Raw genomic sequence first — 144,179 nt, forward strand, 5'->3', positions numbered from 1 at the left:
AACAAACCTCCGTTATTAGTATTATGTCGCCCCAACCACACGTCTGTTTAGGAGCTCGTTCATTTATTGATTTACGTTACTAGTGATTACTGGTTAGTTGCTGTACAAACAATGTTTATGTATGAATAGCAAGAGATGACGTAGCCGCTTCAGGTACAAGAATTGAATATCCCTGCAAACACATTTGAAAACTTGCGACTTGAGAGCCCCGAATTAGATGAGAAAGGAACATCATTATAAAACGACTGAACATCATAAATTTCTGACTTTTAAATGACTTGCCGTCTGTGTTTATTTATTAATGTATGTATTAATATTTGCTACATAGATGTTACAAAGCACTTAAACTTGATATAAGAAACACCCTTTCTTTCTTTGGTTGCTTTTAAATTATTCAACATTTTAACTACGGGTAAAGTAAAAAGAGTTATTTTTATTTATGGCATTTTATTGTTGATTATTTTTATAAATAATATTCGTCAAATTTGTATAATATAACTGCATTAAAACACGTAGATTGACAGTAACACCTAAGGTGCATCTTATTAAGTCGTCACGCTCATATGACAAGATTTAAAATTTATTCCAATGAAAAATTATGAACCTTTTAAAATAAATCAATTTGAGGATAAACATAATTTATTTTCGTTTACAATAAATAGGTTCCTGAGGGACGAGTTCTTTACACAATATAAGGCATTCAATTAAAGGAGTATTCGTTTAAAAATTAATGGCAGTGAAATATTATATTCATAGTTCCCTCGTCCCTCTATACAATTGTTTTAAAGATACAATTCAGTGGTTTATTTGCTAAGGCAATAATTCATTGACATAGTTAAGGCCCCACGTTCATCCCATATGGATATGTCCGAGAAGATAAAAATATATAAAATCCCATCGGACAAATCCAAAGAGCTCGCATTTCGAATTGTATTAGAACATTTAAATACTAAACGAAATGCGATCAATTAATAACTTAGAAATGCGTAAATTTATAAAGAGATTCTCTTTATTTCAAATCAATTCATTGAGGATATCTGGCTTTACAATCTTCTATCCTTCATGCTTCTTCTATGAGGAGATCTAATCTGAGCATAGTTGGGGTTTATAAAGGCTTGTGATAAAATTTGTTGAAAGCTGTTGGGGTCAAAGAAGCTTGGCTGACCCAACTGCTCAAGAGACTTGAAGTAGTTGGCATTGTTTGAGCCACCAGCATTACACTGGCTGCAGGGGTATGGAACTGGGACTGCCGCAGGGAACATGGGTTGGACCGTAGCACCTGTAGCTCCTGTAGCACCCCCTCCTGGACAGTAGGGGAAGAATATCACCGGTATAAACCCGATGATTCCGTACGGAGGAATGTAACTGGGCGGATATTGTTGAACAGGACGAGGAGTTGTTGTCGTTTGCTGAACAGCTGTTGGAATTGTTTGGTTTTGATTTTGTACTAAATAGCATGGGCAAGTTCCGGGATTAGGGCCTACGGCTGGTAGTGGGTATGGAATTACATAAAGAGGAGCCGTCGGATTTTGGTTGCCTTGTATGTAATTTGGGGGCCTATGGTTTGGTGGGTGAACACCTGATGCATCAAGTCCTGGATTTACTTCATAATCGATACCTCCTGGTTGACCTGGATAGCCTCCTACTTGTTGTCCCGGTGGTCCAGGTTGACCTGGTTGTCCTGGTTGACCTGGTTGACCCGGTTGACCTGGTTGACCTGGATACGCTCCTTGGCCTGTCTGGCCTGGTTGAACAGGTAACCCTGAAGGGCCTGGTTGACCTGGATATCCTTCTGGACCTTGTTGTCCCGGTGATCCTGGTTGACCCGGTTGTCCTGGTTGACCTGGATATACTCCTTGGCCTGGCTTTCCTGGTTTACCTGGGTAACCTTCTGGGCCTTGTTGTCCCGGTAATCCTGGTTGACCCGGTTTTCCTGGCTGACCCGGTTTACCTGGTTGACCCGGTTGTCCTGGTTGACCTGGGTACGCTCCTTGACCTGTCTGGCCTGGTTGACCAGGTAACCCTGAAGGGCCAGGTTGACTTGGATATCCTTCTGGACCTTGTTGTCCCGGTGATCCTGGTTGACCCGGTTGTCCTGTTTGACCTGGATATACTCCTTGGCCTGGCTTTCCTGGTTGACCCGGTTGCCCTGTAGCGCCTGGTTTACCTGGGTAGCCTTCTGGGCCTTGTTGTCCCGGTAACCCTGGTTGACCTGGTTTTCCTGGCTGACCCGGTTTTCCTGATTCACCCGGTTTTCCCGGTTGACCCGGATATACTCCTTGGCCTGGCTGTCCTGGTTGACCAGGTTGATCTGGAGCACCTGGTTGACCTGGATAGCCTCCAGGGCCTTGTTGTCCTGGTTGTCCCGGCTGTCCATCAATTCCAGGTTGTCCTCCTTGGCCTGGTTTTCCAGGTTCGCCTGGTTGACCTGGTTGACCTGGCTGTCCATTAATTTCAGATTGACCTCCTGGTTGTTCATCGGGTTTGTATTGATTTTCGATTGCAGGCATTTCTTCCGGACTTTCAATTCCGGGTTCGGGAACCTCGCCTGTAAGAAGAAATTATATTTTAAATAACACTTCTTTTTAGTTAACCATTTTCTGTCGAAACCGTCCACCACTGTTGCCTAGTTCTACGAAAAGAGTTCTATAAAATGAATCTTTGATCATTATTTTACAAGGCAACTTCAGGTACCAAACTAATAAATATTTTACCTTCAGGTCTAATCGGCTGCCCACCAATTCCACCTGGTCCATTGGGTCCATTGGAGCCTCCTGGAGCATTTCCTGCAAACAACCGTGCATTAAATACATGTGTTATACGTTAGATGTTAAAATAAAATGACAACTAAAAAACAGTTTTTCATGAAAATTAAAAACAAACACATATTACAAAAGTGCCTCTAAAGCTAAGGCGATATTTCAATATTAGACGATTTCACTTTTACTTTAGCTCCGAATACACGGTCTGCGTAGTTTCATAAAAATATGAATTAAGGTGATCTTCTTAAATGGATAATTATCGGTCATATATTAAATCAATTATTAAGTATGGAAAAATAATTGAGGATAATGTATTGATTTAATAACTTTATACTATGGGATATAATATTAATTTTTCAATTAAACAACATAAAGTCTATTTCACCATGTCCCAGAGTGGTGGATACTAGTTACCATCACCCTTGTGAAAGACCATTGCTTTGAATCGAAATATTGCTTAACGTGAGATGTTTTTAATTACCACGTCTAAATTAGCTAGCCTCTATAATTTTTTTCTTTCTCGTCTGTTTCTCCTACCTCCAACAATCTAAGCCTCACAAAATACCAGAAATTGGATATATAAACCGGATATATGTAACCGGGATAGCCAGATGTACCTCCAGAGCCAGGTGTTCCAGCTGTTCCTGGAGTTCCAGTGGACCCTGGATATCCTGGACTAAAAGAAGCCTAAATGATAAAATTGCTACAATTTAAAGATGGAAGAAAGACATTTTCAAATTACAATCCTGGTATCTAGTAGTGTAACCATTTGCTTATCCAAGGCTTTTCTACGTTGAGAATATTGGTAAACGAAAATTGAAAACATTTTTGTTAAATAACCAAAAATTGAGATTAAGAAAAAAATACTTAAGACCAACTTTATTTATTATTTAGGGGTGTTCGACAGCCCAGTGGATGGGACGCTTGAGTAAAAGTCGGTCAACATGTATCAGGGCGATTGATAAACTGTGATGCATACAAATGAAAAACATTTTATCTGGGAAGCCAGATGAGCCGGAATTATCAAGACTATTAAATTCTTTTGTTAAAAAAAAATTATATTATTATTATACCATAACTAAAGCACAGTTATCGATAACACCGCCTAAATATTAATTAAATTTAATTTCAGTACAGTCGTTTGAAGTCCTCACCTGTTACTTCTCCAACAACAATAGGTCCACCTAAGCCTTCTGTTTCACCTCCTTCTAGTGACCCAGGGGTTTGAGTTCCACCACTTGGTCTATTTACACTGCCAGATCCTCCGGGTTTTCCTGGCGTTCCTGGTTGGCCTGGTTGGCCTGGCTTTCCTGGGGCCCCTGGCGTTCCAGAATTTTCTGGTCCCTGTGGTCTAATTGGACCACCGGGTTCACCAGACCCTCCTGGATATCCCTGTTGACCAGGTACTCCTGGTGAGCCGGGAGTACTTGGGCTATCTGGTTTTTCTGGGGATTCCGGTCGTCCCGGTTGTTCTTGTCCTCCTGGATAATGTTGTCCGCCCGGTCCCCCGGGGCCGTTTAGTCCTCCTGGTTCACCTGGTCCTCCAGGCCCTCCAGGCCCTCCAGGCCCTCCAGGTCCACCAGGTGACCCAGATGTTCCCGGTCTGCCTGGTTTTCCCGGCAATCCCGGTTTGCCTGGTTGTACTTGTTGACCTGGTTGACCTAGTCCTCCTGGATAATATTGGCCATCCGGCCCTCCGGCGCCGTTTTGTCCTCCTGGTCCTCCAAAGCCAACTCCAGGTCCAACGGGAGCCCCCGGAGAGCCTGGTTGTCCAGGTTGCCCTTGTTGTTCTGTTTGGCCCGGTTGCCCTTGCCCTCCAAGACCGCTTGATACTCCTGAAAAACATATTAATTGTAAAACGCTTTCGGTTATTTGAATAACAAATTTATAATATTAAAAAAAAGAATAAACATAAATGCTATAAAATATATAATCAAAGATAGGTACGGAAGAATCATTTTAATATTTGCGCACACAGTAACGAACGATAATTTTTTTTAACCTGTTTAGAATACCCCCCTTTGTCCTTGCTGTCTTTTTTACCCGCATTTTCCAAAAGATACTGGGTGCGTATCGCCCTATATTAATTCTGCTTAAATTTATATTCAGTTAAACAATTTTCCTTTTGATTTTTTTTCATTCTTCATCCAGTTAACAACTACCCATGCTTGTGGGTCTCTTTAAAATGATTAACCTAAGAATCTTCCATAGTAATTTTCTTATCCCAAAATCTGTTTAATGTTCTACGTCACACTCGTACTTACGCGCAAGTAAATTAGTTACAAAAAAAACGAAGATAAGACTATAAGACTGACGCACCTTAATATTCGAGTGGCAATACAAATAAAAGTACCAACGTGTATATTACTTCTAATCCTGGTAAAAGATGGATTTTGAAAATTACAAACATTAAATAATTTAAACTACACGATTTCTGAGAAAGAGATTACCGTGTGATAACTTATTAAAAACCACGACATTTATTAAATAAACTATAATCGACAGGTTTTTCTTCTCGGTTTCTTATATTCTTTGTCATCTAATTTACTAAAAGAAAATAATTTGTATTTCATGGATTATGTCAAGATTGTTTCTTGGTGTTCTCCAGAGCTCCAATTAAGATTAAGATTGCTTCAATTAATTATTGTTTAAATATATAACAGAAATTATTTTGTATTCCAGGTCACTTGATGATCTAAAATTATTCCTGGAAAGACAAACTTAAGAACACTGCATTTGACTCCAATCGGACATTGATAGCATTGTGGAAAGGAGTAATGGAATCAGATTGAGTTCAATGTTTCATTCTTGAATATTAACGGTATATTATTTCATAAAAAAAAAAATATATATATATATATATATATATAACATGTTTCCACAGTGACGGATCTTGGTATCGTGTTTGATGGTAGGCTTAAATTTGAAGTTCATATCGAAATGACGTGGCTACGCACTACGAGGAATTTTATAGACACCGGGTTCTCATACAATGCATTGGTTAGGAGTAGGCTCGAGAGAGTTGTAGAAGATTCAGAAGATATGTCTAAGATTTCTCTATCCGATAGAATATGGCTACTACCCGTAGTTCTAACATATGGACTATCTCAAGGGTATAATCGGAATGAACTATCTACGGGACAAAAGGGATGTGCACTAGGCATTTCTTCAAACTGATTCGTCGACGGTTTTAAAATTCGGAGAGCATTCATTTATATTTTTTCGATGGTTATTTCCATCACCGACAGAATAGATTGTTTTATCTCCTGACTTGCAGGACTAACTTGCCCATGGTCATGATGGTGAGCAATTTTGCAGATGAACAGCATTATTTTGGATATCGATATTTTGGCATTAGTATGCTTGCATTTAAATGGCCAGACTTGCTGCTGCTAGTACAGTCGGAAACATTTAAAGCTTTTGATCTTTTATACTTATACGTCTGCATTCTTTAATTTATATTTATGTTTCATAACATGTAACTTAAAAATGCACCAAATTTTAAAATTAGAATCAAAAATGAATTGAATTGTCTAGTAATCAAACAATATAAGCTTTATTCTCACCTGGTTTTCCTGGTCCGCCAGGTCCCCCCGGGCCTCCAGGTGCACCGGGTGTACCTGGGCTGCCTGGTTTTCCCGGTGATCCCGGCTGTCCTGGTTGTCCTGTTTCTCCTTGTCCACCTGGATAATATTGGCCGCCTGGTCCGCCGGGGCCGTTCGGTCCCCCTGGCCCGCCAGGACCTCCAGGTCCTCCTGGTGCTCCGGGTGTACCTGGGCTGCCTGGTTTTCCCGGTGATCCTGGCTGTCCTGGTCTTCCTGTTTCTACTTGTCCACCTGGATAGTATTGGCCACCTAGTACTCCGGGGCCATTTGGACCTCCTGGCCCACCAGGACCTCCAGGTCTTCCTGGTGCCCCGGGTGTACCTGGGCTGCCTGGTTTTCCCGATGATTCTGGTTGTCCTGGTCGTACTGTTTCTCCTTGTCCACCTGGATAATATTGGCCGTTCGGTCCCCCTGGCCCGCCAGGACCTCCAGGTCCTCCTGGTGCCCCGGGTGTACCTGGGCTGCCTGGTTTTCCCGGTGACCCCGGCTGTCCTGGTCGTCCTGGTTCACCTTGTCCACCTGGATAATATTGACCTGGTCCACCGGGGCCGTTTGGTCCCCCTGGCCCGCCAGGACCTCCAGGTCCTCCTGGTGCCCCGGGTGTACCTGGGCTGCCTGGTTTTCCCGGTGACCCCGGCTGTCCTGGTCGTCCTGGTTCACCTTGTCCACCTGGATAATATTGACCTGGTCCACCGGGGCCGTTCGGTCCCCCTGGCCCGCCAGGACCTCCAGGTCCTCCTGGTGCCCCGGGTGTACCTGGGCTGCCTGGTTTTCCCGGTGACCCCGGCTGTCCTGGTCGTCCTGGTTCACCTTGTCCACCTGGATAATATTGACCTGGTCCACCGGGGCCGTTTGGTCCCCCTGGCCCGCCAGGACCTCCAGGTCCTCCTGGTGCCCCGGGTGTACCTGGGCTGCCTGGTTTTCCCGGTATTCCCGGCTGTCCAGGTCGTCCTGGTTCACCTTGTCCACCTGGATAATATTGACCTCCTGGTCCACCGGGGCCGTTCGGTCCCCCTGGCCCGCCAGGACCTCCAGGTCCTCCTGGTGCCCCGGGTGTACCTGGGCTGCCTGGTTTTCCCGGTATTCCCGGCTGTCCAGGTCGTCCTGGTTCACCTTGTCCACCTGGATAATATTGACCTCCTGGTCCACCGGGGCCGTTCGGTCCCCCTGGCCCGCCTGGACCTCCAGGTCCTCCTGGTGCTCCAGGTGTACCTGGGCTGCCTGGTTTTCCCGGCGATCCTGGTTGTCCTGGTCTTCCTGTTTCTCCTTGTCCACCTGGATAATATTGGCCGATTGGTCCTCCGGGGCCGTTCGGTCCCCCTGGCCCGCCAGGACCTCCAGGTCCTCCTGGTGCTCCGGGTGTACCTGGGCTGCCTGGTTTTCCCGGTGATCCTGGCTGTCCTGGTCTTCCTGTTTCTCCTTGTCCACCTGGATAATATTGGCCGCCTGGTACTCCGGGGCCGTTTGGACCTCCTGGCCCACCAGGACCTCCAGGTCCTCCTGGTGCCCCGGGTGTACCTGGGCTGCCTGGTTTTCCCGGTGACCCCGGCTGTCCTGGTCGTCCTGGTTCACCTTGTCCACTTGGATAATATTGACCTGGTCCACCGGGGCCGTTTGGTCCCCCTGGCCCACCAGGACCTCCAGGTCCTCCTGGTGCCCCGGGTGTACCTGGGCTGCCTGGTTTTTCCGGTATTCCCGGCTGTCCAGGTCGTCCTGGTTCACCTTGTCCACCTGGATAATATTGACCTCCTGGTCCACCGGGGCCGTTCGGTCCCCCTGGCCCGCCAGGACCTCCAGGTCCTCCTGGTGCCCCGGGTGTACCTGGGCTACCTGGTTTTCCCGGTATTCCCGGCTGTCCTGGTCGTCCTGGTTCACCTTGTCCACCTGGATAATATTGACCTCCTGGTCCACCGGGGCCGTTGGGTCCCCCTGGCCCGCCAGGACCTCCAGGTCCTCCTGGTGCCCCGGGTGTACCTGGGCTGCCTGGTTTTCCCGGTATTCCCGGCTGTCCAGGTCGTCCTGGTTCACCTTGTCCACCTGGATAATATTGACCTCCTGGTCCACCGGGGCCGTTCGGTCCCCCTGGCCCGCCAGGACCTCCAAGTCCTCCTGGTGCCCCGGGTGTACCTGGGCTGCCTGGTTTTCCCGGTATTCCCGGCTGTCCAGGTCGTCCTGGTTCACCTTGTCCACCTGGATAATATTGACCTCCTGGTCCACCGGGGCCGTTCGGTCCCCCTGGCCCGCCAGGACCTCCAGGTCCTCCTGGTGCCCCGGGTGTACCTGGGCTGCCTGGTTTTCCCGGTATTCCCGGCTGTCCAGGTCGTCCTGGTTCACCTTGTCCACCTGGATAATATTGACCTCCTGGTCCACCGGGGCCGTTCGGTCCCCCTGGCCCACCTGGACCTCCAGGTCCTCCTGGTGCTCCAGGTGTACCTGGGCTGCCTGGTTTTCCCGGCGATCCTGGTTGTCCTGGTCTTCCTGTTTCTCCTTGTCCACCTGGATAATATTGGCCGCTTGGTCCACCGGGGCCGTTTGGTCCCCCTGGCCCGCCAGGACCTCCAGGTCCTCCTGGTGCCCCGGGTGTACCTGGGCTGCCTGGTTTTCCCGGTGACCCCGGCTGTCCTGGTTCTCCTTGTTCCCCTGGATAATATTGACCACCTGGTCCTCCGGGGCCATTCGGACCTCCTGGCCCACCAGCACCTCCAGGTCCTCCGGGTGCCCCGGGTGTACCTAGAATACACAATATAAAACATTCTTAGTAACAATAATAAATTAAAAATTTAATAAAAATAACGGATTGTAAAAAAATAATTTTTAGTATTTTATCACTCGTCTGAATTTGATAACGAGTCTTTTATATATTTTCACATACCACCAGTTATAATTTTGAAAACTTAGTTAAAATAATAATTATATGGTTTTTTTATCATACAAAACATGTTTAAAATTTAAAAATTGATAATGAAATTAAACCCTTTATACTTTTATTTATTTTTTAATAAAAGCTATTCAGTTTTTAAAAAAAACACAGCGTCCCGGAAGGTTTTTGGGATATGATTTCTGCGACAGAGAGGATTGGAAGATTTTTTTTGTAGCTTCATTTTTAATACTAATGTGGTTTTTGGTAAAGATAAGTGGGATAACATATCATAGTAGTTTACCTGGTCCTCCCGATCCTCCCTGGTAGTCTGGTTTAACGGGATAGTACTGACCGTCTTCCGTTCCAGGGCCACCGCTAGGTCCACCGTTAGGCCCACCGGGTCCTCCTGAAAGCGTTTTAATAACTAATTGGACTCAAAATGGAATATTGCTTCGTACAGTTAATTGGTATTAGTTCAAAACACTAGGTACTAATGAATTTTTACAGATTTTAGTACAAAAAAAAAATGATAAAGCACCTGGTCCTCCTGGTCCACCAGGTCCACCGGGTCCACCTGGAGCTCCTGGCGCACCAGGTTTTCCTCCAACTCCGCCTCCTACAAAATGAAAAATTCCTGGATTTATATTTTCGCGTGTAGTGAAAAATAAAAATCTAATTTATTTGCGCTTACGTGTTTCTCAAATTAAAACATTTAAATCAAACGTAAACACACCTGCTCCACCAGATCCTCCTGGTCCTCCTGGTGTTCCTGGAGCTCCAGGTTTCCCTGGTTTACCACCACTACCTCCGCTTCCACCACCGTGTGGGCCTCCTAAACATTAAAAATTCATGCATTCAAATATTCGTCTGAAGCAAAACATATTTTTTTTTTTTTTTTTAAAAAGAAAGACAAACATTCCCGGGTTACGAATAACCCAACAATGTTTGAAAATCTCCTACTACCATCACAGAAAGCCGAAAATGTTGCTTGTGTTGTGATGGAGGACTTAGCCAGCCGAGGAATCGAACACGCGACGCTCGGGTGAGACCCAAGCGCTATGCCCACTCAACCACTGACCGGTCAAAGATGTTGGTGCTAAATTTAAGATGTTGGTGCTAACTACTCTTTGATGTAAAACTAAACATTTGAATTGACCTAGTTAAAGTAAACATAAACGCACCTGGTCCTCCCGATCCATTCGATCCACCAGGTCCACCAGGTCCACCAGGCCCTCCTGGTCCTCCTGGGGTTCCCGGCGCACCAGGTTTGCCATCATTTCCACCTCCGCCGCTGGTTGGGCCACCTGAAAAATAAAAAAAATTCATGTGTCAAAATATGTCTGCGGCAAAACATAATATCTGACGAAATGATATTGACAATATATTTTGTATTTTTCATCCTTAACACCAGGATAAGATTGAAATGTAACATAAATGCACCTGTTCCCCCTGGTCCGCTTGGTCCACCATGTCCACCAGGTCCACCAGGTCCACCAGGTCCTCCTGGTCTGCCTGGTTTTCCTGGAGCACCAGGCTTACCACCACCCCCGCCTCCGCCACCGCCCGAGCCTCCTAGGAAAAAAACAATTTGAAGTATTGATAAAAACAAGATTTTAGTTAAACTAACTAAAATTAAAAGTTTTTTCAAATCTTAAACAACAAAATTGTATTAATCATAAAATATTGCACACCTGCCCCACCGGGTCCTCCATGTTCAGCTGGCTTGCCTGGCTGGTAAGGTCCACCACCTCCACTTGGACCACCTAGAAAATTATGGCATTATAGTTTACAATTATTGCACAAAACAGCAATAAATAATATTCCAACAACTTCTCACAAATTACCTGGCCCACCGGGACCTTCAGGTCCTCCCGGTCCACCGGGCGCACCTGGTGCTCCTGGTTTACCTGGTTGATATTGACCACCACCATACTGGCCTCCTAGAACATTATACCATTCGAGATTTAAAGGATAATCCTAAATAACCTGTTGTGTTAAATGTTTTCGCAGAGGAAGCTGAACACCAACTGCAATTTTAATTGTTAAATTATTTATTAACGCACCTGGACCACCAGGTCCTCCCGGTCCTGGTTTTCCCGGTTGGTATTGTCCACCGCCACCTCCACTTGGGCCTTTTAAAAAATATAATTTTGTTAAAAATCTAATGCCGTCAAAAACACGGTAATATAAAACATTATTTGTTTTGGTTTTAATTTTTTCTTTTAATTGTGAGATGAGAATTTAAAGTTTTATCAATTTACCCATCAACATTCAAAATTTCTAAATAATATTAATAACCATTAAGTACTGTATGAACAATGATAGCTTAATTTTTATTTATCTATTATTTTTGTTATAAATCATTAATATCACAAAATTTTGAATGAACAGTAATGTTGCCACATGGCAGCTAGTCTGCAGGTTGTACCATTTTTCTTAATTTAATAAACACACCACGTAATAATGTTGTTGATTAATTTAGATGAATTAATATGTTTGTTCCTATATGACAATTGTTTTATGTGATTGTTTGTTTGAATAATAAAAAAAAATCAGATTTACACGATATAAGTTTTTTTTTAAATAAATATGTATATCGCATTCACAAAATCAAAATTAATGGAAATTCACCTGATCCTCCTTGGGAGTCTGGTTTGCCAGGGTAATACTGTCCATTATCCGTTCCAGAACCCCCACTAGGTCCTCCTGAAAGAGTTTCAACATTAATTTGGATGAAGCCTCAAAAATGTGTTCAATTAGTTAATTTCTGCGTGCGGTTAGGAAATTTTAGACTTCTAACGGGTTTAACATACGAGTAAAAATATATATGGTTGAAGCAAATCTTTCTTTCAATCTCACATATCTTACATTGATTCACGCGCCAGCAAAAATTTTTTAAAACATTATTTTGTATTGCTCCGCCGGAATATGGCTCCATTATTTAAGCTCTTCTGAACAAAACCATATCCTAAAAAATAGAAAAGTATTAATTAGGTTTATGCGTTACCCGTATATACGAGAATATACGTACTATCCGGTGACTGGATAAATCATCACAATGATAATCACATCTTTAAAAAGTCATATGAAGTCATGGAAAGTGATGAAACAAAAACTTTATTAACTGGGTTAGGTTAGGTTTAAATTTTTTTTCATCCTTTCTAATGACTTTATATCATTTTTTAAAGGTGTGTTGAATTGTCGATGTGTTGATTTATCATGGAATCGTACTATCCATACCTGTATCGATCCTTGTTCTTAAAAGGATTGCTCGATTTCAAAAGCTTATAAGCCCACCGAAAATGTTTTTGATAAACATTTGTTTTAGTTAAACTCTGAAACTATACTTAACTATATATGAAATCGGTAAATTTACATACTTGTCTAACAAGAATACTCATGTGAGATCCCATACACTTTTTGATTTTCTGCTTAACGATTCTACATTGACCATCGACATTTTACAAACAGTTCAGCAAATGTCTCGCATGTCACGAATAATTAAACTGCCCCCATGACCATTTAATACGTACACGTATCTCAAATATGTAATCTTTCCCATAATGTATTGATGAATAACCGATTTATTTATATAGAACATTACTAAATAAATAAAGTTTTAGATTTAAGCACCTGGTCCGCCTGGCCCCCCGGGTCCACCTGGTCCACCTGGTTGACCTGGCGCTCCTGGTTTGCCTGGTTGGTACTGGCCCCCGTCACCCCCTTCACCTCCATTTGGGCTTCCTTTAAAATGACAAAAATTCAGATTAACATTTTTCATTTCAGAATAAAAGCAAAAGTAAAACACACTTGTTTAGTACACTGAAAGTTGAACACATGCATAGTAATTTCAATCAAAATTAATTCTAAACGCACCCGGTCCATTCGGTCCTCCGGGTCCTCCAGGTCCTCCTGGCCCTCCTGGTCCACCTGGTGCCCCTGGTGCAGCTGGTGCTCCTGGTTTGCCTGGTTGATATTGTCCTCCACCACCACTTGGGCCTCCTAGAACAGCACACGATTGGAAGTTCTAAATATTTGAAAAAGCCAAAAAAAGCCGGCATACTGCTGTGTGAACATCTGTTTTGTTATTTATAATTATTTCTTAATGCACCTGGTCCGTTTGGTCCACTGGGTCCACCAAGTCCACCGGGTCCTCCCAGTCCTCCTGGTCCACCAGGCGCCCCTGGTTGGCCCGGTTGGTATTGGCCACCACCTCCACTTGGGCCTCCTATAAATAATTTTGATAATAAATTAACATCGACGCCTCACAAAATAGACAATGCAAGAACCATAAAGTAAAAACACCTCTGTTTCCTCCCATTTTCCGCGAAAGTATCTTTCCGTCGATTTAATTAAAATTTTGCAAGGTAATGGTAAAAATTCAATGCCATAAATTTGTATGTTATTACATAGGAAAAATGGGAAATTGCCGTCTATTCATGTTTGGTCACCAGACACAACTCTGACCATTTCAAGCAACGAATTGATTCTGAATTGTTTTATTTCACTATAGTCTCTAACGCTTTGATGTACGCTCCGAAGCACATTTTTTAACACTAAATCATTTAATAACTCTACCCACAAATTGTTATCTCGATTGTAAAAGAGGACAAATCGAAATCAGATAGTGAGATGAGATTTTAGAGAGAAGAAGGAGAAGAAAAAAACCATAAAACATTGGTTTACCTGGTCCTCCTGGCCCTGGTTTGCCTGGTTGGTACTGTCCACCGCCTCCTCCACCACCTCCGCTCGGGCCACCTGGTCCTCCTGGACCCCCTGGTCCACCTGGTCCACCTGGTGTACCTGGTGCTCCTGGTTTTCCAGGTTGATATTGTCCACCGCCTCCTCCACCACCTCCGCTTGGGCCACCTGGTCCTCCTGGGCCTCCTGGTCCACCTGGTCCACCCGGTGTACCTGGCGCTCCTGGTTTTTCAGGTTGATATTGTCCGCCGCCTCCTCCACCACCTCCGCTTGGGCAACCTGGTCCTCCTGGGCCTCCTGGTCCACCTGGTCCACCCGGTGTACCTGGCGCTCCTGGTTTTCCAGGTTGATATTGTCCGCCGCCTCCTCCACCACCTCCGCTTGGGCCACCTGGTCCTCCTGGGCCTCCTGGTCCACCTGGTCCACCCGGTGTACCTGGCGCTCCTGGTTTTCCAGGTTGATATTGTCCGCCGCCTCCTCCACCACCTCCGCTTGGGCCACCTGGACCTCCTGGACCACCTGGTCCACCTGGTCCACCCGGTGTACCTGGCGCTCCTGGTTTTCCAGGTTGATATTGTCCGCCGCCTCCTCCACCACCTCCGCTTGGGCCACCTGGTCCTCCTGGGCCTCCTGGTCCACCTGGTCCACCCGGTGTACCTGGCGCTCCTGGTTTTCCAGGTTGATATTGTCCGCCGCCTCCTCCACCACCTCCGCTTGGGCCACCTGGTCCTCCTGGGCCTCCTGGTCCACCTGGTCTACCCGGTGTACCTGGCGCTCCTGGTTTTCCAGGTTGATATTGTCCGCCGCCTCCTCCACCACCTCCGCTTGGGCCACCTGGTCCTCCTGGGCCTCCTGGTCCACCTGGTCCACCCGGTGTACCTGGCGCTCCTGGTTTTCCAGGTTGATATTGTCCGCCGCCTCCTCCACCACCTCCGCTTGGGCCACCTGGTCCTCCTGGGCCTCCTGGTCCACCTGGTCCACCCGGTGTACCTGGCGCTCCTGGTTTTCCAGGTTGATATTGTCCGCCGCCTCCTCCACCACCTCCGCTTGGGCCACCTGGACCTCCTGGACCACCTGGTCCACCTGGTCCACCCGGTGTACCTGGCGCTCCTGGTTTTCCAGGTTGATATTGTCCGCCGCCTCCTCCACCACCTCCGCTTGGGCCACCTGGTCCTCCTGGGCCTCCTGGTCCACCTGGTCCACCCGGTGTACCTGGCGCTCCTGGTTTTCCAGGTTGATATTGTCCGCCGCCTCCTCCACCACCTCCGCTTGGGCCACCTGGTCCTCCTGGGCCTCCTGGTCCACCTGGTCTACCCGGTGTACCTGGCGCTCCTGGTTTTCCAGGTTGATATTGTCCGCCGCCTCCTCCACCACCTCCGCTTGGGCCACCTGGTCCTCCTGGGCCTCCTGGTCCACCTGGTCCACCCGGTGTACCTGGCGCTCCTGGTTTTCCAGGTTGATATTGTCCGCCGCCTCCTCCACCACCTCCGCTTGGGCCACCTGGTCCTCCTGGGCCTCCTGGTCCACCTGGTCCACCCGGTGTACCTGGCGCTCCTGGTTTTCCAGGTTGATATTGTCCGCCGCCTCCTCCACCACCTCCGCTTGGGCCACCTGGTCCTCCTGGGCCTCCTGGTCCACCTGGTCCACCCGGTGTACCTGGCGCTCCTGGTTTTCCAGGTTGATATTGTCCGCCGCCTCCTCCACCACCTCCGCTTGGGCCACCTGGTCCTCCTGGGCCTCCTGGTCCACCTGGTCCACCCGGTGTACCTGGCGCTCCTGGTTTTCCAGGTTGATATTGTCCGCCGCCTCCTCCACCACCTCCGCTTGGGCCACCTGGTCCTCCTGGGCCTCCTGGTCCACCTGGTCCACCCGGTGTACCTGGCGCTCCTGGTTTTCCAGGTTGATATTGTCCGCCGCCTCCTCCACCACCTCCGCTTGGGCCACCTGGTCCTCCTGGGCCTCCTGGTCCACCTGGTCCACCCGGTGTACCTGGCGCTCCTGGTTTTCCAGGTTGATATTGTCCGCCGCCTCCTCCACCACCTCCGCTTGGGCCACCTGGTCCTCCTGGGCCTCCTGGTCCACCTGGTCCACCCGGTGTACCTGGCGCTCCTGGTTTTCCAGGTTGATATTGTCCGCCGCCTCCTCCACCACCTCCGCTTGGGCCACCTGGTCCTCCTGGGCCTCCTGGTCCACCTGGTCCACCCGGTGTACCTGGCGGTCCTGGTTTGCCAGGTTGGTATTGTCCACCGCCACCTCCGCCGATTCCGTTTCCACTTCCTAAAGAAATCATACACAGATTACAAACTAGTTTTTAAGAATTGGGCTATTCCGCAAAATGTAAGTGCAGGAAACAAATATTGAAATTGAATTGTAATTGAAAATTGTGTTTAAAAGCCTTACATTGTTTGTTGAATGAAGTTTGTAAAATTATTTCAACTGAGAAAATTTTTAGTTTTTAACACATTATTAGAATGTGTACATTTATCGACTAGTTTCGATTACTTCAACCTTCTGCAGGATGGTATAGGTATTATCATTCAAAAATTAGCAAAAAGGATAACGAACAGGTAGAATCAGCTTGCTTGAGAGAAAAGAAAAACGCATTATTCATGAAACATGCTACTGGGTAGACATAATGATCATGAAACGAAGAATTCTTCTGGTAACAGTGTGTTTAAGAGAAACGGCTGCGTTGTCTTCTTTACAAAAAAACTAAAATTGGATTTGAGACCAAAGAACTTGATCAAAACTGAATAATGTTACTCCAAAGGAATAGTATTTACTATCTAGTGAGGATTTGTGCTGCCTTATTTATTTGTGTATTAAATTAGAAAATATAGGCCATTAAAATATTCTATAGACGTTTGTGAGTTATGATAATTATTAAAAAAAAATCTCTCCCAACCTACTATGAAAATACAATGAAATGCAAATTAAAAACAAAAAACGTGGTAAAAAATACGTTTTTTGTGTCGGAATTTAAAATTTATGTACGACAAAGTAGAAATACAGCGTAGGGAGTGTGAGTGTGAGCTACTTTGCTCAGGCTGAATGACCTGGGGAACAGTGTCACGAACGGTGCCTCCGAGAAACAGGATCGCATCTCGGAGTATTTAGACCTTGCACTCTTTAGCACTTGGGGCTCTGCTGGAGTGTCCCTTCTATTTCTTCTGTTAAATTAATGAAGAGATAGTATAATGGACATGTAGCCTAAGTGCTCACGTGAACTATATATGTTAACCATCTCCGCTCTATAAATAAATTAATTAAATTAAAATTAAATTAAGAAATACGACAAATTTGTGATCCAACGAAAATTGTTCTTTTGGAAATAAGATTTAAACACATCAAAATATTTTTTTTATTGGTTCGTATTGTTTATATTAAATTTCATTATATTATTTTTTAGGAATTACCACTAAATAACAAATAATTTCCAAAATGAAAAATCGATTTCCTTAATTGCACATATTTTATAATTTGAAACACAAATATACTAAGAAGCTTATATACGTACTTCTTGTGATTTTCCTAAGTCCTCCAGAAGTCGATGAAAGCAAGGTCTTGCCTTAATCCAAAATATTTTTGGCGTAGGAAAATAATAATAATACTAAGGGCGTGAGCACACAGAGAGCGGTCAGAGTTCTGCGTTCTAGTGACCGTTGACCGCTCAAGAGTTCCAACGCACACAAGCGGCGTTCAAATTCTCGCGTTCTAGTTTCGTTTGGGTCTTTGCATATGCAACATGTCACTAGAAAGTTCATCATCCGTGAAAATATATTGCTCTTGTGGAGCTTAACATCTTCTAAAAAGAAAAGAAAGTATTGGGTGCACCCAATCAACACAACGCGAGAAGAACAAGGCGAATGTACTAATTATAAAATTTACTTAAAATTTAAATTTACTAGTAACAATTTCAAACCAAGCATCGACTTTTTTTCGCGTTTTTTATAATTTACATCACTTAAATCGTATAACAAACTCCTTTCCCTAACCAATTCAATTAACTTTTCTGTGTTTGTAACCTCAAACATCGCGGCGTTCTGGCGTTCTCTGCCTCGGCGGCAAAAGAACTCTTAGAACGCGGCGTTCCGTTTTGACCGCCGCGGTCTGACTGCCCGCTGTGTGCGTTGTTGTTATAGTATCAGTACATTCTAATGAACGCCGAACGCGGAACTCGGAACTCGGAACTCCTGACCGCTCTCTGTGTGCTCACGCTCTAAGTAAAATCATTGCATTAAGGCTCTGTTGTAAGCGTTCAAAAATAAGAAGTTTTTTTTTTTGAAAGGGAGATATATAAATACGAATGTTAGAGAGGGAGCGCAGTTATATTAAAAAAAAAATATTTTTTTATAGTGAATACCTCACAAGAGTCCCAACTGCTCCCGTCTGGAGCCAGTGAGACTATGGCATCCCCAATTGGGGGATGTTGTGAGGCTGAAGGTAAGTGGGGAAGGGAAAGAGGAAGGTAGGGAAGTACCTGGCTATTCAGATCTAGTCACTAAACACGGCTAAAGCCATTTGGAGCAACGTTTCAATTCTGAATGGTGGTCTTACACCAGGGCGATACTGGTAGTATCTTCCACTCTGGAACGTGCCGCAAATATATTATATATTATTTTAATTAATTAATTGTGAAATAACACAAATTAATCAAATAAAATTTATTTGCGCACGCCGGGTTCGAACCAGCGACCTTCGTAATGGCAGTCCAATGCGTTACCACTGGACTATGCCGGCCGTCAATAACAATAAGATTTATAAACAATAAGTTATATTCAATAAGATTTTACAAAATAAGTCAACCAATTATTTATTCATATGAACTTAATAACTCAACCCTTACCTTTGTTGAAGAAATTAATGACCTGGGCATCATTTTCGAATCTAAATTAAACTTTACATCTCACATAAACTCAATTAACAATAAGGCAATGAAAATGCTTGGATTCATTTTCCGAAACTCCAGAGGCTTCAGAAAAATTTCAACCTTGAAAATTTTGTATACATCTTTAGTTTGAAGTCAAGTCGAATATAACTCCTTGATCTGGTCCCCACATTATAAAATACATTCAGATTCAATAGAAAAAATACAACACAAATTCCTAAGACACATTAACTTTAAACTCGGTATTCCCATTGAAAGTATAAACTATAAACGTTATCATCAAAGGAATACATAAAGACTACAACATTCAAGATTTTGACGAAGATTTTATAGAACAAAATGAAGACATTTATCAACTTACCAAAGAAGACAGCAAACACATGCCCAAAATAATGGCAAAAATAAAAAACAAAAGAAGCGATCAACTATCCAACTACATCCTAGAAACAACCGGTCAAATGAGAAAACTATTAATCGAAAAAGGAAGAATAAACCTGGGATTTATGCGGGTTCACGTAGAGGACTCCAACTCATTGTCCCAATGCTACCACTGCCTGTGGTTCGAACATACTGCCAACAAGTGCCGAAAGAAAACAGAAAAACCCAAATGTCTCCACTGCGCAAAAGAACACATTCTAGCGAACTGCCCAAATAAAAATCAAACACCAAAGTGCTACAATTGTCTAGCCTTTAATAAAATAGAAATGGGAAAATAAATTCTAACCATCGAGCGAATGACAGCAAGTGCCACTACGTCAAGAAAATGACAGAATCTGCTTACCAGAAAATTGACTATAATTAAAATGCTATATTCATTAAAAAAAACAAGTAAGAAATTAATATCTCAACTATACTTTGTTTACAGCATATCAATGTCGACACCCTGTTTAATAGCGCCTGTTCAAATTTGCAGTATCTACTTAAGTACTAACAACTCACAGTCGAGTTACATTATTATTTATAAGTATATGATTATTATTGTTCCGCCCAATTATGACGTTATTAATAGAAACGAGTTCTTAATTACTAACAAAATATACTTCCGAACATATTTATTTGCACACTCATTCATCTGTAACACAATATTTCATGATGATTTCAGATGATTTCATAAATAATGAATTAGAAAAAAATATTAAAATTCAAGAATATGAATGCATATCCACTGATTCATGTAACAAAATTATTTCTAAAAACAACAGTGATATAATTATTATGCACCTAAATATTCGTAGTGTTCAAAAAAATTTTGAAGAGCTAACTCTAAAAATAAATAATTTAATAAAAAAACCGGACTTCATAGTATTATCCGAAACATTTACAAATGCTGAGTCACCTTCTTATTGCTTACCCGAATACAATTATATTTCTACCAAAATAGATATCAATAAAAATAGTGGAATAGTAATATTTGCAAGTAATAAATTTAGTATTATTAAAATAATTGAACACCCAATACATTTAGTTAACTGCATCGAAATACATTTTAAACTCGGCAAATCAATGTACCATCTAATAGCTATCTATAGAACGCACGGCTCGAATATAATTACGTTTATTAATGACCTTAAATGCATATTATCGAAATTTAAAAATAAGCTTTGTTTCATTGTAGGTGATTTTAACTTAAACATTAATGACAAAATTGAAAATGGTTGCAAAAATGAATACATTAACTGTATGACTGAACAAAACTTCATATCTTGCATAAATAAAAACACAAGAGAAATAAAAGAACATACTCCATCCTGCTGAGATCATATCTGGACAAACGTAAATATTAAAAATCTTCACAAATTAAAATCAATTGTTTGGAAAACTAACATAACTGACCATCATTCATGCTTACTTCTATATAATAACAATATTAAACAAAAAAAACATAATATAATAACTAAAAAATCCACCATTAATATGACCATTCTCACTGAAAAGCTAAAAAAAGAGGATTGGAACAATGTTTTAAACAGTAATGACACTGAAACATGTTCGACTAACTTTGAAAATACCCTGTCGCAACACATTAAAAATTCAACAAATGAAACAACAACACACATAAAATCTAAATTAAGATGTTTAAAGCCTTGGATTACACAAGGACTTATAATATCTATTAGAAACAAAGAAAAACTTTACAAGACAACTTTAAAAAATCCCCAAAATGAAAATGCATATATTTTATATAAAAAATATAAAAATAAATTAACAGCCTATATTAAAAAAAGTAAAGAAGATTTTTTTAAAAATAAAATATTATCCTCAGAAAATAACCAAAAACAAATGTGGAAAACAGTTAATTTGGCTATTGACAATACAAAAAAAACACAAAACGTAAAATATATTGAGCATGATAACAAAATTATAGATGCCAATATGCAACCTAAACAATGTGCAAACATATTTAACTCTTTTTTTGCTAATGTCGGAAAAAATCTTGCGAAAAATATCCAAAAATCTTTTATCCCGGAAAATCATAATAATGAAAACTTACAGGAACGTAATATACTCTCAACGTTTGAAACGACAACAGAATGTGAAATCATAAAAATAATAGATAATATGAAAGTAGGTTCGTCTCCCGGTTTTGATTCTATTACGGCACATATGTTAAAATCTATGAAACCTTATTTAATAAAACCAATCACTCATTTAATAAACCTAAGTTTAACAAAAGGAATATTTCCAACGAACTACAAAAATACAATAATCTCACCTATTTACAAATCTGGAGATCCACATCAAGTAACAAATTATCGACCAATCTGTTTAATTTCAAATATAGGAAAAATCTTTGAAAAAATAGTAAAAAAACAATTAGTCAATTTCCTAGATAATAATAAAATACTACACAAAAACCAGTTTGGATTTATAAAATCTCTCAGCACACAAGATGCTATTGCTAACGTAACTTCATACATTTACGAATCTTTAGATAAAAGTAAAAAATGTGCAGGTATATTTATTGATCTAAGGAAAGCCTTTGATAGCATATCGCATAAGATTCTACTAAAAAAAATGAATAATATAGGCATAAAAGACAATGCGATTAAATGGATTTCAAACTACCTAAAAAATCGACCACAAGTCGTAAAAATAAATAATGTCAATAGCGATAAAGAACATTCTGACTTTGGAATCCCGCAAGGTACAGTGCTTGGACCAATTCTTTTCACCATATATGTTAACGACATTTTCTTTCAACCACTACATGGCCAAATTACTTCGTATGCCGACGACACAGTTCTAATAATAAGCGAAAAAACTTGGGAAAACGTAATACTTAAAGCCACTGAAGACATAAATACTCTTAAGAATTTCTTCGACATTAATTTGCTATCACTAAATAGCGATAAAACATATGTAATTCCATTTGCAATACACACAAAAGACATCCCTAAAAATTTTAACATTATCATTCATGACAATTCCAAAATACATAATAAAAATTACTGTCTCCAAAACTGCACAATACTAAAAAACACAAACACAATCAAATATCTAGGAGTAATTATCGATAAAAATTTGAATTGGAAGGAACAAATATGTCAAATTGTAAAAAAAATCAGAAAACTGATATATGTATTTTTAAGAATCAGAAATTTTTTGTCTTTAAAAAACCTATATTTAATATATTATGCCTTGGTCCAATCAACGCTACAATATGGTATCATTAGTTGGGGATCCACATACAAAACTAACCTTACTCCAATAGAAGTGGTACAAAGGTTAATAATTAAAATAATATTACGAAAACCTTCCGATTACCCAACGGATCGATTATTCGAAGAATTTCAAGTGCCTTCATTTAAAGATCTTTATATTAAAAATGCACTAATTCAAATCATAAAAGAAAAAGACAAGTATCAATTTCTAACTGAAAACCGTACTAGACTTAAATATATTTTTCCATGCCCAAAATTAAACACTTCCTTTGCACAAAATTATTACACTTACCGGGCAAGAATTTTTTTCAATCGACTACCTGAAGAAATTAGAAACATTAATGATAACATCAAAATAATAAACACTGTAAAAAAATATTTTAAAGACAAACTCACAAAAAATAAAAATGTTTCCAATTGAATTAATCTTTAGAATAACTCACTTCATGAAAAATAACTCACTTCATTTAAATAAGTTTAAAATCATTTAATTTTTAATTACTTACTTATTGCAATAAAACAATGTACACTCCTCTTCCAGCCACAAGCTAATGCTTCTATGGAAGAGGGGTCCTGAAATATTTTATCTTATATTGTAACAAACAAACAAAAAAAAAAATAATTACTTAATGAAAAAATTAAATTTATTAAAACTCTCAGATCGAAGAATTATATCCGACTTAATATTTATGTTCAAAATTGTAAATGGTAGTGTAGACAGCCTTGATTTAATTAACCTCATTGAATTTCATGTACCCATAAGAGCTACTCGCTCTAAAACCCTCTTTAATTGTAACAATTCTAAGACTGAACATTTCAAACACTCGCTTGTACCTAGATTACATGAAATTAGTAATAGGTACGCAGATGTAGCAGATCTGTTTAACTGCACAGAAGCTATGTACAAAAAATCTTTAATATCATATCTTTTAAATCATGGCCAATAAAATGTAAGTCTACTCATACTTACGTAAAAAGTCAAATAAATATGTATATAAAATGAACTGCCTGGGGCAACTGAGGAAACTTAGGTCAATAAAAATAGTCAATAAGGTGAACCAACAGCTTGATTGGCACTTAACTACTTTCAACCAAAACCTGAATATAAATGCATACATTTTAGCTTTTGTAATATATTATATCAAATATCTATACTATCATACATTTCAATCAATACTAATCTAACCTAGTCTACCTATAAGTTTTGCAGGTACTTTTATCTCTAACTTTTTATATCCATCTAGAGTTTCTGTTAATTGTATATTTTCTGATGTCACTGTTTATAATTTACTGTATATGGTATATTTTATACCGTTGATATTAAAATAAAAATGATAATAACTAAGCGAAAATTGGGAAAATATTTAATTTAACACGACTAGTTTAAAATGGAGCAAAAATCTCTCGAAAAATGCCTTTTGTTTTTTTTTTGGAAAAGTAACATTTAAAGATATACTGTGAATTTTTCATACCGAAAACATTTTAAATAACAGAACAACATGTATTTTTAATAATTTTCGGAGCATACTTGACGCTTTTTTTGTAATATGGGAATTTCATATAATTAGCGTTTCGGCTCCACAGATGAATAGGTATTATCTTCAAAAACATATCAGTTTAATCGGTAGAAATTTAGAATGCGGGGGCTTAAGTGTTATCATACCTGGTCCACCTGGTCCTCCTAGTCCTCCTGGTCCTCCTGGTCTACCAGGTGTTCCCGGTCCTCCTGGTCCACCTGGTGTTCCCGGGGTTCCTGGTAATCCTGGATTGCCTGGAGTGCCAGGAGTTCCTGGTGTTCCTGGTCTGCCAGGGGATCCAAGTCCTCCATTTCCTCCGGGTGATCCTTGTCCTCCGTTTCCTCCAGGTGATCCCGGTCCTCCCTGTCCTCCGGGAAACCCTCCGTTTCCTCCTGGTGCATATGAAGGTCCTAAGACAGAAAATTAAGGCCATAGACTTCATGTCACAATATATAAAAATAAAAAATTCTTTAAGCTAGTGTAAGATTAAACCAACAAGTCTTGCTAGGTGAATAGAGTGTTATGCTAATACAAAGGAAAAAGAAGAGATGCAGGATTGGCTGCGAAGATTTTTTACCAAACTGTTGTGTTAAGTGGTGAAGCAATGCTGCTTTACCGGTTGTTCTTTAAATTCTTTAACCCTCTTTCATATTACCACATTTCGCTTGGTAATCGGCATCCTGGTTCTGTAACCGGCTAATTCTATTTCCTTTTCATTTTAATATATTTCTTTACGAACCAATAAACATTTTCCATTATTCTGTCACGATTAAAAGTCCTAAAAATTTTAATTAAACTTCCTCACTATAAAGCACAAAAGCAGTCTCTCGGTTAAAACTCCTGATCGGTGAATTTGCAAAAGTTTTTTTGTCATGAACTAGAAAACATGCAGGAGAAATGTGTTTGTTTGGACATCTCAAATACTATTTTGACATAAAAAAATTAGAAGCCAAATCGATTTTTTCGACTGTTTGATAAAAAAATTAGATTTCGATAAAGTCTGCAAAAATGGGCAGATAAAATAAAAAAAACTTCAGTTCACATTTAAATACCTGATGGTTTGGCTGGTTTGGATGGTCTGGAAGGTTTGGGTGGTTTGATGACTCCTGTGGGGATGCTAGCTTGGCCGGACCCGTCAGGTCCCTGGGGGAGGTTGGGTTGTTGGCCAATGTGGGCCCCTCCGGGGAACATACCGCAGCTCTTGGGGAAGTACAGCTCCTTCCATGGCGTGATGTGGCCCTTCTTTCTGGGTGCTTCTTCTTCAGGTGTAAATTGCCTGGATTGGTTGAAGAGACGTTTTTTAAAAAAAATGGTTAACATATATTTCCCTTATCTTTCCCATGTAATGTTCACATTTTTTAATTAATTAAATAACTTACTTTGTTTTCACCAATATTTAATCAAAATTTACGTGCTTCAAAATGTGTTATTGAAATTGAATGTGTTAAGCGATTAAAATCTACGCATAGTTACAAAGCACTGCTTAGAACACGTTTCATGCCAATTTTCAATGGGTTTAACACTTTATTAATTATAGCACATTGTTTACAATTTCATTTGTTACACTAATGTTCACTATTATGGGTAGATAAAGGTACATAAATAAAAATTCATGGTGATGAAATAACTCGAATACCATATACTCGTATAATAAGTAAAAACTATTTGTTGTTAATCAGTGCAACAAATCAGGGAGCTGAAAGCATCCAGACTTTGGACAAATTGTAGTATTATTATTAAAGCATCCACAATAACACAATACGACATGCGACGGTGTCTATCCTCTTCTTTCTCATAAGCACACAGTCAACAAAAGAGAGGTCAAATTGGAGCTTTCAGTGGCAGGACCACATAGACTTAACACGTCTGTAGGTATCTACTTTAAAAAAATCTCGTTTTTCGTGGTGTTGACGTTTACACGTACACTATACACATCCGTCGTTTCTGGGTCTCTTTCTGCATACCTCTATTGGCTGGTTGGTTTCCACTTGGTAGCCACGCGAGTCGGCGATGTAGTGCGTGGCGCGTAGCAAGCCGGTGGGGTCCGCGCACCTCTAACAGTCGTAGGTGACGCCGTCCAGGTCACGGTTCTATTTGGATTGACAAAATATTACAATAACATACCCGTTATTTTCAGGTTCCTTGCTGAACACTTCCACGGGCTGGTTGGGCTCCACGACCCTGTAGCCCCACGAGTCGGCGATGTAGTGCGTGGCGCGCAGTAGGCCGGTGGGGTCTATGTACCCGTAGCAGCCGTAGGTGACACCGTCCGGGCCGCGGTTCTCGTGGTGGAACTGGCCGTTGGGGCCCAGCTCGTAGCCAAATTCGTATGCACCTGGATATGTCAATAAACCAAAATTAGTGGCATTCTCTCAATGTCACCCTGTTGGGAGAAAGCCATTCATAATCGAAATGTGTTTAGTTTTCTTTTTTGACCAGATTTGAATATACAGGAGTTCTCAACCTTTCTTTCTCCGTCTCTTTCTCATTCCCGTGTTTCTCAGCTGCACAACGCCAACCACAATTTGACATATATAAAGGTTAATTTCATCTGAGAAGCGTGTTGGTTCATTTTGTCAGATATTACAACAATTGTTTACGAAAGTGTACATCCGTTTATAGTAAGAGAATAGTTCAAGAAGAATTTAGCGAATTTTATTTGTATTCTCCACCATAATGTTGTGATGGACTCGCCCTGGGATAAATTTTTTTTATTGTTGATTTATTATGGTGGGAAAGAAATTTTCAGTTGGTCTCACGACATAGGAGATTACCAGATGTTGGACAACTGATTTTAAAACAAGTGTTTAGATTTATTAGGGTAGAGAAAAAAAAAATAGGAACATGCACTGTATCGGCAGAGACCTCCGTGATGGTGGTTGATAATAGTAAGCCGAGCTAAAATGCTGGTGGGCCAACACGCCACTGGACTGGGGGTAGTCAAGTTTCATCCTTTGAACAAAGAATTAGACATTTTACTGGAGAAGTAACAATTTATTGGTTTTGAAACGATTTAAAATTAATGTGACAGGTTCTAGGGCCATAATTGATGTGTTCCTTTAGTGCATTTCTGTCTTTTGAAAACAAAAAGCATTCAGAATTCAAAAGAACATAAATTAGAAATCGCATATGGTGATTTGGGGGGTTGGTTTGGGAAGGGGAGTCTGGATTTGAAAGCGCGGGGAGACGGTCGAGACAGTTAGCGTTGAAGAACGGAAGAAGAAAGTCGATAGTCGAGGGTGAAAAAAGCGGTTCAAGAGAGTCAGGTTTTGAAAACGTTGGGAGGCGGGAAATAAAGTCAAGGGGGTCAGAGTTTCAAGGTCTGGGAGACGGTCAGGAATAATCAGGATCGGTCAGCGTTTTAAGATAGTCGAGTTAGTAAAAACTAGGAAGCGCGTCAACAAGAATTAATCGTCGGGACGCGAACACGGCTAAAATCATTTAGTGTAGAAGGTGCGGTTTTCTAACAGCATGAGTTTTCTGCATGTGACTGTGTTTGTTTTTTTATAATTATTTGGATTGTTGACACTAAGATGTATCGGTAAGTCTATTATAATCTAATTATTAACACTTATTTCCTTAATGTAAACCAAATAATCCAATTGTATTTTGAAGTAAGGGTATTTAACTTGAGCACTATAGGTACCCGTTAGCGAAGGAGGCCATAAATTACGAGACCTGGCCATTAAAAAAGGGACGAAGAACGGTTACCCTGAAACCGCTTTAGATCATCCAACAATAGACATTGTTTATGAGTTTAAAATGATTTAATAATTCTCTAGTAGTTATATTTAGCGCCAAAATTTATAGAACACAAACCATTGTATTTATGCAGTGTTTTATAGTAACGGATAGAACGGTAAATTAAATCTTCAATGCCTGTTATTTGAAAATGAGTTGTCGTATCCTCCTTGGGAATTCAACTTATTCTATACGGAATTCATAAAATATATTTAATTAAATATAATTTATTCAAACATCACTCTTTTAATTCATTTTTGAATCGGAATAACGCAGCGGATCGAGGCTAGTCGCCGAGAGAGTGCATCTGTCTGGCATTCCTATTCTATCAAGCGAGATTTTAATTATTCATAGGTTTGACGGGGACGAAGTATACGAATTTTCCGTAGGCTGTCCTATCTTACCAAAGCGACAAAAGCGAAGGGAACGAAATTTGTAATTTGGCTTGCCTAATAGGGACTTTTGTGTTAGCAAAGTCGATAACCCTGGATACCGAGATAACGTCTATTTTAGTATAGCAGCGCCGGCTTTTTCCCCTGCTATTGGTGTGGTTGAGTTATTCCCGTAAAAAGCACCGGTTTCTGTCGAAGGTGTTGGCGGACCAGCTTTAGATAGTCACCCTGAATAGACCCCTGTTTCGAGTATTTTCAGCTGGTGAGAGGACGCTTTCACTGAGTTCAGATCGAAGGGAACGAAAATTGCTAATGGGCTTTCCTACTTGAGTTAGCTGGTAGACGAAGGAACAAAGCGGATAAGGGCTATGCTATTCTTGTCTGGCGTGTGAGGAGGATTTTCTCGCTGACAGAACGAAGGGATCGTGACGAATATGAAGTTGTTTCGGCGCTTTCTGACGTCCTTCCTGTTAAATTCAATAAGTACTTACCCCACTATAGGAGGAGAAGTCATCCAGAATTAGGTTGGAAATTGGCTCCGACTGAAACCGTTTGAGCTGACGGAGATCGGATGATTTCAGATTCACGACCTGATGATTCCAGTATCCCTGATCCTTAGCGCCGGAAGTCGAGGATATCAATTTCTACCATTCTTTGATATTTGAAGCGAACGGAGGGTAACAAACGATAGAGCGAATGACCATGACTTTGAAGTGGGGTAAAATCTCCCGTCTAGGAAACATTCGTTATGTCGGATGGACGCCCTCATCCAAATTAAATATTGACATGACTATTTTGAGTGTGGACGAAAGACTTGAAGTATGTTCTGTATTGTACATATGATAAATATGTGTCACTACCTCTACTGGAACGAGAAGCTGTATAGACTGGAGCCGGAAGCTATTTGGAGTAGCGTGACTGCAGAGGCGAAGTCGAACAAACTGAAGCTGAATTCATCATTATTCTTACGAGCGTAAACCAGAGGGGTGTTCACGGGACTCCCGAACTCCTGACGTTGCTGATGCAAACCACTTCAGTATACGTTTATGTTTGAGGTTAGTAGAGTGGACTCCTAATTTTCGGCATACTGGCGAAGCTCAACTCATCATCGATTTGGGGGAGGTTGACGCGACCTAAACCTCGCGCTACCCACGTGGCCCAAATGGTTCCTGACACCAGGCTATCATGCCACCGGACCAGAGCAGCTCCTTGTACCTAACGGTATAAGATGAATCTTCATCATTCATCATCAACATCAACATCAACAGCTACCACCAAGGACCCACATTCCACCTTCATCACCCTCCGGCAGGAGGCAAAACATGTCATTATCTCATCTGTCGCTGAGCGATATTCAATTCATTTCTGGAGGTGTTGGGATTGGACCATCAACTTGGCTGCTCTCGAGCTGGTCACGTTGATGGATGGGATTTGGACGGAGACCAATCGAAAGCAACACATGTTTTGTCTCTAGCTATTCCCGAAAATACCTACTCATAGAAATAACTCACAAAACTAACAATCCATAGTCAAATCATTAACTTAGAATCTTGTGCATCTTGAATTGAATTGTCTATAGTGAATTTCATGTACTTAATTTGTAATTAATTGTCTCATTATATTAGCACATTATCAACTGCAGCAACCGGAAACGTTTGGGCGAGCAAACAAGGTAGGAAAAGGTAGTTAAAATCAGGGTAGTCGGTCATTGTCTTATTTTCAAACCATACAGAATGTAACACGCCTCATCTAAAAAGAACCAAAGTTACCACAACCAATTAAAAGGATCCTTCAATGAATTAATCCCTGTCGAAACAAAAAATTGACACAACGTGACATATTAATTCGTTAAGAAGATCTATCTGGCTTCTTTCCTTTGGTTTTGACCAAAGGAACTTTAAAAACATTACAATGTGCTCTCCACATTAAATTATTAACGTTGAGAGGCACCACTGACCATAAAGCTTTGTAACTTCTACAACTTCTTCTAGTTCATAATGTATTGAAAAGTAAATTAATAAATATAACTCTTTTGATTATTTGCACCGCACAAGAGTATCGAATATAAATAACTCTTTTGATTATTTGCACTGTACAGGAACATCGTATAAATATAAATATATTGATTATTTGCTCCGCACAGAAGTATCGAATATATTTGATCAAGGTACTTGAAGGAAACCCAGTAACCTAAAATCGGACGTCAAAAATTAAAAAAAATCGTGTTGTTCTCAATTATTTTTCAAATGTACCTATTACTTTTTCGAATTCTCTTAAAATAGATCAATTATTAGAAGTAATAATTAATTTATTTTTATTTATCTCATACATTGACATTCATTATATATCTATGATTCAAAATTATTTCACAATATTAGGTTGAATTTACCTTAAAATAACAATAAAACAACAGACTCAGGGCTCATTTTGCAATAAAATATTTATTCAATGTGCTTTAGCTCATTATGGAAAAATGATTTCGACATTATTGATTTTGAAACAAAAATATCACAAATATTCGGGTCGTCGGTTGATTGTGTCGAAAGTCGTCGTCAGACATATTTCTAGAATCAATTCGACGCCCAACTAAAATAATATGTGTTTTTAATATTATTTTCATGATATAAAATATATATTCAATGTGCTTTAGCCATTATGGAAAAATGATTTCGACGTTATTAATTTTGAAACAAAAATATCACAAATATTCGTCTATTGATTGTGTCGAATGTCGTCATCAGACATATTTGTAAAATCAATTCGACGCCCAACTAAAAAAATATGTGTTTTTAATATTATATTCATAATGTATATATCATGAAAACTATTTTCACCCATACACATGTGTATATTTATTTACGGTACAAGTATCTTTAAATACAGAATTAAACATTTTTTACAAAAAATAATTTCTTAATGGATTTGAAAAAAAAAATGTTACATGATATTGAAGTTCGTTTGTTAACGTTTGTTATGACCTTAAAAACGATGAAATTTTCATAGAACGACTCATGTTTTGCAACATTTTTTGGTTTCCAAAGCTTTACTATTTTTTTCTCCTTTCAAGAATTTTGATAAACAAAATACACATGTAATGTGTTCATCAAAAATAAAATAATATTTAACAGTTTTGTAAAAGCTGTAAAAAGTTCAATCAGATGTTATTGAAGAATTTTGGGTCTAACAATTCTTTCCAAAGTTTTTTTTATACTGGTAATCTTCAGATCACATCTAATTTTTATTTGACTTTTCTAAGTATAAAATAAAATTTTAATGCGCAAATTGTATAATATACAATTCAATTTTGAATAGCAGTATGTACAATTTCTTGATTATTTTAAACTTTTAAATGCTAATACATTTGTATATCTCCAAATAAGTGACACAGCACTATCCAAAATTATATAAACATTCTTCCTTCCCTGTAAGCCCTTTAAAAAATAACCTGCCTCCCTAGCTTGCAAGCTGGCGACGCCCCTGTTTTTGAATTTTTTTGATATGATTATTATGAAACGGTTACTGTTACTCCAAAAAAAACGGAAAATCTTTTTTTATTTTAGAACATAGCTTTTTGCGAATAAAATTTTGTCAAAAATTAAATAACAAACAACCGGTTTAAGAAATTTGAAAAATAAGTAGGTAATGTTATTTATTTAATTTAAGAAATTGACAATTGGCGAATAAAGAAATTTCTTGGTAACACTTATTTTTGCTAAATGCTTTTTAAATTTTCGCCTTCAGCATTTTACTTATTTGAATTAAATGGAAATGATTTCATGAATTGTTACTGTTCTTTTTATTAAAGTAATTCAATATGAATTGTAATTCTTCTATGTTTTTTTTTGTTTATTTGTTTATTATTTGTGTTTTTCACAACAAATATACAATGTTTACAAGTCATAATGTTTTAATTTATACTACACTTCCATTAAAAGCATTTGCTTGTGGATGGAAGAGGAGTGTACATTTGCGAAAAAATAATATAACCAGGTTACAAAGTAAAAAAATTCAAAATTAAAATCCATATAAATTATTGTATTCAAGTAAAGTAATTCAAATTGAATTGTTATTATGGTATTTATTCAATCAAAGTAATTCAAAATGAATTATTATTCTTCCATTTATTCAAGTAAACTAATCCAATATGAAAGGCGTTTCATAATGGTTAAAATAACATTGGCTCAAAATTTTAAATTAATTTAAATTGAAAAAAAAACTTTTCATCGTATTTTTTTAACACATCAAAACACTTTTTGCTAAATTGCCTTAGATAGTAATTATTTAACATTGCTTAGCGTTCGTATATTAATAAAGTTAATTTGCTGAAAAGGTGTTGAAAAATAATCAATGAATATTTTTTATTAACATTAGTTTTTAATTTTATCCTTTAGTTATCAATAAATTCACAAAATATTTTATATTACACGTAAACTAATAATTATTAATAGATAAAAAATATTTAAGTATATATACCCAAAACTATGAATCTATGAACTTATTTTGTACTAATAAAAAAAAAAACAGGTTGTTAACGGACGGTTTTTTGTATTTGTTAAATTATTTTATTTTATTATTCAAAAACATTAGCCATTATCCTTTAGTTATCAATAAATTCACAAAATATTTTATATTACACGTAAACTAATAATTATTAATAGATAAAAAATATATAAGTATATATACCCAAAACTATGAATCTATAAACTTATTTTGTACTAATTAAAAAAAAAACAGGTTGTTAACGGACGGTTTTTTGTATTTGTTAAATTATTTTATTTTATTATTCAAAAACATTAGCCAGGTCTGTAAAGAGAAGATATCAAAGATATTACAATACACTTATATTTATATTTAAGCTAAAAAAATAAGATGCTACCGAAATACACGTTTAAAAATTTAAATTTTAATTTCACAATACATGGCCAACCCACGAGAAACTGTGGAGATTTTAGACTTCCAAAAACAAATTTGTCGGAAACCCAAAATAATCTCTATTTTGAAAGATTTAAGATTTTTAATGGACTACCGACAGATGTTAAAGAAGCTAAAAGCCTTGCTGCTTTTCGAGGGTTAAGCCTAAATACTATATTTAGTTATATAAAAATGTAATTTTTTATAACTAAAACTAAACATAAAAAATACAAATTTTTAATTTTATTCCCTTTGAACTTCTGACATTTGAAATTAGATTTAGCGAATCTGCGAATATCGCATCACAATAACAAGATTCAACATGGCGACGATTCTAACGAAGTTTTTACCAAATATGAATTTAAGTGCATGTTTACATATTCCCCCCGTCGTAAGTAGTTATTTCTTAAAGTTAAAGTTTAAACAAGGTGTTAATTCAATAATTTAAGAGTATTAATATTGAAGCAGAATACTAGAATTTTACCATCAAATTTAGTAACGTTTTCAGTTAACTTACTCGTTTCAAAGTTTGCCTCCAAATATTGTGTTTTGTCCTTATCTTCAATTGCCACAATGACTTCGTTTCCATTCCCCGGAGGATCGCGTTCCTTCCTGGCTTTGACTTCCTGGACATGGATTCCTGACAGCAAAACTGCCAGGACCTATACAAAACAGAAACAAAACTTTTGTTGAAACAATGCCTGAATAATTTGAGAAGATATTATATGCCAGATGTCATCTAAACTAATTGAAACAGCTTTTAATTATTTGTGAATATGACTGTCGATGATTTATGATATCGTTATGCCTACCAAACATGAAAGATACATTAAATTAAGGAATCCATAATATTATTTTAAACTTTAAACCTAACATAATATTATTTTAAACTTAACGTCGAATTCCGCTGCATACCTTTGCTCTTTAAAAAACAGGACTTCATTTGAAGTTCTGTATCTAATGTTTAGAAGTATTTTAGTAGGGGGTTGAAGTAAACACGCACACAATAGGTTTTCGGGCATGGTTTTGGTTATTTTAAAACCTTATGCGTATATCTAAACCTGAGACTTTACTTTGAGAAAATATTGATTTTTTTTGCATCTTTCACAACATAAATAGTTATTTATTTTAGTAATTAAGTTGAAAACAAGTGTTAGCTATGTATTTTTTACATATTAAGCGAGCAGCGGAATTTGACAAGTTTAATATATTTTTATATTACTTACATTTTGCAACCTTTCAAACAACAACAAATGACTTGGCATTGACATGTTAAATAAAATAAAATGACATTTGCCAGATAGGTAGTGTGTTTGTGTATTTTTTTTGTTCGAATGCTTAGATTTTTTTTTAAACTGCTGAAGGTGGGAACTAAAAATATTATTTATAAATCAAACCCCAATATCAAAAGGTACTTAACCACCATTTTTTAAAAATTTTATGTAACTATGTCCGCTGTGAAGGATCTTAATGGTAAAGTAAAATATTACAATGAAAAGTTAAACCAAAAACAGTTTTTAATTTTATTTTCTTTCATTTTAAAATTACCGATCAAAGTAGCAACGTAGGTAACTATTTTGCTAACAGTTCTAGATGAGTTTTACAAATGAATACGCCCGAAGTAGCCACTACCATGAAAACTAGTTAAACTAACTTTTTCTTCCTTCTGAAAAATAAAACAGAGCCTTCGGTATTTTAGTAGAGAGAATTTAACCTCTAGTTGCTATTAAAACAAAAACCGTTTTGTATAAAACTCAAGTCCTTTTTACGTCATTATTGGTCTCTCTGGGATTAGTTAGAGAAGATGTTTGAGGCAAATATAAGAAAAAAATAAAAGTGCCTTTTATCAAATCTCAATTCTTTCGAAACATATAATATAAATATAAAATATAATAACTATAATTAGCGTAAAAAGTTCCTCGTTTCAATAAACATACAAAGTGACCTTCCTATAAAAAAATCAATCAAGGTTGTGTTGACTAATATACTTTACACATATTTACATAAAAAGTAAAAATATAGATGTGAAAACTAAAAAAAAGTTGCAAAATTTGACAAGTAATGCAATAATGTAAGTATAATTAATAAAATTAGGTCGTGCTTATAAATAATAAGTTTTGAAATAATTACATCTTGAGTTAGTATTACAAATAATCTATTCAAATCTATTTCGGGATAAAATATAACTGAAAATAAAAGTTTAATCATTAATGTTGTTTTGTGACTCGTGAGAGCGCTAAGAGTGAACTCGGGGGAGTTCTGTACAGCTGTTCTGTTCTAAGCTTTTCGAATTAAGAAAAATGTAAAACAGCGTCAATATTTTGATTGCACACTTCAAGTAAAACTCTTCAGTTAACGATGTTTTCCTTTTATATTAAAACTTGCGAGAACACGGGGACTCTAAACTCTAATGAAAAATTGTGCTTGTAAAGATAGCATGAACTAACAATAAACTTCCACAATCAGAGTAAAAATATCGTTTATTAACTTTTTACTTGGAATAGTAATTTTAGGTAAAAAAAAAGGTTTTCTTTTATTTGTTTATTTATTTACTAACGTACCATATCCAACTAAAACATATTTCACATCACACGAAGTTAATATAAGGAGAAATGATACAACACAGGATAATTAAAAAAAATAACTGCTATCACACATAAACAATAAAGTTAATGTCTCTTCACGGGAACAAGGTTTTGATGGAGTTCACGACTTATGCCACATCAATATAAAATATTACTTGCGTAATGACTGAAAAATATCATTGAGGCTTACACCAAAAAATTCAAGGTCCTGACTTGAGTTGAAAAATCTGGCCACTGTGCCAATGGTATTCATAATTTATGGAGTGTTTATTGAGGAAAAGCAAATTATTATTTTTGAGTCTACGATGCATTCAATTTATTTTTATTCGATGTACAAAAAAACAGGCATTATCAAAAAGTTTGATAATGCCTATAGAAGGCGAAACAACTGTCACGCGTTATAATAACTACACAGCAAAACTTGTTCATAAATGAGCCATTTTTTTGGTAATTGGAAAATTATATATTTGAATCACGTCGGGGTCACCAATTTGGCTAGCGTGTGTGTGTGTTATACTTACCTGTATAACGGCCAATAAATGTGTATAGTGTAGGTTGTGATAAAGTGAAACAGATGTAATTGATAATTTAAGTTTATTGCAAACACGTTACACTATTACACGATTTGAATATCAGAAGGATTTAGTAGGAATCAAGAAATGTCGACCGCCAAGGTAGATCAGAGAAACAGGAATGTCGGTCGGTAACGGAACTAGCAGCGAGCTCCGTTTTCGGGTTGCTATCCGCAAAACGGTGTTTCCGTATTAGAATATTATTTTAGGCTGGCTGACGGTTCTTGATCCCACAATATAAATAAAAAAGTTAAAGTTTTATAAATTAAACTTGATAATAATAAATAATTCAGGCTATCGGGTTCACAGCCATATTTCGTTTTCAATTTCAAATTTGGCAACCTTCCTACTACCATTAAATTTAGATGCGAATTTAATCTGATAATATACTGAATTTATCTCTTGATGCAAACATTTTAGATACTTATTTATGTTGATTGTTTTGCGTGACTCCAGTATAATGATTATTTTCCTTTAAAAATCGTGTTTTGTGATTCCCATTCTTTTGCTTTATAGGTGCAGAGAGTTAGAATACCTCATAAAGCGTTATGAGACGGAATTTGTAAGTGAAAATAAAACAAACCTATCCGTGGGTCATAACGTACTAACTAACGTAGATAGGTCCCCGAGGCGAAAACAACGGAATATAACACCCCCTGATAACTGAAACCGCGTGCCAGGTGGAAATTGATAGTTAACATAACCAGGTGAACCTTTGTTAAGAGCGTAGTTCCACCATGTTTATGATATGGGATAATTTTATCAGTGGGATAACCGATACAGATACCCTGAGGGATCTATGCGTCTTCGGGAAATGTATTTGAATTGCCAATAAAATACAATGGTTGGATCACGTATTATATCGAAAAAGAAATAACACAACCAACAGGGGAAATTATGACGCCATATTCAAGAAAGTATGACCGGCTCTTCTTGAACCAGCGTAACTACAAAAAACCGATGATTCTTTTTTACCGAAGATCAAATGTTAAATAAAAAATGAAAACAACAAAATAAACGACGAGTGAACAATACTTTATTGAAGTTTATCAAACTCTTCAGAGCAGGTGATACAAAATGAAGTTTAATAAAATTTAATTTTAAATTAAATTCTCTAAGAAAAACCATATTTTATTTCAAACGGTCGCTCTTGTAGATTATGTTCTGATTTCACTTGTCATTATTAGGAATTAATAGCGCAGACCCGCGAAGAATCACGGGATAGCCATAGAGGCGCTATTGTGTACTAATATCTCGAAGAAACGTGTTCCACTATTATCACGCACTGGAACCGTATTCGGTAGTTTCCGATCGTTCGGCGTTAAAAATTTGGAGATAAAAAAAAAACAATGAAAAAAACTTCATTTATGATAAATTAATCTATAGTTACATACTTTCATGGCAAATCATCTTATTCTAGGCCATTGTAAATGATTTTATCGTAAATGCAAAAAAAAAAAGTGGGTGTGTCAAGCCTACGCAAGACAGAAGTGAAACTTCTTTTGTTAAACCGTATGAACCACAATCAATTACGTATTTCACTCGTATTACACTCACGACGCAGTATACTAACCAAGCAGCTGATGCTTGGCGTGGCGCAGTTCGCTGGTGTCTGAGAGAGAGGAAAGAAGAGAAGAGAGAGAACGTTCGTGAGCGGCTCCCCCACCTCAACAAGCGCATATGGTGAGAGAGGGACAGTGAACGGTGAGCGGTGGTGGGGGTACCCGCATTTTCGTGTCGATCCTGACTCGGTTTTACTCCGTCCCCGAATTACGCGCCTAAAGAAGTTTCACTTCAATATAATATATTTTTAAAAATAATGTACAATGTACAGAAATAGAATCCCACACAAGATCGCGTAGTGCGCTCTAGCGAACGGATATTTTATCAGAGGGAGATAGTTTTAATTTTTTTTTCTGTAAATTATTACATATTATCAAAATAAATAAATAAATTAAATAAATGTAATACAATTATCATAATATACGGATTAGATAATAATTTTAATCCAACACAATAACGCAAAGCGCGCTCTAGCGGAGTAATGTTTTATCACAGTGAGATAAGTGTTTTTATTATTTTGCAATATTATTTTCTTTTAAAAAATGTTCTGACCTACTAAAAAATAAGATATTGAATGAAAAAGGCGTTAAAAACAAAAAAATAATGTGCGATGGCCGAGAATCGAACTCGGATCAACTGCTTGGAAGGCAACTATGCTGACCATTACACCACCAACGCCAGTTGTCGGGATGAGCTAAGAAGCATTTATATGTTACTTCAAAACTTTGAAAATTATTACATATTATCAAAATAAATAAATTAATTAAATAAATGTAATACAATTATCATAATATACGGATTAGATAATAATTTTAATCCAACACAATAACGCAAAGCGCGCTCTAGCGGAGTAATGTTTTATCACAGTGAGATAAGTGTTTTTATTATTTTGCAATATTATTTTCTTTTAAAAAATGTTCTGACCTACTAAAAAATAAGATATTGAATGAAAAAGGCGTTAAAAACAAAAAAATAATGTGCGATGGCCGAGAATCGAACTCGGATCAACTGCTTGGAAGGCAACTATGCTGACCATTACACCACCAACGCCAGTTGTCGGGATGAGCTAAGAAGCATTTATATGTTACTTCAAAACTTTGACTAGATCAAATGAACTTTAATCGGTGGTGGGGGTACCCGCATTTTCGTTTCGATCGTGACTCGGTTTTACTCCGTCCCCGAAAATTCATTACGCGCCTAAAGAAGTTTCACTTCAAAACGTTAGAATTACTACTAAATCTCCAAGGCACGTCTTAATTCTAAGTTAATTGAATATAAATTGGAATGAAGAGAGCAAAAAATACTTACTAATCTCTTAATAATGCATGTATGTATTAAGAAAAAATCCATCTAGAATTCATTTTAAACACTTGTGACGTTTAATTCTATCTAAATGCCATTTTAACCATTTCAATTAATAAGTGCAAAAGTAGAGTCTTAATGCCTAGGAATTTTATACTTACATAATTGCGGATTAGGGAAGCCTGTTTTAGAATTATTCTTTTGAACGGAATCCATTTCCATAACGATATTAAGTTAATGGTCCAATCAACGGAACAAAGGAATAACTGGTTAGAATTTGCAAGATGGAATTTAAATATTTGTAACTTAAATAAATCACTAATCCCGCTTCTTATTTAATGGGAATATTATTCAAGGTTGCAATTTTGGAAACGAAACGTTTCATCAAATTAATTTGAGTTCAATAATATAAATGAAAATAATTTATTTCATATAAGAATTAAATTGTTTAAATTTATAAACCATTATCACACAGACAATATAATTTTTAACTTATGTTTGTGCAATTCACTTTTATACTAACATTATTATTCTTGTGACACCGGCTTTGTCTCACAACTCTTTAAATAAATCTCCGTTGTCAAAAAAATACTTTATAATCTATTGCGATAGATGATAACTAGCTCTGATGGCTTAATTAGCAGGCAATAGGAATTGTTAAGGTTGCAATAATATTAATTATAGTCTCAATCCCTGCACTATCGAAAGCTATGTGCCATTCATGGGTGACCTCTTAAACTTACTATTTAGGGCCATATATGAGCAACCTCTTAAACTACTCTCTAGAATAATACAATTATTATAACTTTATCCTTATTATTATTAATCAATATATTTTTTTTAAATGTTATCTATATATTTTCGTGTAATCTCAGTAGCGTGAGATTCAGATAATCAAATTCCATCAGATCCTAAAAACTATTTATAAAAAACTACAAGATAATTCTGTGAAGGTAAAAAAAAAATGTAGTTACCCTTTCCGAAATTCATACATTTCATGTACACACGAATGTAAATATTTTAAATGTTGTAATGTTTGATAAACTAAACAAAAAAATAAATAAAATACAGTTCCTCCAAACTTTGAGCCTAATAATAAATAACGTTTTGATTAGCCTTATTAATTCGGTATTAATCGAGAAAGTATCCAAATTTATCCTTATATAGTTAATTTGTTTAGTTTGTAAAATGTTTACATTCGTGTTTGAAATCAACCATGAACAAACAAGGAAGGTTAATTTAATAAAGTTAATCTAAATAAGCTTTATTAAATTACAGTTTGTAAATTAACGATATAACATGATATGACCAAAAAAACAATTTAGCACTTTTGAAGAAAAACTAGAAGCTGATTTTTTGTTTATTTAAAACTTTGTGCTACTTTGAAGTACCGTGATCTGCGTAAATAGTGGAATTTATAAATAAAACACATATTTACTACATTCAATTACTGATAATTGAAAGAAATTCTTACATTTTTATTTGAAATGAGTTGTTCATTGGATAACAAAGCATTTTATTTGTGAAATGATCCTTAATGGAAAACATCGTAACTTTGGCGCTTTTCGGTAAGGAAATGAATCATAAAAACATAAAATTTCTATAGAATGACATGATACATATTGTAGTAAAAGCCGCGTTTCTTTAAGACCTGAATAATCATTTTGTCAAGAACTCCACGTAAGATATGTTTTAAGACATGATTATTGTAGAAATTCTTTACTTTTTCAATGTATTAATTACGCCTGAAGTATCTTGTTTATTTATTTGACTTCGAAATATAATAATGTTAGAACATTTCTTAAAAGAGCAATTTGAATATAATTAATGTTGCGTTATTCCTCATATTAGAAATCAAAAAAAGATAGGTACCGTTTCGATGCCCCTTCTTGGTGGGCATAATCGAAATTATCAAATTGATTTGTATTTTTTAATATTCGAAATAAATCTTTCATTTTTTTACAATTTTTTATACGCCCTTTTACGTCGGATACATATGAATACAATTTTTATACAAATTTTAGTTATAAAAATCAACTTGATACTTTGCTTGAATAAAATAATATTATTAAAATGTTTCGTAAATGGAAAAATCGATTATAAATGTTTCGTTTTAGCCATCACTAGTTCACACCTTTTATTGCACACAGTTGAATAGAATTGTTGCATCGCCAGTAAAATCAACATTTTCAGATGCATTGTGGAGAAGATTATTTCCATGTAATACCTGTTTAAGAGTAACGCGAAGTGTGTTTAAAAATAACAAACTTCGCGTTACTCTTAAACAGTTAGAAATAACGTTAATAATTTGGAAGATATTTGCTCTCTAAATCTGTATAGTTACGAAATGCTTACTTTGAATTGCTTGAATTCTAGTACAAAATATAAGTAGGTGTAGTAATTAGAACATTTTTTGTGGTTTTCCAGAATGTTGGATACTTTCAGTATCGTCCTGGTGAAAGACCACTATTTACGAGTAGAATCGGAACGTTGCATTAAATGACTTTAGCCATGTTTGATTAACATATCTAAATAATTTCCCATCTTCCTCTTCATCATCTCCTTCTCAGGAGGTTGACAGAATTTGGGACTCAATGAGAGGTACTCAATTCTTATATGTTACTGAACATAACAATATCAACCAAGCTAATTGAATGATTGATATCGTCGTTCGAAATAGAATTAAATTTTTTACCGATAAACAATTTACGAAGTAGTATAAATTAAGTTTCGGAACGACCTTTAAATTTTTTAGAGCTTTTACTTCAGTCACAACCAGACGAGTCTTGCCTGAAAAATCTATTATCCGGGTCAGTAAACACAGGACTTTATTTTTTAAAGTTTTCTGCGAAGTGCTTCTTAGAAAATGTTTAGTAAATAACGAAATTATTCAGAGTATTTCGGACACAAAGTAATTTTTACGAGCAAAAGATCGGTTGGATCGATGTCATTTGGTCTAAAAACGGGTCTTGGGTTAAAAACCCTACAAGGTTCGAATATTTTTTTTAAAGGTGTTAAACATTTAAATGTCATTATACACTTCGTAATCATTACAATCGCGCCCATTTTAAAATTGTAGTTCAATTCAATAGGAATAAACAGTTTTTCTGATAATTATGTTCACAGCAACACCGAGAAACGTTTATTGTCAAGTGCTCTTTTAATTGCATTTAATGTATATAGAAAACACGTATAATGGTTCACACAATATGTCCCTGGCTTTTTTATTACACTGTTTACTATTACACTGTAAAATGTGCAGTAAAAATATAAAAAATACTATTTTTAAATACGTAAGATTTTACAAATTTACTATGTGAACTTATCGTTTACTTCCAAAATATAATTATACTTATATGACTCTCTCTAGATTGAAATTGTTTTGTTTTCTTTGCTTTCCTAATATATTTTTTCTACACAATAAGTACACATAGTTTTAGAATAAAAAAATTACATACGTCGAAAATGTTATAAAAGGTATGCTAATGAAACGCACAAAGACACTTGCCTGTGCGTGGGTAATATATATAAAAATAAATAAGGATGACTGAATGAATGAAGAATGAAATTATACCAAATAAAATACTAATATAGGTACAAAATCAAGCAAGTTGTAATGGAAATTTTAAAGTTCCGGTACAGTAATGTTATATTGTTGTGAATAAATGTAACACAAAGTTAAGTTTCATGATTTAAATATTTTGTTTTCATTTATTAATTTACATATTTTTTAATAATATAAAAAAATACGTAAGTATATAAATAATATTGATGTTGAAATTATTGCAATGCTGTGGTGAAAAATTTTTTTTTTCTTAATTAAATGATTAATCAATTTACAGGATAATTATTTATGTCAACTAAAATAATTAATAAAATTAGTTTTCCCTGCTTTTTTATGTTTATTTTCTATCTTCTTCTTCTAAATGAAACATGAAGGTTTGCAAATAATTTACCTGAACAGTGTTTCACTATCTAAATCACTTAGACATAACTTTAATTCTTTTACATGGTAGATTATTTTTACTAACCGCCGACCGATAAAACATGTGTTAGCATTAATTTGGTATTGATTTGGGGGGTTCGAAATACATTATTTGTCGATTTGCTTATTCTATTTTTATTTTTTCGAAGTATTTTGAATTTTAAATATATAAAAGCTGTACCCCACCATGCGTTCCTGTGGCTTAGTCTGTCTATGCAGATAGAGAAACAATAGCGCGTGTTGCTTTTACGTCTAACAGATAGCACTGTTTAAAAAAAACATATTTTACCTGTCTCAGGCGACATCTATATAATACAGGTATATAAAAACACACCCATATTTGAACACGAAATTTTGACACGCTGTGTCAAAATTTCAAAGCAATCGGTGAAAAAATTTCGGTGAGTTAAATTGTTGAAAAACTAACATTTTAATTTTTATTTATATAGATTACATGGCTTGCAGAAGAAATAATTTACGAATATAAAATTATTTTTATGATAAGTCTGTCGAGAATGTTCTATTTCTATATTATATAAGTTTAATAGTGTGCTTTTGAGTTATTTGTAGAGGCTAAATAGATTACTTTGAAATCGTTTTTGTTGAAAAAAGGATCAGTAAAAGTGTAACATAAAATCAGTATATTCTGCATTGAATAAACACAGAAGGTAGAAGCGCCCCTGAGGTGATATCTCACCAAAGTGGCGCTATACAAATTGTCCAATATTATTATTATTATTAATCACACCTTGCTTTCAACCCCTCCAGCAAAAAACCTTGTTTTCATCGCTGTGCAGCATCATTAATGTAATTAATTTATTGTGAACCGTTTCAGTAAACCGCGAGTTTACTCCCCTTTTTCCCCGCTTAAAGTATGTCAGCGCAATTACTCAAAACCACGTATTCAGAATATTTGTTTAGTAAGTACCAAAGCCGCGTTTAAATGTTCAAACTATCACGAAAATATTGTTGGAAGTTTTCGGCTCAAAAATTTAAAAACCAAATTTTTCATTCAAAAACATTGTGACATTATCTTTGGCACTTTGGTTGGCAGGTTTTAAAAAATGTCTTTTATTAACCATTAAATAATGTAGGTTCAAATACCTAAATTTTTTGTTTAAATTTTGTTTCCAGGCGGAACCTGTTTCGAGTAGGCAGAAATTGAATCTCATTTTAATATCTTAAGGGAAATAAGGAGAAAAAATAAAATAAGAAATTTAAAAAGATAAATAGAAAATAAAGATATATAAGCACAAGAAAATTAATGAATAGAAAATAAAGGAATTGAGAGAAATAGAAAAGAAATTAAAAAAAGGAATGAGAAGAAAAGAGAAAAATATAGTCGTTTGCTATGGCGGTAAGTAGTTAATGACTTGTAAAATTGTAAATGTAAAAAATTAAAAATTGTAATTGTAATACTGTTATAAATAATATTTTTGGAAACAAGCGTAACTTAGAATTAGCAGTTACGTTTATTTCTGCTGCTAGCAATTCGAACGCTATTATAAAAAAAGGACTAGTTATTCGTAAGCAGTTTCGATTTTCGAGATCTTAAAAGTGATTCTTTTACTGACCATTCGTTGAAAAGGTCTACGTCACCTCTCCGCTCCTCGCCACTATGGTCCGCTAATACCTTTGTTGACAATCCATGTGCAAATTGTGTGTTTGTTTTTTTTAGGTGTTTTTCAGTTAAAAAAATAAATGATGCCAGATTATGGTATTTTATATTATACCAGATTATTGTCTGTAGCTGGTATTTATCTACATAAATAGACACATAATTAGTTCATTCAATTAATTCAGCAAACAACTAATAGCAATTATTTTTCAGAACTTTTTGGTTGTATTTTCACTTTTCTTGTTTTAATGTGATACACATCTTTATTATTGGTGTAAGATCTCTTAAAATAGCGAGTATCGAACGTATTTTTAACAGATATACCTACGAGCCCTTTATTCTATGCTACGCTACTCTCTCTATCGCACTGTGCACATAACCAGATACTTTTTCATGTCACCCCCATATCCTTTATTTCATATCTTTTGTGGTAGGTATATAGAAAAAAGTGAAGTGATTTTAAGTAATAAAATCATTCGATATAAAGCTTCTGATAACGTTCAAATATCAAATCACTTGGCTTGCGTTCGTTAACAAGGAGACAAATTGGATTCTGAAATTATTGTATGGTAAAGTAAAGATACTGAAAATCAATCTATGTATATTCGAGATTTACTTAAAGGCATGTGGCTCGAATTGCGCCCTTATTACGAACGAATTTGAGACGGTTAAACTGGGGGAGTGAAAAGAATAATATGACACCGTTCTCCCTCATTACTTATTGGCGGAAGAGAAAGAAGATATATTTAAGGTCTAGAACGTGGGGTGAAGGCAATAGCCAACGACGGTCAAAGCCTTTCCTAAAGTAATATTGAGAAAAGACAAAATAATAACAATTTTTAAACGTATTAAAATACCTCTCAAAACATTCTGGCATAGGTATATGGCTGGACGAGTTTCACCTTATAACGTGCATTTTCATACAAGACCGGATATTTTCAGATTTAAACAATACTTAGATAAGTTCTATAAAATTGGAAGTTCACCGTTTATCAAAGTCCAAAATCCATATTAAACAATTTTGTTATTATATTCCAATTAGATTTCTTTCAATGCCAGACTAAAATTAAAGATTAATTTAGTTAAATTTTTGAATAGGGTAACCAGATATCATTATGAAAATGAACGGTAATCGATTATGAAGTTGATTATAATTAAGGATTTAAAACATTCAAAATTTCAACAAGAAATACACTGTTTAAATGATACAGGGTTTTCCAATAAGAGGTGTTATTTTGAATAGCCCGCTATTTCGGTAGATGTTACTTTTAAAGCTGTAATTTTTTAACATTTGACAAGTATAAACTACGCCATTAATAAAAATGGAACAATACACGCTTCAACAACGCATTGAAATTATTAAAATTCACTTGAGTGAATCAAATTCAAATAATCTTGAGTGATGAGGCCCATTTCCACCTCGGTGGCTTCGTCAACAAGCAAAATTGTCGCATCTGGGGCTCAGAAAACCCAAGAATTATTGTTGAAAAGTTTCTTTATCTTCAACGTGTGACTGTTTGGTGTGGTTTATGGTCCGGCGGAGTCATTGGACCTTACTTTTTCGAAAATGAGACTGGAGCAACAGTTACGGTGAATGGATTGCGCTATCGAGAGATGATTAAGGATTTTTTATGGCCGGAATTGGATAGTGTTGATCTGGACAACGTTTATTTTCAACAAAACGGCACTACGTGCCACACAAGCAACAAAACCATTGATCTTTTACGATTAAATATCAAAATAACACCTCTTATTGGAAAACCCTGTATTATGACAGAATCCTGATATTATGGATTTAACTCACTTTCCGGAATTGCTGCGTTCTATTCAAAGTAAGACAGATTTATATTCTCAGAAAAATAATCATTGTTATCATCTAGCAGGCTTCAAATGGGTTCTAGGAACCTTTCATTAAACATATATTCATTTATCCGCAATGCACGTAATGTTTTTAAATATAACGGAAGTTATTTTTTTAATGACAAAATAATGTTTATAAGACAAGGTTTTTTATGCATAGCACAAATAATAAGAAATATAATGAGCAGAAATTGTTGATTGAAGTACAGGTACATATTGAGAGTGTTCCATTTTCAAAAATGGAACACTCTCCATTATACATGCAACTTTGATCTTTGGAGTATATTTCTCTCAAATTATCTCAAATTAAATTATTATCTCAGATTAAAGAGTACTGAATAGCATGTTTGTATATAACTAAAGAAGGGGAATATTTTCAGGCAAAAGGAGAAAATTTATTCACGTTCTTAAGGGAGGACATTTCGTCATTTTGGGGTAGGTACCACGTGAAAACTCTATTCACTACGAAACCATATTTTCCTTACCGCCATTCAATTCCCCTACAACTGGTTGCTCGCTCTGCAAATGGTTTTCAAAGGTCTCATTCTACAAATTCTTAGAGAAAAAAAACATATTTTTTTCATAAAACAACTATTAATGTGAGTTTTTTTTCCATCAAATGTTTGAGAATAATCCATTTATACCCCATTACATTATACTTACTCAAGAATAAGATTCCTGTATTTTTATATAGAACATAAATAAGGCCCCTATTATAAATTCCCTTATGTATATTTTAAGCAACACAATATCAACTGCTTACGGCAATGGCATGCGGAGAGCGATTTTAACATAAAAATCATTTATTTCTTTTTGAATTTCATGCACAGCTGAGCTTTTCATATTTGTTATTTTTTTAACACAAATCATCTAAATGAGCACAACATAACAAAAAACAAAATTTTAATAACATAACATAACAAGAGCACAACACCATGTAAGACGGAAAAATTAGTAGATTGGGGATACGCAATAAACTAAATACGAGTTTATTAAATAAGTCAAGGCGGAGTTAGGCTTTTATCTGATTTGATTTTTTTTCTTCTAATTTCTAATATAAGTGCTACCTACCTATTTATATTTAGTGATTGATGTGTTAAATATGATAACAATATCATAATATTCATTACCCAAATTCTGAATACGAACTGGAGTATACGATACTGTGATTCCGTGTTGGAGTTGTCACAATAAAACGGTCGATATTTAAAATTTCACAAACATATTCAGTTAAAATTTTTCCAAAATATTTTTAAATATACCATGTGCAAGTTATTTCTACATGCTTTCGATGTTCAGCTCTCGTTCACTTGTTTTCCCCGAAAAGAAAAATAACATCTGCATTAAAAATGGGAACAATGAACAAATATGTTACTACCCTGCCTCAACCGAGATTTTGATTTAAAAATAAGAAACATGCAAAATGGCGACTAGTTTTATTTTTAGGTACATCTATTTGAGTTTAGCTTTTGTTTTCGGAAATGAATGAATGCAAATCTTTGAAGCGAAAATAAACCCACTTCCCTTGACATCCGAGATTGTCTACTCGTTGTCGATGATAATAAACTCATAATATATAATAAAAAAATAAGCTTTTGGTGGAAATCACACCCACACACGCGGAGATGTACGCATTTCACTGAAATCGGATAACCTAACAGCAGTTAATTGATGATATTTTAAAATACTTCTACTTAAATTTCATTTTTGAAATTTCACTCAATGAATCCGACATTCGATCGAACTGAAACTCGGCAGAGAAACTCGCTGTCGATGACAATGCATTGGGTGGCATACACGCGCAAACACACGCATTTCTATAAAATTTGATGATATTATAAAATTTTGCAGCAGTTAATGTACGAAATAAATCTCAGTAGCACCAATTAAGACTAGGCGTGGTTAATTCATTTTAGTATTATTTTTTTAAGTTTTAAAAGAAATTGTAAAATATTGGGCAGCATTTAAGAACCAGTCCCTGTGGGAGACGGTTCTATCCTCGGTCAAAAAATCCATACATATCAAATTATAATATAGTGAATTAATAAAAACAGATGTGTTTGAAAAAAAAACTTTGTTTTAAAATGGTTAATTTTTTTAAATTTCAAATCCATCGGTGTACAAAGTAACGTTCTAAATTTGCCTGGATGTTGATATATACAAGTAAAAATTTTATTTTCTTAATTTTTGCTCTAGTTTTTTGTATACCTCATTGGGTTTTGAGAATAATTCTTTTTATGATATTAAATGATTTCTTCGTCCGCCACTGGTCAGAATCTTAACGAAAGCGGGTTCCATAATATGAGGCTCCTTACTTTATTATTTGCTGTTAAAACTGCAATAAATTTCCTCAGAGTTGTTTTGGGCGGGTATCACGACCGCATCGCCCACGGCACGCTGCTCTGTTCCTCATCTTGCCTTTTTACTTCTGCAAAGCCTTAAATCTCGACGTCGCATGCCGTGGGCCTTAACAGCGTTTCGGTTAATTGAACCATGCAACTTTGGCGTATTCATAAATCTTCCGATCCTTCGCATAAAAAAAATGTTCCGTGTGTCACCAGAAAATCGTCCCAAAAGGCGTCTTACCGTGTTATTTAAAAATTCCTACTGCCCGGAGCAAGTGGAACTGTGATATCTTAATTTTGGGAAATGTTGTGTGATTAAAGGATTGCTGGGAATGGGAACACTTGACTAATCATATTTGATCACCTGACATAGTTCAAGTTATTTCAAACATGATTTCAATTATGAAAGACGGTCTCTCCCAAGGCCTAAACTGAGAGTACCTGGCACTTTGGAACGAGGTGCAAATAATTTTTTTTTTTATTATATTATCAGTACATTCTAATTCCACAATAATTTGAATAATGATTGAATATTTTTTATGGCACAATTTTTGTGAAAAAATATATAAAGATGTTATATGAATGTAAATTTACACACCAGAATTTTGCCACTGTCACAGATGTCGTCAAAAATACAATCCCTAACGCATTAAGATTTGATTAATCAACTTAAATTAATTTTTTAATGATTTAAAACGATTATTGTTGAAAATATATTAATCTAGGGAATAGGTAATCCCTGGGATCTTAGCGGGTTGTGCTGAAATGATTTATTTTTATGGCACCATTATGAATTAACTTTCGCATGGTTGAATTTTCCCAATATTCCGCATCACAAAACCGACTTAATTTCACAAAATTCAATTTTCTATTTCTTTTCGATTCATTCAGCAATGAAAATGATTCCTAAAATAAACATTCACCTAATATCATCGATGAAATATGTGCATATCTTAAGAACAATAATTGAACAAAAAATATTAGCATTTATTTGAGCCAGAACAGCAATATATTTTAAATGGAATGTTTTCCAGATAAACAAATATATTTACATAATTGAAAATAAAGTAGGTACATACCAACCCTTAATTTTTTTTTCAATTTTTGCAATATCTTTTACAAATATGGTGAAACTGCCTTTAAAAAGGGTTGTAAATTTATTTCTCGAATTTTATTTATTTTTTGCCAATTGCTGTTTTTGTATTTAAAACAATGTTTGATGTTGAAATGTTAAGTAAACAGTAAGACATTATGCTTTCAGAGATCTTATTGAATAAAATATTTTTGAAGCAGACAAAATATCCTTATTTGTATACAGACATGTCTTATAGAAGTTATGTTATGTGTTAAAATATACCTATAGATATAATAGCTTACTATGTAATTATACCAAAAATAAAAAAGAGAGATCATTAGTAAATGAAAGACCAAGTACGTACAATCGAAAGAGATTCTTTTCCAATACGAGATTAGGTCAAAAATTAAAATCAGGGGAAACAGGAGTAAATAATAATAAGTTAATGAGGGACTTGGAATACTAGTTCGTTCCATGTACGTGTCGTTTTACAAGTGAGAGATTAAGAGAAACAAAGTGTTGTCGTCTCTGGTGATGGTGAAATTCTCAGAGAATTGTTATCTGGTGTTTCTTACCAAGAGTTATGAGTTAAGGTTAGTTACTTTAAAACATTCAGGTAAAAAAATAAGTAATGACAATTACTATTGGTGCCATATTTTTCAAATGATCGATGATTAAACTTACGAGATCCAATCCAATCTCCGTGAACCCGTGGAGTATCTATACCTTGTCTTATAAAACTGTACAAATACCACGTGCCGCAGAGATTTATCGGATATATGTTGTTTAGTCTAGAAATAGAAATTGCTTACATCATAAATGTCTCCAGATGTATTAAGATAATGCCTTCCATAATGCCCTACTGAAGCTAACGACTGACCTCAGTCCCTCGGTAGCCCTAATTCGCTAAGCCGTAATTAACATGAATTTATTACTATTTTCGCTTGTAATAATAATAAACCATTATCTGACGTTCAACTCTAACAAATAAGTTTATTTGAAAAGCTCACAATCTGTTTCTAATAGTCCGTTAAGATTTATCAGCTAGTGGCTTATCATGGTCGGCAATAATTTCATTAATATATCTTTTATTATTATTGAAAACTTGTCTGAGACCTGAGATACGCCAGTTTATTTAATTTATTGTAAATTTTCTACCAGACTACAATCTCCACCAAGGTCGAGATGTTAAGGAGATTTCCATATGTGGTCAATGTATTACATGTTTATTGCATTTGTTTTCAATAGTTTCGTATAATTGGCTCAGATTTATATAACATCATAAAACTTCCTAGAACTTTTGGAGTTATTTTGAAAAAATACCTAATTTACATATTAGTACAATAAAGAGCTTTTTATAGTTTTTCGCGATTTTTTTACAAAAGGGGTGACATTTTGTACGGAATATTATCAAAAAAAATTGATGCAAGTAGTAACCTACTGGAAAAAAATTGATAAATTTTATTGATTTCATACTAGAGTTTGGATAAAGTTTGGATTAAACGTATGAAGAGCATGATTTATTAGCGAATTGGATGCTGCATTTTTGTTGTAATTAAGCTTGTTGAATAGCGCTGTATTTCAAAGGTATATTAATATTAACTAGGCACAGAAGTTCGGTACAGTCGATATTATTGTTTAAAATTATCTCTGTAATTTTTAAATCGGCTACTGTTCGTTTTTGTTGCACAGATTGAAATGTACGTTCAAAATTATTGTTGAATCAACAGGTAAGATATTTTACAAATTAGTTTTGTATACATATTCTATGCTTTGATGTACAGTTTAAATTGTGGACTCAAAATTGGCGAAGCATATTCCAGTAAGCCTGACTAATGCGAAATATAATTTAACCACTGTAAGCGGGTTACTGAAAACTTGCTTATAAGTTTACCTACCACAGTGTCACCTACTCAAACCTACCAAAACCAAACATTTTATCCGTCCTACGAAATATTGAGTCCATGTGATTATTGAATATATCTTTACTAATTAGGTAAACTCCATTAAACTTTTATGTTCACATAATATCACAAATAAGTATTTACATATGAGCTACGCAGATGATATGGTTCTGATGGCACCGTCAATAAGAGGATTACGAATTCTCCTGAAAATCTGTGAAGAATTTGCACACGAAACCAACATGATTTATAATGCGAAAAAATCAGCACTGTTGGTCATAAGACATGGGGAAGGCCCAAAAAACATTCCCCCCGCCATTTTGAATGGTGAGCTTCTAAAAACAGTAGAAATCACAAAATATCTAGGACATATCATCAACAATAAGCTGACGTATGATGAAGATATTGACAGGCAGAGGCGTGTATTGAATATAAAATGTAACATGCTCAGTAGAAGATTTCGGCTCTCTAGTCCACGAGTGAAAAGGACGCTCTTCACAGCCTTTTGCACCACCCTGTACACATGCGAGCTCTGGGCAAACTTTAAAAAAAGAACAATTGAAAGGCTTTGGGTGCAATACAATAACGCATATCGACTGATGTTCGGACTTCCTAGGCACTGCAGTGCATCCTCAATGCTTACAGAAGGGCGAGTTCCAGGATTTACAGCTCTATTAAGAACCAGAATTGCAGGACTGAGGGGATGGATAAACCAGTCAGGAAATACTCTCATCATAAAATCCCGTCTGACTTCAGGATCGAGCATTGAAGACCATTGGAGAAAGATACTTGCTCCAACAATCTTAGATCCGATGGATTCCCGTTCTTCTTTGCTTTAATGTAAATATTATCTGTACTTATACCCTCTATGGGATGTATGGGATCGCACTTACCTCCCCACATCCTGGGATAAAGAATTTATTTATTATTGATTCAGCGTTTTCCATTATTTGGAAATAGTATCTTTTTGTAAAACTGTTGCTTTTTTTTTTGAAATAATTTTATCTTTATCCCTTTCCATTTCCCTCAAAAGAAAACATTATGGAAGACAGTTACTTTCGATGAATAAGTCAATCCGTTTTGATGTGTGACTGCCGATAGTCAAATCACCGCAGTGACGACATTTTAATGTACCGAGCCTTTCTTCCTTACGGGAGTATTGACGAAATAAATATTTGATCGCGCAGAAAGCACACGTTTGAAAGTATAATGTACGGAAACATCATCTGCTACGAAGAATAATATTTGTTACATATTTACGATGAACCGTGAGCTTTACATTCGCTTACCGGAATCTTTTCCGTTTTCATGACATTCTTATTCAAACATAACAGAAGTTGATGTGACAAAAAAGTTTGAAAGTATCTTTTCTTAAATGTTTGTTCAAAGAAAATATGATGAAATAAGTAAAGTTAAAGTGAAAACAAGCATTCTCAAAATAGACATTTTTAGTAAAGGTTAAGGGTTTTTCAATAACCACTCCCCTCTATTCCTCAGAAATATATATTTTTAAATATACTTAAAGTGGCATATTTGTCAAGCTTTATCTGTTTTGATGTCAGTAGAATAATTTATTTAATTTTTTCAACTTGGCTTACGTAAAAATCCCTGAAAGGGAATTCATCGTAGGTACTCACATCTTCAAATTTCCTTCAGGCTGAGAAATTCATGATTAAATTAAATATTTTTATGAAGCATTGCTTGTATTTCTATCGAAGATTTTATTTCTGTGCACAACTCATTTGTTGTGTTTGTAGATTTTCAATGCAACGGCTGTAACTTTTATATTAAAGCCTTGAAAGAATATGACTCATTTGTCATTATTCAATACTGGAATACTGATGGTATCCAATCTCCGCAGTCAGATCAGATTCAATGGCAGACATAAAAATACAGTTCTTATATTCATAACCAAATCGTCCAGATCCAATACAGCATTCGGTTGCTTGACGGCAGGATTACGTGCTTCAGGCGATGCGATATTTGAATGACTTGCGCGACCGCGATTCTCATGCGCTCTGGCGGAATAAAAAGGTACTATCAAACACGGCTACTTGATTCTATTTTGACAGGATTTACTGGACGCGGAACACACCAACAAATTTATCGGCAAATTGAATTAATTAAGTGGTCGAGTAAAACAGAACTCCGGAACGCTTAGTCAATTAGTTTACCAGGCTTTAAAGAATTTAATTGTATTACGTACACAAAACCATTACTGACCTAAAGTTGACCTAGCGGGAACTACTGCTATTGTGGATGTAACACCAGATTCAACAAGCATACTATTTCCTGTCAAAGAAATGAATACTATTACCGCTGCATTTATAATCGTTCGCTCGTTTCAGTAACGAGAACAATTATTTTAACGACTGATTGACATAACATGTGCCCGAGGCTATAATATAAAGCATATGCCAATTTTCGGAGCAATAGAAAGTTGAGAAAGCTGCCAATGAGGACCGATAAATCACACTAGTGGAACTCATTTATGCAAATTGGCAAACACAACAATGCCATTTCATCATTTTGGTAATGAGGCTGATTATAATATATATTTAAGCTATTCATATTTCGGTTTGCCAGTTAGTTAAATGACATCCAGCTTTAATACCATCGACATAATAAGCAGCTTGAATACGGGGCCGGATCAACTACACTTTAATAATAATAATTTTGATGATTTGTATAGTGCCGTTTTGTGCAAAATCACCTCAAGGGAGCTGTAAGGCGCGACTTTGTGTCATATTGATCAATGTAATTGCCAACAAGCTCTTCAACAAATATCTGCACCCGTTTGATGTTTTTAATAATATTTTATTTTAATATACAGGGTTGTCCAAAAGAATATTCCCACTCAATTACATATACCTACGAGTACAGTAATCTATAATATAAATTTATTTAATTAATTGCGATGCATTATCGTGTTAAAAAAATATTTTTTCTAATCTTGAATTCATTAAGGATTGAAACATGCCTATCTAAGAAGGAAGTTTGTTTAAAAGCGTGGTCATTTTCCCCAGAGGCATGAGCATTGGCAGGTTGGTCCTCCCTCTTGGAAATAAAACCTGTGCTGCCTAGCTCTGGTGAAGTTATCGGTGACATAAAACGTAATACGATCCAGAACATCAGGATTACAATTGCAATTACCGTCGCCACTGCAATTTTTCTCCTAACTTCTAGACGATCTCGTCCTATTATTCCAGCGATGAAGTCAGAGGGATGTAACAAGTATGTAGTACCCAAACTTACGCATGTACAGGTATCGCGTATACTTGCTTGCACCCAAAAGATTTTGCGTTGCAGATTACAAAACCTAGCATTAGAATGGAAGTGTTGCACACCGAATCGATATGAGAACGAAAAGTCAGGCGAGCGTCAAAAGTGATTCCTAAATCTTTCATTAAAGAAATATATATAAACGATGTGCCAGACATTTTATTGTTAAATTACATCGTTTGCCTTACCCTTACCCTTATGGTACTGCATAATTAAAAAAATTCAAATATTATTATATTACTATTATTATCATAATTATGGTACTACAATATTATTTAAATAATTACTACAATTATTATTTTTTGCATTTGTGTGCTGTTATGTTATTAAAATAAAAGTCAATACCATGTAAGTATCATAATTTTGGATAACCCGATTGTAGTAACAATAATGAATGTAAGTGAAACAGAATTTTTTCGTCTGCAATCAATTGTAAAAATAATAAGGCATTCCTAACGCCCTTTTTAACTTTGCGCCTTGGTTACTGGTTTCATTTTTGTACCCATCCGGCACTGTTAAACTAGCTTATAATATAAGCTATATTATTATTATGAAATATGCCTCATTATTTCTTCTCTTTGACTAATGAATTTGAGAGTGGGTCATTGTTTTTTTTTTCATTTAATAATTCCTAAAATTAGTTAGCTTTTAAAAATGAAAATACTTCCTACAGAAATGAGGATTAATAAAACCAGCTCACGTCTGCTATGGTGGATTGAGTTTCTTCCGTAGAATTTTCCTTGTGAACAATTGGTTATATGATACGAATAAGTGTGTTTGATCACATAACTTTTCTAAGAAAGGAAAAACGTATCGCAAAACCAATAATTCTTTCAGAAGGCTAATAACTAATGACATTTTGCTGAAATGTGATAATATCTCGAAATAATGAAGTTTTATTTAAGAAACTACAAAAGGTCAACGATTTGTAAACAATCGATAAGTAATAACGATGACTTCTTTATGACAGAAATAAATAAGAGTATTTTCATTATTTCAGAAAATCATCATCAAAGTACATCATTATTATACTTTTACCATTTCGATAAAGTTTTTATTTTATTAGGACACCAAATTTAATCTTCCAAACATGTCTTGTGTAGGAAGTAACTAAGCCGATCATTAGTTAACCCGCAATCGGTTCAAAGACCTCTATAAGATATTCGCGTAAGAATAATATGCTGACATTTATACGATTTATGCATGTGAAAAGTTAAAGTTTTTTTTTTATTCTCGAGTGTATCCGATCTGATTCTATGGCCTTTTAAAAAGCGTACAGTAAGACGGTGGTTGGCAATATAATTTATGCAAGATTGATTGCAAAACTTGCCAGAAAAGGAGTAGGCCAGAGTGACAAAGCGGCTGGAGGTGTGGGCGTGAGATCCAAAGATAAACAAGCCTCACCAAAATCGATGCTTAAAAGCGTTGTGATTTCAGTGTCTGCGGGATATATTTTTAATTAAAAATGTAATATATTTATTGACTGCTAGATGCCGTTTTACTTTGCTTGTTTATATGGTTACATAAAATGATATTTATTCTCAAAGATACGGAAAATACATAATACTGTAAAATTTATTGCTTTTCAAATATATGACTAACAACATAACTTACTACCTTCAAAATACTACTCAAACAACGTTTCATTAAATCAAACTAATTTTTTTCCATATATTTCTTTGAGTTTATTATCAACGTAAACTTTGTAATATTCAACTAATAAAAAAGTAAAACAAACATAATTATGTGTAATATTTATAATTATTTACAAAAAAATGTCACGGACAGTCGTTTTGCGAAAGGTTCACTTTATCTGTGAGCTAAATTCGCAACCACGTAATACAAAAATGGTTTGCATTATTTGTACCGGTCAGTGGCTGAGTTGGCATCGCGTTTGGGTCCCACTAAGGCGTAGTGTGTTCAATTCCTCGGCTAGCTAAGTCCTCCATCACGGCACGAGCAATATTTTCCGTTTACTGTGATGGTAGTAGGATATTTTCAAATATTGCAAGGTTATTCGTTACCCGGGAATGTTTGTCTTTCTTTTTAAATTTGAGTATAATATGAACAAATATGGATGATATTTTAAACAAAATGATGGTTATTTTTATAGTAAATATGTCTAGAAACATAATTTTGCATAGTAAATTTAAGCGGCTTGGTTGCCTATTTATTTTCTTCGAATTTATAGAAGTTTTCAAATATTTATTTTCGCTGCTATTAAAAAACAAAATAAATATAAAACAACAACACAAAGCTCATAATAAAAATTGATGACGTAGTGTAGTAAAAATCAATAAACCGTGTAGGTGAAAAACGACTATTATATTTTTAACAATAATGTAAACCTAATTATGAAGATATATCTGATATGTATACTTCCAATAAGGATATCAATGTTTGACCTCCCACACAGAATAAATCTTATTATAAAAAAGATGTTGGTTTCCGTATATAAGTACGGTAGGCAGTGGCGGCCGGTGGTCAAAATATGTGGGGGTTCACCGGATTACAACATTAAGTCAGAAAATAAATTAAATAAAAGTACATACGTATTAATAAAGAAGTTCTTTTCTCCGCTCATTTTGTTTAGCGAAGACCTCTATGATTCTCGTGTTGAAATCAGGCATAGACTGAATAAACCTTTTTTCAATGCTTAACACTGATATTACGTTCAGTCTGTCCGGGCTCAACGTGTTTAAATGATGTTATTCTTTTTAACGTTGAGAAACATCTTTAGCTTTCAACTGAGGTCATCCCAAAGGTCATGAATGGTGAACACACGTTTTAGTAATTTCACAGTCTCGGAAAAGTCTTCTAATAAACAAGTACTATAAAAAAGTTGTAAAATTGATAAAGCGCCGTTAGCTTTTGAAAAATCGTCGCGGGCGTAAATTGCACAGAGTTCACCTTTTAACTGAACTTTATTTAGGAAGTCATATGTTTTAAGCTTCACATTGTAATCATGTTGTGGGAAATTTGACCTGTATCGATTTTTATTAACTAGCTCATTATGGTGTTTAACTTAGGCACGGTAGACTGAATCCAATTGCATTCTTATGTCAACTTTTCCTAAAACCTTTAAGCCCAAAATTTTTTGTAAATGTAAATGACAAGAATTATGTTTTTTGATTTTATCAGAAAGGTGAGTTACATCAGAAACACCGCTGATTGTCCAAACTGAATCAACATCGTAAATTAAATACGGAAAACAAAATAAACTATTCAATTGATCACATCCACAGAGCCACGAAGCTTTGTTATACATTGTTTTGTTAAATGATCGAGTAAACTTCTTCGATCCAGATTTGCACTCTTGTTTTATTATCAGTTCAGGTTTAGGTGAACCGGCATTTTTTATTATCACTTTTTTTTCAAATCTCGACCTATTGTTCTTAATGTATTCCACATTCAAACTCATTCCTAATTTATACGTTGAACAAACACAAAGTAATCATAAATTAGTATAACCTGCAATTGATATGCCTTATTAATAATTGATATACAAGATCGATATAACCTGCAAATTAAACTTCAAAACTTTCGCAGAGTAAGAAAAGTTTCAATTGCAACAGACAATGCCCGGCAACGGCGAGTACTGACTGAACTGATAATAAGTAATCTGACTATCACTCATCTCTTAATGACAAGTTTTATCCTGTATGCTTGTATCGAAGAAGCGGAACATTCGCTGAAAAATAGCAGATGGTAAATTGAAACCACGATTTCGACAATAATATCAAACATACGCGTTTTAATTTAATTTTCTTCTGAATAAACCGTTCCTTCTGATGTGGTGGTAAAACCCCGAACGCCGTCCTTTATATGGTATTATTTGCAAAGAATAGTATGCATTGGTATGTACCCACGCTTTCGACTGTTCAACAGAATATGCGACAAAGCAGTTAAATTTTGGATCGCAATCGAAAACGAACTGCTACGAACATAGGCACAAGTCGGTCTGCAAGTTAAGCGCGCTTAATAAGTAGGTACCTTTTGAATGAGATACTATAACCGAACAGAGTTTCGTATTGTGATTAGCCATGTCGGAAATCTCGTTGGTTGTTCGGCGCTCGGGAGCACATATTAGCTGGCCGCCACTGACGGTAGGTGTATATTTCTAGCATCAATAATAGAGTTATATAATAAATTATACGCATCGAAATGTGTATTTATTTTATTGAGTGCATTATTCACACAAAATGTCAAAGGTCAAGAACATTACAAATGTGAAAACAGTTGTTGAAATTCTGTCGCCTGTGTAGATTATAATCAAAAGAAGATTGCACCAAAAAATACCGATTCAAATTTGAATCGCGTAAATAAAGATGTCCGTAATCGTCACAATTAAATGAGAAAAAGCTTTTAAAGAAACGGACTAAGCGATGCGGAGAGTGGTTTTTTTGTTTGAATCCGTTGGATATATTATACTTCCTTCGTTATTTATGAAATTACTTTTACTTTCCATTCATCTAAGTCCCTTACGAAACCTTTTAATCCATTTTTGTAAAGACAAACAGACACCACATTTGACTAGTACCTAATATACCTGTCATAGTACGAGAACAACTACTCATTTTTATCATAGGATTGATAGATGAATGGCATTTGCTCACAGACATAGGAATTAATAGACGAGAAGATAATGGCGAGGGGTAAAATCAACTGTTGAAGAACGAAGGGCGTAAGGCTGACTGTGATTCGTCAATAAATCAATCTGACAGTAAAAAGGCATCTCGCATTATAATATCACCATTTACTTCTTAAAAGTAAAATCTGATTTTGAATGAATAGACATTTTTACATGGGAGCGCAAATTACTCGCCACGTTATGAAAAAATTTGCGAAGTCCAAATTCGGCAAAAAAATTCGGTTCTATTTTCAGAGTCGAATATTTCGTTTAAGTATTTAGTTAAGACACTTTTATAAATGTTCATAATTTACTTCCCAGCAACCAACCAGCTTTGTGTTTCGCGTCCAGACGTTTCTCGATGTGATAGTAACAACTGATTCATATTATACGATGTGAATATGCTTAAAATAAAGTAAAATAATGCTTATATATGGAATGTAATACGACAATTGGGTTTATTCTCTTTTTCACATCTATTTTTACAAGTTTTCATAGTACAAGTCAACATTTTGCCGTGTTATTTCGTAAAATGAACCGATGATGCCTCGACCATAGTTCGCACAAGAATGATGACGTCACGTTTTCAAATTTGACTTGAGGCCATACGCGAGCACAATGGAACCGGTATGGGGAGTGGGGATAATACGCTTTTAATCACTTAGGGCAGGTCTACTAATATTCATATGTCTATGCATTTGCCTGTGTTTCAACAATCAGTTTTTCAAAAACCTTGTCATCTTATATTTTTTTACTGTTAAATGGATAACTAGAACCTTTTACCCATGAGAAAATAATACCTCGAGCTGAAAATTCTTGCGATGACCTTGAAAAAGAATTGTGTAAATTATATGACGCGAGTTTAAACAAGAGTTTTAGTTTTATAAAAGACAGTATAATGCAGTGACGTATCTTCCAAATCTCTCTCAACTTTGGAAAACAAAAGCTTAGTGTTCAGTTGTTATTTTTTAAGTCATAATTACCAAAATTACCTTTATTGCAATAAAAGTTGTCTTATCAATTACTTCGTCCAACGAGTAAAATCAAAATACAATAGTAGGTACGTTTTTTTGTGATTACCGAACAAAAGTCCGAACTGCTCTCGACCATCTGTAGCCAGTGAGATTATGGCATCCACAATTGGTGTATGTTGTGAGACTGAAGGTAGTAGGGGACCTCACCCCTTCACCGCGGAGTATTGATGAATATAGTACATGAAAATATCGATAAAATGTTTTTTATTTGCCGAAAATCAGTAGAAAAGTAACGGCACCCAGACCCACACAGTTATTACACGCATCAGCAAAACGAAAGTGAATTTGTAGGTGGGATCATCAATAGCTCTATAAATAGTATTCACGCAGATACAATACATACATGCATTCGTACATGCCGAGTAGGTTCTTTATGTGAAGGTCGTCAAGTCTACTCGGATCGCTCACGAGAGGCATCTGCCGCAACCGCAGCTTCTCAATTAGTCGGGCTTCGGCTTGGCCACAGGGAAAGGTGAATCTCGGAGTCAAAAGGTAAAAGTCTAGTGAAACCGGATGTGTTTTGTAAGTCGTTTTCATTGACAACTCAAACATCGCGTACACCTTCAAATATTTTTACTGTTTTGTGAAACATAATATTTATGGCGAAGGTGTGTTTTTTTTAATGTGGAACATTTGTATTCTGTGTTGTAGGTATGTGTGATTATTACATCATGATACAACACACATTTATTGTTTTATTTTTGGAATAAATTAATGAGTAAAACCTCAAATAGTAATAATTTATTGAAGATAATATTAGCGATTCCGAAACGGAAATTTGAAACAGAAAAGATACAGTCACATCTTGGACTTGAACCCAATATCCTCGCCCTTCCGGGGCACCGCTCTTCCAACTGAGCTAATGGGATCCTATCTCCTTCTGTTATATTTAACGGTATCATACATACAAATTTAACGGAATCATACATAAAGATAGAGGCCAATAAAAATGTGCCGTGAGAAAATGTTGGTAGCTCATATTCGAAGTATTCTTATATTTTAAGTTTCATTAAAATATTGATTTGCAAAATAAATATTATAATAATTAGTTATAAATATTGATGACTTGTGAAAAATAATTTTAAAACCTACCATTAATCTACCTCTAAGAAATTAAATTTTGTTTTCACCTGCACGTTATCAACTGCTGTTGATAATTCCGAAAACTTTATTTTCAAATCATTTAATCGATGAGATCATAAAAATATATAACACAATAAGATATTATACATTCACGAATATGTGTGAAAGTATAATGATTTTTACTCTTTATTTATTTTGCAAATAAAAAATATGCGTACAAATACTAAAAAAAGTTTAACTATTCTATATTTAAAAGCATTGATAGCCACGTCTTAATCCGCGCGTAAGATAAACCAAGTGATAGATAAACCGCTTTTGGGGAGACCGCAAACGAGCTGGTAAGTAAAAAAGAGATAAGTACCAAAGTAGGTCATCAGGTTGTATTACCTCAACGATGCCTAAGTGCCAATATACTAACCACTCTAGTGAGACTCATCATGCTCATTATGCCACGAATATCAAAGAAAGTGACTTGGCTCCTCTGACACTGGGCTAGGTCGCGAGTAGGTATACCAACTGAAAGTAACTTCGATGTTGGAGTAAGTTAGCAAATGTGTTATATTAGTGTAAGCTGTTTGCTTGTCGGCAGTATTGGTTTTAGCAATAGCAATGTTATAAGTAAAGAAAGAGAATTAAGACGTTAAAATTACTTCTTTACTAACATTCTAACCTACTGATTTATGTGGTCTGAAGTTCTAAAGCAGTACCAATTGTGGTACCTATTTGATTTCAAAATCCAGTAAATACATGATTAATTTGTAATCATTACCGCCAATCATTTAACATTATACAATTGCAAGTATTGTTTAACGTGGCTTGAAATTACTTTAGTCGTGTTTGGTGACTAGATCTGAATTTTCCGGTACCTTCCTCTTGCTCATCGTTTTTTGCTCCCACTAACTTCAGCTTCACAAATGAACTTCAAAACTAAAGTCCTGGGTACCTAGACGTGACCGAATCTTTTTCTGATTTTTCTGTTATCATTTTTATTACAGCGTCGTTTATATTGTCTTTTTAAATATTTCTTTCGAGTTTACAATCTCACCGTTAATTTATCCGCACAATCTTAAAGTTAGTTAAAAGCATATTAATCACACGAAGTCGCTGCTTAATTGTATCTTTGAATTTAATTACACCCTTGTTTCGGATGACTTAAGATCAATTGATTGGAGAAACCCAATATTAGGTGGTGTGCAAGTTAAAGGCGTGTTAAATGTGTGTTTATCGGGTAAAATAATCACCTCTCACATTATGAAGCGACCTTTTCGCCACCATGTTCAAATTGCTCAAGATGAGAAGATAAATCACTCAAATGTTTTACTCCCGGACATAGTGTTACTATCAAAACGTAACCTTTATAAAAGGCTGATCTGATGTTTGCCTGCATATTTTTTATATCAATACATGAATATCCAATACCCAATAACATATCCCCTGAGCTATAAATTATTACGATTACATATTCGAAAATAAACCTAATTATTTTGAAGGCCGCTAACCAATTCCCATGGAAACATGAGTTTTTTCAAGATGCAAAAAGGTTTGATGATGTGGTTGTTTGGTGAATTTCGGTTCTTGTATGTTAAATGAATAAATTACCAAAACTCGATCACAATTTTATGATAAATGTACACATGAACTCTGGCGAGTATCTAATACAAAAGCAAATATACATAAAGTCCCAAAATAGATACAATTTCGATGAGACAATAACGCGATACTAACAAACATAGCAGGATATCGTTTATTTACTTAAAGCTAATGTGTAATGAACATAATGAATACTAATGAATTTGGAGTGCAGCGTAGGAATGTCAATGTCAAATACACCTTGATTGACCATCGACCACATCTGCAAATAAAGCAAGTGCAAGTTTGTTCGCTCTGCCGTACGATCAATTAACATTACGCCATCATTTATTGATTGCGTGAATATTAATTTGGAATCAATGTATGGTATATGCTTCACGTGCGGCGAAGATGGTTCGATACACCTTTAATTATAATAAAAAACAGTGATCATTATTTATTATACATAACCTACATAACAGAAACACGAATATTGCCTAGTACCTAGTATAGAAGTGTAATAATTCACCTCCTACCAACCTATGTGTAGGAAACTAAAAAAATATTCCATTTAAATCAAGGTATATTGATGAAAGTGTTGGTGGTAATTGGCAAATAATGGTAAAACTAGTTTTAAATTGACTAAATATTGCAACAATGTATATAGCCCGAATATAACAATATCGAAACTTACAAAGTACAGGCTGCGTAATTCAGACATACTTTATAAAACACAAATCGCTTTGATTTATGGCAAAAAATCCCCACAACCACAATCCTTGAAATACAACTCTCATGTAGACTCTCGCGTGTACACTACATACTGTAACGGTGTACAAATGTAGAATTCAAAGCGTGTTGATATGAGAATTTTCGTTTGAACAAACAGGGAGACGTGACAACGTCTAAAGAGCATCCATCTCACATAAACGCCGCTGGGCAAGAGTAAATTATTTGAACCTTTGCCGGAGTCTCTCAGAATAATAAAACAACATAAAAGGTTAAACGTCCATAGACCTAAAAATTAAACATGTAAGATTGCAATTTATATGAGATTGGATTTTCGACGAATTATCCTGTTTAAATCTTAATTTTACGAAATAGTTCTGTTTGTCTGAAGCCGAAGAAACTCTCGAATGCTGAGTTGTAGCTTTATAAAATTGTCTGAAATTTCTGGGTTATACGTTAGTCGAGATACTGCAACTACTGTAGCAATCTCGAAGATTCTTCATACAGGTGTGCTACCGATTTCCATCAATTTATCTGTTTATTGAACAGCTGTAGTATTGATCTTTTTCAATGAATAGAAGGATTGGAATTTCCTGCGCTTTGTTATCGTATTGAGTTCCCGTTATTTCTTTATTTGCTGCAGGATTCCTTCTCAGGCATTGATGTAAGGTGACTTGTTATATTTTTGATTGATATTTTCTCCGTTGAATTCTCGTACCCAAAATGTGTAATTTTGATTTAATTTAATTACGAGTATTATGATACGTATTAGACATGGGCTGATTTATTATCAGTAGAGAATCGATTCAGCTTGATTCATCTGGCCTTGTGCATTGATTCATTTTATTCGCTCCTTTAATTCACCGCAAAAGCTGTTATTATTTATTGTCAATAGCATCTGCGATGGATGGATTGAAAGAGATGGATTTCTCGGAACTATTTGGGGACTTATGATCGCGGGTTTTACGTATAACTGGGCGGGAAACTTTCGCAGTGCGGTGAATTATAATTAAATACCTTCGAAACATCACCATTCTCATCCACATCATTCTTATCACCTAATATAACATAATTCATGGGAACAATTTACTCGTAAAAGAAATGTAAATGAAAATTTTGTGGTGCCGTTAAAAATCTTATGATGCAAGGCCAAAGGTTAATAATGGAGAATCTATTAATTTTGAAATTAAGAATTCTGATTCTTTCTGAAAATTTTATTCATTCATTCAATTATGCCCACGTCTAATACGCATACCTGTGTGGAAAAAATTAAACGCACATGCGTTACCTCATTAATATCAAAATACACAAGCGCTCTCAGCTGTGCTGAAATGCGCGTTGTCATCACCGCAGACCGCTACCGGCGAGACACTGGCTATTGTAGAACGCTATTTTGTCACATGTATGTAAAAAACTTAGTAGGGAAAAGTAAGGACGGGTTAGAACCCTTTAGTAGATAAATATATTCGCTTTGATAAGATGAAAATTTTATGATATTAATTGTGTTAATTATGAGAATTTGTTTGTTTACGAAATTTTCTGCTAATAAAGGTACAAAACAAGTCCTACACAAATGGACTAAAATCCTACTGAGCAATAAAAGTTCGCAAAAAACAAAACATGCCCTTTAAAAAATACTTCCTTGTTACAGGATTCAATTGGAAAACTTTTTTAATTTCTGTTCGTTGATTGTAAAATATTTATTTTCGTGGAAAACAAACCTTGTTTGTTGTTTCAATTTCAATATTTTTAATTCAGAAATCATCTTAATTTAGTTAATTTTTTTTTATTTACAAAGCCAGCAGTAGGTATATCACTATAATTGTATTTTATTACGATTTTGCCTAAGGCCAACAAATAAAACCTAGAGATTAGATAAAAAAAATATTTTTAAGCAGAATACATTTCGCGAAAAATACTTTTTTATCATATTGACCAGTATTTTGAATGTAATAGATAGTTTTAATGGTCAAACTAATTATGTAAATATTAATTTTTCGGGTCTCCAAAAATCTCACAAAATCTATGGACGTTTCGTGTGACGTCACCGGTCTCAAAAAGTCTACTTTTTTTCAACCGGCGCTGTATTTTGTATGGAAGTCGAGACGTTTTTTATTCTTAAGATGGAACATTGAACAACACTAGATAAAATGTTATTGTTTGTACCAAAGTGTAAAAATTCATCCATAACCGCACATGAAAACAAAAACAAAATCATTTTCAAAAGTTTAGACCAAAGATATACTACTCACGTAGCCTGGTTGTGATATCAGAAATGTCAGAATCAGCAAATTTAGTCGTACCAACCAAACGGCGTGTTTTAATGATATGGTATTTTATTCGTTTTTAAATGAAGTTTTATAATTGTACTCTTATGTAATCACACTATATATTCAAAATCAGCTTTTAATGTTTTATATAAATATATTTGTTGAATTGAATTTTTCACAATAAAACTTTTTCCAATGTTATTGTTAGAAAAATAATAAAAACATCATTTGCTAGAATTCATTTTTCAATTCATTTTTTTTATTAAATATACAAACACATCACAACAAATTGCATGAAATGCAATTTTTTAAAATGAAGATATTTCAAGGCAATTCAATTGAGAAATTTTTCTCTTGTTCGAATTGGGGAATGCAGTCATTATAGGGTGTAATATTTCATTAATTGAGGAATATAATAATTGATAAATAGTTATAAACCTAGATTATAAATTTAAATAACATAATTAATAATTAAGAAAATAGTTACAAACTAAAAAAAAATATATAATAGTTATTAAACATAATAAATAGAAATAAAAATAAATGTACTCATTAGGTTGGTAATAATTGAGCTGGTTGAAAATTGTAAATGTCCAAAGATAGAGCTGGCAATATTGTAAGAAATGGGTACTTAATTAAATGCAACAACAATAGACGTATACTAAAAAACAGGTAAATAGAGTGAACTTCTCTATATGTACTTTTTATCCTGGGATGTTCCATATTTCATCTGCAATTGCGCATCATACACTCTCCTGGAAATTATTTCTCCTTTAACCATCCGCTCTAATTCTTCATTCCATCCAAGCGGCCCTTTCGTAATCGGGTTCATTACGCTTGCACTAGGCTTTTCCTAATTGTAATGCGGTCGAAAATGGTTATTTCTAAGCACAGGCAACCAAATTCACATTGCATCTTGCAAAAAAATCTCTCATAAAACCGGTTTTAATAGATTTTTCGAGATATTCAGAATTTACTTGAAATCGTGACTAATAAGTACTGACTCGACATGAGATGTTCCTTTTACAAATAAATTATTTTGCATACATGTCAAGAGTCAACACACTTGCTGGCTTCCGTTTACGTTCTACGGTATGTTTGTATTGAGTCGAAATGCGAAAAGGCCAGCTGTATGCTTAACGTACACTAAATCGCGCAATAAATTCATAAAAAAAGTAATTTTCGACATAAATTACACCAGGCGCAAATGACAAAAAATATTTCCACCCTACCAACGCCAACGTGGTGATTCTACCCAAAAGGTATATTTAAAAATAATTATATTTTCTTTTATGCTTATCCAATTTAAAAAAATACATCTACCTACTTATCTCATCTAAAAAATAAAGGGGATAAAATAAAATAAAATGATTGAGTTACTTTTAATACGCTAATATGATAACATTTTTTAGGTTTAAACCAAGGTTTCTAGTATCTGGTATATATTTGCTAAGAACCTATAGTTGGATTAGTAAAAAAAAGTATATTTATATAATTGTATTTATGGCAAAAAAATATTCAAGTCAAGTTCCATATCCAAATATTCAGGTACCTACCTACCTAAACAAAATAAAAATATAATAATAATTTATCTCAATATCGTTGCTTGTTTTTGCATGTCGCAGCTCATTTTATTTTACAATTATTTATCTTGTTCATTTAATTTCCAAATGAGTGCTCTCACAAAGACAAGTGCCATGTGTTCTTTTGCCAAAAATCATGTACCATTTCTGGTGGACCACTTGCAATTTTTTTTTTCGGCTCTGCCATTGTAACAAATGTCAGATTTGAAACTGCAATTCCATTTGGGCAGCAGTGATCAAATAAAATTTAAACACAGTGTTAAAGAATTATTTTAATCGTGCGCCAAATTCAAAGGTGGGCCGGGCAAAATCGTGCTGCGGTTCGTGTTTTGGGCAGCCCTGTCGTAGAATACAAATAAGAATTTACGGTTAAAACATGCAGAAGTCTGTTTGATGTAAGAAACATTTTTTTAAGAACGGAAAGTACTTTGAGTACTGCGCGAAATGTAACCCTTCGTTCACTCAAAATTCCATTACCATAATTTTATCGTTTTTAAAAAAAAAACATCCCACTGAATTCTTGAAAATAAATGACATAATAGGTCACGTTATCGAGAAAATAGAAGCTTGAATATTTTTGACGAGATGACATTATTATTATTTTGTAAGAAAAGTTATTGATAGAAGTACGATTTTTGCGTTCTAATTTTTCGAAGTGAGTGAGGCTCATCGATTTAAAAGAACTGGGGAATGTTGGAAATATTTGCTTATATATTCAGATCATGTACCTACCTAAAGATAAATACTGGCCTTTTAAGCAATGTTATTATTCGGAATGTGAGCAAAATATGCATACTGATTGTGTTTTTCACCATGGTACGAGTTGAAAAAATAAAAAAAATATACATATATTTCTTTTGAGATAAAAAAAACATACATATATTGTAAGTGCAATTTAAAAAAAAATGTTTTAATTTGCCCTCGCCAGGATTAAATCCCCTGACCTCCGAGCTTAAGAGTCAAGGATCAAATCAAATCAAATCAAATCAAAAATTATTTATTGTAAAATTAAAATTACAAAAGGTATAGCTTATGGGTAGACCCCATTTCTTCCAGCTAACCACATTAATTTAATTACAATGTTTATACAGATAAAATAACAATATACCAATGTAAAAATAAAAAAATACAAATATATATACTGCTGTACCATGTATGTCGCGATATGGATACCTTTGTATGTTTTTTATAAAACGCGAATGCCCTCGGGTATCAATCTATTTACTCGGTTTATGTCGAGAATAATTGTATTTTCACTCTGAGTGGAAACCGTTTTAATTTTCTTTTGTGTTTACTATTAATATTGTATCATCTGCTTGGGAAATTCAGGAATTTTATCCACAAGGTTTTCACGCATTTAGACGAAGTTTTACCGACACGGAATAAAACATCTCAGGTGGCACATTAACATAAATACAAAAAACTGAAACGTGAAAAGTTCTACCTGACGTAAGTTTCTATGTTTTGCTTGATGCTTGATTGCTGTTACAGAATTTTATATGCACGATAAACATAAAATTTTGGAATAACAAACAATGATTTCTTTTTTTCATTTCTAGGTCAATGCACCAGATTTTAACTTAAGGAACTTGAGTGAACAATATTATGTCTTAAAAAACATTAATGCATATAAATAACCAATCGCTGATTATGAATGCGTAATTTTTATAATATACGTCAAATTAATAAACAGTCATTTAGAAAGATTAATACTGTGAGACAATCAAACGTCCCGTCATTGGTGGGCAGGTTCTTATAGCACGGACAGCACTTAAACTGCATTAAGAATGGGGACAATTTTGTGCCGAGTTGAAGGAGAATCTTCCAGCACATCCGCGAACAAGCACACACACTTTCAGATGAACTTTGGCGTGCAACGAACGAATACGGGCTGATTAAAAAATTGAATGGTGCAAAAGAGGACATTCCGAAAGGGTAGTATTAATTCTTTTCTGCCTATTCATCAGTCGGTAATTGTATGCATTTCTTTACGCAGATGCCTGGGAAAAATAAAAGAGGCTTTGACTAATCAAAACCATACGGTGATGCACAAACCAAGAAAATTCTTATATTCCAGTAAAAAACTTTTGGAACATTCACTTTGACAACGTCGCGCTAAATTTTCGGTGGCTAGACCTTAAAACAGATTTTTCTTGACCTTTCAACCGTCTACATGGCCTAACACGTCTATTGGACTAGGTGTGTAACCCATCACGTCAACCGACATCAAATCTGGCAAAGTGAGATGTTAGAGTTCTCTTTATGTTACGTACACCTTTTTGAACAAAGCATGACGATAAAAAGGGAAAAAAAACTTTTAATAAAATACAACATCCCACTTAAATTATGAATTTCGTTTTTATGGTGAAAGAACTTGTAAAACTTTACGGACTCTCACATTGATAGTTCTTTACTAAGAAGAACGTACATATTTTCGTTATTGTGTATAAAAGTATAAAATTTTACCTCATGTGGCTGCTGTCATCCTGTTCCATGATCCTGTTATTTCGCGTATAATATTGTGACATTGTAATTCCTTCCTGTAATAATTCAGTATTTATCGCATTCATAAGCTGTGGAAGGCATGTCACTTGTGAGAATTTATACAATGGAGGTTTCTCGTTATAATAAACGTTAACAGATGGCTGTTTGGTGTTAAACTTTTAATTCTTTCGCGAGCTTTAGCGACGCAGTGTGAAAGTCAAGTTGCCACTGTGTATAAAAGATCTTAACTACTCTTAGATGTTGGTCCTTGGCGGCAGGTACCAACATATGTGACATTGTTACGAGTGGGTATTTCTTTACACCTGTTAAATAATGTGGAGGTAGGAGTACATGATAATGAGGAGAGCTTAATACTACACAATAGGTTTTATTAAGCAATGATAATATGTGTATGAACCTATTATAATTTAATTTACAATTTTCTGGTGTTACTGCGATTGCGTTCTCAAGACTTCTCCAGAATGATGAAGGTGGGACGACTGCCTAATGACGATTGTTTTATTATCGACAAAAACGTTGTTATTGTACCTTAATTTAAAATCTAGATGGAGGTTGAATTGGCTTGTAAGAATTAGCTTGCTTTCATTCGAAGTAAAATATCGTAAAATTTTCTAAAATATAATTTGTTATAAAAAGGGTCTTAGTTGGTACCTACCTTCTGTGAGATTCCACACAGCCTTCATGGCCTGCATCTCAAGCTCTCGTGTTTAAAAACAGAATTTTATTAAAACTACGTTTATTTTAAATTTTTATTAATTCATACAAAATAAATGTTAAATATTGTGGTTTATAAGCGGCGCATTCCGGAATGGTACAATCTTTCAATAACACCCTGGTAAAAGTTCACGATTCAGAATCGAAACGCGGCTTTAAGTGGCTTTAGCCTATTTAGTGACCAGATGTGAATCGCCACTTACTTCACAACCTTTCTTTTATCAATCTCCTTCCATAAAAATTCTAAGACTGAACATTTCAAGCACTCGCTTGTACCTAGATTACATGAAATTAGTAATAGGTACGCAGATGTAGCGGATCTGCTTAACTGCACAGAAGCTAGGTACAAAAAGGCTTTAATATCATATCTTTTAAATCATGACCAATAAAATGTAAGTCTACTCATACTAAATATGTTTATAAAATGAATTGCCTGGGGCAACTGAGGAAACTTGGGTCAATAAAAATAGTTAATAAGGTGAACCAACAGCTTGATTGGCACTTAACTACTTTCAACCAACACCTTAAAATAAATGCGTACATTTTAGCTATTGTGATATATTATATCATGTATCTTTACTATCATATATTTCAATCAATGCTAATCTAACTTAGTCAACCTATAAGTTTTGCATGTACTTGTATCTCTAACTTTTTATATCCATCTAGAGTTTCTGTTAATTGTATATTTTCTGATGTCACTGTTTATAATTTACTGTAAATGGTATATATTTTATACCATTGATATGAATATAAAATAAACAAATAAATAAATAACCACTCTCTTTAGCTTCACGACATATCCCAATTGGGCGTGCTACAGACTACAGCATTTGCAATATAACTGGCACTCATTACATTTGGGGCTCTTCTGCAATATTTGCAATCAATCTCCCTAACTTTTAGTCGAGCATCACATTCATTGTTTTTTGCGTTTTATTTTTGTATGTAGTCATGTTACAAACTGTCATAGACAAAATCTGTGAATAACCAATAATTTCAAACGAGCTAAATCTGAATTAGGCATATTGCATCAGCACAGAATGTAGATATGTACCAATGTATAATAAACCACTTGATATTAAAATTTAGTACGTTTTTTCCACTTCGAATCTTGCAATTGATAATTCTTGCAATTTAATGTCTATAATTTAAACTAATTCACTAAACGTTTTGATGTATAGCGAAAAAAAAGACACAGAAAACGGTTTATACTCGTATATGTACGAGTGCATTGGTCAACTATTTATAATATATTTTATGGACGCACTCAAATTAGCACATTCACCTTAGGATTTCGTCATGAAATGTACGGATCACGAGAATCATGAGATGAACATATTACATTATTATGTGTGTAATACATCGCGGGGTATTAGAACTGGCCCATCTATCATTACATCATCAAAGCGACTACTTTTAAGAAACGTCTGAAATTTCATGAATCGGCGTGATGGATCATTCTAAGAATCCATTTACAAATTAAATAAGGGGGTTCAGAATTTTCTCTCCGGATATGTGCACAAGATCTTTATTCAAAGGAGACCGTCATCAAAAATTTGTCTCAAATTTAAGACGGCGTCGTCTTAACGTGGTACAAAAAATTAAACAAGAAGTAACGAATTTTATTTTATTTTTAAAGAAAGAGAAACATATCCGGGTTACGAATAACTCGACAACGAATGAAAGGACGTTACTTGCATATTTAACGTAAAAATACATTAAACAGGTCTTTGTAGAATTTATATTGGCCAGCAGAACAGCAGTTTCGACTTATTCCACCTATTTATTGAACTGTCTATTCCTAATCTATTATTTTCATCTTGCATCTTGATGTTATGCTCTTTTAGATGTTCTTTGAGTTATAAATAAAATTCTTCGGCCTCCGTGGTCGAGGGTAAGGCTCTCGACTAACAATTTGGAGGTCGCAGGTTCAAATTCAGGCGTGAGCGAATAATTTTATTTGATTAATTTGTATTATTTCACAGCTAATTATTTTGGCCGTGTTTGATGAGCAGATCTGAAAACCCAGGAACATACCCACCTTTCTCTTCCCCATATCATTCCCCTCCCCTTACCTTCAGCCTCAATTGTGGGGTGCAATAGTATCACTGGCTCCAGATGGTTGGGAGCAGTTGGGACTCTTGTGCGGTTTGACACATCTAGTTTTATTCATTTCACGTATCAAGTCTACATGATTGATCTTTGTAGACCGGATACGGTGGTACAAGAGAGGTTAATTTCGCTATTATTATAGTGAAAAAATACCCTGATTGAATTGAGATTCATTGACAATCGTGTTACAAAAGATAAATCGTTATGAAGAAGTTTAAAAAGGGGAGAGAAAACGAAAGGTATGACACGCAAGTGGATGAAAATAGCAGTAGGGTGCCTCCCAAGAAGAGACGGCAGAATCGAAGAAATAAAACGCTTTATCGAGGATAAAGCAAGAGACTTGATAACATAGTATGCATATATACTCGTTTATTAACTAACCATCACGCCGTTTCCCCGCAGGGGTAGGCAGAGAGGATGGACCGCCAAACAACTCGGTCTTGGCACACACTTCTTGCCTCATTCACATTCATACATCGTCTCATACAGACTCTTCTATTATTCTGACTCTTGACATGGCCCGACTCGAGTATCGTTTATTCTATTATGATTGATGTACATAATTGAACTAGAATTCCCTCACCAAACACAAGAGCATTGTCTCTTTATGGTGAGGAAAGGCTACTTTAATTTCTATTGTTTTATATCTTTTTTTATCCTGTATACTTATCTTTGTAAAAATATATGTTTTCAAATATTAAATAAAAAAAAATAAAAAATAAAAAAAATTCATCCATGATTTTATTAGAAAACGCTAAGAATAGTTAAGTTTGTTATAATATCCCACACAAAGAGTAAAAATCTTTGAGAGGGGGTAGTTATTTGTAGAATTTGTGCAAAACCCCGAAAGTAGTTTTAATCGAATAAATATATATATCAATTTGTTTATTGAATAAAATGGTGATGTCAATTATTTTTAGTATTTACTTTTTTACGTTACTGTGGCTCAGTCTGTATGTGCAAAAAGAAAAAAAATGGCGCGTTTTGCTTTTACGTCCAACAGATGGCGCTGTTTAAAAAAACATGTTTTTGATCTCACAGATGACAAAAAGCATGTTTTTACCTCTCACAGGTGACATCTATATAATATAGACGTATAAAAACAAAAGCGTATTCGAATGCAACATTGTGTCAACATTTTTCAACGTTGAAAGAACTTTTTGAGATTTAAGATTTTGAACAAGTGAACATTTACATTTTTATTTAGAAGATAGATTGACTTACCAGGTATTTATAACAAATTAAAATTTAATTGAAAAAAAAATTAAATTAATGATTTTATTACAAAACGCTAAAGGGAGTGAAGTATGTTATAATTTCCCACACAAATAGAAGAAATCATAGAAAGGGACGAGTTATTAAAATAATTCGAGCAAAAACCTCCAATGATGTTTTTATCGAAATCTTGTTAATTGAACCAACGTAAAGCTGGAATTATCTTTTCATATGTTGAAAAAACGTAAAATGAGGCTTAATTTGGAGAAGAAAAATGGCGGCGAAAATACAGCTTTTGGTGGAATATTTTGAATTTGGCGGGAATATGAAAGCAGAAGAAAAACCGCATTTAATTTTGCATAAAACGATGCAGGTTAGCTTTTAAAAATACACTAGATAATGTAAGCAAAAGAGTCTACCTAACTTACAAGATTTAAACTAAAATGCTAATAGATAAGTAATTTAATAAATAGCCAATTGGCTAAATTGGCTATTCCAAAAATGGGCTATTTATTAAATTACTTATCTATTAGCATTTTAGTTTAAATCTTGTAAGTAAGGAAGACTCTTTTGCTTACATTATCTAGTGTATTTTTAAACGCTAACCTGCAGGTACTTTCATTTCAATTATATTTAATATTTCAGGAAAGTCAGTAAAGCTGTTTATAATTGATTTTATATAGCAACCTCGGATTTGAAAGTTGTCTACGTACGCTCTATGAATAAATTTCGAAAAATACAGTTGCATTGCGATTATTTTTGAATCGATTTTTCAGATTCGAAAAAAAGTATTTTTTCTAAATGATTTCAATTTTTTTTGTATGTAATTTAATTTAATTTTATATTCGTAAGAGCAACGTAACTTTAGGAGTTCGCCGGAATTTATAGTATGTAGTTAGTAAATTAGGATACATAGGTGAAAGGTTTTCTCTTATCCGAAGTTGGCAAACCTCTTTAATCTTCAAATATTGTCGCATCTGCGACTTTTTTCTTTTTTCGTAATCAAGGACATCATTGTGATAATGTTTGAATTACAATGTTATTCCGACAGCCGTACAACATGAACAGAAAAGTCCTATGCGAGTCTATGTTCTAATTTCAAAACTGCTACCGAATTACCGTAAATTACCGGTGCTATGTATTTAAAGAATTCTAGTGCTTGGAGGTGTTAAGTATATTCTTATTTTTCAATGTGCCCTTTTCTTTGCGATTAAATTACTTCTTCGCAAAATTTCACAAAATTTCAAAGTATTATATTAGATATTGCTTTGAGTTTTTTTTTATGTTTGCAGATCCTAGTGTGTGGATTTTGGTAGCACAAACCCTCAGGTTTTTAAGATTCACCATTAATTGAATGTTTCTAGACAGTTGCTGAAGTTTAATAGGTATCTACTTCAGATCTTTGTAGTTGTCACTTATATCACGAGTTGTGGCGATATTAATTCGACATATGTCAGTGGTTGAGTGGTTGAGTGGGCATAGCGCTTGGGTCTCACCCGAGCGTCGCGTGTTCGATTCCTCGGCTGGCTAAGTCCTCCATCACAACACAAGCAACATTTTCGGCTTTATGTGGTGGTAGTAGGAGATTTTCAAACATTGTTGGGTTATTCGTAACCTGGGAATGTTTGTCTTTCTTTTTAAAAAAAAATTAAATTATATGACTGCGTTATTTCAAATTTTTATCAAACATGATATGAAAACCATTATTTTGTAATTTGAGAGTAGATAACTGTATGCATTGTACTGAATGGCTGATTTATCGTTTGTATTTTAGCGAAAATATATATCCTTCTCCTAAATCTCCCTCTCTTCAGAAACCTTTTATTCTGTCATGTAGCTTTATAGAGACACATTTTTTCTAAAATCTGCATGAGCTTTCCAGAGACTTGTTTCGATAGCCCATTGTTCAATGAAAACAAAGGTTTCTCGTAGGCTACAAAGGCAAGACAGAGTGAAAGGTTGTACATTCTCATACTCATGACTAGGAGATGTAAGTATATGGTCACAATATGTAAAGCACTTCTGCCAGAAAATAGGATTTTAAGGTACTAATGAAACTTTTAACATTTAAGTTGCATTTCGATAAGTAAACATTATAATTTGAGGTCCTGGGTGCGCATGGTTCCTACTAGATGCGACCAAATCTTTTCTGTTTCAAGTTTGAGTGTCGCTAATATTGTTCCCAGTGATTAAATATTACACTCTGAGGCTTTACCCATTAAGTTACTCAAATGTATGTATATTTAAAATGAGTTAATTAAATTTATATAACTCTTATTTATTAAGAAAAAAATGTGGTGTAAAATTATCTAAATAGTTGAAATTGCAATACATTGTCGCCAGAGGTAGTTTGTACGTAGTTCGGGTATGAGTTATGCACTGATAATTTGAAACTGGCCATTATATTTTTAACTTAGTTAAATAACTGATAATTGTTACCAACTGAATAAATGAGCGTAGAAGTTTGTTACCTCATTCATGGAAAAAATCCGTTTTTATCATGAATTTTTCGCACAGTTTAAATATTTCTTTTATCTTTTAATTTAGTCTTAAGTTTCGTTTTTCCGACGATGGGCACAGGTTTTCAGCCTTTGTGAACTGCACATACAGAGAAATGCATTGCTATTTATAGGTTAAAAAACTACATTGGTTGAATTAGTAATAAATTAATATATATTTAATGCAATCGATTTCTTACACGTTAATTTAGAAAAATGAGAATAGATTATACACAATATCGAAATAATAATTATTTAATATCTGAAATATTGTAACAAGACAAAACTAGACATACTCGTAAAAGCCTCCTACGATAGCGTCGCTCTTTCGTTCCCATTTTTCTCTTTCATAAAAGCTTCCCATATTTGAACTGATGAAGTTGGCGTAAATCAGTTCAAGAAATACTTCTTCAAATAAAAGATCGAGTTCCTAAATCAAACACACTTAATGTTTATTTTTTATGTCGTTGAGAGTATTTTATGGCAATGAAAAACTCATTTTCTCCAATAGTTCTCCCCAGACAGACAAGTTTCTCCTTTTCGGTGTACATTGGAACTAGATGTACGAGTATGTTTGAACCATTATTTTTGTATTATTCTCTCCTTATTTCTTATTCAAACGCACATCAGTGGCGTGAACAGTTTCCGCCTGCATTCTCCAAGCTTCCATTCTTCGTTTCGAATTTCTATATTCATGGTATATTTTAAAACTGAATTCGCTTCAAAATTCAAAAGAAATTCTCCTGTTCAAATACAACATCCGCTAGTTATTCAGTATTATATCTACAATTGCAAAAATGTTAAAAATTTCATTTAGTGATAAATGTTTTAATTCATGGTATGTTTTAACACTGGGTTCGCTTCAAAATTCAAAAGAAATTCTCCTGTTCAAACACAACATCCGCTAGTTATTCAGTATTATATCTACAATTGCAAAAATGTTAAAAATTTCATTTAGTGATAAATGTTTTATACATGAGTTTTGCCTACTCACGAAGGGAAGCACAAAGAAGTGCGTGATGTCATTATGCAAGCCGTAAAATGTGATAGATTGTTATCTCCTGTACTGTTACCATGCTACTGTCTGTAAGTGGATCCTAAATTTGTTTGTATGTGTAATTGCGCATTCCGTGACACTCCTACTAATAGAAGCGGTTTATCCATCTCAGATAAATTTGACATTGATCGCACAATATATAAAACCTAAAAAAATTTAAATTCTTCTTGCAACTTTTTCTAAAAACTACTCTGGCCATACATATTACTAAGCACACATATATATGCCAGAGTTGTTACCTCTTAATGTGTATGATAACTATACCGGGTTTTCAGTTAATTATTTTGTGATTATGTTTGACGAATGAATGCAAAATTGCAACGGATTGTTTTGCCTTCAAGTTAGCTTAAATTGAGTCATTCATTATTACAACGGCAAACAGTCTAACTTCCATATGCCTCACTAGGTTTATGACTTAACCTTTTACCTTCCTACTATAGAAAATATCGCTTATGAAAAAATACGCTCACATCCGTCTAGGAGTAACAGCATTCAACCAGCTATTTAGAAACAATACGTGATTAGCAATAATGTGCTAAGTCTTGAAGAAAATAACTAACATACCTTTGTTAGTGCGTAAGACTAACGCGTCACTGATATTTATGTGAATGCAAATCCTGTGCATATTAATTTTTCAATTCTTACGATATAACACTTTGTTGATGCTCAAAAAACATCGTTTATGATAATGTGGTATGATATTATTTAAATGAGAGAATCTTTCGAAATTGTCATCCGTTTATAAACAGAATTTTTAATTGATCGGTTGAATGGATTATGGTTTTCATTACCATACTAAATATGTCAGTTTACTGCAATTTTCGATTAGTAAATCAAATACATAGATTGCGTGTTGATTTGCATGAGATCGCAATGTTGAGAGTATCCTGTTTGGTAAGATGCTCAGTCAGATCAGACTTGTAAACCGATCTGAGTAAATTCGGCAGCGGAAGGTTGCGTAAGTAAATGTGTATGTAAGTTCCCGGCTGTGCAGCCTTATGCCTTATGCCCCAGCACAGATGCAGCCTGTGGCTAAAGGCCTTAGACATGAAATGATATAGATGCTGTTTGCTTACTCAACGTTTCAAGATTAAACCTCACAACCAAACTAGTATGAATGGCGATTCCTTTAAATTTCAGCTTATTTGAACAATACTAGCAACAGTAAATTGCCATTTGCATGCATATCCAGTTTGATAGTTTGACTCATCTAATTAAATTGATTAGCACTATGCTCACTGTGAGAGTACGTAATCCTTTTCATGTGATGCTGATTCTTTGAACTTTGGATCTCTGAGATAAACCGCTAATTACAATGATGAAATCATTATATATAAAGTAAATTGTTATTCGTTCTTGCTTGTCTTTAAATCCTTCAAACAGGTTTCGTGTATTTAATGGAGATATTTCGCATTTAACAGCCTTTAGTACTTAATTAGAAAGCAGATTATTTGAAGGTTGAAGATACATAAAATTTACAAAAATAAAATTAATAAACTATATAATAAAATAAAAACTAAATATGAAATGTTTTCATTATTATTAAGAGAATATCTTAAATATGCCTTACTGACCAGAGCCAGTGGATCTACATAGTGTCACCCCGTAAACTTGTGAGGCGTATGAAATTGTGCAAGAGGATGAGAATGAATGTATAGGAAGTGACTGAAGTTTTCAGATATAGTTACTAAACGTTGTTAAATTACATTACACCACATTCCAAAAATGCATAAAACACAAGATTTCAAGTATTTATTACAGTCTAATATTTTTCATTGGATAAACAGGTTTTTGGAAATTAATAATTGAGGATCACTAGTAATTAAAACTCATTTACAAGGTGTTAGTTATGAGCGTTACACAATTATGAGTCTACTTATCTTGTAAAACGCCGGTAAGATAAAATTTCAAGTAAACATCGCTAAAAATACATCGATTCAATATTAATTTTTATTTTATACCGATTACTGACTATAAAGATGGTATTGCTGATATCAAAAGCAGATTTATAAAATAAAATAAATATTACTCAACAGCTGGTTAACACCAAATAATAACGTTCGTTCGAAAAAGCATATACTTAATAATAATTATCATTTCAAGTTCAGCGGGTCTACTTTAGTGAGTGATTTACGATGTTCACCTTGGATTAAACACAGCACTACTATTTGGTTTCTTTAGGCTTGGATCTGGGTCATCGTCCAAGCCCGTGCTTTACTGCTTACTTGGGTTTTTCCTCAGCCAAACTTTTGGATTGGGATTACAGATTATACAATACAATCACAATCAGAGTCTGAGGGACCTCTTCTGAATAATGTAATATTGATTTTATTACAGTACATTGTATGGTTCGCACGCCAAAATTTTCGAGTCCTATTTGCTATTCAAAGGACGTGTGACCAATGTGGAATCCAGCACGCTAGTTCGGACGCCACCTATCAAAATTGCGTCAGGTTTTTTTCGCGTTTGATGCCCTATTTCACTTTGCGAAAGCCTCCAAACAACGAAATAACCACCGTGATCGGCGAAATAATAAAAACTCGTTGCTGTAATAAATTAGAATGGAGTGATTTATTCGTGTGACAGAAATGGTTTCAACGTTTTGTTTTGTCGTTGATATTGTTATTTTTTTTACTTTACCCCATTATTTTTGCGAGCGCGAGTAAGTAAATGTTATTACTTATATAAAAAATGGTAAATCAGAAAGTTGTATAAGCGCTCAATAGAAATGTGATATCGTTAGTACCTTCGCAACAATCCGGCTAGATTCTGGCTTTAAAACTTTTTAATATATCTAAAATTATGATTTTATCGTCATTATAATATTATAGAATACATAATATATTATATTGAAGCAAAATATAATTTATTGATTTTTTAATTTAATATTACATAAATCATTGAAATGATATAAAATATTAATTATTTTTAATTGCATATCGATAAGGATAAAGCATGAGACAGATTAAAAATATATATGAATATTTTACTTTATAATATATTGATGATGTACTATACGAGTTCATAATATAGGGTGGGGCAAAAGTAAACACCCTATTGGAAAACGCAATAACTTTTGCAAATGGCGCCAAATGTCAATTCGGTTTTGACATTTGTGAAGTAAACAAACGAAGAATATAAATCAACAAGACATTAATCGGTTTACAAACAATTGAAGAAATTTCTGAAGCAGTACCAAAGTTTATAATAAAAAAATTATTATTATAAAAAATATTACAGCAAAAGAACATCGGGTGATTACTTTTGCCCCAACTTGTATATTGTATATCACGATTGCGTTTCTCGCTTTACGATCCCAATTACCTTATTTTATAACGCTTTTCGATTCTTCTTCTGTCTATTCTGATTATTATACGCAAATTAACTTTATCTTTTTTATGATTCACCAATATAAAATTCATACGTTCTAGAAGGTAACCGCAAGATGCTTTGATTACATTTTAAGATATTTTGGGAACAAAAAAAACTATTACCCGTGGAGTAAATTTGTTTGCTTTTAAGCTCACCTGGTTTCATAGAAATCGTTGTGTCTCCCTTACCGTCATACTAAAAATATGATCTAAACGGTATTAGAAAAAATAAATACCAAACTTTTTATAGTATATAAGCACAGATTTATTAAAATGTACACCTCTGGGAAACCAAATTATCCGAACGTAATTTTTGAAAAAAATATGAAACTTGAAAATGTGATTTTTTTATGAATTTATTTTTTAGGAAAAAAAGTGTGGTCACAGTAATGTTGATAATATTTTTGTTAAAAAAATGTGTATTTTTTGGTTATCAGTAATTTTAGTTGTGTTTAGACGAAAAAACTTGTGTCATGTTTGTCTTCAAATTTTGTATTAAAAAAAATAGGTTTATTTTTAATAGTAAAATTTTAAAGCGCATTTTATCACCTTTTAAAAACAGTTTTTAATTGACGGTTGAATTCCGAAATATTCAATTTAGTGGATTTTTTTTGCAACGTGAAAATGCATACAATTGACGGCCGGCATAGTCCAGTGGTAACGCATTGGACTGCCATTCCGAAGGTCGCGGGTTCGAACCCGGCGTGCGCAAATAAATTTTATTTGATTAATTTGTGTTATTTCACAATTAATTAATTAAAATAATATATAGTATATTTGCGGCACGTTCCAGAGTGGAAGATACTACCAGTATCGCCCTGGTGTAAGACCACCATTCAGAATTGAAACGTTGCTCCAAATGGCTTTAGCCGTGTTTAGTGACTAGATCTGAATAGCCAGGTACTTCCCCACCTTCCTCTTTCCCTTCCCCACTTACCTTCAGCCTCACAACATCCCCCAATTGGGGATGCCATAGTCTCACTGGCTCCAGACGGGAGCATTTGGGACTCTTGTGAGTTGTGAGGTATTCACTGTAAAAAAAAAAAAAAAAATTCTCTGACTTTCTGACAGCGTCTTCTATAAATGTAACGGTCAATATTCCAAATCCTTATTTATTTATTGGATAATTTGTATAGCGCCGTTTTGTGAGATATTGCCTCAGGGGCGCTTTACAGTATATCCAGATATAACAAAAAAATATAAATATTGTAAAAATAAAGTGAAGTTAAGCTAAGTGAAATAAAGTACAGGAACAGGTGACAGGGTTAGGGGTTAAACAGTTAGTTCCATGTCTACTGATCTTGCTGACTAATTAAAATGATGTTATTAATTAATATATAAATGGCACAGGTGCGAAGGTGTGCCAATAAAAATATTCCTTCAAGATTGCAATCTGAAATAATTTAAAAAAATCTTTCTTTGTATGTAGTTATCATCTGAATTTTTTGAAAAACTATTAAATTACTTATTAATTATAACTCTACAAACTAGATTTAAACCGACAAAGCATGGTTTCGAGCACTTTGTCTATACTCCTTGAAACTATAACGTCATACAATGTGGTTAACATTGACAACCGGAAATTAAATTACAAGTTTGAATGAAATATGTTGAGAGGCATGATGCGGTAAATATGATTCAGCATGGTAAAGTTTAATTAATATTTATGCTCCAAATTATAATTTCATATTGAGTACAATGTAGATTTTGAGGCTTACAAATTCCGCGGGTTTTGAAGTGATAATCAAAAAACATTATATGCTGACAAAATCTACCCACGCGCATTATTATTTTGTATACTCCTTGCGAACTGTTGGTCATAATAGGATTACCCTTTCACATTATTTGAAATGATACATCATAAAATAATAACAAGTCTGAAGTAGCCAAACTAAAAGTAATGAGAAACAAGAAGTCATAAAACATTTCAAACATGGCATAATTTGACTGCCCATTCCAAACCATTTTGATCCACCAGATCGCTGGCTTTCGATCATGGACCCCAAAAATAACATTTGCAAAAACGGTAATACTGTACAGTTATTTATAACATTAATGTTATTACCAAAATTGTTCACCATAGGACTTAACATTTAACGGCCATAGTAGATAGATCCCTATCCAAGATTGCCAATTCAATACTGGATTAAGTAAATCAGTACGTATATTTTATAGTCTCTAATAATAATAATAATATAAAAAAAGATTAAAAGAATTTGGCATTCTCAGACTATAAAAATATTATCATTTGTTATTTCGGCTACTGACATTATACCTAGCTCTCTAATTCAAAAATTTAGGCGTATTAGATCTGTCAAAGAATTTATGTATATATGTCATTTTAAATACATGTAGGATTACGAAAGATGATTTGAATAGCGCCGTTTTTTGTGAAAAATCACCTCAAGGGCGCCATACTTATGTATTAGCTAGCACTTTCATATTTAATAACCCGATTTTATGTTGTGACTTTTTTACATGCGTATTAGAATGATCTATTCATTACGGTTCATGTGGTGATGATATGGTGGCTAGGATAAAACAAATTAGAGCACAGTTCAGGATAAAATGTCAAAATGTAACAACGTTTTATCCACTTATTTCACCTTGTGACCATTACCGGTTTCAGTTTATTATAGTCATCTATCTTTACACTGTTACAGTATAATTATTCCTTAAACAATGGTTTACATGCACAACAATTGGGAAGGGGGGTTAACGGGGTTGCTATACAATTTACAATTTATTATTATTTTATAGTTATATACACTGGTAACAGCCTTCCCAAATTCCTATGTATATAAACCATATTTTAAGGAATAATTATTGTACCAGGGTAAAATAGCTATAATAAGCTGAAACCCTCTCCAAAATGTTCTGTAAACCATAAAACCGTAAACCATAGTTTAAGGAATAATAATTGTACCAGATTAAAATGGCCATGATAAGCTGAAACCCTCTCCCAAATGTTTTGGAGGTAAACCATAGTTTAAGGAATAATAATTGTACCAGACTAAAATGGCTATGATAAGCTTAAACTCTCTAACGGTAAAAAAATAAAAAAAATAGGCTGAAAAAAGCTTAAAATTATCAATATATAAAAATATTGGAATTACACCACGAATTTTCAGTATCAAAAATAGAAATTTTAAATTATCATAAACTCAATTCATAAAACGGTTGACTTTTTGCGTTTAAGTTCGATCCGCATAAACGGAGGAAGAAGCGTAGGTTATATTTTATATACAAGTTTATCAGATAATATTTTGGAGGTCATAAAGTAAGAAACGCAATAGTGATAAGCGATCTAGGTTATGAACTCATACGGTACATCATCAATATAATGTAATGAGATATTCCCATCTGTATTTTTAATCTGTCTCATGCTGCGTGTCCTCCTTATCGATTTTTAATTAAAAATAAAAGTTTTTTTCATAAACTGTAACCAAAATATAATGAAATAAAGATACGTCTTTTAATATTACGCAATTTCATATCGTTTTATTTTATTTTGAATACCAAGCTATCGCATTCCAATTTTATGTAAATATGCAACTGACATTTATGGTAGCCAGTATTATTGTTTCTATTTTGAAATGGTATTCTGTAAGTGACAAAGGCATTTTTATTAAATTAATTAACATTTGTGAGAATATCTACGACACCAGAAATACGGCTCATCAGACAGTACGCTTTATTTTGCAACCTGCAAATTTTCCAAGAAGTCTGTGCAGGCAAAAATAGACCAACCTGATGTGTGGTTTTTATAAGCCTACGCTATTTTCCAATATAGTTGATTAAAACAAGTTTGCTAAATCAACTAGAATTTTTTTTTAAGAATAAGTTTTTAAGTTTGAAGAAAAACTATTTTTAAAGTTTCTTTTTGTTTGTATGTACAATAATTAAACCACAAATTAGAACTTTTTCAAGATTTCTTGCGTCAATAAACATACTTGTTAGTTCGCGTTGATGTTGAAATGGGACACTTCCCAAACAATTAAAATATATTTGAGTATTTAAATTTCTAAGGGATAAGCCTGGTGATTTATGAAAAAAAGTGTCATTATTTTAGACCAAACATGTCTTACTAGCTTACTAACTTAACAGCTTACTAAGTTTGAATCCAAAAGCTGACAATAATGGCTTGAATACATTAAGCTCCGTATTGAGAGCGTTGTTAATTAGCTTAAAATGAATGCAGCTTGGAAAAGCCTGCTCTACCTTAAATTACTTGATATAATGTAAAGAACCTCCTGAAAAACCGACTGACGTCGATGTGCGGCGGTTCTTATACCCCACTTAACCCTAATCTCCCAAGAGAAAAGGATTATATGTCATATAATTTCACCAGGTAGGATTAAATGTATGAAAGCTTTAGATAATACATCAGCTTCAATACTTCACCATTCGATGAACATCGACCTTTCTGAACTTTTTGATTACATTCAATACATCTTAGAAGTTAGTTGTCAGGCACCTAATAAGTTGTGTAATGAACAAAACTAATTGCTCATACTTTATCTGGTTAAAATTGAAAACGTGCAGCATTTTTTTAATATTAGTCGTAGGGAAACAGGCACACATTGATTCATTAACTATATTATAAGAAAGAATGACAGCACTTTTTTTTTAATTTATTTATTTAAGTACATAAAACAGGCATGGTGCCCAAGAATTTACATACATGGATGTTTAAATACATAATAACAACTTTAAATTTACATACATGGATGTTTAAATACATAATAACAACAAAAATAGTAACAAAATGAATAAGCTAAATATGCAGAAGTAAATAACAAATAAGAATGGGTAAAAGGTAAATACAAATATGTTCATAAACGATTTTTTATTGTCACACCTGTACTGGTGAGACAATGATTAGGTAGGTACAATGTTGCTTCTCATTAAATAAAGGGTTTCATCACAATATCAGCTTAATATGATTAAAGGTAATACATTTTTTTTGAAGTGTTTAAATTGGTCATTAAAAATGTCTATTACATTATTAGAGCCATGTATAATGTTATAATTTCTTAATGTTCGCGGTACAGGGGAAAAATATCCTGTATTTGTGTGGTAGGCTTTAATATAGAAAATGTCGTTCATCCTCCTTGTTGATTTTCTTGATGGAATATTGATGTTAATTTGGGATAAAATGTTTGGTGTATCAACTGATGCATGTATAATTTTGTGTAGGAGCAGTACGTCAGAAAGTTTACGTCTGACCGTCAGTGAGTGTAGTTTGTAGTGCAACTTCAAGCAATGGCCAACAAATTGCGACATTCTCGGTTTAAATATCTAACGTCACGCCATAATGATGATATTATGTGCCAATGTTTGATGGGCAATCTGAAATCTTTTCCAAAAATAATTCATCTTTAATAAAATAAAACCACATTTTTAATAAGAAAAGAAAAGTTCATCTTTGCATCTCAAACGTTATTTACATGTAAATTCGATGAAGAAAACGGATATATTTGAGTAAAGTATCAATTTCGTTCGTAATGCAATATACATTTTAAAATATAACCTGTGGATTCTGACGACATGCCAAAAATAAATAAAAAAAGTCTCAATAAAATGTTGTTGACTACAAAAAAAACGACTGAACATAAGTTACACAGAGACAAGACGACTATATTACTGACTACAGTATATGACTTCTTACATACAGGGTTGCACCGTCCATATCAGCAGTCGTTCATAAGTCACATGCTGTGCGATGGCGCCAAGGACCTTTCTAAGCAAAGATTGCGTTTAGTTAAAAAATTAAAAAATAATTATTTAAAACATTTTCTATGCCTTTAAGATCACCATAAGGTTCCGCAAACAGTGTTATTGAAGTATATTTAAAAATATGCACTTTATTTCACACTTTATTTGCATAAACACGTCACAATCAAACAGAAGCGGGATTAATACCGAGCATTTCTATTCTTGCGGAATTCTGCATATCAATTACGTTATCTGTTCTCCTTTTGAGATTATGATTTGAGATTAATGGCCCAAATCTGCGAAAAGTTTTGAAATGTCATCTAGGCGATTTATATTAGATATACGAGTATATTAATTTAGTTTGTGATATACCCGAAAGAGTTGCCGCACCCTCTGAACCTACGTAGTGGACCACATAGAAGTAGATGGTTGACTCTTTTGAACATGAGGTTAAGTATTTTCACGTCACTCAAATTTACTCCCGCTCTGTATATTCAAATAACACTACACAGTTTTTGAGGTACATAGGTGAACGAAATATTGCACCGGCGCATTGCTCGATTGCAAATGATGGAAAAAAGTTGATTTTTGCTTTATCGGTTATACATCTGATGTTGGTGAAATACAAAAATATGTGGTGTAGGCACTCGACTTTTTAAAATTTCATTAAGTTAAAGTAATTATTACATTCTTATTATTGTGTTTACAGTAAGTAGTCCTACAAAACTGTCACATCACAGCTTGCAGGCTAATAATAACAATAATTGTACTTGACAAACCAACGAGCTTACTACCTCAATCTAATCGTATTGACTTACCATTTTATTAAACAGATGTAAAAAAAGCTAGTTTAATAAAAAAAATAATAACAATCACCCATTTACATTTAATTCCCGTCGATGACGACAATTTATGTGGACACATAACCTATGAATATACATTATGAGACGGATTCAAAGTATGTTCATAAAGTAAAATGATTAAATCATGAAATTTATGGAGCCAGTACTTACGTCAAAATGCATTTATATGGAAATATCCCACTTTAATCCTTTCTTCGCAAAACATGCGAATAATATAAGTAAATTAACATATTTTTATTTTGAATTTTTCATGAGTTGGTTGACTAAACATATAATAGATTGACAAACCTATTTTATTATTTTAATGCATTCAGAAAATTCGAATAAAAGGCGCTTTTTAATTTTTATCATGCAATCATTAATTAACATTCGCATTATCTTATTTTAAAAACTTGCGTTGAGGGTATACTTAAACGAATTCACATTTTGCTATTTTATAGATGGCGCCCTTATTTAATTATTTTTTAATGTAAAAACACCTTTTGCAAGATATGCTCAAAAACATTAAGTTTAATTGTTTGTTTGCGTATATACGAAATATGAACATCCATAAAAAGTTTTGTCCGTATAACAACGTAATTCTTTCAATAAAGGAATATAGATACATCGCTGGATAGAATCACCGATACAAAATTATATTTGTACGCCTTCCTTGAAAAAATTTCGTTCTTATACGTACAAAAATATTTATTCATATTACTATTCCGTATGTACATTGTACATGCACAAACAATATAATTACATATTTTGAAGCATTACTTAAAAAAAGTGATTTTAATGAAAATAATGAAATTAGCGCCATCTATGAAGGAGAAGTTTATTAATCATTGTAATTTTACTCTTAATTCTTGTATAATTTTTTTAACAATAATGGAGGAAACAATGGTCTTTCATGTAAGCAAATATAAAAATAACATGTTTCTCAAGTTTTATTGTTATCACTCTCTTTTCTTTTCTCTTTTATTGTTATCTCCAGTGAATGAAGTAACATCAGATATTATACAAAATTATAATTTGATTTCATTTTGTTGCGAATTATTATTTCTTTGGAATTTCCACTTTCGCAAAATGAAGGTAAATACAATGTACTTATTCTAAGTACTAAGCGTCTCACGTTCAAAATTTTCTTAATTAGTACAGTTTTGCTTCAGGTAATGTGATAAACACCCCGACGACCTTTAGAGTTAAGCAATAAATCGGTCATAAGGTTAACTAAAGATTTCTGAAATCTAGGATTCTCTAAGAGAATTTATAAAATAAGAAATCCCTTTGAAATATACAAATTATTTTGTGAAATAGAGTTGGTGCTGTACTTTCGACTGTGCTGTATTATGGTGTACATTACTACATAATATATATTATGTTTGTTGGAGTAAATTCTATACGTGGAACACCTTGACATAAAAATACATGTTTGTTTTATAAATCATCAAAATTTATCTCACAATCATTCAATTATAGTAGTTTATTCTTTCAATGTATTCTTTAATTGGCAACATAAAAAACATTGATTTAACGAAATTTACTATAAAACTTTGATTGAAGAAGATTACAGGCAATGAAATAGCATCATTTCACGAAACGGAAACTTTTGATATCTGTAACCTTTTAATTTGGATTTGAAATATATATTTTTAATGATTTACAAGTAGCCTTCGACATCTTGATCAACGACCATTAACTCAAACAGTTTGAAAATTTACATTTATATTTCAGTGTAACATAGCTCATAATGGAATTGTCGTTGCTATCTGGATATATTTAACCAAATATCTACTACCTGAAACATTTTCACCAGTCAAAACAATATATGTAAGCACATAAAAAAGTGCAAATTTCTTGTCACCAGAGCTCATTGCATACTTTACGTGAGAATTAAAGAGAATTTGAGTTAAAGCTTGTTTTTAACAAATAAATACCTATAAAATGAATAAATAATATGCCCTCGGATAACAATAATATTATTATTAAAAATATTGGACTGAATTTAACTTCATTCAAATTATTCAATATCTACTTTGTAAACTTTTAATACTTATTCTACTTTTCTCTAATTGCGGTAAATTGTAAGTTAATCCACTTTTAATGACTGGATCAATTTAAATTATTTTGTGTGTTGAATAATGTGACAATTCTAATAATGCAACGCCACGTTTAAAGGCGCCTAATAGGCTTTCTCTCAATCGATATTCCGTCTAGTAATGTAAATGGTCTCGGCCAAATACGCCCATTTATGTTTGAAATGTGGGCTCTATTGTATGCCATAGTATGAAGTCACTTCTACGGTTGTTAGGTGCCAGCGCATTTCATTTCATTTCAGCTGACATTCAGAAACCTACTGACAAATTACAATAGCGTGATAATTAATTTAAATATCTAGGCTAAACAAAGAGGCAATCAGGACGGATGAAAAATACGACGTTATCGAAGTTGTTGTAATTGAAAACATTTTTTTTTGTTTGAAGATTTTTCAGTTTGGGGAGGCCCAAAATCCTTAATTTTTTTTTTTCAGCCACAACAACATTAATAATGATGTACTTTTCAATATTACTACTCTAGCTCACTGATAATCACGGAAAACAACCTTCTGGTTCTTAATATTTTTTTTGGTCAACGTATTTCAACATGAACTCGTATCTAATTTTAGCTTTTGATAAAAAAATAATGTTTTTTTTGTAACGCAATATTTTCGTTCAGCTAACCTGATTTCATAGTTTTTAAAATAAACCGATCAGAGTCGAAACGGTTCTAACCGTGTTTAGTGACAAGATCTAAATATAAAGGTTATTTGCAACCTTTCTCTTTCCCATCTCTTTCATCTTTATTTTCCATTCAGCCTCCCAACGTACCCCAAATGGGATGTTTTATTCTCATTGGTTCCGGAACAGTTTCTTCGCAGGTCTAGGCACTTTGGGCAGAGAGCTTGGAAAGTAACACAACTCAAATATTATGTTACGCTGATTTCTGAACTTGGTCAAGTATTTTATTAATTTGATCGTGCAACGACTTCTCAGGAAATATCAGACTGCTTAATACACCCACTAGCTCCTTATTAGCCTTAATAGACTCCAGTTGCGCCTTATTATGCCTAGCGATGGACATTTTTAATAAATATATTCCAGTAAAGTTTACCTTTTAACTTAGTCACTAAGCTAGTTATATAAAGAGGCAACAACGCAGAATAGATAAACATGCAAACGAATACCTAATAAATATCTAAAGGCCCTTGCCTGGCATTGTCCGATATTGCAAACTCTTTACAAAAAAGCCTTTGTTTGGTGTAATTCACAAAGAGTTACAATGGTAGCAACATTTTGTACAGATATGTGAAGAATGTGTGAATAGGGGAGGGTGGGGTCTGCGGGGTAGGGTTCACTTTATTTTCCACCGGGTCTCGGAGTGCAACTGAGCAAAATCTGGAACTGATAGCAATCAATATATCACACATATATGTGGAAGGGAGCTTATGTTATATTAATTTGTTTTTGCTGTTTAAACTATCTAGAAGCAATATTAATATAGCTCAAAAGCGAAAAAAGCAAACAAAAAAAATTTAAAAAAGAATTATGTGAGGACCAAAACACAATGGTTTGCTTACCACGAATTTTTTCTTTTTTTTTTAACCATTTCTAAAGCTCAACTCACGAAACTTACGATATTGTATTTCCAAACAGATTAAAAAAAGTGTAGTTAAATACGTAGGTACATCCTTTTATTATTGCGCTACACATAATGAAGGGTTTCGCCGAAAAAAAATTACCTAATATTTAATAAATTTAATTTAAAAACAGCGAATAATTAAAAAAATAATTATGCAGCGATAAAACATAGACAAGTCGTTGTGAATCTGCACTTAAGATGCTGAACAGTGAAAATAAAAATAGTTTCGTTAAACAGTAAATATTTGTAGATACTCTGTATCCTAATTAAGTTAAATGACCTTACCGATTGTATTGAATTTAGGAATTCGGCGAGTTGTCGAAGGGTAAAGTAGTTAGTGTTGGGTAACTTCATAAATATCACAAAGGTGATGCCACTTTTGGCGATGAGAAATCCGCAACACAGTCATCAAATTTATTCTATTTATATTCAAAGTACCTCTCAATCCCGATCGTTACGGAAAGGTGAAGGCCAATTACGATACTTTTACTAGTTTTTATTTAAAGTTGATTGGATGTTAATGGTTCAAAAACCATTTAATACCATATAAGTTCTAACAATTCCAAATAGTAAAAAAAAACAATAAATATATTTTTGAAACACAAGAAAAAATATGCGCCTGCTGAGCGCGCTAAAAACAGATGAGTCATTTATCAGGACATTAGTTCTACTGGAATTCACAACGAATGTTTTTAATTTTTTTATTCAATTTTATAACTTAACTTTTTAACTTTCAATTTTTGCAAATTATCTGCAAGCTAACACCATCTTAAACAGGTCTGGTATGATAATTATTAATATCTTAAAATTTACTAGTTCCAAACGGGCTCTTCATTGGTTTTTTAAATATGTAATTCAAGCCCACTTTGTGTTCACTTATATTATAAATTCCACTTCAATAATAATTATGACAACTTTTAATTTGTTTTTAAAGCAATATTATTGATTATTTTATGATTTCATTATCATATTTCAACGCCAAACGGGTGTAACTATCTATTTTTTTATTACTCATAACAGTTGTAGAGCTTGCATATTTGTGTATCGTCATCACGTGTAGCACAAAAGGGTTTCGTGAAACCTCTATAAATTGGATCACAACACTGACCAATCAGATCATGGGTAGTTTAGAGAAACATTTTGGTTCTCTTGGAATGTAAAGCATTTTCATTTTCAAATCTTCACATTTTTTGTGTTCAGTTTAAGGAAAGCTTTATATTATTGTAACTTATCACAGTTTACGATTGGTTATATTTTTTGTGAGCTTTTACAAAATAATACAACCAGTATGTAAAATATTTATTGATACATTATAAGTATTTTTTATAAAATATTATTTGGAAATGTGAGCCTCACTAGGTGCTTTAAGCGTGTATTAGTAGGAAGTAAAAAGAATAGACAAGGATCAAGGAAAACCTAGTAAAATGTTGATTCACACATTTAAAAAGCTTTTATAATTTTTTTATGGTACTGGGTTTTAAATACATATATTATGGAAAATATGGTGAAGTATAATAATACGATAAATTAAATATAACCACTTCTGTTTCTGAAAATGCTCTCTAAAAACCATTCTTTGAATTCTCCAAAATGAATTCTTTGCTTTCATGACAAAATGATGTCAGAGTGTTTAGTTTACCAGAAAAAGAGGTGAATTCATTAAATCATTATTAAATTTTTTAGAGCTTTATTCCTACAAAATTTGTTCAACTGATTCTGTTAGGTAAAGCGAAAAGTCAAAAAAATAATAATTTCTTTTAAATTGGATTTTGCGGACACAGCTCGGTTTGAAGCAAAATTATATGTACCTTTTTAAGGGTTCATCGTTTTTGCAATTTTTATAGTTTCTGCATGCTAAATCTCCGGGCTAAAGTATGTTTTATAGAGGGAAAACGGTCCGAGTCAGCTCTTAAGAAGATCATACCTTTTTCTAAGTTCTTCAAAAAAAAAACGTCTTGAGTATTTTTCAGTGTGCTCTGGAGAAAGCAGGTGCGATAAAAAACTTTCATGAAAGAAGTGCGACCTTTACTGATTATCCACTCGATCAGAAAAAGTACTGGACCGTTTTCTTGAAGAAGAAAGCAACACAGAGTAATAGGATCCATTAATTATTATGTGGAAAATTTTTTAAATAGTATAAAATAAAGTCGCTAGCGTCTGTCTGTTTGTGCGCTTAGTTCTTCTAAACAACACAACAGATTTTGATAAAATTTTGACTATCAATTAGAGCATTTCTTCCGAGGTTAACATATATGATAAATGCATATTAAATTTATAGAAAGTAGAGAAAAGTCGATGTTTTATAATCAAGTCGTAAAAATATGTTTTTGGGCACTACAAACCTCATGAGATACATCAAAATAATGCACTACGGAATTGTATATCTTAAAAAGCCCTACAGCAAAGTTTGGGAAGGTGTATTTCTATCTCCAAAGGATAACCCCCAGCAACGTTTATTTATTTCTATACATACATTACAGTGTCTACCAAATATTTACATTTGTATATAATACATAAATTTAGAACTGTTGTTAATATGGTGTTTTTTTATTTTTTTTATGCTGGGTGTGAGGTAGGTTTGAGTAGGTGACACTATGGTGGGCAGTGTTATATGTTTCGTGAACACCTCACTGGGAGAACCTGTGCTGAGGTGTTTACGTAGTTATGATTAAATGGTACATGTATTTATGTGTATTGGTTAAATTTTCTTATATAAGTGTAAGTTGGGATTTTAATTTATTTTTAATTGTTATTGTATATTGTTATTTAAAGAAAAAGGAAAAAAAAATATTTATTTATATGCACATATATACATACACCCATGTATACACATACATACATAAATACAACATATATGCCTGCATACACACATATAAATAAACACATGTATACATACATACATACACATTCATCCATGATTATGTTTGCTTTGGTGTTATAATGTTTTGTATAAAGTGGATATCTTGTTTTTTGATCCAGGCTGTGATCAGTTTTTTGTGAATGTTTGTGTATGTATTTCCTATTAGTAGTAGTTTCAGAGTGGTAGGCATACAATTAAAAAGTTTTGTAGCGTAATACTGGAAGTGTCTTTGTCCGTGTGTGGTGTATGTTATCGGTGTGTTCAGGGTATTGTTTGTTGACGACCTTGTTTTTATTTTTGTTTGAGGTGGTTGTTTGATATAGTAAATACCATTTCGTGTATGTAATTCAATATTGCAACAAAATATTTTTGGCGTGTTATCGTGGCCAGATGGTGACTGTCATTAAGCGCTCATTAACTTTTTGGGTTATTTATCAATGTTCCTAAATCATTATGAGGTTTGAACCTAGCCAGCAGCTTACTGCGTGGTCCACTACTCTACGGATTTTGCCCCTTGGTTGTACTCTTCCCCCTCCCTCATTACAAAAATCATAAAACTATTGTAATAAAACGTCTCATTATTTTCATGATCCATTTTGTATCCGCTCTCACAGATCGGAGGAATATTCGGTTAAATTTCGGTGACTTCCATTAATTCAATTCAGAAAATTCGTAAAATAAACGTGTTGACCTGATTTTTTGTCACTCCGGTTTAATTTACTGTAGCCGCCATTTTGTTCGATCTTCGTTCTGACTTTTTCACACATCACTTTATCAAAGGTCAGAGCATTTTATATTATATCCTCCGGGCTGTTGCGTTGGTTCAATCAGAGTTATATAATAGTAATTGACCTGATAAGTAATAGATTTGGGATAATTTAATTTGGATTTCGAATTGGATTTTGGTTTTAGGATTTTGGATATTGGATTTTGGATTTCGGATAGCTGTCATAGACATTGGAAGTCTAACGATTAATGATTAAAGTAATTTTGTGATTTTATAAAAACAAATATCGGAAATTCTTCCCATCAGAATTTTTTTTAAAAGGCTTAAGTTAGGTGACAGGGTTCACTAGGTACACAGCATTAGACCTTTTTAAACTTTAAAAAACATACACATAAATTTTCGTTTAAATTTAAATTTGAATGATGTCGCGTCGGTAGGAAACAACGAACTAATTTGAACAAAGCATTTGAGATTTTTTTAAACCTCCCCATAAATCCAATGAAATATATTTTATTAACCTCCAAAAGTTTCTACAGGACGTCATTTAAAAAGATTTTCTAACATCACCTGGTGTGCTCGACGAAGGTCTCCCCTCTCGGTAATGTACGGAGATCATTTATAAGTAAGATATGTGATATAGATAGACGGTTGTCATAACTTTAAGTCAACCGTTTTGCTTAATTCAAAACATACAGGAAACCCTAAGGTAAATGTGATTATTGTGCAATTTTCTTTGCACATAATATTACGTAGGGTACATACACAATACAAGTCCAATATGTGTTTATTAACCCATTAGGCTAATTTCTTCGCTTTTGGGAACAACTCATGAGGTCTCACATAAATCATTCTAACTCTCTTACTGTTATGGTGAAAAATATTATCTAAGATCTAAGCGGTGTTATAAAGAGAAAACACTATGCTTTATATTCATATATAGAAGTTAACCTGAGAATAATTAAAATCTCTACCTTTATGAAACCAAACGCACCGACTGTAGTTTGAAAAAAACTAACGAGAATAAGTTATTTCTTTATCAAATATTTTTATATGAAACAACAAAAAAATGAGTTGACTACAAAGTTTGTAATCCATTAATCAGTAATTTTAGTAACAAAAAAACGTAAAATGAGCCATTTTATTATATTTTTTATGTTTGCAGTTACAATTTTAATATATTTTTTTTAAATATGTTTTTTTATAATAATAAAATATGAAAGGATATTTCATCACCTTTCTAAGACTGTTTTTAGTTATATATATACATATATAGATGCGTTCAGAAAAAATCCATTTATTTGGTTTTAATTGTAAAGCGAAAAAACTTCGACCGTCTGACAGAATATGGCTGAGGCTTGAAGAGTTAATGTTGTCAAGAGAAAAATTGAAAAACTTTTGTTTGCTCACAAAATAAAATAGCTCGTCATCATTATTTATGAAAATTTGTCAGTATAATCAGTCCATATCGATTTTGACCTTTTAAAAAATTACCGACTTTCTCAACAACGGAATTTTTTTTGTTTGCTAACAAAATCAAATCGCTTATCATCAGTGGTATGATGATTCATCCATATTAGTCTACATGGAGCAGTTTTGACTTCCAGTCAAAAACATCGGCTTTTACTTTTTGGTATAAAATAATAGCTTTCAGAGTATCAACGTTTAAAGTAATTGAATGGTTTTGAAAAAAATATTCCATTATATCTCGAGTATCAGTTTTTATAGGACTCTTTTAAAAAAAATGCTGAATCGATTTCTCTAATAAATTACAGATTTTTTTTATCAAAATTGTTTTAGATCTTTTATTAACTTCTTTTGTAAAAACTTTATTCTTCAAATTGTTATTATACTATATTTAAATCGGAATGATACCATCTGAGATTTTAAAATCAAAAGATCGGTAAAACTGCTTTTGCTTTTCTGACGTTATCGCTTTACTCATTGAACTTTGTTCGATTCCAAAAAAAATCGCATTTGAATTTACCTAACCAAATTGGATTCAAATAAATTATACTATAAAATAGTAATATTGCATAATTGCGGGTGGGTAGATATTGTATATATGCAATTCTATTTTACTCTATTTGAAATCAGCAGGGATTAAAAAAAATGTTATGAAAAGTTGTCAGTTATTTGGAAAAACTGTAAAAATAAGTGTAATCTACCTCCAAAGTTGCTGTGAAAAAATATGAAAATTGAGAGACACGTCACTGGAAAGAGCTACCGTAATTGTGAATGTTACCATTATTTGAACGGGAAATTTGCACAATTAGCCGGTCTTTGTCAGCGAAATATCAAGAAGCCAGAGATGTGGTTACTGAATTTTGGCGAAATAACTTCGTCTTGACATAGGTATATATATATACATATTGTACATGTATTTTTCGCCAGACTACCATCTACTCATTACGATAATATTTCTTGTGAAGATTTGTATTAGCGAATTTAGTTTATCGTAGCAAATAATTATTTTCTGAAGGAGTAAAAATTATTTAACAGAGAGCTATGACATTTGAAAAATTAAAACTCGAGTGAAACCGGGTAGTTACTGTTATTTTTACATGTTTGGAGTAGGTATCTGCAGAAGCTATGTACCTCTACTAATTGGTAACATCATGTGCAATAATAATTAGAGCCGTGAATTGGAATAGGGATGTATTCAAAATAAGATCAACTTATTTTAAAGTGTTAGTTTTCAAAACTATTAACGTTATAATTGTCTCACCTACTTTATTGCAACTCATTCCTTTCAATATCCCTTCCCGTAGATTCATTAATAATGATTTGCATTTCATCAATTATAGGTACCATTAACCAATGTCCAGAATAGCAAAACTTGTCAACTCAAGTCAGGACCTTAATTATTTTGGTTTAAGCCTTAATGATTTCTGTCATTTCGCAATTTATATTTTGTATTGATGTGGTAGAAATCGTGAACTCCATCAAAACCTTGTTCCTGTCTTGGCTTGAAATTATCCTCATTGTTTTTGTGCCCTATTTTTGTAATAGCTCTATTTTTTTAATTATCCTGTATTGTAACATTTATCCTTGTATTAACTTTGTAAAAATGTTTGTTTAAAATGACACCTTCAATATTCTCTATTTGGCATATTTAAGTGTCCTTTTATAGGAACTCAGAGGTAAACATTTAATAAAATAAGAGAGTTGAGTGTTTCAAATCTTATTTGACCGCGTGGTGATGACAGACCTTTCAATTGAACCAAATTAAAGCATATTTTTTTTAATAACAGATCCATCGTTTGCTAGATGACGGATGTATTGTGTATAAATAAAGTATTTATTTAAGCTTCTAAAAACATGTTTATTTATCACATCTGACAGACGGATAAACGAAATATAAATTAATAACCCAGCCTCTGGGTTAGAAAAAATAAATGAAAACATTTCACTTAATAAGGAGCTTGAAAATCTTCCGGAGTGTTTCCTACGCACGTTGTGAATGTTTTTGACTCATATTTTGATGTGTTTATTTTAATAGCGTTTTATTCCTAGTTTGTATAATGCGAGTCACTAGGAAGCATTGAATAACGGCTTTCACCCGTTCATTTTCTCCACAACACAACTCAATTTGCATAACAACAAGGATATTCCAAAAACCACGATTCATGTACGGCTTTTTGCAAAATGTCTGCGTCTTTGAGCAGAACACGCGAGACTTAGAAATTAAATTTTGAATCCGTACAGAAAACATTCACATAATGTGGATTTTATAATCAGATTCACTTTCTGCGTTCGTTACCAAATAATCACTCACAGCTGAACTGATCCGAACAAATGATGTTCGAACAACCAAAGAGTAGATAAACGAATACCTGCATTGTTTGTAGTGATAATGAAAGTGAATAGCGCAATACTACCTTTGTCTTTATTACTCAATAGGTAAACGAGAGAATTACTAGTAGTACCTACAACTGTATTGGGATTGTCTCATCCGGGAATCCATACTATGCTTTTACAAATTCCCCCAAACTAGAACTACTCACGTTATTATATACAATAATATTATTATTACATTATTAATTGACGATGCTCTAAAATGTAATTATAAATTGTCTTTGAGACGCTTATCTCATAAATAATATTAATACATACTATCACATCAATACGAGGTTGTGTGTGTTGGTATTATTGATAATACTTAAAGATTAGTTTTATCATTGCCTATTTAAAGATTTTATGAGCAAGCTTCGAAGAAGGATGCAAATCGTAAAATTAGTAGTTAACATTTTTGTATTTCAAATAAGGTACTTCTATCTGGTTTTCAAAGTCAATTCCCACCACTGGACCGCACTTTATTCAAATTGATGTTTTATTATTGTGTTAAGTAGCTCGGACATACGTTTTATATTAATTTGAAAATCTTGTGATTAAGGTGAGAAAAGTGTAAAGATACGGATACTTACGAAATTATTTTGATGACTTTGAGTAATACTTGAATAGTAGATACGATGACTAAAAATATGTAACTTTCAAATTACAATGACAATATTTATTCGCATTTGAAGAAATATATTTAGGACATTCTATATTTATAAGTGTCATTTATTTCATTGTACTAACTTTGTCGTAGATAAAAAAATCTTTAAATTAAAACAAAATGTTCAATTAGATCTTCATTTCATATTTAGTTCTAAGTACACGTATAACTAGAATATTATTTTATGTACTTTTAACGTAATATTTTTTTTTCTTTCTCTGGAACAGGCAACTTCTTTGAACAATTTCCAATACATGTTAAATAAACAAAAGAATAAAAAACATCGTTTTAACTTCGATGAAGCCAGATAGTAATTGCTAGTTGATTTTAAAAGCGTGCTAAAATGTATTAAGCTTGATAAAATAGTGATTAAACATGATTGCGTCTATTTCATAGCTCTTTCGGGAACTCAACACAAAATTATTAAGTACCTACCTACAAAATATTTTATTTCAAATCGACAGTGTGTGATCGTTATTTAAGTTTGAAAAATTAAAACTACTCTTTAATTTTTAATACGGCAGCGGTATTTTATAAATTCTGGAATTTTTAACGTTTTATTTGTATATTTCATATAATACTAAAAAAACCGAGAAATAATATATTGGATACCACTGCAAAAAGCCAATAAATCTAAATGTCACCGAATATAAGATCGTAGATTTATATTTCGTTCTGTGATATCCCGGAATGGTTTTAGGAAGCCACGTTAGTCATCATTAAGAAGTATCCACGCCAGTACAAAAAAACCGATTTAGTATTCTAAGGATTCCTCAGCGCTTGCAGAATTCGCACGGCAGCCAGTAAATCAGGCCTAGATGTTCGGCATGCTAAGCTACTTTTGACATTCCATATTATAGATGTCATGTTTTTACGGGCGTTCTTTATCCGTCTTACTTGAAGTATATGGACTCCATAGAGTGTGGGGAGTACACCATACAGTCGCGAAAAATATCATCCGCACACACATTATCAGCATGTACCTCCATCAATACACCCAATGCGCTCGTTAACCATAATCGGAAGGTAATTCGCATGCTCAGTGCGTTGTGTGATAGCTCGTTAAAATTACTCTTGGTTTATTTACGCTTTTACTGACATCACTTGACAAAGTAGCTTTAACCTAGACATTAATTTCTGCTTTCGCTGATATAACTGAGCGACCGCAAAGTTAAAATTCGTCTCAATCGCAAATTCTCCTAGATTTTTTTATATGTTTGTGATGTGCGGAGTTTAAATATCCGAAACCTGTCTCAAAAATATAATATTGCGCATATGTTGTAACACGCTAGGTTTTTAAGATCATAAAATATTTTTTTCGTATAGTAATACTAGAAGTCAGGATTTATTTCAGTGCAAAAAATCTGGGAGTAACTACCATATGTATTCCTCTTTGCCCAGAATACTAATGGAGGGAAACAATTATACCAAGTCAGTAGACATCTTCAATTTATCTAAACAAATATAAAATGTTGTTAATGAAGCAATTCAGCTATGTACAATAAATTATGTATATTTTTTAATATTCATATGTAAAGCCCCGAAAAAGGGCATTTATTAATAAATTTATAAATTTGTCCAGTTTTCTTTTACATTGTAAAACGTAACTTATGTGCATTTTTTACGTTTTTTTTCAAATCATTTATCTACAAAAGTTCTGTCGATTTAGTTAACAGATATTCTTCTAATTAATATTAGAACCTTCGCTAAGAATCGATTAAGCTTCTTTTAAAAAAAAATAAACGCTTTTTCTATTTTCTTTGTATTCATAACAATCAAACTGATTGGAAGCAGTCAGTCACACATAGTACTGTAATAATTGATAATAATATAGGGCTGTGAGTAGTGCTGTAATTAGTTAGGCACTATTCCACCGGCAATGGGAAGTACAATAATATATATGAGATCATAGGTATATTATTAACCGTGTCATTAACCCGATTAATTCATTCATATTTGATTACGCCTTATAATAAATTCACGCCATGTGCGCCATGCCAATTGTTAAATTTTATCGCTTTTCACCTACCATACAATTATAGGTACAATTATCTACTTTTTGCTGCACTTGCTTTTTTTGTATTTATCATTTGATTTTTTTTTCGCTCAGTTTATCATTCTGAAATGAAAACAAAAATTGTAATAGCTTTAAAAACTTCTCAATTTAACTGTCACGCTAAGTGAGTATAACATAATTCTTAATCGGCATTTTGTACTTTTAACAGTTGTTCCTATTTTTTCTACAAATTTTTCTCTAGTTTTGACCTCTTGAAAACGTTCAGTTTATTTTTCTTGTACACTTTTCTTCAGAAATACATATTTTTTCTTATTGAACAATTGGAATTTAACGGGCAAGTAATTATTATTGGTGCCCTACCTGTTTTAAAAATAATTTATTAACTCATTTACTCTCTTTAGCTAAATACAAAAATATCGTAATTAGCTGAAATTAATTTATTTTGCTTGGAAAATCACAGCAGTTGTATAATGCAAGTCTTTGCCGATCAAAAATTTTGATTGTTTCAAAAAAAAAAATCTGCTTTAATGACAGGTAGAATTGCCTTGAAATTTCACTCACCTTTCAAAAATAATACCTAATAGACCAAAAGTTTAATTTATTTCTATTGTGCTTATCCTTGGTTTTTCAATTTATTCTTCCCAGTGGCTAATAAAAGCCTTTAGCCAAGTAGTTTTAATAAAATCGTACCCGAAGTGCATCGATAAACTCAAGGCTAGCTTAAAAAAAACAAATCCTTATTCAAAATAACTAAACAAACTGTTAAAGATAATCTTTGAATTACAATGACTTCATAGCATCTATTGCTTTGTTTTTTTACCAATGCTTAATAATATTGTGATACAGGTTTTTGATAGTAAAGGTCAAGTAGACAGACACACTTAATAAAGTCCATTAAATGGCACAAGTTTGTTAATGCACATTCATTTTATTGTTGTTGTCATCGAATCTGTCAAAATATTTCGTCATAAACCTTGAATATATTGCTTCAGAAATGGAAATTACGAACCGTTCAATTAAGTTCCTTAAGTAATATTTTAAGAGCAATTATAATACATTCTCTTATAACTTCTCCTTGAAAACCTTCGCAAACATGCATGTTCATGCAAATGTACATCACGTACAAGTAATGTCACTAGTTTTTAGTCACCTCTTTCTAAAGGGTTCCGATAATAATTATTGATACTATTATAACGATAAATTAATATTTCAATATTTGAAATAACAACTGCAATAAATTAAAACACAACACCGATTTTCGAATGAAATTGGCAATATGTAACACATACGAAGACATCATAGATAATGGAGTTTTTTTTAAATTTAGAATATCTTACTATTTTATCTTAATATTTCACTTACCATATGCCATAAAAGCTCCGTCCTGCCCATCTTGAAGATGGGGTATGTAAATCAACCCTTAGCTCCTGTCTTATTTTTTTTTAATCACTTTGAAAAAAATACTGAAAACTTTAAAAAAACTTTATAAATTTTAGAATGTCTTAAACCAATATCACGGTTTTTGCGGAGACCCCATGCGAGCGGGTGATTTTATAAGTTCTCCGGGAAAATGTTATCAGGTAGTATCGTAAACAGCGCAAGGTGAAAATTTCATAATCGAATAGTTCAGTACGAGAGGATACGCGGCCCTCAACGGGCGATGATTCGGCCTCACTGACTATCGGCCATTCGAAGATGCGCTTATATTACCTCTTCCATATTACAAAAATACCAAATCACACATCCGAGTTGAAGAGGTAAGTCAGATGGATTTCGCGACAGATGTCGTTAACCTTTTTAGTAACGTGTGTAATTCATTTGCGGTCGAGGTAAAGATTTGAAATTTATTAAATTTGTTGACGAAACTAAATTATCAATCTCTACTCTTTTATTTGCTGACTCGGAATGTGGACAGACTACAGCAGAAAACATAACATATATATTTTTGAGTTTTATTTGTAATTGAAATAATATGTAAACACATAGTTTATTAAAAATGTGTGTTTAACAAAATTTGCCTAAATATTGTCGACAGCTTCACCAGTAGATTTTCGATGAATTTTTTTTTTTGAAATCAAAATATGTTGATCGAATAACATTATGAGATATTATTGAAACCAACTTTTGCCTTCTTTTATTTGTTTCTCTGGTTTTCGATGTTAATGAATTGCTTAAAGTATTGGCCTCTGAAAAGCTGTTGATGAAATATGTAAAGATATTTTTCACTATAATTGAAAACTTTTCCGAAACTAGCAAAGGTGTAGCATGCATAAACACTATTTTTTCTCACCTCATCTTGTTAAAAGTTTTACCTATGAAAGCATAAATCTTCAAAGACAATCACATTTACCTCCACATGCTACTCAGCTCTACATTTTCAAAATATATCATTTATTTAGGATGGGTAAGTAGGAATAAACAGTCTTGTATTACGAAAACACAAAAATATACCTTCGTGATAAATAAACATTAAAGTTTTTCAATAATTAATGAATGTAGGTAAATGTACCTCATTTCGGGCTTCTCGAGAAACAGTTCAAGTTAGTTGGCATTATTTACAAGTTGTGCCGAGACACATTAATCCTGTGGATACAGTCGTAAATATCGAACATTCCAAACACACGTTCTTGGCTATTTGAAGACATTCTAACTTAGGTTATTTATGTCTCAAAATAGCGGCGTCTCTGACGGCCTCCATGGTTGAGGGTAAGACTCACGACTAGCAATATGAAGGTTGCGGGATCAAATCCTGGCGTCTGCAAGAAAATTTTATGTGATGAATTTAGCGTTATTTTACAATTGAATAATTGAACAGAGAACAACCCTTGGTGTAAGACCACCATTCAGAATTGAAACGTTGCTTTAAATTGCTTTAGCTATCTTTGGTAACTAGATCTGAATAGCCAGGCACTACCTCCCCTTCCTCTTCCCCATCTCCTTCCCCTCCTCACTACCTTTAGCCTTACAACATACCCCAATTATTGGGGATGCCACAGTCGCACTGGCTCCAGATGGTTGGGAGCAATTAACACTCTTATGCGGTATTCACATACCAAAGGTCGTAATCATTAGTACGCAAATGGCAAATGAGAATTTGAGTTTAAAAAATTATATTATACAGAGTTAAGGAAAAAAATAAAAATGAAAACTTTCTTTAAAAATAAAAATAAAACTACATAAACACAGATATATGAACACACGTGAAAATAATAATTTAACATTTTAGAACAATAATTAATACATCATATCTTTACAGTTATTCTACATTAGAGGAATTTATAATTTTGTTCACTTTAAATTAAACAGTTAATTTTAAAATTTTATTTCTTTGATTCTTCATTTTCAGGGTATCGGGAATGATATTGAGAAAGGAGTGAATAGCTCTTCAATACCCGTATTGTAGAGGGGAGAAAATTCTGGTAAGGAAAAAGGTATGTGGGTAGGATTCTGGGAGTCAGTGTGTCCAAGAGTGACAACGTATGGATCCATCTTTCCAAAGCATCCGCTGATAAGACCTGGAAAAACCTCAGCCCATAAACCCGGGTACCTCTGCTAAGTCACCAAACGTAACGAACCACTTGGAATGACCTATGGCAGAGGTGTTGGTATTCGATAAATGGTTCCCGGGGCAGCGGTACCCATACGCGCCTCACAAATTGCATATGGTTATTGATTTACTACTGATTTTTGGCATTTTTAGATAGTGCCATGTTAGTTTTGACATACAAAGTTAAAAATATAATTCCAAAAATCAATTGATATTTTATTTCTACTTACAAGAAAAAAACAGTTGATAATATTTTCGGATGATTTCAGAATAAATCCAGTTGCGCCTAGTTTTTTGTTAATAATAACATTGTTAACATATTATGTCGAAAATATTGATTTTTGGTACTAAAACAATCCCGCGTATCATTAGTTACGGACTCCTGAAGCAGGTGATATTAAAATTCAAACGAGTACTGGCGAATCGGTCCATCTCTCTCTCACGCTCGACCTCTAGGAAAACATAAGTAGATTAAGTCACCTGCAATCTGGTGTCCCCCTCGCACGCGCTTTATTACGGCACTCACGCAATAATTACGTAGATATGGAACCGCGAACAACTCTACCTACTTAAAGAAAGTTTTCTTCAATCTTTGTTTTCTTAATGTTAATTTATCATTCAATATTTCACACACATTTTCCAATAAATCGCAATGGAATATTTCACTCGCCCTTTTCAATGATTTGTCATAAAAGATTTAATTAAATATTGTTATTTTAAGAATTTATCAATTTCCTCAATTCGATTCAAATGCCAATTAATGCGAAATACGTAGGCAGAAAACTTTAAAAGAAAAAGATTGCAACGCGTTAATCTATAAATTACGAAACCCAGTCGTTCAGAATATAATTTATACCACTTAGACATTTTTCACATCATAAAAGTTTAAATTAAACTATTTTTAGTTTTTTTTCTATTACCATTTATTTTTCTTGACATCCTCACATCAATAAAATAATCCGTAAAAAGTACACTTACGTACAAGGTACGATTATATAAACAATGATTTAGTATAACAAATAATTTTTAAATACTAATAAATGGCCACCAAATATTTATTTTTATTTTTTGGAATAACTTAGTGAGTAAAACCTATAATTGTAATATTTAATTATTGAAGATAAAATTAGCGATTCCTAAACAAAAATCTGAAAAAGAAAAAAAAGAAAAAGATACGGTCACATCTAGAACTCGAACCCAGGATCCTTGCCTTGCCGGGGCAAGGCATTTTCGTTTAGGAATCGCTAATATTGTCTTCAATAATTAAATATTACAAATTGAGGTTTTACTCACGAAGTTATCCCAAAAAATAAATATTCATCCAAGACTTGCAGAATAGTCAATAGATGTCGCACATTTAAAATAAAAATAACATAGGTAAATCTAAAGACGCTGTCTAGATTGCATTTTGTTCGGGTTTAATCTTGCGATCATACATAAAGATAAATGCGAATAAAAAAAGTATGTGCGGTGAGAAAAATGAAGACAATGTTGGTAGTTCTTATTCGAAGTATGATACAGTTAAATACGAACGCAGGAGATAGGATCCCATTAGCTCAGTTGGTAGTGCGGTGCACCGGCAAGGGAAGGGTTTTGGTTCGAGTCCTAGATCTGACCGTATCTTTTTCTAATTTTTATGTTTGAGATTATTAAGTAAATTGCTCACCACAATAATATTTAGAGACAAATGAATTTAAATGGCCACCAAGAGACGAGTGTCATAAATAGGAAGTAGAATCATATTTTTTTAAATATTATCATTGGAATATGTAGCTACTTTATTTCCTTTAAAAAAATTGAAAACGAAAATTAACACGACGCGTCATATAAGAAGGATTCAATAAAGCTTGTTCCTTGGTTGAAAAACCTCCATTGAAATACCGGTAAAACAAGGACATCATTCCACCTGACGTCTGTGCTATAAAGATTGCAATCCTTTTGTTAAGAACTGAGTATCTACCAAATAAACCAATAAAGGAGTCAGGGGATTTTATCAAATAATTTGGGGCTCTGGATCAAAGGAAGTTACCAAATTCACCAGTGGGGTGTGTTATGTACAGTAATTAGAATTAGTGAGGCAGTCATTTATAATTACAGCAAGCGTACCAATGGAAGGAATGTTGGGAATATTGATTCCGTTGAAGGAGACTTAATTGTCATTTCGATCCCCTTTAGACGTAATCAGGCATGTCTTTAAAATATTAAATTCAAGATTATTCTTACCCCAAGAAGAAACAATTTTGAGGTAACAGTCTATTCCTCGCTGTGTGCTTGCCTCTCCGTGCTGTTGAAGTTTGTATGATTTTGCATGCGTTACATAATTGGTGTTATTTTAATTTTTTTTCTCCGTTTTACAGACCAGAGGCATAACTTATGAGGGTTTGATATAGATAAAAAGGGGCTAACAATGTAATAATTTTTATTTTTCTACCTTTCGATGCCTCCCTTCAATATACCTAGAACCCTTTTCGTATTTTCTTAGAACTAAATAAGGTACTAAATTAGACTTGAAATGGAATAAAAAGGGTTCTAATGTTTAATTTAATTTAGTTTAACGATGTCAATAAGTACTCGTATAAATAACATTATAATTTGTAACGTATCCACTTAGGTATATCAAAGATCAAAACTATTGTATATTGTGTTATCATTAAACCCCTTTTTATCTTTCCTTTTCGAAACAGTTCATGTGGCCTTATAGAAATCGTTGGTGTCACAGTGAGAAATGTAATCTAGGCTGTGTAAAAAAGAAAGGAAAAAACACAATTTGAATTTAATCCTAGAAGTTATTGCTAGAATAATTTAAATTTACGCCTCTATGTACCCAAAGCTTCTTTGAAAAAAATATGAAACATTGCAAAATTTTGGTTAATTATTTTTAATTGAAACGTCAAAAAGGGAGATAACATTAACTTTTATAAAATATGTGTCTAATAAAATATGTATTTTTGTCCGTTACGTTTGTTTGGATTTGATTTCAAAGCGTCAATACACCCAAATTATGATAGAATATGAGGTTAAAATTATGGTCTAACATTAATAAAACGGAAACCCTGGGGATATGTAGTAGTACATCACAGAATTTTCACGAAATTATTACGAATAATGCATTTAACTTGATTGGTATATTTTTTATCGAAAAATCGCTACTATAATTTTAATTAATTCGTTTTTTTATTCATTTTACTTAAGTTTTTAGGTACATACAACTTTGGTTTGACAAATTAGTTTTTTTTTATTTTATACTTAAGACTATATTTCTTATACTCTTCCATTAGAAGCATGAAATATTTAAAATATTCTTAAACTTGGTTGGAGAAAAACTGGCGAAATAAAAATAACGGTTTCTCCCGTTTTGTTAGTGATTTGGCAATAGATGCATAATGCATATGAAGTTTAAAAAATACCCAAGAATTTGTAATGACGAAAATATTTAAAATGAGTTTGAATATTGAATACAATCGTAAAGAAAGGTCTCCAAGATGTAACACACGAATTCAAAGATTCGTATAAATAATTTAATACAATAAGGAAATATTAAATTACTTATAGGTCACACGGAACCAAAGATTGCGCTGAACCGTAAATAATTTATTTCGAAATTCAATTTCTTCATATGTCAACAATAAAATAGCTTCTTGTAAGAAGTTGGATTGTATTAGGACTGTTAGCGCTATTGTTAAATAAAAACAAAGCCGCCTTAAGTTGGGAAGTTAAGATCCCATTCACATTTGATTGACATTCAAGTCATCGATTACCACCTTATTGAATTTTTGACAATAACGGTCCGCGTTAACCACCAATTCTCGGACAGATTACATTTTTTTTAACATCGTAATCAGCCGTCAAGTTAAGTATAGCAGCGAGTGCTATACTTTACTGCTGACAAATCTGATCTATTGCTAAAACGAAACGTCGATCGGTAAATGCAACCCAGATGTTTTCAACGGAATTCTCGGAAACTCTGAAGGCCCTAGAAAGTCTTTTGCTAAGCCCAGGGTAATTTATTATCCCGACGGTGGCTTTTTATTGTGGACAGAATGCACCACTTCAACAATCACCAGGAACAGGATTACATGGAGCTAGGTGAAGTGTCATATTGTGTTATTGTGTCAACGCTTTATTAGCAGCAGACACATACCTGGACGGATGACGAACCTTGTGCTGGCACTGTTGGTGGACGCGGTGGATTCTCTCGCTGCAGCAGCTGGTCCAGTTTCTTCACCACCTAGGATTCTTGCTGCAGAGTCTCCGTCTACTATTTTCGTGTCACCTGTTCTTGTACTTCATTTTACTTAACTAAAATCACTTTATTTTGTAATATTTATATTTTTTGTAATACCTGCATCAACTGTAAAGCGCCCCTGAGGTGATATCTCACAAAACGGCGCTATACAAATGTCCAATAAATAAACGGGTCAAGAAATGGCTGTAAACGGCTCTTTTACATGTTAAAGAATCATCAGTCAAATGTATATTTTATTTAATACATTATACATCGTGGCTCCCTTATCTTATCACGCACAAGAGTTCTTATTTTCTTATAAAGTATACATGATTAAATATAACCTTATAATATTTTGTAAAATATATAATATGTATGAATACAATATAACTACGTAATATTACAATAAAAAATAAATATTACGGAAGTCAACCTCAGTCAAGCACGATATTCTTAGTAGACAATTTTTCGTGTTTTATTTATAATTTCGTGTTTTATTTTATTTATAAAGCTGCACTAACAACACATTTTAAAGCCACTTATTCTAATGAGGTCAATACATAACAGGTTATTGTCATTGCTTCTTTCCTTACTGTTATTTTATTTGTTATGTTTTAACTAAATTTAATTCTTCCATTTTTCTCATCAAAATTTAATACTGCACTATGTATATGTAAAAAAATTAATAAAAAACTTTGTATGTAAATGGCACTTGTGCCGTAAATTCTAAATAAATAAATAATAGAATATAGGTGCTAGAATCATTAGGAATAATAATATTATTATATCAAATGCAAATTAATTTATGCTCGGTAACAGGTTGGTTACACATTTAAGTGTTTTTTTTCATACACAAGTCGGAAAAAACGAAATGTACAGTTACGCCTATCTGCTATAAGAATTGCTTGGTCAATATATACAATTTAAATGGTTTCTCCGAAATCACGACCGCAGGTTTTGCCAGATGTGGTTGGGAATTTCACCAAACATTTTATCTTAATTATAATTGCCTGGCACCACGTCATCATCTCATTCTTCACCCAGTTAACAGTCATAACCAAAAGGTTCTAAGTCAGTGGTGACATTTGTGGACTCTCAAATCTGTTTTATCAATAACAAATTTATATTTTCTGTTCAGTGGGTATAACACATGTACACCTTGTTCAAGGGTGGTAGATACTCTCATTATCGCCCTAGTAAAAGATCGATATGCTATTTGAAGTGGTTTTAGCCATAATTAGTGACCAGTCTTCTACTTTCGAATTCTCTACCTAACTATAAGAGAAAGCCTTGGTTTGCTTTCTACCTATGTTTATTTTTTAAAGATGTGTCAGGTTGAAGTGTTTACATTAAAAAGTTAGATGATAAGAACTGGAAGAAAAATGTGTTTTTTTATTCGTAAGCTTAAATTTTCTAAGAATCATCAGTGTACACTCCTTTTTACGATTAAGAACGGATTGTTTCACAGAATTCGAACAATTTATTAAATTTCAAAGGAAATTATCTAGAAACTATAAAATATTCATCTCTTATGAAAGTTCTCTATTTATTTCAGTTCTGAGAATCAACTGACCCATAATGATATAATGACAGAACTTTAATGAAATGTACTGAATTGTTCAAATTCTGTGACACAATCCTTCCTAAGTGTTAGAAGTGTGAAGTAAGGGTGGGAAAGGGGTGAAGTTAGAGCTTAGAAGGGGGAAAGGGTGGATTGTGAAAAGGGTGGATTAATGAAAAGTCGTCGGAGTCGTAAGGCGAGCAACTCGCCGACATTTTATTAAACAATTTATCCCATGAAAATTTGAGATTTTGAAAGACGTTGCACCTACTCTTGGGTCTCTCAAAGTACTGAACTTCGCTCTGGTACATCGCAACTATAAAGCTCAAATATGTTAGTATTTAACAGTGAAACTCTTCGGACCCTAATCTTTGGTGTGGTGAAAATTCCTCAGCTATAAAGCAAAATGGAATAATTAAAAGGAATAGGACGACGCCATTACGTTTATTCGGTTATATGACCAACAAAAATAACAGTGATCAAACAGAACAGTGCTGAAAAGTAACGTCATCATTAAAAGTAATGATAATTGCTTCAAAACCTAACCGAACCAAATGTACTTACCGCATTTTTCACTATTGGTATTTTCATAACTTGGCACAGTTAAGGATTATTGCATTTCTGCACTTATATTAGCTTTTATGTTCTTAAAGTTAAATTTGTTTCAGATATAATATGATATTTCATAACTACATAACTTTTCAAATTTGTTGTGTTTTGCCATTGTTCTATTTGATCCGGTTACCGTTTGTTCAGTTCACACCTCGTTTTCATCATTACTCGCCTTCACAAAAGCCATTAAACACTTCAAAAAAACCATTATGGCCGGTGTCAAGATCTTTTGTCAACTGTTTATCTCATTTTATATGGAGCGAAAACTGAAAGCCGGAAAGTGAGAATATGTGGACCAAATCTCACATTTTAATGAAGAGTCGGTCTTGGTACTGAGAAATCACGTAGGGTCAATGAACTTCCCAAAAGTAGGACTCAAATATTATTAAGTTTGATAATGTAAGTGCGAACTGAGAAAAAATTCTTGCAAAAACGAGGGTAAAATAAAGTGAAAACCATTTAGGAAAATTAGGAAATTACGTTACGAATACGGTCAACAAAACACTTTTAACGGAAATTGAGATTAAGCGTTGATTTGTTAGATTTATTTTGAAAAAATGGGTCTAAACAGTTCATAGAAATTACTAAAATTCTCTAAAACTATACAATTTTTAATTTTCTATTACCTATTTATCATGCACAAGCTGTGTGAGCTTTTAAAGATTATCTTAGTAGTTAAAACTATAAAAAAAACACGATCTAAGAAAGAAGAATAGAAGAAAAAGCTATTATTTAATAGCAAGTATATTACTACTAAACAACTTTTTTCATTAGTTAGTTTTTGTATAGTGTTTCTTTATATGGTATGAGTGTTTAAAATAATTATTTAACATCACTAGGACTAGCCTGTGTTGAAATTAATGAATTCATGAATATTTATTATTTGTGTTTATTTTTAGGAGCTTATGATATACTAGCGCAGACCCATAAAAAATCACGAATAATCTAAAATCTCCTTTCTTGTCCAATTAGTTCTAATTTTGGAAAAATATATATTTTTTTACTATAGAGAGGTACTTTATTGCTTGTCTGAATTCTTCACAGAACTGATTACAATTTTGATAATGACACTCGTAAATTCAAAGAAAATTTGAGTTATTTAAAACAGATTTTTGACCGGGGACAAACAACCAAGTACCCACAGCAGATAGTATCATATTTTTTTATGAAAAAATATAAATGTGTTTGGTTTTTGGAGTTTTGTAAAACCTTATAAATACAAATAATTTTTTTTCACATAACACTATTTTGTAAACTATTGTAAATTATTTTTGTTACTGGTAATAGTAAATTATTCAAATTAAGTGATGGACACACTATTAATGCATCCAAAATAAACTAAACTAAAAAAAAACAAAATTTTCCTCCATAGAAATGCAAAATGTTGTGTGGAAGTACTCGTAAGACATAAACATTTACTATTCGCACTGACAAGAATATGGTTCCACAAGAAGTCGGGGGTGTCAACTTCAGTGAACTGAACGATTGAGAAATGTCAGCATTTTAAAATGAATCATTTTTCAGAAAGTTCACTTAAGACTCTGTAAAAATGCTCATCTACGTTCGATAAATTCACGATAGTGCGCTTTCGGGAAATTGTACAGGCTTAAATTGTTCGGGAAATTGTAAATTAACTATATCAAAGGAAACCAACAAAGCGTGATTAGGAATTTCCAAATCTTTTAAACAATTGACAAATTCTAACGAATTTTTGATTGTGTATGTTGGTTGAAATATATTTGCATTATTAATTACATTATTAATATTACCGATAATTAAAATGTAGAAAATTACAGTTGGAAACTACTGGCTTAATAGGTTTGTTCACTTTATGTATTTTTATAGACTATAAATTTCAGGAATCTGTGGGTTAGTTAAAACCATTTTTTGGTATTTTTCAAGTTTACAAATATGTCACTTTTACAACTTTTTACCGCTTCTTTCACCAGTTCTTGACACTTATTAATAGGGTTATTCGGAATAATTTCAAAATTGTCCACTTTTAGAAAATCCATTATCTTGGTTATGTAGTCAACTTTCTCCATAATAATAACACTGTTTCCTTTATCTGCCTTTGTAACGATAAGATTTTTTTCCTTCACAATTTTTGAAATTTTCTTAGCAATTTTTATGTTTGACTTAGAAATTTAATTTGTTTTTTTACCATTTGGAGCTGTTTTCATGTTTTTAATGTTTTTTTTCATTTCCCCACATTTATAATGGTACGATTTAGGTTGTTGACTTAGTGCATTGTCCAAGTCCACTGCCAAAAACTCTAGTTCTTCCCTATTTTTAATAAGGTAATACTTAATGTTAATTAACAATTAATAATAATTTAGGTTATATTTAAATATATATATATATTAAAGTGATGTAAACAAAGTCATTTGTGTTTTAATATAATAAATTTAAGGTGACCGAAACTTTGAAATCGGGACAATTGAAAAAGCAAATTAACTCCCTGAAATTCTATGTTGATATTTTGTGCCCTTAATATACGTTAACGTAATCTATACTATCTAGCATTTAAAATAAAGATTAAAACTTTGGCTATTGTTATAAAACTAATTCTCTAAAATATTGATTATTTAATTATGTTAATTTGAATGTTGAATTACGTTTTTATTTGTTTAATAATGTTGAATTACGTTTTTAGTCATTGCATATTGTTTACACATCGCCTATTAAGCATTATTTGTTTTTGTATGTACTTACTCCTCCCATAAACACGCTCTCCTAGATTTCGCCTTATGGAGTAGTAGAATAATTAGGAATATAATAATTTTACATATTGTTATAATTTGAATTCTTATGTTATTTTGTAATAAATAAAATAAATAGTATTAGCTGCATAAAATAGCATACATTTATTTTATCTGTTACAAATAACCATATTGTATCTTCCCCCTTGACCGCAATCAAAATCGATATCAATCACTGAAAACTTTTCTTATTCCTTTCCAAAAAATCAACTTACCCTTCTACCAATCTCTCTACGAATGTATTGACTGTGGATATACGTAGTAGCGATAGCCCCAAGAACTTTACAAAATTTCTAGAAATTCTTGTTTTTCACCCAACTTCATATTACCCAAACTTTATGGACTCTTATTTGTTGCTGTTATTTAAACTTATTGTTTTATTATTAGTAGTATTATATGTTATTGCTGTACACCGTTATTGGACTGATTGGTTAGTATATATTCTTTGTTATTCATTTGTAATGTTTTTTGCTAACCCTCTGTTGTGTACATTATAAATAAATAATTAAGAATAACCAAAGGTGCAAGCTGCATATATAAATGTTTCTTTTATTATTTACTAGCACAAATATAATATTAATATTGTATTTGTTGGAGTATTTGTGAAGTATTTATACAAAAAATATTTGCATCAAAGATGAAAAATGACGACATCTGTCAAAAATTTATATAAGAGAAATACGTATTTCAAATACAAAATAACTGATAAATTAATTCATTTCGGTACTTATTTCATCGCTTCTCTGAATTGTTCCTACAATCAGTTCCAATTCTGAAAATCAAAACAAATCCCAGTTCTGAATTACGTCGAACCCGAGACACACCAGTGACATGTTTCTTTAATTTAACGCTCATTTAAAGATACGTAAATTCTTGCTGCCAACACATTATTTCTGTTAAATTAATAACAAATGGATATTTCAAATTAATTTCATTATAAACTTCTATAAATTTAAAGTACAAGGTGAAATACATTTTACTAAATACACGCTATTGTAACAAAATATTTAACTCAAAAGTAATGAAAATTCAACAAGCACATTCTTGTGCAATTATAGGTACAGTGATGGAAAAAAATTTTTGTTCCCCGATACGACATCCGAAAGTATCCACTTCCGAAATAACCTTCAGAAATCTGAATTTCCGGGTGAATTCCGAAGCGGATAATGAAACAAATTTAACTTTGGAATTTAGAAATAGGGTTCTTCTTACTTTTGAATTTTATCTTGTTAACTAAGATTCTAAAAGCCATTTTACTTATTACGCCATTTACATTAATTTTTAGAAGTAATCATTTCTTTGACCGAATAAAAATATTTTTTTAAATCAATAATTTTTTTTGTTGATACATCATAAAATCAGTAGCATTAGAAAAACGACTGATATAAACTGTCCTTAAATGGGAATTACTCCTAGTTGGACAGTCAAAACATTTTACTAATGTACAATTTGTATATCTTGTATAAAATATAAAAATATTAAAAAATTGTTATTTCAATGGTTTGGATTTGATCATCGAGATTTTCCTCTCTCCTGGCATTGCTTTACTGAACTATTGTGGCAAGCAAAAAATTTGTTAATGTATAATATACGAAATATCATTATCATATTGTATACATTAACTAAAATGAAAACAGATTAGTGAATACGAAAAAAACATAGATATTTTTAAGATCGATGAAACAAAATATTGAAAAAATTTTAACGACAGCGTCTTACTCCGCATACATCATTTATTTTGGACCTGAATCTCAGTTCGCACAGATAGATGAATTGATTTCTATAAATTATTAACGATGATGAAATCGATAAAAAAATATTATTAAAGTAAGGTATCTCAAGGCCAATAGACACACAACCTACTTGCTGACCGGTATTTTATGCATGATGCAACAGAGATTTTCTGAATTTAATTATCAAATTTCACAAGATTGTGTAGGAACAAAATAGGGAAAACGATTGATTTGATATAGTCTTTTGGATAAGACCTCATATAAAAAACAAGTAATAATGTGTGTCCTTAACAATTTAAAAGTTTCTAGCCGAAAAGGACAAAAATGTGTTTTTCGGTACCTACCTCACGTCTTTACACTTAGAAATCTTGGAATTTGATCAATTCTACTATACCGTACATTTATCTATTCATCATTATACAAATGCTTTCATAGTTACAATATCAGTTTTTGTATAGCGATATGTCACTGAAAGAAATTCGATACGACACTGAAAGAAAGTCGATACGTCACTGAAAGAAATATAAATATAAATTAAGCAAACGGCTACATTCTCGATTCGTGTTGCCTTATTACATTGAATTCATCTTATAATTTTTAAAACGGAGTTACCAAACGCAAGGCTTTTCAATGCCTGTCACACTTTAAAAGAGTGGTACACTTTTATTCAGACAATTGTAAGAAATGGGTTAGTTATCGATTAAGGATTCGACGCTGGAAGCGATTGAAAATTTCAAAATTTCTTCGTAGCCACTAACTAATTTTCGGCAATAATAATTCATTTTTTCTAAAACTACATTTAAGCACAAAATCAATCAATTTTTGTTTATATGAATATGTTTAAAAAAATGAGAAGGTTCCTAAGTAGCTATGAATGAGACCGGAATTCAAAAATAGCGTAAGGTTTTGTTGTCACCTTTCTTCAATGCGTAGCATTAGCATAGCATAATAGTACATGTTTGTGCTCGTTCAATTTATTACCGTTAATTTTGCAGGTGCGATTAAAGCAATATCATTGAGCTGCCTAATAACGCAGGGATTAAATGAAGGGGATGGGAAATGCCACAGACTTACCTTTATCAGCTTCTTGTTTCTGAATGCCTCTTGTTGGTTGGTAAACTCAAATACGTGTAAAATAAGTTAATACTACGTGGTTACCAAACCGGCGCAACAAGTAAATATTAATTTATTTATGTGTAAGACACGAACAACTTATGCATAGAAAACGAATATTAATATGCATATTAAGTTAATTGAAGCTATGCCAAAATGTTTTTTGTGCTAAATTTCCTTGATTATGGAGTTTTATTGTTATTATAATTGCCAATATGCTAATGATGGTTTGATCATCTTGCCCTTCAAAAGTCTATTCATCTAAAATTTAAAATGTCACTCAATATACATTAATGTAAAAATGATATTAAATGACCATAATGGAGGTCAACTCAATGAAGATTACTGATTTACTTCATCTAACGAGCATTTTACACAATCGAATAAACTCGATTTCTTGTATAACGCGTGTATGTGTCTGCTTTCTTCGCCCCCTGCTCATCAAAGTTTGTTAGGGGTGCGACATAATATTATCTCCTATGATGAATTCCAGTACTGATTTATTCCGTAAAACCCCTTTTTTATGGCAAATAAACCAAGTTGAACGAGATTTTTCCGAGGGTTAATAATTGAAGAATGTTCAGCAGACGGCAAACGAAATAAAAACGTACAAATAAATTTTGCATTAGAGATGTGTCTATATTCAGCCAAAAAGTTTCAATGTATTTCTAAAAAAAATGGCTGAAATCAGAATGGATTATTTTTCTAATAGAAAAAGGAGCCACAAATTCAAAACCTGTAAAAAGTAAATGCGTAACTCTTATCTTAAAAAAAATCTATTAGAGCAGTTGAACTTCAAATTACGCACATAAACAACATTTTAACTAACTATTTTTTTAAAACCGCGCATAGAATATATTGCAAACAAACAAATTTTGAAAAAAAATTATAACGTGATAAATTTCAGAGAATTAAATTTTATGTTGATATAATTATTAATTGTATATTGTAATACGTATTCAATTCTTTCGAAAAACACAATGTACTATCTTTAAAAAAAAACAAGTAACGAGGGTTAGAATATAATAGTAGTTATTATAATTAATCGAGAAGGCAGTAAGGATATTATATTATGAACATTATAAATACGCTAAGGTGTTTACCGAATTTAAACAATCAAGATAGGCTTTATATTGACTTAACGCCTACGTACCGTCTAAGAATTTAACGGATGATGTACCTTAGAACCTAAGGACTGATTGTTTCACAGAATTAGAACAGCTCATTTTCAAAGTTAATTTTCTAATTCTGGGAAAGTTTTATTCAAGTTCTGTTCTAATTTCAGTTTTGTTTAACAACTGACCAATAATTATATAATAATAGGACTTTCACAGAACTTGAAAATTAACTTTGGCCCTAAAACTGATTCTGTAGCCTTGTAATATCAATTTACTTATTTTTGAAACTTAGAGTGATTACTAGTATATTTTTTTAGGAGATTGATATTATTGTTATTTGAGAAACTTGGGGATTTGGAATAATGTAGGAATTGTATTGTTATTAAGAAATAATTATTAAAATTCACAAAAAAATGGAGTAAATTGAATGTGCATTTTATGAAATCTAAAAATAAAATAAAAATTAAACCAACTTATTTTTCCATATGATTTTAATAACGTTACTGTACATTGTACTACGTACCAAGCGGTATTTTTAAAATATCTATCAGTATTATTTTTATTGCGTAAATAATATTTAGAATAAAAATCGCTTTACCTATGCATGCCACCTTCAAAGGTTTACCAGATCCAAGGATCAATGCCTCCGTCTGTGCAGATCAAAAGTAAGTCAGTAAGCTGTGTAAAATTGGTTGGAATACCTCCGTGGTTTTTCTTCTTCAGCTCTATATAATAACATTTCGATGAAGCTTTTTTACACCCCTCACGAGCTTTTACACTTTTTTTTTGTTGAAGCAGTGAAGCTTCATTTCCGAAAAAATTCCCAAGCTTTCAGTTTTGAATCAAAACATCAGTGTCGGTTCGGGGTCAATCTCATTGAGAGTTCAATCAGAGATTAAAAAGGAAGAAAAAAATACTCTGAGATTTGCGAAAAAGTTCTATGTTAGTATTTTCCGTTATATCTATTTTTCCAAAGAAGTAAGGAAAATTCATGAAATCACTACACCAGAGATTAGTGATCTGTAACTAAATAATGTCTTAGGTAAAAATTACTTAGAACTTGCTCAAAATACTGTTAATTTTTTTATATAAGAGAGTAATATATTTACTAAATAACTTATTTTAATAATATCTTTTAACACGATAGTCACAAAAAATGTTGATTCTTGGAAAACTCACTACAAATTTAGTGTTCACAAATCCCTTAGGTGCTGCACACTCAGGTAGTTAGTAGATTCCAAAGGTTTGCAGGTCTACCGTTCCGGCGTCAGTAGTATATTTTGTATGAACCTAAGAAATACGTTGGAAGGTCCTGTAGGTGGTATTCATAACGGACCTATGGGATTTGGAATTCATTTCGGACTCGTTCTTGGGAAGTAGGAGTATCATTCAGATGGGTGGATGTTTTAGCACGGAACATGATGGCACGCTGTTAAAAATTTGGTTAAATTATAATACGTTTTTTTCTTATTTCCTTATTTTGTTAGCAGTTTACGTACATTTAGAGAAAACTGCCACTGGTTTTAATCCAGCCTGTCACACTTGTAAATAAATTATTCAAACTATTACTTTAATGACACATAAAACATATATACAATTTGTGAGGTGGGTTTGGGTACTGCCACCCCGGGAAATATTTATTGTATAATCAACACCTCTGCCATCCCAAGAAGTTCGTTACGTTTGGTGATTTAGTAGGGATGCCCGGGTTCATCGGGTGAGGTGTGTACAGGATGCATCTGCCCACCAGTTGCATGGTGTGCCAGATCAGGAGAGGCTGGTTTGTGGAGGCCTTTTTACCTCTTCAACTGGTCTCTTGACCCATCGCCTTGCGCCGTGTGCGAGGGATTTATGTCCGTCACTCCTAGACACTTCACACACCGTCACCCCTTAGATTACTACCCAACCCTCACACCTTTTACATTCACAGAACTTCCTCTCCTTCCTTTCCTTAATAAAAAGACCTTCCGCACGACAACCCAAAAGATAACAAAGGTTCTAAGTTAAATTTTTTTTCTCAAAGCCTCCAAAGTGTGGGGTTAATATAAAAGAAAATAATGACAAGCATATTGTAGTGTTTACATGAACAAAATAATGACAAGCATATTGTAGTGTTTACATGAACGAAATAATGAAAAGCATATTGTAGTGTTTACATGAACAAAATAATGACAAGCATATTGTAGTGTTTACATGAACAAAATAATGACAAGCATATTGTAGTGTTTACATGAACAAAATAATTACAAGCATATTGTAGTGTTTACATGAACAAAATAATGACAAGCATATTGTAGTGCTTACATGAACAAAATAATGACAAGCATATTGTAGTGTTTACATGAACAAAATAATGACAAGCATATTGTAGTGTTTACATGAAAAAAATAATGACAAGCATATTGTAGTGTTTACATGAACAAAATAATTACAAGCATATTGTAGTGTTTACATGAACAAAATAATTAAAAGCATATTGTAGTGTTTACATGAACAAAATAATGACAAGCATATTGTAGTGCTTACATGAACAAAATAATAACAAGCATATTGTAGTGTTTACATGAACAAAATAATTACAAGCATATTGTAGTGTTTACATGAACAAAATAATGACAAGCATATTGTAGTGTTTACATGAAATAAAACGAAAAGAATGCGTTGGCGTGTCAGCTTTCTATGAAAATACAAAATCTTTCCTGAATTTTTCCACGGTCTTAAAATACTTTTAGATTAAACCGATACGGTATCGTCTTCACTATTTAAAAAAAAACCTTTTGTTTCACGCTGTGAACATGGATCAAATTTTTTACACTGGGATTTTCCCAAACGTCTTATCATGTTAATCGTGTTTGTTGGTGTATGTGGTCACTGAAGAGATAAACCGATAGAAATATATCGTGGGCGTGTTTGTGTGTCCGAAGTAAGTTTCACTATCCTTTTCACTGTGTGAAATCGGGCCATATTTTTGAAAAATCGAAATCACTTCTTGTAAAACTAAATGATTCTATCTACCTTTATTGTACCTCAGAGTCGAAATATCTTATGATAATTGATGATAGCCGTTTTATTGAACATCGATATTGAAGGTCATATTTTTATAAATTTACTGTTCAGTGTATGTTGTAGGATACGAAGGAGGCAAACTAATACATAGGCTTTGTCGGTGCACTGCAAGTCCCGCGGGCGATGACCCCGGTCGTGAAACTTGTTCCCAAAAACAAGAAAACAAGCTTTTGGTATTCGTCGTAAACTCTTAAGCGTCAGTTAAAACATGACTAATAGACATGTCCTATCCAAGCGATAACTTAACTTTTCTCATTATTAACTCTCGGAAACATAAAGAACGATCAAGATAACTTTATGAGATATTACATTTAAACACAAAAATTATAATGAAAACTTATAGGTCCCCACTTACTTGGAATTACTTAAAATGGGAATCCACGAGTCCCTCAAAGAATTTCTCTCGAACAATGTTTTACTGGGTATTTATTCATTAAGTCTTCTTTGAAAAGCTATGACAAAATACAATATTAAACAAGTCATTCGTACTTAAGATAGGTACCTACTTATTGGATTGAGTTTATTGGTTTATTTCTCTGACATCATTTGATCATTTAGAAGAAACATAAATTGCCTAGACTCTACAAATAACAATTGAAATATTGAGTGAAAAGTAGAATGTATAAACATTAATCATGTTATATATTTTTTTCAACTAACGGTGGCGTCGTTTTTAAAAACCAAATTATATTTTATTTTTTGATTTAATCTCATTTCACCATTATAATAATGAATTGTTTTATGTAATCCCTATTTACCAATTTACTAATGAATTTTTGATGTAATAATCACTTTGTACAACTTTACTAGTTAATTTTTGATAAAATCACTATTTACCACTTTAGTAATTATTTTTTTTATGTAATCACTATTTTCCACTTTACTAATTAATTTTGATATAATCACTATTTACCAGTTTACTAATTCATTTCCGCATCATCCTGCTCTACATTTTATATAAAAAACAATATATTTTTAGCGTGTTTTAATTACGCTTTCAATTTTAGAATTTCTTATTAATATCACATATGGGGTGAAACAGTCAAAAGGAGGTTATACTATCTCTTGCACTCGATTTTGTTCCATATGCTGCCTGAATCATCTAGAACCCTCGTCCAAATGACAAAAGTAATAGAATGTTCGATTATTCCTCTGACATATTTAATATATCTTAAGCAAAAGCTAAAATTAAACAATAACCCAATGCCGAATATGTAGCAAAAGATTGCTCAAGTCCAATTTTTTAATTTTATTAATTCAGCGTTTTATCAATAATTCCAATAACTTCAAAAATTTTGTCACAACATGTAAATCACGATGAAAATTAAATTTGTACCAGTGTTAAAATTACTAAAACAATTTGTTTTATCACTTAACATAAGTATTTGAAAATATAATCTGAAATGTCCAACTTTAATGAATACAACAAAACAACAACAAAAATATAGGCATGAAAATTCACACGGTTGGTTACTTAAACTGGTCATATAATAGGACCTCAATACATTAACATAACTTAGTCTTAAATATAATTTTGTTCACGTATTAACAAAGTAAAATGAAAATTAAAAACCTTTCAGATAATCATCCAATGTAAATATTGCTGTGAGATGTTGCGAATATTAGTTACTTAAAAAAAATCGTTTTTTTTTAAGTAACTAATTTCTCCTGTTGATTATTACTATCCATTAAAATTTTGCTTCATTATGATTAGGCACGTCTAAGAATTGTTTTAGTTCTGTTGTCTATTATGGTTTGATTACACAAAGGAATTTCCAGAAATGTTGTCAAGCTATAAGATGATACGTTGCGGGTTGACAAGAGACTATAAATCCAACACTATAACAATATTAGTTATAAAACGAAATCTTTTTAATCATTTTACTGAGATGTATGAATTCACAACTCTGTAGTGAATACACTTTTGTTTTTACATGCATATGTTCCTTAATACATATTTAGCTTTCCGTAATCCACACTATTAATTTGAATTTACCTTAATTTAATCAAAAATCGTAATTTATTGTAAACTATGTAACACAACTGTATTACTTGTTAACAGGGACCGCGGAAGTACTCTATGACGGGGGGGGGCAAACTTTTAGTCACCCTCTTCCTTCAGTCTCCTCTCCAGTCAATCAACTAGTTATAAATAAGACAAAACGGAGATGACTAGGTCAAACAAATAACAGGTTCAGTGAATAAAAAACTTTTTTTTTAAATATTGCTTTATTTCATTCATTGAACGATACCAAAAACGTTGCGTCTCTCAGCCGTCTTTGAAGCAAATTCTCTAAGAATTTCATTATGCACGTGCAGTATTGATTATTTAAATAATCAAAACTCTAATGCTATCTCTTGACAATTTTTCTTGAATACAACAAACACTTTTTCATTTATGAAAAAAAGCAATGTGAAGGATACTGATAATCTTTACCAGCACAGATAATCCTTCTTTACCCAGGTAGTAAAATTGGAGGGGGCGCGGCCCCCCCCCCATTTGATTTTAGGGGGGCATTTGGCCCCTTCTGCCCCCCACTTCCGCGGTCGCTGCTTGTTAACTACTTTTGTGAAAGCCCATTAGGGCGTAAATAAATAAATAAATATCATATTTTAAAGGATCATCTCTGTCATAATTAATATATATATATATATATTAATTTACATGTTATAAAAATTAAATAAAGGAAAACAAAAATGATGCTCCACGATCTTAGGTCACAATGTACATGGTGTTATATATTTTTTTTTTTTTTTTGTAATTATTTTTTATTTTTAATAATAAGTTTATATGGTACATAATTCATTTTACATCTTGTATTTTTTACTACTCTTCCATTGAAAGCATTTGCTTGTGTATGGAAGGGGAGTGTACATAAATGTTGTTGTTAGTTAGTACTTAAATAATTCTTTTTACATAAATGTATGTTTGCTGTAGTATTTTTGTTGATAGTAGTGATGGATAATATATTAAATTTAAAAAAGAAAGGAAGTTATGGAAAACTAAGGATATTTGTGAGATTAATTAAATGACAGTAGTTTTTTTTTCAGAATATTTTTAAAGTGTCTTTTGACAGAGAGCAGTATTCGGGTTTTATCATTAATGCTTCTGATTTCTTCTGGTAGACGATTGAAAAAAGTTCTTCCCTGGTAAGTATAATGATGTTGTGCAAAAGACGTATTTAGTTTTGGGCATAGAAAAACATGTCTAAGTCGCGTTCTGCTTTCATTTAAAAATTGATATTTATCTTTTTCTTTTATAATTTGGATTAATGAGTTTTTAATATATAGGTCTTTAAATGTAGGTACTTGAAATTCTTCAAACAGGCGTCCTTTGACTACCCAACAGAACGCAATTTTTTTTAATATAATTTTAATAATTGTTCTTTGTATAATTTCAATTGGAAGAAGGTTACATTTATACGCGGATCCCCAACTAATAATAGCGTATTGTAAAGTGGATTGAACTAAGGCATAGTAAATTAAATATAGATTTTTTATCGACAGAAAGTTTCTAATTCTTAAAAATATATATATTAATTTTCTAATTTTGTTTACCACTTGACTTATTTGTTCCTTCCATTTCAGATTTTTATCAATAATTACTCCTAGATATTTAATTTTATTTGTTGTTTTTAGTACTGTACAGTTTGATTTGCAATAGTTTTGGCTGTGAATTTTAGTATTATTATGTATGACAATGTTAAAATTTTTAGGAGTATCATTTGTATAGATTGCAAATGGAATTACAAATGTCTTTTCATTATTAAGTGACAGTAAATTAGTGTCGAAAAAATTCTTGAGCGTGTTGATATCTTCTGTGGCCTTTAATTCTACATTTTCCCAAGTCTTATCACTTATTATTAATACTGTATCATCGGCGTATGACGTAATTTGACCGTGTAAAGGTTATTATAATGTAAACATCAATTTAGTAGACAATGTTTCTAATACTTTTGACCACAGCGGAAAGAATAACACACTCTACCTTAACGAAACAGAGATGTATTAAGAACAAGATTTTTTTTTAATATTAACTTCACACAGGAGGCCCTGAAAAAAATAATTTCCCTCAGGGCCTATGTCATCTTTAGGGATGCTGTGTGGAGGGTCTTTTTGTGGAGAGGAAGGAGTGAAAATGGGTCTTGAAGAGTCCCATGTTGTAGGAGGGAGGAAACAAAGAGGCCGGCAGTTCGTTCTACAGCCGAGCTGTTGAACTTGAGAACGAATCGTAAAAGCGACCCGTTCTCATGTGACAAATGTCAACCGTGTACAAATGTTGGGCGCGCGTTTGGCGTGTATCCCGACTACGCACCAGTGCCGAAGGGATCAATGACGCTAGTTCCTCAGAGCATCTTCCATTGTAATACCGGTAGAACAAGGACAGCATACCTACCTGACGCCTGTGCTCTAAAGATTGCAGTCCGTTTGTTAAAATTGGGGAATCTATCAAACGGACCGCCCGTTTCTGCACAGAGTCAAGGGTTTTTTCAGGTATTTAGGGGCTCCGGACCAGAGATGGCTGCCAAATTCGACAGTAGGGCGCACTTGCGATTTGTACAGGGTCAGCAGTTGTGTACTATTAAAGTATCTGCGGGCCCTGTACAGTACGCCCAGCTTCTGAGAGGCCAACTTAAATACTTATTGAATGTAGTTCAACACTTGTAAAAAATAAGGCTTCAAATTACCTTTCTGGAGCACTTTTATTAGCTATGGATAGAATACGTAATTAGGTTTCCAGAGATGATAAGTGCAAAATTTGGGGATGTAGCCAAAAGCTCTTAAAATAAACAAAATTAATTTAATATTGTAAACTTTTTTGTAAATTCACTTTGAACCACAATAATCCAGTCATTAGACGAGTAATTCCTGGCTGCCTGGTTCTTCAGTTGTGTATCTTAGTTCCAGTTTCCAGTACTACTCCAATCTTTAAAAACTTTTACAACATATTGGACTTTAGTTTCTTCAAACAGTGGCAGGTGTTTATCCCATTCTTCGTGTACCTATTTGCACGTGTTCCTTTCTAAGCTAAACTCGAATGGTAGCTTAAAAACTCCCAACTTTGATCGTTTCTATAAACACACTCACGAAGTAGCTTAGACGTAGTAGCTTTCAGATGGAAACCGCCAGTACATTATGTTTTTACCACGTTACCAAGTGGTAAATACTCTAAGTATAGTTCCTTGAAGGACCACTATTCAAAAGAACGCTTTTACTTACACAAGCCAAAAGGGTGTATATTCTTAGTGTCTTATATCACCAGGAATATTGGAAATAGGCATAAAAATCGATTGGCGAACGAAGTTAAGAAACGGTAGATTTTAGCAAAAAGTATTGTTTTAAAATTGTTTTCCGAATAATTTTATAAAAAATAAAAAAACTTCATCTAGGGAAACTGTCTCAGATAATCTTGCCATAATAATAGATTTAAAAAAAAACAGTTTTTTCTTGTTCGCGTTCATACACTTGCTTTTGTTAGTAGCTTGTGATTAATTATTTTTTTTAAGTAATTAATAATTGTAATTTAATTGTAATCAAACGAAACGATTTTAAACGCTTCATTTTATCAAAGTCGTATTTTTGATATTCATAATGTAAGCTGATTTGTAGTAAAGGTTAATCGAAAATAGTGATTTCATATCTGAATTGCTTTGTGCTTCCAACAATATTCTCCTCCATCTCCTTCCTCTCCCTCTTCCAAATAGCCCTATAACATAACTTCCATAAATTGGAAATGTTCTTGTCTCACTGGGCTCCGGCCAGTATACCTGTAAGAAAATTAAAATTATGAGACAGCACATTTTTGATAGAGTGACATATATCCATGGAATTCGTGCACATAAAATCAGATCGTTTCAATGATTTAAGACACAAATAAGAAATGTATGTGAAAGTTCCTTTGTTTCTGAAATGTCCAAAGAACTCGTTCTTTTCACATATCTCTTGTATTATGTATGTTTTGGCAATACAGGAATTTTAATGCAATAGCATTCTGGCAAGAGAGAAAATCCACATAACAGAATATTCCCGCACTTGACAAATCACCTCTTTTCCACTTTTCACAATGTACACTTTTCCGCGCGGAAAGTTTGATGTATGCAATTTTGTAGCTTTGCAGCAAGTTAAAAATGTGGTGTCGATACAATATTGATATTGATAGATGTTATTAATATGGTTTTGTAATTCATCACATACAATATATGACAGTAAAATGAGAACTAAATCTTATCATAAAGGTAACCGTCAGTTAATGATTGATTACAAAATCAAGATCTTACGATGAGGATTTTCAAAATTCTCCACAGCCACAACACCTTGACCGTTATATACTTGACGGCTAGTCACAAAAGCTGAAACGAACTGAAAATCAGTGCGGATGAATTCTCAAGATTCAATTTTTATTGTTTTAAGATGGCGCTGATCAGGAAAGATGTCATTGTTTGAAACAAACTAACCCAAGAGAAGGTATAACTAATAATGAGTTAAATAATTTTCAAAATAATTTATCATATTTGCGACCGCTGATTGAAAAACTCATGTGTTATAACTACTAATCAAACTCATATTATATGGCTGCATCTATGAAGTTAAGATAACATTGTAAGAAAACGCTTCAAACGTTTCTAGTTTGTAATTATTTATGCATCATATCGTGATGTATCATTTTTGAGTTATTAAAATGGATTCACGACATTTAAAATAGAGATGAGCGTCACTAATATATAGATATTATGTTTGTTGTGATTTGCAGAGCCAAACGTAAAAAGAATTACTCTCCGGTTAATGTCAAGAACGGCTGTTGAGGATCCGACATACATTATGAGGTCACCGTTCTCCAAGCTTTTATTAGTATGGTACATTTAATACAACTTGTAATGTATGAATTAGACGGTGACCTTATAAGACATACACTTCATTAGCTTTACCTTGATGAATTTTCTGTGGTAAAGAGCTAGTAAATATCATATTTCTGTTGCTCGTCTGGATTCCAGGGTGAAAATCAGACATGTATGGAATATAGGTGTATTGGAAAATGGAAAATACATTGGCCAGTAGCTCAATCTAATAAATATATGCCCTTTAAAAAAAAAGATTTACTTAAGAAACTCGTTCATGTACTGCTGACATCAACGGTGACCGTAAGCAGATTGTCTTGGGGATACGTGCGCAATAATGATCCGTTGTACCTTAAATTAACCTGTTAAACAAAATCTGCGATACGGTATTAAAAATTGATCAAATAAAGATGGACTAATAATTAGATGATAATACTCCTCAATACGGATTCAATTGCAGTATTGTATTAAATCCTTCTTCATAACGATAATCATATGTGTTGCATATGTCTTTCGTACAAATTAACGAATTAATACATTAGATAAGACAACCTTCACTTTACGTACTTCGTAATCATCCAATGTTAGGCATCTGCCCGTTTCTCGGAAGCATGATGTGTCATTTAATTTATACGTATCACCTACCTACGCTTTAACCTCCGAACATATTGGTAATAAATCCTTATTTAGATAATGATTTCTGTAACTCCCGCAAATAAGGGTGGTATTTAAATTCCACAAACGTCCTCAATAATAGAATTCACAATTTCCACTTCATTATTAATCCATATTTCATAGAGTCAACGTTTTCACCCTTGAACAGCAATTTAGGCAAACATATTCGGTTTCTAACTGCTCCGGGGGAAATTTTAAATTTTATTAGAAATTGGGCTTATTCATATACGTGACACATATATAACGTACGTGTTTTGGTACACGACCATATCGATGATCGTATTTCTCGAAGAATGAACACCTTAAAAAACGTGATCATATTATTTTAAGGAAGCCCTAACATAAACCTGATAAATCATTAATATTTTTAATGGAATAGTTTTAATACACGTGTTGAAATATTTGATGAAAGCTGCAAAGTGTTTTAATCGCCTGATTTTGGTTCAGTTCTGAGAATAATAACTTCCCTCTGCTTTTGGCACAATCTTGAAAAAGTTGGTAGATAAAATCTTGGAATACAGAATTTTTTTTACCATTTTAAAATTAAACCCTTATTTGTGGCGGTTTTATAATTATTTTTTTGAAACGTTTTTAAATGCAATGAAATGTTTTTTAAATAGGCATTAAAAAATTAAAAAAGTCGATAAATATTACGATATTTATTTTTCAGATGGATAAATAAAATACGAGAGATCTTGTTCAACAGTTTCTCCAACGAACCGATTTAAATGCCTTGTTACATTTAGGTGAATTTACAATCTTGGCAATATTATCTAAATAGCATATTATACTCGTAATCCTCACTGCTAATTACAACATTTTAACGTGTGGCGTTTAATGTAGCCTAGTGATCGAATAAATGGAAGGTTAAATAACCATCCTACAGCATAAACATATATTTTTTTATAATAATTAAAGTGTTAAATCCATCTTAGAGTTTTGAATGGTCAATAAATGCGCCCAATTACCAAGTCCCTCTACATATTATGACAACATACGAATGATTGGTTTCATCACATAGATGATATCACACCTTATTATTGTATTTTATATTAATTAAGAAATATGCTTTGCACGGAATAAATTATATTTTTTTAATTTCTGATAATAATAATTAATATTTGAGTACGAAGCTCTTTTAAAAAAGCAATTAAAAAACTTTTCAATCTTCAATTCATAAATTATGTTAGTCAGTGTAAACTGACACTAATACTTGTTGCTTCTTCAGTAAAAGCAAAATTATTAATTGGCATTATTTTATAAAAAAAAATCTTTCTTCAAAAATTTTTGATAAATCACCATGAGTTAGGGTATCATATATTGCAATAGAATCTGCAGACAAGCATCCATGTGGCAGCTTCAAAAAAATAAAAATCGATATAGGTTTTATCCAAAAATAAGAGCCGTTTATCTATAACTTGTCATCGTTCTCGAGCATGACTGCAGATCACCATCATCATATAACACATGTTTCTCAATTTTTCCCTCATGTTAAATATTAGTCAGGCAAAACATTGCACTGATCGTGTTTTGTATTCAATCGACTACAAAGACTTCGGTTAGACCGGATTTTCACACATATAAAAAATATTAGTATATTTTTGATATTATAGATAGATAGAGACAATTATTTTTAAAACCAGATCTATCCTAGTTGATATGAACTATTTGAAAATATAATCATTTTTGGACATACCACCTTCTTGCCGACGAACGCGGTATTAAGCGTCCAAATCTACCCTTGTAATTTCTGATATAATTATATTATTATTCGTAGTTATGACTTCTAAAGTTTTATAAACCCTTGTTAAACAATTTAGTATTTCTAAATAGGAAACAGGTAATATTAAAATAAAACAAAATATTAAATTTATTTTAATCCTCTATTAAATATTCTCAATTTTATCTCATCGTTGTAGAATTTTCCGCATGACAGATTACATTATGCTGTAACCATTTATAGTAAGACAGATTTTATCATCGACAAATTCATCTCCTGAAATTGTTCACACAATTACTTTGCAAAAAATTTTTTACTCCAATTTGAGGAACGGCAATATTATACAATATTGTATTTGGGGAATTACAATATAATTTATATTAGGTAATGAAAAGACACACAATTATTCACATCGTCAAATCACTTATTTACCTTTGAACTCGAACAAATATTTGGCATGAAATAAAACAATATTTTTTTTGTTTAAAACTACGAATTTTTATTAATTTTAAGACCTACCGGTTTCGCTTCACTCGAGCATCGTCAGGGTACAAAATTAAACTAATCAATAATACAAAATGTGTCATTATATATACATACAGAGGGAGAGAGAAAGAAAAACCAAAATGAAACAACAATATATTAAAAGAAAACGATTAGTGTATATAAATATTATAATAATAGAGAATAGGCATTAATAATTGTAAGGTGATTAAGGGATACTGGGAATTTTACAGTTTACAGGGAATATTCCCAGTATTGGGCTTTTCGACAAATCTAATTGATTATTCAGAATTAAACTTTTGGTTTTAATGGCTTTCTTTATTTCTAGTGCTTCTAGGTTATTCAATTTGTTACTATGGTCTTTTTTATAGAGAATCTTAGCACCGGTGCTTTTATTGAAGGTATGATCTTTTTCAATAAGATGATTGGCAACTTGAGTTTGCCAAAAATTTGTTTTGTTTTTGTCATTGCCATTTGATTTGTTAAATCTTTTACCGTTTATTCTATATTTTTAGCATTTATAAAATAATTATTAAAAAATCGTAAGTGCGCGAATTCTGTTAGTCAAATATGTTATATTATGGTGTGCGATCAAGACGTTTTGAAAACTCGGCATAATATGCCGAAAATCGAGTAGTTAAAGAATAACCTTAAAATCTGAGTATTAATTCTGTTGCTTACACTCTATTTTATACGTGGATATGTATATAAATACTTTATGTTCAAATTGTTTATATAGGTATATATTGACGACAGTGGGTGGTTGGGGGAAAGGGAGTCAAAAGAATTTAAAGTATTATTAAATCAATGTTTTAGAACAGTTTCTGATTAACAAATCGAATCTGATAATTTCAACTAACCTAAAAACCATTCGCTTTGAATCTAGAAAAAATGTATTTTTCATGCACACCACCAAATAATGACAAATCAATAATTTAAAGAACAGAATAAGATGGTTTGGGCATGTAGAGCGAATGAGCGAAGAAAGGAGTGTAAGGAGAATATACGATGCAAATGTGAATGGTAGCAGAAGTCGGGGACGCCCGAGGAAGACATGGCACGACCAAGTGAATCAGATACTTGAGTCGGGCCATGTCAAGAGTCAGAACAATAGAAGAGTATGTATGAGACGATGTATGAATGTGAATGAGGCAAGGAGTGTGTGCCAGGACCGAGTTGTTTGGCAGTCCGTCCTCTCTGCCTACCCCTGCGGGGAAACGGCGTGATGGTTAGTTAGTTAGTTAGTTAGTTAGTTAGTTAGAATAATTTTGAAACACAAGCAGACCTGTTACAATGGCGGGATGGGCCTGACTGACATTCCGTTAATGGGTTGTTTTCTGCCACTTGGGGTTGAAAATTGCTGTAATTTTAGTACATTTGGGGAGAAGGTGGTTTGTTACTCTTTTCCTTGTCGTCAATTGAAACATGAGTTAATAATTGAGGCACATGTGAGGGTTAAGTCATTTTTCCTCCCCATATATTTTGCTGCCATTGAATGTTTACAATGATTTAATTATTTGCGGCCAGATTCATTTCTTTAGGATGTTTATTGGGTGGTCAAGATAACAATTATTTTTAAAAGTCATTTTCAAAAAACTTGAGGGTTAGGTACTGCCTTTTTACGTAAAACGGTCGGTAAATAACCCGCCGTTTACCATAATCATGCGTCCGAACTTTTGGGTTCATCATTTCTGACAACCTACACTTTGCTATTGTTGCTAGGTTTACTAAATAGAGGAAGAACTTAATTTGCCTAAAATTGTGTTGTTTATTTTGCCTTTAGACTAACTAAGTTCACGTACATCATCGAAACGCGTCCGCACAGCATCTGAAAGGTTGGGAATAAATCGGTAGTCAGATGGGGCAATCTGGACATTTTTCCGTTTTCACGGTATCTTCTACAAAAGTTTAAAAATTCTCTCATCTCGGTTGTGAAATAATGATATATCTGTAAGTAGCCTACAATAAAGGTTAGAAAGGATCAATTTGCAGTTAACTTAATTATATGTATGGCAGAAAAACCAAGTGTAGATTTCAGGATCTGCCATTGAAAAAAGGACGACTTGTGCCAGATGGTTACTCTTGCCATAGAAAACAATACTGATTAATACAAAGCTCTGTATTCTAATATGCACATTAATAGTCACATTTTTTATGACAATGTCATCTTTGGGGATGCTGTGTGGAGGGTTTTTGAAGAAAAGGAAGGAGAGGAAAATCTGTTAAGGAAAAGGGTATAAGGATTGGGTAGAAATTGTTAGCTTTGTTAACAAAGCTAGTGGACCTGATGGAATACCTGCCCTGGTATTGCAGAGGTGTGCTGCGGAAATAGTTCCAGTTTTGACAAAGCTCTTCAAAATGTCCCTGAAGTGTGGCACTGTGCCCTCTGGTTGGAAAAAAGCGGTCATTCACCCTATTCCCAAGAAAGGTGACCGCTCCAACCCGGCCAACTACCGCCCCATAGCGATCACATCAGTTCTGTCCAAAGTGATGGAACGTGTGATCAACGACAAACTGCTCACATACCTCGAGAAGAACAAAATTATCAACGACCGTCAATACGGATTCCAGCGGAACCGCTCGTTCGGTGATCTTCTCGCGTATGTGTCGCATGTTTGGGGGCGGTGCCTGGAACGTCACGGTGAGACCCAAACGGTCGCACTAGACATATCCAAGGCCTTTGACCGGGTCTCGCACCGAGGACTTGTCAACAAATTGCCTTCTTACGGACTTCCCGCATCCCAGTGTACGTGGATTGCTGACTTTTTAAGGGATAGGTCGATTCAGGCAGTTGCTGACGGTTTCACCTCATCCTCACACTCTATAAATGCTGGCGTCCCACAGGGATCGGTTCTGTCTCCGACTTTGTTTTTGTTGCACATCAATGACGTTTTGACATATGCACCAATTCATTGTAACGCGGATGACAGTACAGTTCATGATAGCTTTTTGTTTGACAAGCCCCCAAAGGGCACACAAACTCCAACGGCTCGGAGGGCTTTGAAGCAGAGAATGGACGGTTATCTCGAGAGTATTTCCTCCTGGGGTAAAAATAATCTCGTCGAATTTAATGTTTCAAAGACCCAATCCTGTCTGATTACGTCTAAAAGGGATCTAAATCATAATCTAGTCTCCTTCAACGGAAGCAATCTTCCAAACAGGCCTTCCATTGATATGCTTGGTGTAACTATAAGTGACCAGCTCAGGTATGGGGGTTCCATCGAAGCCAGAGTAAAGCTGGCCTCTCAGAAGCTGGGCGTACTGTACAGGGCCCGCAGATACTTTAATAGTACACAACTGCTGACCCTGTACAAATCACAAGTGCGCCCTACTGTCGAATTTGGCAGCCATCTCTGGTCCGGAGCCCCTAAATACCTGAAAAAAACCCTTGACTTTGTGCAAAAACGGGCGGTCCGTTTGATAGATTCCCCAATCTTAACAAACGGACTGCAATCTTTAGAGCACAGGCGTCGGGTAGGTATGCTGTCCTTATTCTATCGGTATTACAATGGAAGATGCTCTGAGGAACTAGCGTTATTGATCCCTTCCGCACCGGTGCGTAGTCGGGATACACGCCAAACGCGCGCCCAACATTTGTACACGGTTGACATTTGTCACATGAGAACGGGTCGCTTCTACGATTCGTTCTTGAGTTCAACAGCTCGGCTGTGGAACGAACTGCCGGCCTCTGTGTTTCCTCCCTCCTACAACATGGGACTCTTCAAGACCCATGTTCACTCCTTCCTCTCCACAAAAAGACCCTCCACACAGCATCCCCAAAGATGACATAGGCCCTGAGGGAAATTATTTTCTTCAGGGCCTCCTGTGTGGAGTTAATATAAAAAAAAAAATAAAAAAAAAAATCTGGGGCTGAATGTGTCCAGGAGTGATGGACGTTTTAATTCATCACAAGTCCTGCTGGAAAGATAAAAAGGTCTCACTTACCAAGTAGCTGCAAATCCTGCTGTTGGCGGACGCATTCGCCGCCAAGACATATTATTCAATCTAAACCCCACGTCTCCAAACGTAAAAAACCAATTGGGTTGACTTATAGCAGAAGTGATGGTTATCCAATAATGGTTCCCAGGGCGATGGTACTCATACCCGCCTCCCAAATTGTATACTACTCTCTTCATATTGTTTAGGATCATCTATTGTGAATGCAATAAATGTGCGTTTTTTTATGAAAATATTAATCGATAAGTGAGTTTGGATGAATACATATTGTAGTAAACAACGTCAAAATGGATATAATGGATGAATAACACGTTCATTAGAGGCACGACAAACTCCATGATGATGACACCAGTAAATAGTAATAAAATAACCTATCTATTTTGTTTTTACTTGTTCAAATAATATCGTATAGTAAGTTTTCATTAAATAACTGCTTTCCTGACGATTGTATTAGAATCATGTTTATTTTAAATTTTTGGTTAAAATATATGTATTTAGTAGAAAAAACAAAGCGGTTCTGATGAAATTTCATCGATAATGTACGAAGAAATGATGAAGTAAGGGGATTCTTGTGAAAAGTTCGTTTACGTTCTGACAACTGGGCTAGACTTAACCATAATTTTACGCGGTAATGTACATACATGAAAGATATGAAATAAAAGCCATCACTTCAACATTCAAATTTGAAATTCAACATAAATTTCTAAGACCTGCGAACATACTCGAAGAGAAAAGGCAAAATCTAAAGACACGATTTTTTTGTACCCCGCGAGAGGTATTTAGTCAGAACTGGGCCACATTAAAAATGGGGAAAAAGATGAAAATTAAACAAGAGAATTTTTTCTCTTTTTATTCATGTAAATCACTATAAAATGAAAAAAAAAAACATTACGAGCCAAGGTTAAAATTTATTAATAGCCAACAAGTGGAATGAATAATTTCGTTCTTCAATAAATAATATTACATTTAGACGAAAGTGGCGTATACACACAACACACACCCTTGCTTGAGAACTGGACTGTTAAACAAAAATATCCTTAAAAAGATGAGCATACTTATTGTCGTTAAAAATGCATGTGATGATTAATAATTTATTATTTTTACTAATACGTATATATATTTTTAATAATGACTTTTAATTATAATCATGAAAAATTAAGAACAAACATTACCTTTGCTTTGGGATAGGGACCGTAATACTAAAATACCTATGGAGATAAAAAAAATTATTTAACCTAATTGTTTGAATTGGTAAGTGTTCTTGTATTATCCGCTTTTTTATTTTATAACAATAACATTCGTTTTCATCAACAATCCTGTTTCTAAAAGGCGTCTTCTTACGCCTATCACGATATCATTTCAGTTGGAATTCAGTAAACAATTTAGTGGACGAAGTACATGGGTAATAAGTTTTGACCAATTTTTGAAAGACCTACTAAATTGTCCAACCCTTAAAGTCGTAAAGGAGAAGTTATTACGTTATTTGGTTATGGATATCTACACAGTATTGAAGTTATCAAAACGTATTATAGTAGCGGAGGTCGTGGGTTCAAAACCCGGCGTGCGCAAGTAAATTTTATTTGATTGATTTGTGTTAGTTCACAATCATTTAAAAAATTTATGGTCGATAAGGGCTCGGTGACCAGATCTGAATTTCCAGGTACTTCCTCAACTTCCTCCTACCCTTATCCTTCCCATATCCTTCCTATCTCCTTCCATCTTCTTTTACTCCCTAATTCCTCCAGCCTCACAAAATCCCAATTAAATATGCCGTAGTCCCACTGACTCCAGACTTTTGGAAGCAGTATTGAACTTTGTGCGTTATTCACATAAAAAAATATATGTAATGTTTATAAAGGTCAATTATATATAATTTAGAACTAAGAAACACCCTTAAAATATTATTTGTATTGACATGTTCTAATTTAACTCAATTTATTTGTCGTTGTGACATTGCTCTACCCACCTAAAGAATAAAACTAGATTGTTTCTTAAATGTAATATGGGAATCGATCTCATTATCATCCGCCCAAATTGAACCTGGCTAAGGGCTTTGATAGCCTCCAGGAAGATAGGCAATTGAGAAGTTGAAACTTTTCGAAGAAATCGAATAAATTTTTTTTTTTTATGAAGAATCTAATTTTATTTGGGCTTTGGTGACATTCTAATAGTCTCCTAAAGATTTATATTATATACTTACCTAAAATGTATTACTATCATCAATCTCGCCATCAAGCGCCCGCCCACAGCATCCCAAGAATTCGGATTCGTCGTATAAACGGAACGCTCGCGCTGTGTTAATTGAAAAGTGGATCACCATAAATTAATCAGAAATCCACCCAATTTCGTGACTTAAGGCCAAGTCAGTTTGTGGTAGAAGTATTGGTAATATGACGTCTTGCGATGATTCCATCTCTGGAAGTTGCTCAATATCCATATACGTGCAATTGATTTTAGCTGTTTTACTTGTGTCGTATAGAAAATACGATGCAAAACTAGCGAACTTTTCTGGCACAAGTTTAGTTTGATAGCTTTTCGCACACATTAAGTGAATAACATTCTAAGAGCTATCTCAACTTTAAAATATTGTTTAAACATAATATATTATGGTTTAAGCGCGTAAATTCTTAAAACGCCTCGAATGACCTACGATACAAGGTTAGTAACAGCAGTTTCGATTCATTCCAAATTTCAAAGCTTTAAGTAAATCATTTAATTGAACTACTAAATATATTTTTTAATCATATTATTTGGTTGTCGTAAGGTTGTCAATGCTTATCATCACCTCTATTATACTAAAATAAAGTCGCTATCCACATTTGTCTATTTATGTGCTTAGTTCTTTTAAACTACGCTACGAATTTTGATATGATTTTTACTATCATTTAGAAAATTTCTTCCGAAAGGTTCATATATAATACTTGCATATGTGGTCTTGCATTGTATATTATATATAAATTAGATGTTAAATGTATATTAATTTATTTTTATAGACAATGCTAAATTGTTTCTTATACCAAAACTTTACCAGGACAGGTAGCTAATAGTAATACAATGCACCTATTTCATAAAAAAAAAACAAAAACAAAAAAAAAACAAGAACTCTAAATACCAGTTTATTCGAGCCATAAACTTTGACAAGTTTCAAACCAGCTGTACCTTTTCATGGCAGATATATAAATCAATATTATGTTCAGTACCATGCCCAGAGGAAGCACGGTTGAACTGAACTTACATAAACCATTGGTAGCTAAAGTCGTGTAAACAAACTTCAAAACATAAAAAGAGTAAAATTCTCCGTAATGTTAATTGATCTATTATTTTCTGTACCTACTTCGATTTTATGATTATAGAAGAACAGCAGAAAACAAACTTTACAATCTTAATATTTAAAAATCACGTGTCACTGTGTTCCTACACGATAATATTCGAAACCGCCCAACCGATTTAAATGAAATATTGTGAATGTGTATGGTTGGTTCCAGCATGAAATGTAGAATAGTTTTGGTCCCGATAGGTGGCGCTGTTGTTGAGATCTAAAAATACATACAACCACAAATTTTAATTTCCCTACATGGAAAGCGGTCTGTGGCAGGACAACGTCTTATATTATAAAATGCATTCCAAATGGTTGAGTTAAATTCTAACTGCTTTATAATCTAAATATATAAAAATTAAGAATGCGTATGTTTGTGCTCGCAAAACTCTAAAAATAGTTGACCGATATCACTGAATATTCCAAACATTCTTGTTATTAGTGCCAGGAGTGAGGAGATGTTTAAAAGGTAGAAGGAGTCTGGGACACTCGAGAAATGAGATACAAAGTCGAATGAAAGTCGATGTAATGTAGTTTTTTTTAACAGTAACATTGTGGTATAAAGTACTGAATGGTGGAAGAAGTTGGAGGCGCAAAAGACATTAGCAATAGCGAAGCATTGCACCTGATCAACTAGTATACCCAAAGATATTAGAAGAACGAGATGTGCTATGCGCAGTTCGTACTGAGTGGAATTGTTTTGCCGAGTGTCGCCGGTTTTGTTCACCAATACTACTGCACACCTTCGCTTGCGCTAAGGTATCCGCACTAATACATAGAACTGATTTCTGTGCGTACACGTCCCGATACCGTTCAAAGTACCCTAATTAGGTAGTACTCCGGCTACGGTCCGGCGGCCAACATAGCATATCTCGTTCTTCTAATATCTTTGAGTATACCTATAAATGTCACGTCGATATCAATCTTTAATTTTTTTATCTGTCTTTGTTGAAGTATTTTCTACGCCAAATGTGTACTGTGATGTCCAGTTTGTGTTTTCTTTGAAGTGTACAAAAATATTTAACGGTTTTATTGTCACTACTAAATGCCAGAGTTTTTTCCTCCTCGGAAAGCATGGACATCATTAAATTGCATATGGAGATCTATTGCGCATCATAACGTACATCTTTAGATGATGCACAAATAGAGACGCTGCATTATACATACGAATGGCAACGAGTTCAAATAACAGATCGCGCTAAAAATGCAGCAAATTATTGCAGTAATACTCAAAGGCACGGCACTCAAATTTTAAAAAACAAACGATGATATTTATGTTCACCGAACTGTTTTACATATTTTTTGAAGTTGAACATCAAGTATAACTAAATACCCAACCTTAAATAAAATAAATGACCATCCTCATGGGGTATCACGTTTATACGATTTGCATTGAAAAAAATACACTCATTGAAGGCAAAGCTGAATTCACAATGTTACTAAATAATTTCACTTTATTTGATGTGTCAATAACTTCAGTTTTTTATGAAGGCTATTTTTAAGTAGCAAGCACAAAAGTATAATATATTATTTTTTACTAACGTAATATTAAAATATTACACTTGGAATGACTTGCGTATTATAATTAACGAAAATCACGACGTAAAGTAGGAAGCGTAGTATTGTTTTACAAATTTATTACATTCCTCGGTTAACATTTCATTAATTTAATTACGCTTATTTTGGGCTTTTTAAACAACTTTGATGTGAATTTCAATGCTTCAATTCCGGGCATATTTCAATTTCAAATGAAAAAGCAAAATTTTCACATTTAAACAAAAGTTAAGGAGAATGATCTGAATAATTACGTCAGCATTTTACACGGCTGTACAAAGTGTACATACTGTATCATTGTTACAGAATAACTTGCTGTTTGATACAAAAAAATTTCATTCAATGTCATTAACATCATCATCTCGACCTTGAGCGTGATTGATGGACCTTTCGTGGTCGAGTAATTATTACCATAATGTTGAAACGTTTAACATGCGTAATGATGAAGTCATATTCAAAATCATTATTAAACTTTGATTTGATCATAGTTGCAGAGCAATTAAGCTCATCAGCTTCGAACAAAGAATTTTGCACGATTAACACCGTTTGTGATAACTTCTAATCAATTCATTTGACTTACACGGTAATATTATGAGCAATTAATTTTAAAATTAAATTAAATAATTTTCCACATAGCATTCTCAAAGATCACATAGGTTCTTGTGGAAATATTTTTCGTAACGGCGTCCTATTTGAATTGTGGAGTTATTGTAAAAATGTAGCCAGATCTAACTAACGTGTTAGCTCAGTTATCCATAACTTTAGAATTCCATTATATCAGCAGTCCAAAAATTTGCAAATGATAATTCCATAGTCTCAAAGGCTCCTGATTCCTGGCAGTCGAAAATCGGTGCGATAGCACATTAAAACACATTAAAGTTATTTTTGTTAAATAATTAACATTGACTTTCGGAGTTCAGTTAGGCAACTATATTTAAAAGCTAAAAGCTAAAGCATGTTTGGTCAACTTATAAAGATATTTAGATGCTTTGAGCTTTTGACAGGATCTCGAACAGGATGCCATTAAATTTGATGTTTATAAAAGTCCCTCCTGAGTGCTACAATAAAGATTATTATGTATGCGCCATTTAAGCACTACAAACTGGGCAATACTAAATTTGATTAAATGAATTTTTCAAAGCCCTCTTAATTTGTTACTTTTTTATTTAAAATAGTTACTCGCCAGTATTTAAATTTTCGAACATTTTTATGTTCTATACCGCCAACATTCCCTAAATTTTAGGCTCTCTAATCGTTTCACGTGCGAATCGCCAAATAATAAATATTTAAAAAGCAGACACGGTTAATAAAAAAAAATTACATGATATTTCATGTAGTCATTGAAAAGGTCATTCAAAACTTAACATTAATATTAGTATATCGTTAGGTTAGAGTAAAAACGCTCTAGCTGCTTTCACCAAGTTCGGAGATATTAGAGGGCAAGTTTAAAAAATAATAATTTGTCAAACCCACAGTTTGTCTGTGAAAATATTTTTTTTTTTGTATTATGCAACTAAAACATGTAATATATTGTAGATAACAATGGATTTGTTGTCCCGAAGAAGCAGATGAAATTTTTTGACTGCGAACCTTTAAAATTCAGTCAGTTCGAAAACGTTCAGTATATACATTTTTAAATTTGTATATAGCCTCTTAATAATTAAGGATTATTTTATATAAACCTTTTAATATTTTCTAATTGCCGCTCAATTACAGGAAAACGTACAATTTGGATTATTAAACTGATTAATACTGCAAAACCATCAAAATAACGTTTTGTTACTAATATAATTACTATTATATAAACATTGTAAATAAATAAATGTGGTTAGCTGGAAGAAATGGGGTCTACCCATAAGTTACACCTTTTGTAATTTTTATTTTACAATAAATAATTTTTGATTTGATTTGAATACTCGTACAACATGAATAATAAAATAATAGTAATTAGTATAAAAATAACCTTAGAGAACTTTTCATGTGAACATGATGAAATACAAAAATGTAGGTATACTAAACCATGAGATAAGCGTTCTTTTGAGACGAAATTAAAATTTTATACGACAATTTTGTGCTTTAACGTAAATCGGTCTTTTGTAAATTAATTTTAAATCTGGCAAGATGCGTTTTAACATTTTTTTTATTATATTTTAAATATCTCAATAGTAGATAGGACAAAACATTATTTTTATGAATAATTACAAGAACTCACAAATAATTACCACAGTTGTCCCCAAAATTACAAATAATCGAAATATTTAATTGCCTATATTTTATAATTTAAAACAAAAATATCAAGTCGTAATCGAAAATTATACGCCATTTTGATTTTAAAAAGATCATTAAAATTCGTTACGTATTGTTGGTCTCAAATCCAAAATTAAGTTGAAAATGAAGTTGGTTGGAATGTTTTGAATAAATATTCCAACTATTGTGTTGAACCTTTACCAACCCAAACCTTATCCCAATTTAGATGCAGGTGAAATCAAATTTTTATTTTTAAAATCGGTTTGTAGATATCAGATGGCGCTAAATATTTTTTTCCAATACAATTATATCGATAACAAAATCCCTGAGTTTGGTTTTGGTGAGTCAAGTATAATATTATTTTATTGGCTTGCTTCTAAAAGAGCAAACGACAGCTTTTCAAAATTCACGAAAGCCTACCCAAAGTATTGCTCTTTTAAACAATTTTTATATTAAGTGACAAAAACTAACATTGAACCTTTAAGTAGCAAGCAATGGAATTATTAATTTGGCAAGTAATGCCGTAGGCCCCAATGCTGACTTATTATAGTTATTTTGTTTAAATATTCTTTATTGCTCTCTATTTCAGTGAAATTCTTGAGAATTTGAATATTTTGGAAAATATCTATGTTTCTAACAAAAATTGAAAAAAATGCTGTAAATTCAATAATTATTTAATCTCAAGGAGTTTAAGTCTTTAAACTGCAGAAACGCGAAGATATTTGAGTGCTTGGAATTTGTATTCCAGGAAGGATTTAGAAAAAGAGGAAAAATTTCAGCTTTAAAGAACTGATTTACAAAAGTCGAGTTTTTTGTTTGTTTTGATTTTTTTCTTGATTATGAGAAAGCTTTCTCGGTAAAATTATATTTAAAATTCTTATTTTACTCAGCTTAGTACTGGAATCAATAAACTTATTCTTTTTTATTATATGAAAAATTGTGAAAAAAAAATTGAAGGAGTTATTTTTTAGAATTCAAGATTCACGGAAACTTTAGAATAAACGTGAAGTTAAATAAATATGTATTTTATAGATACGATACGATATTTTTAATATGTAATGCAAACGAGGACATAAAAGGCAACAGCGATTTCGTAAAAAAACTGCAGATGATACGAATTTTTTAATTTTATATAATCGTCGTCATTTATATATCGTCGGACTATGTCGTCTGTCGACAATTTTTTTATTTTGAGTAATTAAAACGACGCGCGACGCTCCGTAGTTATATTGAAAATTATTTTGTAAAAGCTTCATTAATGTTTAAAAGCATGAAAACTTAATCAATTTTTTGTACCAAAGTATGCATTGCATGTATTTGATGGAGGGCATAATGTTTTAGTGAATACAACCTGAGTTACATCGCCAACTATATAATCTGTTTATTTCATCGTTCATGCCGAATGTGTATGTTTATTAGTCCATGTGTTCATATAATACACGATATTTTGTAGCAATGGATAACTTTAATGATTATTCTTTTCAAGTACAAAATATATTATATTTGTCAAATAAAAAATGATCCCCGCTCGAGTGCTTTTTGGCATATTTTGGCACTAATAAGTGATGATGGATCACTAATAAGTTTGCAAAAACATTATTGATGGAAATCTAGATGGATTTATTGGCTTTAAACCACATATTTTTCATGTTAATATTTTGAGGTATGATATTAATTAAATAATATGATAAATATAAGTTTATACAACCAATCGCTGGAGTGGTTAAAAATTTAGTTTTACATTAAAAAAGCTGACTCGTGCAAAAGGTAAATTTATTTATTTTTTC

The 144,179-nt window shown here is 33.5% G+C and overlaps 1 protein-coding gene across 1 annotated transcript; it reads right to left on the reverse strand.

Moving 5' to 3' along the window:
• Positions 1–445: 445 nt before the first annotated feature.
• On the reverse strand, positions 446–103,516 carry LOC149426328 (uncharacterized). The gene is made up of 24 exons (XM_089650679.1): positions 103,209–103,516; positions 33,557–33,701; positions 26,120–26,330; positions 25,048–25,271; positions 24,142–24,405; positions 15,318–16,205; positions 14,208–15,260; positions 13,914–14,150; positions 13,339–13,455; positions 13,104–13,229; positions 12,861–12,971; positions 11,859–11,933; positions 11,291–11,359; positions 11,072–11,167; positions 10,919–10,990; positions 10,668–10,799; positions 10,409–10,531; positions 9,961–10,059; positions 9,766–9,843; positions 9,529–9,633; positions 6,329–9,097; positions 3,917–4,597; positions 2,715–2,786; positions 446–2,548 (listed from the first exon to the last, which is right to left on the reverse strand). The coding sequence occupies exons 1-24, from the start codon at positions 103,236–103,238 to the stop codon at positions 1,044–1,046; spliced, it is 9,282 nt and encodes a 3,093-aa protein (XP_089506805.1). The 5' UTR covers positions 103,239–103,516; the 3' UTR covers positions 446–1,043.
• Between the last annotated feature and the right edge of the window lie 40,663 nt (positions 103,517–144,179).

Source organism: Hesperophylax consimilis, chromosome 1 (assembly GCF_061612785.1).
Source record: "Hesperophylax consimilis isolate HC1 chromosome 1, BYU_Hcon_1.0, whole genome shotgun sequence".
NCBI lineage: Eukaryota > Metazoa > Arthropoda > Insecta > Trichoptera > Limnephilidae > Hesperophylax > Hesperophylax consimilis.

Excerpts from the sequence above, each read along its gene's own strand:
- LOC149426328 (XM_089650679.1), bottom strand. The coding sequence starts at position 103,238 with ATGGGCAGGACGGAGCTTTTATGGCATATG. Across the intron at positions 16,206-24,141 it reads AGGAGGACCAGGTGGACCAG|GAAGTGGAAACGGAATCGGC; the intron begins GTATGATAACAC and ends TGATTTCTTTAG. Across the intron at positions 9,844-9,960 it reads AGGAGGATCTGGTGGAGCAG|GAGGCGGAGTTGGAGGAAAA; the intron begins GTGTGTTTACGT and ends TTCATTTTGTAG.